The sequence below is a fragment of the Panthera uncia genome, chromosome X (assembly GCF_023721935.1).
Source record: "Panthera uncia isolate 11264 chromosome X, Puncia_PCG_1.0, whole genome shotgun sequence".
In the NCBI taxonomy this organism is placed as follows: Eukaryota; Metazoa; Chordata; class Mammalia; order Carnivora; family Felidae; genus Panthera; species Panthera uncia.
This window is the reverse complement of record NC_064817.1, coordinates 31,987,148-32,131,326: the sequence shown is the minus strand read 5'-3', so window position 1 is coordinate 32,131,326 and position 144,179 is coordinate 31,987,148. Positions and strand designations below refer to the sequence as shown.

General features: G+C 43.0%; 2 protein-coding genes across 7 annotated transcripts in view; both read left to right on the top strand.

Annotated features, from left to right (window-relative positions):
• The window catches only part of RPGR (retinitis pigmentosa GTPase regulator), an 84,653-nt gene extending 69,184 nt beyond the window's left edge, over window positions 1-15,469 (top strand). The window contains exon 18 of the mRNA XM_049643680.1: window positions 8,261-15,469. Within this exon, the coding sequence (XP_049499637.1) occupies window positions 8,261-8,329 (69 nt within the window). The 3' untranslated portion in view covers window positions 8,330-15,469. The remainder of the gene's footprint in view (window positions 1-8,260) is intronic.
• Window positions 15,470-26,289: 10,820 nt separating this feature from the next.
• Window positions 26,290-138,095, top strand: SRPX (sushi repeat containing protein X-linked). 6 transcript variants are annotated; one of them, XM_049643692.1, is made up of 10 exons: window positions 26,290-26,657; window positions 77,235-77,294; window positions 82,638-82,829; window positions 84,762-84,938; window positions 94,966-95,092; window positions 98,051-98,172; window positions 98,909-99,088; window positions 100,647-100,780; window positions 121,970-122,091; window positions 137,252-138,095. In XM_049643692.1, the coding sequence occupies exons 1-10, from the start codon at window positions 26,579-26,581 to the stop codon at window positions 137,433-137,435; spliced, it is 1,377 nt and encodes a 458-aa protein (XP_049499649.1). In that variant the 5' UTR covers window positions 26,290-26,578; the 3' UTR covers window positions 137,436-138,095. The 6 variants fall into 6 exon arrangements, 5 of the variants coding, with proteins under 5 accessions (XP_049499649.1, XP_049499647.1, XP_049499645.1 ...); XM_049643688.1 differs by lacking the exon at window positions 26,290-26,657 and adding an exon at window positions 74,034-76,439 and having other exon boundaries at window positions 137,252-138,079; XR_007460467.1 differs by lacking the exons at window positions 26,290-26,657; window positions 77,235-77,294 and adding exons at window positions 77,871-79,851; window positions 123,522-123,616 and having other exon boundaries at window positions 137,252-137,340.
• The last annotated feature ends 6,084 nt before the right edge of the window (window positions 138,096-144,179 follow it).

Sequence of the window (144,179 nt, the reverse complement as noted above, 5' to 3'; positions counted from 1 at the left end):
TATCTCCTTGTGGTTTTGATGTGCATTTCCCTGATGATGAGTGATGTTGAGCACCTTTTCCTGTGTCAGTTGGCCATCTGGATGACTTCTCTGGAGAAATGTCTATTCAGGTCCTCGGCCCATTTTAAAATTAGATTATTTGTTTTTTGGTGTTGAGTTGTAGGAGTTCTTTATATATTTTGGATATTAACCCCTTATCATATATATAATTTGTAAATATCTTCTCCCATTCAGTAGGCTGATATTTCATTTTATTGAAGATTTCTTTCACTGTATAAAAGCTTTTTATTTTGATGTAGTTCCAATAATTTATTTTTGCTTTTGTTTCCCTTGTTTTAGGAGACATACCTAGAAAAATGTTGTTACAGCCAATGTTGGAGACATTGCTTGTGTTCTTGTGTAGGATTTTTATGGTTTCAGGTCTCACATTTCGGTCTTTAATTCATTTTGAGTTTATTTTTATGTATGGTGTTAGAAAATGGTCCAGTTTCATTCTTTTGCATCTAGCTATCCAGTTTTCCCAGCGCTGTTTGGTGAATACACTGTCTTTTCCCTACTGTATAGTCTTGCCTCCTTTTTATAGATTAATTGACCATATAAGAAAATTGTGTTTCTATTTCAACAATTATTTACCACCTCAAAATATTTTCAGGAAAAAAGCAGTAGAAATATAAATAACAACATTTGACAATAATTTTCTCTGCCTTTAAAAAATACTCTTTGTCTAGTAGGAAGGCTAAAAATTTATCCTCTACAACTGCCAAAAAAAGAGAGCTGAAAGCAATTGACCAAAATGATATTTTAAACAGCTTTATTACATTTTTCATTTCCGTTATTGTACTTTTCAGCTCTAGAATTTTCATTTGGTTTTTATGATTTTTTTCTATGTTGAGATTCCCTGTTTGTTAACTCATTATTAACATTCTTTTAATTTGTCAAGCATAGTTTCCTTCAATTCCTTGAACGAATTTATAACACTCACTAAAGTGTTTGAAGACATTCTCTGCTAAATCCAACATCTGGGTCCACTAAGAGTCAGTCTCTATTGACTACTTTTTTCCTGAGTGTGGGTTACTTTGCAAAATCTTTGTATGTCTAGTAAATTTTGGTTTAGAAGTAGACATTTGAGGTAATATTTTATATGTTATAATAACTCTGGATTATTTTATTTCTCTGAGTGTTTCTTTGTCTGGTTGCTTTGTTTGTTCGGTGTTTAGTAACTTGTCTGAATTTAAACCACAGGATCTGTCTTTACCTCCCCACAACCCCTACCTTCCCACCTTAGTCCCAGTATGCAGCTGGTGACATCTTTGTTCAGAGTTTTACGTCTTATTTTTACATTTTAGCCCAACTTTCTAAAGGTTAACTCTGGGTCTGAGTAGCTTAGTGTCTAGCCAATTAATTTGGCTTAAGTTGTGTTCTAACAACTGAGCTCATAACACTTCCACCCTTTGCTGAGTGAACTGTGCATGGTTAAGGAATGCATTCAAAGCTGTAGCCAGTTGTCATGTTTCCCTTGGCTTCCACTTTTCTCCAGGATCATTTGGCCCTCCCCAGTGTTTTTTAGCTTGGAAGTCCACGGAGGGGGTATGGAGAATCTATCTCAGCATTTCTGTGTTTCTCTGATTTCCTGAGTCTCCCCATTAAATAACTGGCTATCGTCAAAATTCACTTCAAACCAGGACCTCAGCCTTGGGCTAGCAAAGCTGGGATTTTCCCCATCTGTTACAGACCAAGTCCATCACTTCTTACTGGCAAATCTGTGCCTCTTCATCCTTTTCCCTTTTTTCTTCACAGGTATTACCCCCAATAAATCTCTTGCACATTTAATTCCATATTGGCATCTGCTTCTCAGAGGACCTAAATGGACACAGTAGGTGGCACAGTTAAAAGGGCCATCCACTTTGCAGTTTTCATTGATGAGGTATTTAAACTAGAATTGGATGATCTGGACTCATCCTCATTCGTGAAACTGAGACTGCTCTGGAACCAGTATCTGATCTCTGTCCAGGTCTACTGGCTTAAATCAAAGATACTGCTCAGCGCTTGAAGGAAACCGGGGGTAAAATTCTTCCTGTGGGAAGGGCTGAAGCAATCATATGGGGGGGGGAGCATTCAATGGCCATGTGAATTTAATCAGTTGTCACCAGCCTGAGGTAGGAAAGCTAGATTAGGACCCAAAGGAGGATCCACAGGGAACACCATCCAGGCAAAAGCCTGAGCCAAGAGGTAAAAAGCATATTCCTAATAACCTTCTAAGATTTCCTAAATGTATTCAAGAACTGCATTTAACTACTGTTAGTCAAAACCCGAATACGGTGCCTAAAAACACAAATGTTTGTTCTCTTGCATAAAACCAGATCACAGGTAGACAGTCTACTATTCATGTGACAGCTCCACAAAGTCATCAGGGATCAAGGACCATCCTTTTTGGCCAGCCATTCTCACCATGTGGCTTCTTCTGTCCTTAAGGTCATCCCATGTTCCAAGATAGATGCCAAAGCTCCAGCCATTATATATGCAGTCTAGGAAAGAGAACGGAAGGAAAGCAAAAAGGCTCTTCCCGCAAAGTGAGTCAGCTCCTTTAAAGAAATTCCTTCAAAGTTGCATATACCACTTCCACCAAATCCTATTGGCTAAAACTTGATTTCAACAAAAGAGGGCGTAGGATGTAGTCCTTTATTCTGGGAAGCAATGTACCTAGCTAAAAATCGGGCTTCTGTTAGTAAACAGAAGTCTGCCACAGTGATCCATCAGTTTTAAAAATCCACATTGATCTAGTTTAAGTTGAACAATGTGGCCAGAAAGAGAGAGGATCTTGGGAGAACATTTTTCTTTATGGATCCCACTAAAGAGAGATAAGAGGGTCGATTGAACCCCTTTTGTGAACCATGGCATGGAATCATCCATGACCAGCAGTTGACAGAGAAGAGTCTTCTCAGTACCCTAGAGACCCTGGAAAGAACTCAGACATGAGACTCAATAGCATACAACTTCATGATATTTTTACATGGCATTGAAGACTTTTTTTTCTTCTGGATAACAACAACTGGAAAGGCTCAGCCACACCTCATTTATAAAAAAGAGATGGTTCTATTATAAACTTCCTTGCCCAGTGAGGTCTTGTACAATCATGGCACCCCTGGCTTACCCCCAAAAAGGTACTGAATGTTTTCAAATAACATTTAAACAAAATACAATCAACCAAACTGGCTGTGAAAATCTACTAAATCCAAACTCAGATTTGGTAACAGCCTCTCTTATACACACATACACACGCGCACACGTACATGCACACGCATTCCAGTAAAAATCATCCCAGATCTAGAATTGAGTCTGATAAACCACAGTTGCACTTGCTTGAATACCTTGACTTTATTTACCTGAGAAATCTTGATTGAACACACAGGGCGGAATTTAGAAGAGCTTCCTAAAAAGTAGATGGTTTTTTGCTTTTGCTCTGATTATTCATGGAATGTGAATATATATTATTTTTCTACGCCAGCAGTCCTGTGTTTCTCTGAGACATATAAATGTATAGAAAGGAGAATAGTTCATGTTCATGAGGTGCATATTGTATCAGAAACTTTCTTGAATGGGAAACATTCTGCAAGAGAGACTACAGACTTGGTTTTCCCTATTGTGGAGACCAGAATCTTGCCTACAACTATCAGGCAGAGAAATACATAACACATGGAAGAAGCATTTCACCCAGAACTTCATGAAGACAACCTAGAAATTTACTGAAAATCATAAATGTATATATTTTAGGGGCACCTGGGTGGCTCAGTCTTTTAAGTGTCCAACTCCTGGTTTCAGCTCAGGTCATGATCTCACAGTTTGTGAGTTCGAGCCCCACGTTGGGCTGTGTGCTGACAGTGCAGAGCCTGCTTAGGATTCTGTCTCCTTCTCTCTGCCCTCAAACACACACACTCTCTCTCTCTCTCTATCTCTCTCTCTCTCTCTCTCTCTGTCTCTCTCTCTGTCTCTGAAAATAAGTAAATGAAGTTAAAAATATATTTCAAAAAATAAAAATAAATGTATATATTTTATTGTAAAGGTAAAGCAGGATGATATACAACACTTAATAAGCACTTACATACCACACACTGCTCTAAGTGCCTTCTCTTTATTAATTCATTTAATCCTACCAACAAGCCTATAAGAAGAGTTTTATTATCCCCATTTTCAGATGTAGAAATGAGTCACAGAGAGGATAATTCACATAAGCACACACAACTTGTAAATGGGTTTCTGACTTTACAAAACTTGTGCTTTTAGCCACTGTAAATTATGTAAAGTATAACACCGTTTTGCATTCCCTGCATTAATATGTATTTTTGTTCTCTCTCTGAGAATTGATGACTATCCTTCACCAGGTGTAACTAAGAAAATGGTCTTTGTTTTGATCCTATTTTAGTTTATTTTGTCTGTCACTCAGGTTCCACTGACAAGCCCCCTTCTGGGTATCACATTGCCCCCTCCATTAAGGCCTGTATTAAGTTAGGCCACATGTGCTGACTTTGTCTTGTGTCAACCTCGCTGTTAACCTGGGACTACGTTTCCCAGAATTTCATTCCTTGTGTGGTTCTGGTTTCTGGTGGGCCACAAGAGATTCTAGAAGGTAAAGATGAGGCCGTAGTCACTATTTGCTGAAGGTCAATGTAAGGTGCCAGGCAATACTGCAGAGTTCATACATTGCTGCTGATATGCGGGCTTGGGACAACAGATTCTGGGCCTGTAGACTCCTCAAGTCCTGCAGGATCTTCCTCAGCTTCAAGTTCCGGGCCAGGTGCTTATGCGGCTCCTTGACAAAAGGGGCCAACTTCTGCAGGCTCCCCACATCATTAAATTTGAGATGGTGAGAACAGATGATTTTGGCTTTGTCCTTGTGGGTTCCAGTGTGTCCTTGCTCTCTTCCTCTTCAAGTTCAGTGTTTCTTCCTTCTAACCCTGATACCTGTAATGACCTTGGGCTCATCACCAGATGCAGAGACATATAGCACCTCACCAGATCCCATAGCTGTCTAAGGTCTAACTTCCAAATGCCATATCAATTATAGGAGTTCTGCTTTCCTAATTGAAAGCTAATAGACAAACTCTCTTATACTATGTCAATGAATTAACCTCAAAACCAGTGGCTTAACCTAACAAAGGTTTATTTTGAGCTCAGATTCTAAGTCCAATGTGAGTCAACAAGGTGGGCGATGGGGTGGCTCTGCTCCACAGAATCACTCAGGGACATGGGCCAATGGAGATGCTGACATCTTAACACTTGAGCTTCATTGTTGCTGAGACAGAGGGAGGGGGACTATCAGGCTCTTAAATGCTTTGGCTTGAAAATGACAAATGTTCCTTCTTCAAGTCCTTTGGCCATCCGACTCCATTTAACTATAAAGGGAATCTGGAAATGTAGAGAAATATATGGATACTCAATAAGCAGTAAATGTCTCTGCCACAGTTCACACTTCTGTTTACCAAATATCCTTAATGCTTTCCACTTCCCTATACTGGATGCTACTGGTGCCCCACCTTGATGTCTTTCGTTAGGCAGATGGACACATCCCTAGCTGCTCTAGGTGTTGGCCAATGGCTCACAGCTTCTCTCTCTTTTGGAAAGTTGCCCTTGGCCAAAGGGAAGCCTCTTTGAACAGAAAGTGAGTGGACCTTCTATCCCTGGGGAGTGGACCTCAGCCAGTGATTGAATGACATAGGGTTCCAAAGGCCATTTCTCTTGCATCAGGGTAGCTGATCCTAGTGCTCCAGAGGTCTCCCATAGGGTCACAGTGAATCTATTCTATACCTAATACCACAGTTATGCTTAGATTTCCCCCCTGCTCTATCCTTCTTCCCTAAATTCCTTTATCCTAAGAACATGCTCCCAATAAATCACTTGAACAAGAATCTTAGACTCTACTTCTAGACAACCTGATCTAAAACATTCCCACACACAGAACAGGCTCCACCATTCTCCAAGGGAGGCCGCTAAAGTCCCATCTATTCAGTGAACCTAGCTCATAATCCTGCATCTCTGGGTGATATGTGGTGACTACATCTGGACCAGTCTTGGTTCTACTTGGTCTAAAAGACTAACAAAAAAGGTAAATTATCCAGCTTACTCTCCAACATACATCTGATGTATAAGGGCAAAAATAAACACTCCTATTTGGAAAGGGGAAAAAGGGAGACACGCAGAAGTCAGTGGGATGTAGCAGTTTCAAAACTCTGCTTTGCAGATGATTGGAGGCCTCCCCTATGCTGAGAATGAAGGACATTCTGGATCAGGCCCTGGTTTTCTCTCTTGGAGTAACACCACTGTCCACTGTTCTTTGTGGTCCCTGAATCTGCTCTTTGGAGGTTTTTCCTTTCCTATAACACTCCTTGCCACATCTGAAGTAGCTGTTGAAGAACATCTATGCCCTCCTTAAAATCTGTATAGATTTCTCAGTTGCCTTTAGAAGATTGGGGATTAAAATTAAAATTAGAAGATTGGTTTTAAGTCTTACATAGTCAAAGGCTTGTTTTGTTTTGCTTGGTATTGCTCAGGCTTGTAGCTTCTTGAGCAGAACAAGACTCTTAAAAACATAACCGACTTAACAGTAGATGAACAGATAAATAAAATGTAGTATATCCATATAATGAGATATTATTTAGCCATGAAAAAGAATGAAGTGGTGACACATACTACAATGTGGATGAACCTTAAAACAGTACACTAAGTTACCTAGAATTGAAATAAAAACTTGAAACAAAAATAAGAATAAAAACATGCAGGGTTTGGAAGACTTACAAAAACAAAAACATTATGCTAAGTGATAGAAGTCAGATACAAAAGCTCACAGATTAGTGGTTTCTGGGAGGAGGCAAAAAGTAAGTGACTGCTACCTGGGATGATATTTCTTTTTGGAATGATGAAAAGGTTCTGGAATTAGATCATGGTGACAATTGTACAACTTTGTGACATACTAAGCATCACTGAACTATACACCCAAAAAATAAACTTAGTAAAAACTTAGTAGATTTCTTAACATATTGTAATTAATTCTGTGTTGCGGTCACACCCACAGTTCATTTGGGGACATAGTTAACAGATATGGAGCATTTTTTCCTGTTTTCTAAATTCCCCATCTTTTTCTTTCTTTTGATTTAATGGTAAAGGAATATAGGACAGAGAAGGCCATAATCTTAATCAGATCGTTTCCTTTAGTAATTTTATACAAGAGAGAGATTTTATTGAGGGCCACACCCTTAATCTGATCTTTACCCTACAGCACTTTTCAAAACATTGCTTTATTGAGGTATAATCGAAGTAAAATAAATGGCACATATTTAAAATGTACACTTTGACACGTTTTGACATGTGTGGGTGGGTGTGTGTATATATCCACACTCCGTATAATGATCTTATGCCTCTTTTCAACCTCTCTTTTTCACCCTTCTCCATATTCTCCCTCAGGACAATCAATGATAGGTTTTCTGTTACTACAGATTAGTTTGCATTTCCTAAAATTTACCTAAATGGAATAATGCAATATGTACTCTTTTTTTTTTTTTGTCTGGCTGAATTCACTCGGCATAATTACTCTGAATGGAATGGTAGGGTCTTATGGTAGCTGTGTGGTTGTCTTTTTAAGAAACCACTATGGTATTTTCCAAAGTGGTTGAACCATTTTACATTTCTGCCAGCAGTGAATGAGTTTCAGTTTGTCCACATCTTTGCCAACACGTGGTATATATGGCCAGTGTTTTAAATTATAGTCATTCTGAAAGGAATGTAGTTGATCTCATTATGGTTTGAATTTGAATTTCCCTAATGATGTTGAGTATCTTTTCTGTGCTTATTTGCCCTCCATATATCTACTTCGATGAACTGTCTTTTATGAATTTGAGAGGTTATTTTCTTTAGTTTTGACAGTTCTTTACATATGCTAAATATGTGATTTGCAAAAGTTTTCTCTCCATCTGGGGTTTGTCTTTGAATTTTCCTCACACTATCTTTTAAAGAGCAAGTGTTTTTAATGTTGATGAAGTTTTATGTAACATTTTTTTTCTCTATGGATTGTGCTTTTGGTGTAGTAGCTAAGAAATTTTTGCCTACCCCAAGGTCACAACGTTTTTTTCCTATGTTTCCTTCTAGATATTTTACAGTTTTATGTTTTACATTAGGGACTACGATTCTTTTTGAATTAACGTTTGTCTTTAGTGTGAGGTATGGATCAAAGTTCTTTTTTTATTGACATATGAATGTTTCCTCATTCCAGCACCATTTGTTGAGAAGACTACCCTTGCTCCACTGCATTGCCTTAGCACCTTTGTCACAAATCAATTGACCTTATAAGGGCAGGCCTATTTCTAGATTTTGTCTGTTCCATTCCTCTATTTGTCTACCTTTATGCCAATACCACTCTATCTTCATTAATACAGATTTTTAATAAATCTTGAAGCCAAGGAGTGTTATTTCTTCAAATTTGTTCTTTTTTTTCAAAGTTGTTTTTGCTTTTCGAGGTTCTTTGCCTTTCTGTGTTAATTTTAGAATCGGCCTGTTCATTTTTATTTAAAAAGCCTCCTGAGATTCGGATTTGGATTGAGTTTAATGGATAGATCAGTTTGGGGAGAACTGACATTTTAACAATATCGAGGCTTCTGATCCATGAACTTTAATTTCTCTCCGAACAATATTATATGGTTTTGGTATTTAGATCTTACACAGCTTTGGTGAAATTTATCCCTAAATCTTTCATATTTTTAATGCTATGGAAAATGGTAGTATATTTAAATTTCAATTTTTAATTGTTTATATAGTGTATAGTATAAAGAACTCACTTATTCTCATAGCTTTTTCACAAATTCCATTTGGTTTTCCACATAGACAATTATTTCATCTTTGAGTACAAAGTTTTGCTTTTTTCTTCTTCACAGTCTGAAAGTTTTAGTTCCTTTTCTTGCCTGATTGCTCTGGTTAGCACTTACATTACAATATTGAGCATCCAGTTGAGTGGCAAGTGTGGACATCATAATCTTAGGGGGAAAACATTTAGTCATTTGTCACTAAGTATGATATTAGCTGAAATTCTTTTGTGAATGTTCTTTATTGGGTTGAAGAAGTTTCTTTCTAGTCTCAGTTTGCTGACTTTTTTTTTTTTTTTTTTTTTTTTACCAGGAAGGGATATTGAATTTTGTCAAGTACTTTTTCTGTGTGTATTGAGATTATCGTATAGTTTTTCTTTTATGGTCTGTTAATGTGGTGAAATACGTTGATTGAATTGTGGATGTCAAAACTGGTTTGTATTCCTAGGATAAACTCCATTTGGTCATTATGTATTGTACTTTTTACATTACATATGGTTTGATTCAATTTGCTAAATTTTAAAGAATTTTTACATCTATGTTCATGAGGGAAATTATTCTACAGTTTTCTTTTCTTTTTTTTTTAATATCTTTGTCTGGTTTCACTGTCAGAGCAATGTTGGCCTCATAGAATGAGTTGAGACATATCTTTTCCTCTTCAGTTTTCTCTGAGTTTATGAGAATTGTTATTATTTCTTCCTTAAATGTTAGTTAGAATTCAGCAATAATGTCAGCTGGGCCTGGAATTTTCTTTGTAGGAAGGCTTTTAACTATACATCTTGGCTCTTAAGTGCTAAAGCCTAGGAATGATGTATCACATTTCTCACAGCCAGAATCAGCCCCATGGTTCCACTTAATTGCAAGCAGGTTAGAAAATGTAGGGGAGAATGTAGATATTTGGTGATCAATAAATGTCTGTGCCATAGGGTCTTTGAGAACATTTATAGATAATTATGTCTACATTGAGTAATTGCTCAAAGTTTACTTCAAAGTCCTAAGATGTAGGCAGGTTCATCCCCTCCAACACTGCATAAAAGCCCATTGCTTTTATTGCACAACTCTGGAAATAAGATCATATTCTCTGTGCTGTGGCTCCATTCTCTGTTCAGTGGAAACTCCGTTTTCTCTTCCTATGGCTTCTGCCCCACAATGGTGAAAGAGAGAATTTTATCCAAGTCCAACTTTGGCAGGAAAAATAATTTCTAAGTTGGATCCAAGATGAAAATGGTTCCTTAGTCTTATGGAAACACAAATACCATGATTCTTCCTGTCTTACGTTATAAATATCCCAGTGTCTGCAGCAGCTTCTCTTGGCTGCAGAAATATTTAAATATTTCATGTCCATCAATATTTGGGCTGGGAAATCCCACAAAAGCTTGAATTTTGTTAATATGCCCATATTTTTAACACTGATATCCTAGGCATATCAGATAAGTTTGATTATAAATTAAAAACTTATTGTAAGTTGTGTCACTTGGGCCACATGATAAGATGCTGCAACAGAAGCCCTTTTTTCAGTAGCTTATTCAAGGTGTATATTTCTCTCTCAGATCACAGTTCAGAATTGTGCTGTCCAAGGTTAAGAAAACTGCTGTACAATCCTCTGTATGGGGCTCCCATTTATTTCATAGGAGATGGCTGCCCAGTTCTCTTCTCCCAGCCAAGAATATGGGCAAAGGCTCAAGAGAGCACATGAACCTTCCATTGTGAGAAGACAAGTAGAAATAGCATACATTACTTCTACTTACTTCTGATGACCAAAACTTAGTTTCATGACCACACCAAATTGCAAGGGAGAAAGTATCATCGTGAGCTGGGAATCCCCCTGTCTAGGGAAAGCTCGGGAGCTCTAGGGTAAAAGAGACTGGATATTGGTGGAATGTGATTAGGGTGTCAGAAATGCACAGTATCAACAGGGAGGCAGAAAGAAAGGATTTGGTAAGAAGGAAAAGGAAGGTTGCTTTGGATGGGGATGGGGTGCATGGGGAAATCATAGGAATCATCACACATCATAGAAATCGTCAAGGCACTGCTCTTGGGTTAAAAAATAAAACCCCAACCATTCTGTCATTTTTCTGTCACTTGTTCTAGATTCAAGGTCCAAATGACAAAGAAATGGTGCCTACCTTACACTGTATTGGGGAAATAAGGAAGAATCAAATGGATGTTACCGCCTGAAACCCTTTGGGTGTCCATAGTTGGAAAGGGAGCCGTTTGGATTTCCCACCCCAATACATTTTTTTATAAAAGGGAGATGTAGTTTCCCAGAAAGAAATTGGGGTACCATTTGGAAGGGGTGTTGGTCTATCATAAGACATGTCTACTAAAGATGGAATACTTGACCCATCTAGTTTATTTGGGCATTCCAAAAACAAGATTGTGGCTATTATAAAAAAAAAGTCACCCTTGTAAAAGCATACCTTCTATGCTGCTAGGATATAGATTTTACTGATGCTTTCTTTGTAATGTTTCTTGTACCTAGGCCTTCTTCCCCATTCTTTATATGTTTTCTGAGCCTTTTCCTCTGTTGCTTGCACTATCCCTCCTTGGCTAGGGTGCTAAGGATGCATGTAAGAGAAAATCCTAACTCAACTGATGCAAACAATAAGGACGTTTATTACCACCTATATCAAGCAGGCCAGAGTTACAGGTAGGCTCCAGGCACCATGGATCTGGGTTCTGGTTCTGTGTTGCTTACAGTTCTCTTCATTTTCCCCGTGTCCATATGTTGGCTCTAGTCACAAGCTGGTCGCAAAATGGCTGACACATTCTAGGCATCACATCCATAAATAACAACATCCGTGGAAAGAGAGGAACTTCTCTTGTCTTATGATTCTTTTAGGAGTATAGTGGATGCTGGGAAATGCTGGCAATATCAGGACTGGAGAGCCTGCAGCTGTCGGCCCTTTTTGGAAATGCTCTTTGTAGATGATAACTGCCTGATTCATGCCCACCTTCCCTTCCTGGGAGTGGCCAATATCCAATAACTGTGTGTCACGAGTGTATGAAGGCGCAGCCTCCTCACCCTAACTCAGAACAACTCTACAAGACCATCTTCAGAGTTGTTTGTTGTGGTGGCTGAGGTCTTCCTAGAGACAATATCACAGCTGAACTTCTCCCTCTGCCCCCTCTTGTTGCCGTCTCTTTCGTCCCACAGGTGTTGATCCTAAGTGCACTCCTTTGTGAACCTCCTGCCTGTTCATTGTTTTCTCAGAGCTTGCTTTTTAGGGAACATGATTTATAAGAAGAAATAAAGAAATCTTTCTGATATCCCCTCACATCTTAGTGTCCTACTGTGTCACATGCACACCCATTAATGGATCCCTGGGAAGCTGGCACAATCGGCTTAGGACAAGTAGGATTTGCCTTTGGAGCAGGCGACGGGGTCAAATTCCTCTAAATCTTGTGGAGCAAGAAATGCACAAAACTGGGGCTCTGCCAGCAGTGAAGATGTAGAAAATGGATATTGATTAGCGACCAACAGTGTTTGAGGAATCAGCTTCTGCCTCTGGGTTGCCCTTCTTACTCCTGGCACTCACTGCCATAGTCAACTTCCTCAGAGTCTGCCTTGGACATATGACTTTCATGCTTTAAAAAAAAAAAAAAAACCTAAATGGATAGACACAGATTGCATTACAGATAATTTCAATCTTTTCATTTTCTTTCTTTTGCTCCAACCCACTCAGAGAAACAACATATGCCTATCGGTCACAAGGGCTTGTTACTATTTAACTACAGACGGGATCCTGGAAAAGGAAAGAAACAAGGACAGCCCCCGCAGGGTGCTGCAAATCAGGCTTTACAGAAGCAGGTGTTTTTCACAACCCTGGGAAGCCACATTGCAGTCTCCTTAAGCATCACTCACCTATAAGTCCTAGGCTCTAGGGTCAAGTACATAGCTTTTAGTCTGCTCTTCAAGAACCTATATAACGTTGGCTCTGATTATCCTCTCCCGCTGCTTTTCCCACTGTCCCCTTCCATGACCCTTCTCCTCCTGTCTTTATTGCAATGCACATGCCCGCTTCCGTGTTTCTGGTCACATTGTTCCCAGCCTCCATTCTTCAAAACCTGCCTTGAGCTGCACCTGCTCCATAATGGCTTTCCTGACACCTCCGGTCCATCCTGACGTCTCACTGACCACACCACCCATAGTGTCACCCAGCACATGCTCTGAGTTCACAAAGTCTTCTAACCCACTGAAACATCAAATATGGATACTTCTTTGTTTTAAGATTTTATTTTTTTTAAACAGTCTCTATACCCAACACGGGGTTCAAACCCACAACCCCAAGATCAAGAGTCGCATGCCCTACTAAGCCAGGCAGGCACCCCATCAAATGCAAATATTTCTATATGCCTTCCCAGCTTTTGCCCTAATCACATTTCGGTAGTCAAGCGATTCCTGGATATGACCACCCTACAAGTTAATGCCACAAAGACACAGGCTGAATCACTTTAAGAACATTACCAGACGATAAACAAAAGTCTATGGGGATGTAGATGCTGGAGAGTCAAGAGCCATTCACCGAACAGCTAAGGATCTAAACCTTTAAAACTCAAGTAAGCGTCTCAGTAATTTCTCACAAAAATAAACACAGGGAATGTGGAAACCCTGAATGCCGGTAGTCTCTGGTAAATTCTTGAAGTGTTCCATGTGGGAGCGACTGAAGTGCAGAAACCCTGTGGTGTAACTCCTGATATTTCCGAAGTGCCTTTTCATATAGTCACGTTTTTGATGAATGAATGTTAAATCATCAGTCCTCATGCTTCGAGTAATTAATATTATAGTGAGAAATGTCACCTCAAATAAGTAGTACGAAATTACACAATTGAATGTATTAAAGTGTTCAGCTAAGCTCTCATGTGTTAGAGTTTCTAAACGTAGTACAAATAGGAATTCGTTGGTTTACTTAAAAAGTGTTTTTGGAATACCTACCATGTACTCTTTGTTAGTGCTATAAAGACAATGATGAGCAAATCAGACACCGTCCCTACTTGTATCAAAGGAATCGTAGTCTGTCGGGGAGTACAGGTGTCAGTCAAATACAAATATTTACCCAAATAGATAAACACTATGGTAGATTCAAATGACTCACACAAATAGGTACGACAATAGGTCCATGCTCAGAAGCACGTGTTTCCGTTATCTACTGCTGCATCACGAATCATCTCAAAAGGTAGTGGCTTAAAATAACAACTATCGTTTATCTTACAGTTGCAGGGGTTGACCGGGTTCATCTGCACAGTTCTTGCTCAGGGTCTCTCATATAGTTGCAGTCATACAGTGACTGCGGTTGGAGTCATTTTGAAGGCTTCCTCACTCCCCTGTCCAGCAGTTGGCGCTAGCTGCTGACTGGGGTCTCATCTGAGCTGTCAGGTGGCACACCCCTATGCGAAACCTTCATGTGGCTTCTGTACATCATAGTTGCCGGCTTCTAAGAGTGAGTATCTCAAAAAAAAAAAAAAAAAGAGAGAGAGACTAGACAAAGCTGTATCACTTCCTATGACCTAACCTTGATCACTTCCGGCATAGCCACAGACCCACCTTGATAAAGGGGGGGAGAGTGCAGAGCTCCCTTGATGGCAGGAGTGTTCAATGTCACCTTGCGAAGAACCTGAGGGAGGGGGGAGGGGGTATTGTCGCAGCCATCTTGGAAAATACACAGCACATGAAACGGGCAGACTTAAAACTTATCTCCTAGGGAGCCTAAGAAAGCTTCCCTGAATTTCCATGGAAAGTACAATCTGAAAGTAAGATGTTATCTAGAATAAGGGGTAGGAAAAGCAAGCAGAAGGACGAGTATGCGCAAAGACCCTGAGGCAGAAAGAAACAGAACACAGACTGAAACATCCTGAATCAATTCAGTATATGTAGAGTTGGAGATGCATTCGAACAATCAAGAGAAGTTATATAGTAGGGTCAGGAACACAGAGGGGAGCCCAAGGGATAGATTTATGAGTTCTCAGTGTTCAGCCGGTGATTAAAGTTCTGAGTGTGGATGGGGTCACTTAGGGAAAGAGTATAGAGAGTCTCGTGGAATTTAACATTCAGTGGTTGCCCAGAGACTCATGGGTGGCCAGAGGCTAAGGAGCATGCAGAGTGGTTGGAGGAATGACAGTGCAGTGTCCTGGATGCTAAATATTATTAGTGTTCCTGGATGTGACAAGTAGTCATTAGTGTTGGATGCTTTCGAGAAGTGTATAAAGATGAGGACAAAAACACGTCTATTGATACAAACAATATGCAGTTTGTAAGAGCAGGAGTTATCTCAGAGGAGCAATGTGGGACCCAGATTGGAGCAGGTTGATAGAGGCAGAGTTCAGACAACTTTTCTGAAAAGGAAAGAGCCGGAAGAAAACGATACAGTATGACCATCATGCAATAGCATGCATTTGAGAGTAAGGTGTACCAAACATTAAGTTTCCTTGTACCAGATCATACACTCAAGAGACACATCACTGGTGTATTCTCCTTCTAAAGAGAAGGGGGCATGAGGTACATGAGGAAAGTGCCTACGTCGTATATGTTCCAAACAAACAGAAATTGAACCCACTCCATCCAGCAAAGAGAGAAGGACTTGAGCAATGCAGGAAGGCTCAAGCAGCCACCTAAAAATATTAATGTAGAATCCGCAAGCCGATAGCTCAGAATCTCTGTTTAGCTTGGGTGTGTTCAACTCTTGTGGGCCTTTGTGCAAATCTTGTAACTTTTCCATGCATCAACTTTTCTTTGGCTACTTACCAGGGTCAGAGAAAGGCTGATCCTTGAAAAGCACTCAGAACAAAAAGTCCAACAGGATTTGACTAAATGAAGCATTTGATTAGTTATCACTAATAGTATGATGCAAACCAGGAAGGACTATTAACTCCTTGTTTGTCAAATTGGCTTGCTTTTGTATTTGGCCAGGGCCCTCAGAGCTCTGGCCAAACAGCAGGGTTTCTGCATGTGCTCTGGCCTCCCTGAGGACCTCACAAGGAGCCAGAAACTCTCAGGATCCAAGAGAGGTCTTTAGGAGAACGAGGAGAAAGGGCATGGGTACAACCACAGGGAGAGGCCGCCTGTACCGTCCACACACATACAGGGGGTGTGTGTTAGCTGTTTTTACAGCTGGAAGCCATTCTTGAGCTCAATCTCTAAAACTAATTTTCCAGTCTAAGTCCTCGCGGTGATGCTGACCTTTGGGTTGATTATACGAGAGCAAATGAAAGCTTTCCCTCTCCTCCAACACATCCTTCTTTGACTTGAAACATGTGACAAGGCTGTTACCTCCAGCAGATGCTTTCTGGATGAATCAGCATTCTAAAAGACAGAGGCCCCAGGATGTGCCAACATCAACAGAATCAGCAGGGATTAACAAGAGAGAAGGGGAACAGCTGAGTGGATGCAGCCTTCAAGCAGGGGGTCGGTGGTAACATCTTCAAAGTTGGCAGCCCAAGAATCTTGCTGGAAATGAAGGGTGAAAGGGCCAAAACTGCTTCTGCAGAGTCCTGAACAGACCCCACTGGGCCAAGGACTGGGGTCTTCTTTGAGAAGTTGGTATCCTAAAGGTTGAGAGCATATCTCTGAGGATCCCGATCGCCTTTAGGCAAAAAGCATCCTCAGTGCCAAGGTACTTAAGAGTCCTTTTCAGATGCATAGCCTCTGGGGCAGCAATTGATTGTTTCCTCATTACCACATTAAAGTCTTCCTTCCTGGCTCTTCTGCTTCTCCGCTCTTCTGTGAGGAGGGGGGAGTAAGGCCACAAACCATATTCCAACCCAAGGAGAGGGCTTTGAGGTTACGGGGCTCAATCCTTATGGGAAAGAAGTTATGCCACAGGATCTAACTGATGTTTCCTCACTGTTCCATTTTCTGTCAGCCTCTAGTCCTGGGTCATGTTCCCTTGTATATATTTCCACAGGACCTGCCTGGCAAGAGAAAAAAAAAGTCCTTCCCCTTTGGGACTCAGATGTCTCCTGTGGAGATCCATTAGCTGATGTTTGCTACAGCCTCCTTCACTTTCCCCTCTTCTGCTTGTATATCCTCATTTTCCTTTTCTTCCTTTATCTCCAGTGTCCTTGAGGAATTCATCCACAGCACTGACTTCATCTTTCACCTCCATGCAAGCATTTCAAATCTATATCCCTCTCCTCAACTCTCCTACTGAATTGCAAATGATCTTAGCACCAGACGTCTCCACGTTGTTGTTTCACCTGCACTGCTGCCATCTTAGCATGTTCAAAACCAAGTTCATTTTCTCTCCACACTGGCTCCTCACCTGTGTCAGTCTGAGTTTAACCAGAGAAGTCAACTCAGTAAGGGATATATATTGCATAAGGCCAGTATGGATTTGAAAATTGCTCTTATGCAATTGTGGGAGCTTGCTGACCAGTCTCCATATGGCTGTTAGAATCTCTGAGTCTAATGCTGGAGCTTGAAGTTCATGGGGGCAGGCAGTAGAGAAGGAAAGCTATTGTTATGCCCAGAATTCGTGATCCCCAAAGACCACTAGGGAGTCCGATGCGAAAGCAAAAGAGCCTTTATTCGAGCTAGCTCGAGCTCAAACCCCTACCTGCACCGACGCAGCGGTGAGATACCAGAGAGAGAGAGAGCGAGTTTCAAAAGCACAAAGGTTTTATTGGGGCCTAGGGGCAGTTGGTGAGGTAATGGCTGTGGCCTCAGCCGATTGGCTGGGGAAGGGTCGTGGCCTCAGCCGATTGGCTGGGGAAGGGTCGGAGTCCTGTTACGCAGGTCGCTGGGCGTGTTTTGATCAGGAAGTTTGAATGGGTGAGCGGGAGGTTACTCAAGGGGAGGAGGCGTGGTCTAGGTGAAGGACACAGAACAAGATGGAGTCGGCTGGCGTAGGCCCGCCCTTTCACTATGAAGTGCGGGGAGGAGATCAAGTGCAGACTGGAACCCACAAGCTTGAGCTGGAACTCCGTGGGGAAGGGCTATAACCTATGACAGTTCTTGTTGCCTCTGACCTTGGTGATGAGGGTATCCAGCAGAAGCGGGGCTCTTTATCACAGAGCTAAACACATACACCTGACCTAGGAGTCAGGCTGAGGGAGGATCGGGGAAGGTAGGGCACTTGCAGGCCCAGCTGCTGCTTCATATCAACGAGGTAAGTCAGCAAATTGGCAAGGTGAGAACCACAAAATGGCCACTGACTGCTTCCCTTCCAGCCTCCAGATTCCCCGAGAATCTCCCTTGTGACTGACCCTAACTGGAAATAAGACAATGAATTCTGGGAAATGTAGCTCAGTCTCGCCAAGTTGACTCATTGCAAAGCCAGTAAAATTCACTCCTAGTCAACTTAGCATACATATATATCTCCTTAAAGTATACTTAATCTCCGAAGAAAGACAGTGTTAAAGTCCTACTTCTGCATAGCATCATACAGCTATCCCCCATACAACTAAAAAAAAAAACAAAACAAAAAAACGCTGTTCCCCCAGAAGAGAATTGCAAAGTTCCATTTTTGTCCTTGAGTGATGTTCATTCTTTTCCAAGCTGGTTCACATTCTTCCTTTGATATCTTATAATTTAAATCCTGAGATATAAAGTTAAGTATTACTAATACATCTTGTATTAGATGATAAAGGGATGTAAAAGAAAAACAAAAATATCTGGTTAACATATATGGAAACATCTATATTAATTTTTTTAATGTTTATTTATTTTTGAGAGAGACAGAGACAGTATGCTAGTGGGTTAGGGGCAGAGAGAGAGGGAGACACAGAATCAGAAGCAGGCTCCAGGCTCGGAGCTATCAGCACAGAGCCCAACGCGGGGCTTGAACTCATGAGCCGTGAGATCATGACCTGAGCCGAAGTCGGAAACTCAACCGACTGAGCCACCCAGGCACCCCTGGAAACATCTATATTAAAATAAGGAAGAAATATTCATAACTATTACAATCATTGTCTCTGCAATGGTCACATGGTCCTAGCTGATATTTGTGACTAGTCTCTTCCTACATTGTACCTTTGCATATTCTTTTTGCTCTCAGCAGGCACTTCGGCTGCTGGCCATGGCTTTTTGCTTGGTGGAGTGACACAAACTTTCATTCTTGAAGGCTCTGGGATATTAGCAGCCTTGCCTGAATTGGGTTGTTATAGTTTTCTGTTGACTTTAATAATAGGACATGGGCATATTAAAGGTACCTTGAGGATTTCCTGCTTTCCAAATACTCTCCTTATGCCCATCGTGTGGTAGTAGCAACACAATTTCTCCCTGATAGTCAGGATTAATCAACCCAACCAGAAAGTAACCCCCTTCTCTGCTGTTCATTCAGTGACACGAGGAACCCAGAGGGCCCAGGCAATGGTCTCAACTTCCATTTCAGTGGAATCATTGTTGGATCCCTTGGTGGAAGCATTCCTGTCTTTGGAACTAAGACCTCTAGACTCGCAGAGCCTATACATCATGGGGATGAGAAGTTACATTTTGCTAATGGATCACTAGAGCTAACAGTGACTAGTACCCTTCCCATTTTCACCACTGTACCCCTGGATTGGTGAATACTGGTTATGATCGTAACAGCTTCATATATTGGATCCTGACTCAAAGCAAATACAACATCCAGGAGGACCTTGCCCAGTCCTGCAGTGCACTTAGCTGGTGCATTAACTGTGTCTTCAAAAGGCCACTCTACTTCCTTATTTTTTTAAATATTTATTTTGAGAGAGAGAGAGAGGCGGGGGGGAATAGGGGAAGGGCAGAGAGAGAGGGAGAGAGAGAATCCCAAGCAGGCTCCGCAGTGTCAGTGCATAGCCCAGTGTGAGGCTTGAACTGAAACCAAGAGCCAGACATTTAACTGACTGAACCACACAGGCACCCTAAGGCCACTCGACTTCTCTCAAGCTGCTTCAGGATGAGGGGGACATGGTAAGACCGGTGAATTCCATGAGCATGGGCCCTTTGCCTCATTTCATTTGATGTCAAGTGAGTCCTTTGATTGGAAGCAATGCTTGTAGAATACCATGATGGCACACAAGGCATTCTGTAAGACCATGGGATGGTGATTTTGGCAGAAACATGTGGACAGAGAAGGAAAACCCATATCCAGTGTAAGTGTCTATTCACAGAATCAGGTAGACCACTCCAAGTCCTTCCTCCTAGGTGGAATTGCCCTCAACATTGTCCATCGGGGCTGTCAGAGAGTAGGGCTGCGGTGTTGGCCACTCTCCGCTACCATTTCAGGTGGTATTTACGTGCCACGCAAAACTATCTGAGGTGTTTCTTCCTCAGTCAAATGGTCCTAGGGAATGCTGCATCAGGCCAGAGATGTATGTTGGAAGAGAGAAGGTAACGTAGCAGAAGGAGGTGCCATGGGCATTTGGGCCACTTCCTAATGCAACTTACTTCTACTTTGGGGGCTTGCCCGAGCCTGACTACGTATACAGTAAAACCTTGGATTGTAACTTGTTCTGTGAGTGTCCCACAAGACGAGCAAACATTTCTAATACGTTTTAATTTGATAAACAAGCGATGTCTTGTAATACACCAAACGTCACATGATCAAAATTGAGCCGATGGTTCTTAAAATTCGCTTTGATATGTGAGTGCTTTGGATTACAAGCATGTTTCTGGAACAAATTATGCTTGCAAACTAATGTCACTATATATCACTTCCATTTGATGATAGACTGATGCTCTGCACACCCAACTGTATGGCTTGGCATTGGACAACACTCAGTTGAAGACAGGCAGCTCAGATTACATGGTAACTTGGTGACCCATGGTCAGGGATTCAGTCTCTAATAATGCCCAGTGGCAGGCCAGAATTGTTTCTAGAAAGGAGAGTAGTAATCAAGAAAAGGTGGCAGGGATTTACCACAAAATTTGAAGGGTCAGGTTTTGCTTCACCTATAGGAGCTTGCCAAAGACTTCAACATACATCCCTATCTGCCACTGACACCTTGAGTGCCACCTTGACCCGCTCCAGGGCCAGCTTGCACAGTGGCATCTTTTCTCGTTCTGAGCCCCATTCAAAGCTAGCATTTCCTAGGTCACATTCATACCGTGCCTCTTTGTTTTAAAATTTGGGGGGCAAGCCTGATTGGCCTGCCTGGGACCCGTGCTTACCTCTCTAATGACGGTGTCTCAGGAATAAAGTTCTATCATTGACCCAACCTGATTCCTGTAACCACACCTATGACCAAGACTTGGAGTGGCTGTGGTTGGCAGGTCCCCTCCAAAACCACATGGGCAGTTCCCCAAATGATGTTTTTCTGGGAATCAATCAAGACAAGTGAGGGAAATGCCCTTCCCTGAGGTGAGATAAGGCTTTGGTAAAGTCCTTCCCCTCACAGAGAGGCCCATTTGTGCAGAGAGGTCTCTGAGTATATTTCAGCATGATTATTCTTCCCCTCCCCCTGCCAGAGCAGGTGGGGTCTCTCTTGGACCTTCATCGTGAAAATCTGGTAGGGTTCTTGGAGGTAAAGCCCACAGCAGTGTGGGAGTTTCTGCCGTGGCTCAGCCCCAGGAGTTTCTTATGCTCCTAATTGTCCACACTCAGCTCCTGGCAATTTTTCTAGATGGCCATTTATGTGTTCCTACCAACGTATGGGTCCTGGTGTTTTCTGCTCCAGGCAAGCCGATCTCCACTGTGACTGTCTGAATATGCCTGTCTTTCAGGGTAGTTAGTGACGGGTGACGATTTGCCCTTGAAAATGCACTTCTTTGTTGGATCCGAGAAAAGGCACTGATTTTCCTGCTTGCCCAGCCTTTTCTGGTTGCCAAGACAGGAATGATGACTTCCAAGCACGTGGCAATTGAAACTGAAAGCCGTTAATTACCTTTTTAAAGCTCTGCGTTTTTTTATTTCTCAATTCTCGGTATGACCTCCTGTTCCTACTTTATAAAAGCATTTTCCTTGAATCTGTTACTGAATATGCCAAATAGATATTTTCTAAAATTGCTTTTCCTTTTTTGTAGCTTATTATTTTTATAAAAGAGGTGATTTCCTTTGAATCTTTAGAGCAAAAATATTCCCTTTCCCTTATGCTGGGGACATTTTTCATACCCTAGAGCTTGTATTGTTTCATTCTGAATATTTATCTTAAGGAAGAAATCTCTTTAAGCCAGGGGATTGTAAACAGATACTATTCTTGGACTGGCCTTAGCTTTTTGATCTTGATCTCAAGCATTCTTACCTTAACCCTCTCAGATCTGGATATTTGATACATACCTATCAGCAAAAGTTCCAGCCCAACGCACCCTATCTCTCTGCCATTCCTTTAGCATGATTCCAATAGACTGAGGTCAAATTTCCCTGTCCTTGTCTTGAGTTCCCAGAAACCTGCAGTCTACTATCGTCTGTGGTTCGTATGGCAACAGTATTAAAAAGCTAAATCCATGGGGCGCCCTCGATGGCTCAGTCAGTGGGGTGTCCGACTCTTGATTTCAGCTCAGATCATGATCTCATGGTTATGAGATTGAGCCCCGAGTCAGGTTCTGTGCTGACAGCATGGGGCCTGCTTGGGATTCTCTCTCTCCCTCTGCCCCTCCCCCAACTCAGGCTTGCTCGTGTGCTCTCTCTCTCTCTCTCTCTCTCTCAAAATGAATAAACTTTTTTAAAAAAGCTAAATCCACTATATCTCTGCCACTCACAGTATAGCCCCAGAGCTGTGCTGCCCTCCCTCTCTCTCTCTCTCTCTCTCTGTTTTTTTTTTTTTCATTTTTTTTTTCTAGTGAGTCATGTTTATTGATTTTATAAAAGCATTGGCCAATGATGGATTGGAAATTTTAAAATAATAGTCCCTCATGGGGCGCCTGGGTGGCTCAGTCGGTTGGGCGTCCGACTTCGGCTCAGGTCACGATCTCACCGTCTGTGGGTTCGAGCCCCGCATCAGGCTCTGTGCTGACAGCTCAGAGCCTGGAGCCTGCTTCAGGTTTTGTCTTTCTGTCTCTCTCTCTTCTCCTCCCCCACTTGTGTTCTCTCTATCAAAAATTGATAAACATTTTTAAAAAATTAAACATAATAGTCCCTTACTACAGATAGTTTGAGAAGCATTGATTTAGGCTGCATCACTTCGGAGTGGCTCCTTGACTTTGAGAAACGCCAATCCATTTCCCAAGGTACAGCGAGCCACCAACTTTCCCCTCAAACTTCAGGCCCTTAACTCTGAAAGAGAAGAACTGGTTTGAAGGGGGAGGAGAATGAGGAGGTGTGGGAATGTGGCCGGGGCACGGGGATGGAAGGGCCTTGACTGACGTCCTCAGGAAATCTCTCTCCTGCAGCAGGTAGGTGGCTGTCAGGTCCTCCTTCAGTGTCGTTTCTCACTTGACAAGCTCAAGGCAGAAATTGGGGGTGAATCCCGGGAAGCCTCCTCCTTCCTCTGCACAGTGGGTCATTCTGCTCTGACTCGGGATAAGACTGTGGTGTTTAAGCCAACCTCCTCCTCAACATGGCACAGAGGTTGTGCTCTCACAGCACCAAGTGGGAAGCCACTCTCCCCTCCTCTCTATCTGTGTGCTTGGTTTTTGAGATCTAATGTAGAATGATCTACTTACCATTCAGAGTCCGTACAGCATTGCTGCCTGGAGAGATGTTTGGAACCTTCTTCTCGCCTGCCTAGCTTGCTGTCTCACGCCAACAGCGTCTTTTTTTCAACTTGTTAATAGTTATGTCCAGCAGGACAGGAATGAGATCATAGCTCTGGGGCTCCCCCTGAGTGACTTCTCTTCCTGTTTCCATCAACTTATTACCCCATCTTCTGGGTTCAGGTGTTAGACAGATCTATGAATCTACGTAACCCTCCCATTGTCTAGCAAGATACTGTGGGATAAACTGATAACCTCTCTTCCTCCCCTTCCTCTGCCTTCATCCCTTCTATCCGAGAGAGACCTGGAATAATAGTAATAGTAATGGGGCACGTGGCTCAGTCGGTAGATTATGCGACTCTGGCTTTCCCAGTTGTGGGTTCAAGGGTGTGGAGCCTACTTAAAAAAATAATAAGAGTAATAGCAATAATAATAAAATCTGATTGGAGTTTTCTTTAAGGTAGCAGAGAGAAAAACTTTTTTTTTACCATAAAAAAGTTGGTATAACATTTTATTTTTAATTTTAATTTTATTACAGTTAACATACAGTGTTACATTAATTTCAGGTGTACAACAGAGTGATTCAACACTTGTCTGCATTACTCGGTGCTCACCCTTCGTTTATTTCACCCCTCACCCCCGCATCTGTAACCATCTGTTCTCTGTAGTTCAGAGTCTGTTTTTCGGTCTGTCTTTTTTCCTTTGTTCGTCTGCTTTGTTTCTTAAATTCCACGTATGAGTGAAATCATATGGTATCTGTCTTTCTCTGACTGACTTATTTTGATTAGTGTTATTCACGCAAAGAGTGCATAGCACAGAGTGTATAACAAAGAGTGTATAACATCAAGAGTGGTATTTCGTCTAATTCAGCCAGACTCAGGGGCTAGGAGAGAGCCACGTGTTCCTTCTCAGCCCCGTGATAGAATAGAATTGCTAGTTTTTATGAGGAGAGCTTGCTTCAGAGGTGATCTAGAAAAGGAAGGCTACTGGACAAACTAACCTGGAATCTGGGGTGTGCATTCACTTGTGCTCATGAGCCTAGAACAGTTGTTCTCCACTGGGGGCAAACATTCCCCAAGGAGATATTTGACCACGCCTGGCATTTTTTGGTTGTCACGACTTGGAAAATGAGGTGTTTTACTGGAGTCTGGTGCACAGAGGCCAGGGATACTGCTAAACATCCTTCAATGCACAGACGGCTACTCTCCTCAACAAAGTAGTATCGAGCCCCAAATGTCAATAGTGCCTAGGTTGAGAGATGCTGGCCTGGAATTTAGCTCATTCTAAAACCTGCCCCACTGAGCACAGGGGAACAAAAATATGCATCTGCTCAGGGGTGCCTGGGTGGCTTAGTGGGTTAAGCATCTGACTCTTGATCTTGGCTCAGGTCGTGATCTCACGGTTCATGGGTTCGAGTCCTGTGTGGGGGTCTGCACTGACAGCATGGAGCCTTCTTGGAATTCTCTCTCCCTCCCTCTCTCTCTCTGCCTCTACCCCACCTGTGCTCTCGCTCTCTCAAAATAAATAAACTTTAAAAATTTTTTTAAAATATGCATCTGGTCAAACTCCAGGCCACATCCCTAAAGATTCTAGTTTCATCGGTCTGGGAGCCAGTCCTGACATGGTATTTTCATGAAGCTCACCCCCCCCCCCCCACTTCTTGTGGGTGGAGAGACTGGTCTGATGGAGGCCACAGATGAGGCTGATGTCCCTCATTTTCTTGTGACTGGTGGGGGCGTGGTTATTGAAGGGTTGTTGGCTCCTTGGGGAGGGAGCAGCAGTGGAGAAACCCACAGATGCAGAACCCCCCCCTCCCGCCCCCCACCCAGCCCTAGAAAAGATAAGATGGAAGTTCAAGGCAGGAGCTTTTGTGAAAATTGGGAAATGGGCTTGCCTCTAGATAAAAGAATTCAAAAACCTTCTGGATGGATGTTCCCAGGGCGCTTAGTCTACCTGGTGGATCAGACTGCTTGTGGCGAGGAGAAAGTTCCCTTCTACCATGTATGTGGCCCTTGCCAAGGCACAGAGCTCCCTGCCCCAAAGGTGGCTGGATTTGGGCTCCCACTTGCCCCTGCCTCCAGGCACCTTTGTACAGTGCACAACCTGACACAGCAGCCCTGATCAGAATTTGCCTTAGCTAAGATCTCTTTGGGGGCAGGAAAGGAGCGAGGTGCTGCCTTGTGGGTTTACAAAAAAACAAAAAACAAAAAACAAAAAAAATTGGGGGAAAGCCTGTAAGAAGAAACCAGATCCGTACTGCAGGCAGCCTAGAAACCCTATCCTGATGCCAGGCCACAGGGTGGAGGTTTCAGGCTGGTCCTGGTGTCCTTGGAGGTGGTAGAGAACAGCCCAGGAAATGGGGAACTCTGGTTGCAGAAAACTACAACAGCTGGATTCCCCAAGACTGGGAGTGAGACAGGGAACTTTCTGTGCCTTGCGCTTGTCCATCAGCCGACCCTGGAAAGAGAACCTCAAGCCCCATTCATTCCAAACCGCAGTGCAGCTGGCACCCAGTCCAGCCCTTGATTCATTCCCTTACAAAAGAGAAACAGAAACGCTGTAGTGTGGACCTTGATGCCGGCAGAACAGCACACCTAAGTTCAAATCCCTTTTCTGCCCATAAGGGTGAACTGGGCAAGTTTCCAAGCATTGGTGTCTTCTTGGGTAAAATGGGCATAATATACCGAACTTGAGACGTGCTCATGCGAATGTGGCCGTTAATAACGGGCGGCAGCGGCCAACGTGGACCCGATCGGTTGCCCCCTCTTTCTGTGTGACTCACGCAGCTCTCTGCACAGATAACAGTGTGGGGGCCCAGGAGCTGGGAGGCGGCTGGGCACCAGTGTGCGTAGTCGGGGTGAGCGGAATCGGAGAGCAGGAAAATATTCGGGATCATCTGGTGTCCTAGGGCACGGCCCTGGCGCTCTCTGGCCCTGGGGGGCCAGTCCCGCTTCCAGAAGAAGCGCTGGCACCAAAGGAGGGGCTGGGTCGGAGCCCCGGACCGCGCCAGCGTCCCGGGGAGGAGGAGGGAGGAGGGCAGGCCCCAGGCGGGAGGGAGAGAGGGAGGGATAGCGGCGAGAGGAGGAGTTTTCCAGCACGGCTTCGCCCGCTCGCCGCGCAGCCCCTCGGCTGCGTCCGTCTCCTCCGCCCCCTTGGAAGCGCGCAGCGCAGCGCAGGGAGCCGAGCGAAGTGCCGGCGCGCCATGGGGAGCTCCGCACTCCGGGCCGCGCTGCTGCCGCTGCTGCTGCTGCTGCGGGTCCCGCCGAGCCGCGCCTTCCCAGGTAGGGCCGGAGGCGGGGCAGCCTCCCCGGCGGGGCGCCTTTTGTCTGCCCCGGACTCGGCTGCGGCGGCCCCGGGGAGGGGTGGGCGGCGCGCGTCGGACTCGCCTCTGGGCGCCGGGAGGGGAGAGCCGGCCGTCAGCCCCCTCCCGCCCGGCGCCGCGGACCCTCCGCGTCTGGGCTTCCAGGGGCTCCGGGCCAACCCGCGTTGGCGCCCGAGGCCACGGAGGGAAGTTTGGCGGCGGGCTGCTTTCTCACCACCTGGAGTTGTGCCTGTCACGCCGTGGCGCGCGGCTGAGGCCCAGGGGGCCGGCAGCTGGTCCTGGAAGGCGCCCCTACCCGCTCCCACCGGAGGTCCCGGGCCACCCCCGGGGCTGCAGGGCACGAGCCACGGGAGAGCGGCTCTTGTGGACCGCACAGGCGGGGCCTCTCCCGCACCCCCCAACCCCCCCTGCTGGGGATTCCGAGAAAGTCTGCGCCTCTGGGAGAGAGGTGCCAGCTGAGAGTGGTGACTTGTGGCATGCGCTCAGTTAGCCCCAGGGAAACTGGACGGCACACGCGCGGCTCTGCGAGGCAGGGGGTGTGGCTTCTTGTTGCTGGGGGGCGTGGTCTCTAGCATCTACGGGGCCCCCTGGTGTTTATTAAGACTCTCTTGGTGTTGAAAACCACCTAAAACCTTTGGCGATGTCCTTCTAAAAAGCTTCAGCTGACTCCCTCATCTGGGAGTCTTAGGTTAGCTGAGAGCCTCAGGGGAGCGGGGCAACAGAGGCGCACCCCTGTGCCCCTGGAAGGGAGAAGAAATCCAGGGGCGCATTTTAATTTAGTGCTGATGGGAAAGTGGGTGACATGGGCTTTAGGGCGTGCAAACATTTGGCTTTGTGTTCAACGCTGTGGGCAGTTTAAATCCGTGGTCTGAGGAATGAACCTACCAAGTTCTGGGTGACAGACTGGGGGGGAGGGAGAGGCGGTGGAGGGTGCCCAGATAGTGTGCTTGGGAGATGTAGGGATGGTTGCTGGAAATACTCCGCACATCCCCAAATGACTGAGGGAATCAAACAAATGTATAAAGTGATAAGCAGGAACATTTGTGTTTTGAGCGGTCTCTAGTAAGTTTTAAGCTGTTTGGTTGGTAGAAACTGATTCAGGGCAAAGTCGAAAGGAGACGTAATCCTCGGCCCCAGGCAGGTGCCATTCCCATGGCCCCCACTCCGCTTTAGCGGGAGTTGGAGTTGAGTTAAAATGAACCTAGAGGAGAAGGGGAGGTCAATACTGGACAGGGAGCAGAGGAGAAGTTGAGTATCTACAGGCAGCCCTTCCCGCTGAAGCGAGAGGTGTCTCTGAGCTGCCTGTACATCTGCTCCTGGAGCCTTTCGCAGCCAAGGGGCCTCTTCTCTTTTTCCATCTGACCTCCCTCTGCTCTCCGTTCTCCCAGCTTCTACCCTTATATAGCGTAGCCTGCTGCCAGGGCCCAGCCATGCACAGAATCATGGGTTTGCCAGTTTGGGTACTCCTTTCTGTCTTTGGAGAACTGCCCCCTGGCTAGCTTGGCTCTCTCTGCCAGCCAGGAGGCTGCCCCCAATTTGGCACCTCTCGGTGGGGTCTCTCAGGAAATGTGCCCTGCTGGGGCTGTTGAATCCAAAGGAGTCCAAATCACAGGTTTGGGAAGGCTGGGGAGGGGAGACTTTCTAGGCCAGTGGGTCCCCAGGCAAATGATGTCAGCTGAGGTCACCCCGGGTGCTGGGTGACAGAGAAGTGTTGCAGATCATTTCAGAGGCACTCCCGGAGGCAAGTGGATTATGTCTCCAGTGAGAGAAGGTGAAAGGCCTGGAATCAGGAACCTCTGAAAGAGGGAGATGGGGATGAAGGGCCCCATCACCACCCCCCTCCATTATATAACTGCCTGAGGTTTAACAGCCAATCTGTCAGAGTGAGAGTAAATCATTCCCATTCTGACTCCTAGAAGGTCTCTGGAGTTCTTCCATTTTTGAATTTGCAGCTTTCCTGGCCATCTGATTCATTCTTTAAATTTTTTTTTTAACGTTTATTTATTTTTGAGACAGAGAGAGACAGAGCATGAACGGGGGAGGGTCAGAGAGAGGGAGACACAGAATCTGAAACAGGCTCCAGGCTCTGAGCTGTCAGCACAGAGCCCGACGCGGGGCTCGAACTCACGGACCGTGAGATCATGACCTGAGCCGAAGTCGGACGCTCAACCGACTGAGCCACCCAGTCGCCCTTGATTCATTCTTTGTAGCCTAGCAGACAGTGTCTATAAAAATCCTCACAAAATCTATAGAAAGTTCATAGCAAAGTTGTCTGTGTTTGTATGCCTATAAGAGGAGTTTTTATTCTGTTCTTTTGTTGTTTTTTTTGAGGTATAATTGACATGTAACATTATGTTTCAGGCATATATCCTAATGACTTGCTATTTATTTATATTGTGAAATGATCAGCACCAGAAGTCTAGTACCATCAGTCACCATATGTACTTACAGGTTTTTTTCCTCTTGATGAAGACTTGTGAGGTTTACTCTCCGAGTAACTTTCAAATATGCAATACTGTATTTGTAACTGTAATCACCATGCTTTATATTATATCCCCAAGACACATTTTTTTCTAACTGGAAGTTTGTAACTTTTGACCCTTTTGGCCCATTTTGCCCACCCTCCATATCCCCCCCCACCCCAGTTTTGCAACCACCAATCTATTTTCTGTGAGCTTGGGTTTTTTTGTTTTGTTTTTTAGATTCTACATGTAAGTGAGATCGTATGGTGATTTGTCTTTCTGTCTGACTTATTTCACTTAGCGTAATGTCCTCAAGGTTCCATGTTGCCAAATGAGTATGGCAAGATTCTATTCTTTTTTATAGTTGAATAGTATTGCCTTGTATATATATACATACACCACATCCTTTTTATCCATTCATCTATCGGTGGGCACCTGGGTTGCTTCCATATCTTGGCTGTTGTAAATATTGCTGCAATAGACATGTGGGTGCAGATATCTTTTTGAATTAGTGTTTTCATTTTCTTTGGGTAAATACCCAGAAGCGAGTGCTGGATCATAGGGTAGTTCTATTTTGAGTTTTTTGAGGGACCGCCATGCTGTTTTCCACAGGGGCTGCACCAATTTACATTCTTGCCAACAGTGCGAGAGGGTTCCCTTTTCTCCACATCCTGGCCAACACTTGTTGTTTCTTGTCTTGTTGATGATAGCTATTCTAACAGGTGTGAGGTAATAGCTCATTGTGGTTTTGATTTGCGTTTCCGTTTTTATTCTGCGCTTAAACCAACTGTTGCGACCTCATTTACACCTGAGAGTTTGGAGGTTCCCTCCACCTCCTCCTGCAAGGAGGGCTGAAGTTGGAGACTGAGCACCGGCGGGGACTAAGGCTCCGTGAACCTTACACCTGGAGAAAACCTGGCCAAGTAGTGTGGTTTCACCGGTCAGGAAAACCGGATGAGGTTTGCTAGAAGCCCAAGCAGACCACGTCAGCCGAAGCAGTCCTCCAAAAGTGCCGCACTTGGAGATAAGTATTAGGAACTGAATACCTGGCTCAGGCCATGCAGTTAAAGTCTCTCCAGGAACAGCCTAAGCTGGAAATTTCTATTTGGGGTTAAAACGTGTAAGGAGCTGACGGAATTCCTCTTCATTAAAAAGGGGGGAGGAAAGGGGGAATGCTGGAGAGAGCAGGACATTCTCATCTAGCATTTTCTTCACCGAGAATACTTCCAGTCCAGTGTATTGGTGTTACTGCTTCTCCTTTCACAGATGTGTGCACTGACAGACACCAGAAACCATCCTTCAAAGCAGTGTCTTTTTTTTTTTTTAAATGTTTTTATTTATTTTTGAGACAGAGAGAGACAGAGCATGAGCAGGGGAGGGGCAGAGAGAGAGGGAGACACAGAATCCGAAGCAGGCTCCAGGCTCTGAGCTGTCAGCACAGAGCCCGATGCGGGGCTCGAGCTCACAGACTGTGAGATCATGACCTGAGCCGAAGTCGGACGCTTAACCGACTGGGCCACCCAGGCGCCCCATCAAAGCGCTGTCTTGAAACGCTCCAACCTCATCAGCCCTCACACCACAATTGAAATAGAGTCCCTCTCTTTTCGAGGATTCCTAGAACATTCTCACTTTTAGTCTCTCTCATTCTAACTCATGGCCAGATACTGTTTATTTATTTTAAAAATTTTTTAATATTTATTTTTGGAGAGAGAGAGAGAGAGAGAGAGAGAGAGCGAGCATGAGTGGGGGGTGGGCAGAAAGAGAGGGAGACACAATCCAAAACAGGCTCCAGGCTCTGAGCGGTCAGCACAGAGCCCAATGCGGGGCTCGAACTCACAAGCTGTGAGATCATGACTTGAGCCAAAGTTGGACACTTCACCGACTGAGCCACCCGGGCGCCCCCAGATACTGGTCTTTTAAAGTACAACTTCACTTTTATCACGTTACTCTCCTACTCAGAAACCTAGAGCAGCAGCGCCCTGTCCTCTCTCAAGTTACCTAGAAAGTTCTCAACTGTTTGCAGGGGAGTGTACATTTGCTTCCAGTCTAAGTTTTCAGTCTTTCTCCCCTGGTTTCCTAAAATGTGGCCAAAATACACTACCTGTTTTTGCAGAGCTTGACTCACATTTTTCCTCCTCTTGACGATTACTATTTCTTGCACCTGGGATGCTTCCCGCGCCCCTCTGCCGCCCAGCCACCTGTCTGCTCAAATTCTGCCCACCCTCCCATGACTTCGTCTCTTGGTTGAAACTTTCACGTGGTCCCTTGAATGGGAAGCTTCTGCCTTCCTTTAAACACCCACGGCGCTTCATGTTTCTCTTGTAGTGTTTGTGACACATGCCGTACGCTGACTTATGTCTTTCTTTTCATTTCCCATGGTGCCTAGCCGAGCCCCTTGAGCCAAGTGGCTATTTGCGCTTATGGAGTTAATAGCCCTATAATTTGGCTGATGGGCCATTGGAGAGAAAGGGGCTGAGTGAAATGTGCGCAGGTAAACAGGGCTTTGTGCCACCGTGAATCTGCATGCGTAGGGACTGTGGCTTGCTGGCCATAGAGGTTGCTTTTAAATCCATGAACACCCTCTGTTTAAGCAATAACCTTCTCTGTTGGGGGCTGTAAGGCAAGAGACTTACTGCAGCCACAAGCTGGAGCGTACATTTATTATTTTTGTTGGCCACTTTGCTACAGCCCCTTCCAAAGTGGTTGAATGGTTTCCTTAGTAAAGGAATATGTGTGCTACATCAGTTCCCCTTTCAGAGAACGCAACTAAAATGGGTAATTGAAGGGGAAGATTGAGTTTATACAGAGGAAGGTTACTTTTGCCAGGCTATAACATAGTACGAAATTGTGGCAGCCAAGTTATGATTAATACCCAGGTTAAAGATTAACTTTCAGCATAGCAGTGTGAATGGGCTCCAGGTCCTGGGGAGTTTCTCAAGCCAGCCCCTTAGTTCACCATTGTGTGATTTCTTGACTGTCAGCGTTTTTGGGCCATTGTTTATGGGAGTCTGTTAAGCCTGAACTTTTCTCTTGGCTGTTTGAATGTAGATCTGAAATGGAATCAATTGTTCCCTTTTCTAGTGAAACCTGGGCTCTACCCAGAGACTGACTTTTTATTTATTTAATTTATTTTTAAAGCTTTTTAAAAAAGTTTATATATTTATTTTGAAAGAGAGAGAGTGCGAGTGGGGCAGGGGTAGAGAGAGAGGGAGACAGAGAAGCCCAGGCAGGGTCTGCGCTGTCAGCGCGAAGCCCAGCGTGGGGCTCGAACCCACGAAACCATGAGATTGTGACCCAGCCGAAACCAGAATGGGACACTTAACTAACTGAGCCACCCAAGTACCCCGATACTTACTTTTTAAAGTGGACACTGAATGATGGAGTGCTTGGGACGATAGGGCAAAGAAGGTAGGGAATTCCTTCTCTTACAGCTTTCTGTCTTCTGGAGAAATAGACACTGAGTTATCTATGGGGGCGGGGAGCAGGGTAAACGTTGTAGCACAGGTGGGTCAACGGGTCCTGGTAGCTCAGAGGGCAACGCAGTTAGATGGCTGATGCCAGGGACAGTGGCACTGCAGGCCCAAGGAAGGTTAATGGAGGTTGCCTGTAGGCTTCTCTAAGAACACTTGGAAATTGGAAACAAAAATCTGCATGGGTGTTTTTTTTCTGGGGAGAAGGTCCTTATCCCAATTCCGAACCACTCTTCACTAGATCATCTTCGCGACTTCTGTGAGATGTGCCTCAATGGGCACACAGATCCACATACAAAGTAAGACGAAATTGCCGGAGCAGGGGAACTACGATTGAACCAATAAGCGGGTGGGGGAGGGGGGAGTCTCGAGTTGTAACCAGTGGTGCAGTTTCTCATTCTTCTTGTTTAAAAAGCAACACCAAACAAAGCGGGTGTAATCATCGATTGTAGTTGTATTTCGGGCTGGGCTGGCAGCTTGGTGTACCCCTTACTTTGCACGGCATCTGTGCCCTGAGGGAGGGTCATTAGTCAATATTTGTGCATCGGTTGACGAACTGAAATAATTGTGACAGAGAATAAACATTTTTTTTTAATTTTTTTTAACGTTTATTTATTTTTGAGACAGAGAGAGACAGAGCATGAACGGGGGAGGGTCAGAGAGAGGGACACACAGAATCCGAAACAGGCTCCAGGCTCTGAGCTGTCAGCACAGAGCCCGACGCGGGGCTCGAACTCACGGACCGCGAAATCATGACCTGAGCCGAAGTCGGCCGCTTCACCGACTGAGCCACCCAGGCGCCCCTAAACATTCTATTTCAAGTATCCCTGCAGGATTTAACTGGAAGTTCCAAGATGATAATTCCCAAAGAAAAAAGGAATGCAAGGTAGCAAGATGTCAGAGGAAATTTGCACTGCCCTGAACAAGGACCTGTCTGGACAGGCAACAAGTCAGGGCATGGTTAATTGTTGAGGCTCTTGGATTTCAGATCACCCTGGGACACTATTCCAGGAGACTTAGAAACTCCAGAGAGCCCCCAGGGGTGGGATTTTCAGATAAAGATATAAGGGGAAAGCTTGTGCAAGAGAAAGGTCACTGGTGGCATTGCTAAGCTCCCAAGTTTTCCAGATGATAATTGGTTTCACCTGGATTGTACGGTTTGCATGGCGCCCTCGACCCAGAAACCTCTGGAGTGCTCGTTCCCGAGCGGCATGATTCACTCACCCGTAATCCTTAGCTCATACTGGATGCGTCTTTATGCATTGTTCCCCAGGGAGAAGATAAATGGGTTTGGACATAATGGCTTGGATTATCCCAGAGGTTTGGGGTTGTAAATTGAGTATATTGGTTTTAAAACTTTTGTGTGTGAGTAATAGTTAGACAAATCCAAACATAGAATTGGGGGCCGACTTTCTGCCTTGGCCTTGAAATAGCATTGCACTATTTCTTCTGCCTTGCTCGTACAGTGACCTGTCGTGTTGATGGGTCACGTGTACCAGCAGCTCGTTTCACCTGCTGTCACTGGCTGTTTGCAGTGTCTACCTAGTTGTGCCTAATGAACATCTATTTCTTCAATGCCAATTGTACCCCAGGACCCTCTGACTGATGGATGACTCTGGCCTGCCATTTGCTGTGTGGGTGGCTGAGCTGAATGGCCCTGCCAGTTCCAGGGATCCAGGAATGTTCACAAAAACTGGTTAAATTAGGGCCACAGGGCAAAGATTGAGCCAAGGTTTGGCAGGCCCCTTGTGGAGTGGAGAGGAAGTGGGGGCGTATAGGAACTCTGACAGACTTGTTGCCACTGACTCAGCATTTGTCAGACAAAGGCTCTAATTCCTTTAAATATCCAGTGTTGAAATCCTGTTTCCACTTAGATTTTAATTCAGCTTTCCAAGGGGTGGAATCATACTGTTTCCCCATTAGTTACTCATGGATCTGAGGCCTCCAGCCATGTGAGCCGATCTGGGCTCTCTGGTTCATTTTGTGTCCTCACGGCAGCTCTCAGTGGGTCTGTGGAATGAAATCTGCCAGGGAGAACGCCTCTAGCCAGTCTTGACCCTGCTGAGTGTCCCAGGCTCTATCTAGATCCCCAGAGGAGTTTCCCATCCACATCTAGGCTCCCCGGTGTGGGCCACCTGATCTCTGGAACTGTGGAATCTCAGACTGGTAGGGCCCCGAGATGCAACTCCCTGTGTCTTAGTGATGAGCCTCCGAGGCTCAGTAAGTTGAAGGGGTTTGTCTGGGGTGACATAGGGCGTGAGAAGCAGAGCTGGATTTAGAGCTAAGTGGTGGCCCCAGAATTCCAATCACTCTCCCCCAGGCATGCGCCAAATTTGGTTTTTGAGTGGCTACTTCGCGTTCGGACACCATCCCGGACACCGGCGATGGGCAGGCTGGAATCAGTTGGACCGTGCCCGTTTGCTGAGGGTGAAATACACCCGTCCGGGTGTATTTCGGCATGGTTGCGTATATCAACACTTAGCTGCAATGTCAGGCTCTCATGCCCGGGGCTGTTTGCACGTTCCTCCAGGGCTGTGAGCCCCAGATGCTCCCTCTCTATACCACTTGCTTTGAGCTCCCCAACTGGTATGTCAGGATATTATTAACAGCTTGATTGAGATATAATTCACATCCCATACTATTCACGCATGTAAACCAATTTGGTGGTTTCTAGTGTACTCACAGAGTTGTGTGTCCATCACAATTTTAGGACATTTTCATTAGCCCCAGAAGAAACGCCACGCCCCTCAGCCGTCACTCCTCACCCCCAAGCCCCTAGCTCCAGGCACCCGTTCATCTTTTTTGTGTCTCTACACATTTGTCTCTTCTTTACATTCCATATAAATGGAATCATGCCATATTTGTCCTTTTGTGTCAGGCTTCTTTCACTGAGCATAATGTTTTCAGGATTCATCCGTGTTGAGGCAGGTATCAGTACTTGATTCCTTTTTATGGTTGAATTTTATTCCATTGTGTGGTTATAGCACATTTTATCCATTCATCAGTTAATGGACATTTGAGTTGTTTCCACGTTTTGTTTTGAGAGAGAGAGAGAGAGAGAGAGAGCATGCGCATGCAGAAGGGGCGGGGGAGGGAGAGAAAGAGAGAATGAGAATGAGAATCTTAAACAGGCTTCATGGTTAGTGTGGAGCCCAGCATGGGGATTCGATCCTACAACCTTGGGATCGTGACCTGAGCCGAAATCAAAAGTCGGACACTCAACTGACTGAGCGATGCACGTACACCTCTACTTTTGGATTATTATGAGTAATGCTGCAAACATTCCCCTAGGTTTCTGTGTGGGCATGTGGCTTCATTTCTCTTGGGTATATACCTAGCAGTGGAATTGCTGGGTCCTATGGCAATTCTGTGTTTAACCATTTGAGGAATGGCTATTTTCCAAAGCGACTGCAGCCTTTTCCATTCCCACCAGCAGTTGTGTGGTGCTTCCAGTTTCTCCACACCCCCAGCAACTCTTGATATTATCTGTCATTTGATTGAGTGGTATCGTTTTTATCTCAGGTCATTAACAGCCTCCACTCAAGGACTGAACGAGAAAGCAGTGTCTGTTCTGCCAACTACGGCAGGATACTGGTGAGAGTCACCTAAGGCTGCCTGCCACCCTTTCACTGCTGGCTGCAGGTCACTGCTAGTCATCAGGCACCCTTGGGCAAATCAGAAGAACATGCTGTGGGGGCGCCTGGGTGGCTCAGTCGGTTGAGCATCCGACCTCGGCTCAGGTCATGATCTCACAGTTCGTGAGTTTGAGCCCTGTGTCAGGTTTTGAGGTGACAGCAAGGAGCCTGCTTGGGATTCTCTTTCCCTCTCTGTCTCTGCCCCTCCCCCGCTTGTCCTCTCTCCCTCCCTTCCTCTCTCTCTCTGTCTCTCTGTCTGTCTCTCTCAAAAATAAACATAAAAGAACATGCCCTGTGTGGTTACATGTAATTCCATGGGCACGGGGCTTGGTCAGGAGACAGACTTTGGGCTAATTAGGAAAAGGATGGAGACCCACCCAGGAGTCAGGATTGAAGAGCGCAGGGCAGGATGATTTGAGACCCCGCTTGCTCTTTTGGTGGGCGTGACGGTGTAGGGGATAACCCGAACAACCTCACGTGGATGTCAGTGGCTCACCCCAGGTGGGACGGAGCTATGGACCCCATATTTGTTCACAACTTGTGGCTGTCTAAAAGGAGAGAGAACAAAGCAAAACAGAAAGCGTGCTTGCATACTGGCAGCATCCTCCCACGTGTGAATCCTTGGATCCCCCGGGAGCAGGTCAGAAATGCAGAAGTTCAGGCCCCACCCGAGAGCTACCAAATCCACACATGCATTGTGATCAGATCCCTCCGCGATCCTTATCCACAGTGAAACTTCAGAAGTCCTGGTGTGATGAATGTGTTCAGCCCTTTGCCAAGTCAGGGCGGCTTGCCTGTTTCTATCTGCTGAAGAAGGGCTCCCTTACCCGCCTCCCCCTTTTCCTGTTGGCTTTGCCTTCATCATGGTCCTCTAGACTTCCTAAGTTCCCGACATTCCTGAGATAAGCCTGCATAGCCTTTAGGTCTCTACTCCCTCTTGTAACTCAAAAGCCAAGCCAGTCCTTAGGAGGACCTTGACTTCGTGTCCTTTGAAGTCCTCCCGCCTGGCCTAACGTCCAGCCGTCCGGCCGCAGAACCATCTTCAGTGATTGGTGACGGGGCCCTTGCATGGCTGTGCCCTGCAGCTAGGCTGTGCCTTAGAAATCTTAGAAGGCTCCTTAAGAAAGCCACAAGATTGTGGTCGGGCCCTCCCTTCCCTCCCCAGCAAGACCTCGTCCTGCGACTGAGAATTGCTAAACAGACACAGGGACTGCACATCTTTGTGCTAGAAACGAATGCCCCTGCTTGAGGGAGGAGGCAGCCCCTGGGATGATGCGTGAGATCAACACCAGCGGGGAAGTCAGAAGAACACACGCAGCCACTCACGCTCAGCGCCCCAAACCCCACGAATTGGGCAAGTCGGGAAGACTGAACTGGTAACAGCAATAAAGGGGGAGCCTCCCACCTTTTCCAGGGGGTGGGTCGACTCTGTATTCTGCTTTGGCAGATCCGGGCTGGGGATGAGTCATCCAGGCCAGGGGTGTCCCAAGTAAGTGTGGGCAGGCCACGTAGGGCCCACTGCCTGGTCTTGTGTGACCAGTGAGCCAAGAATGGTTTTCAAGCTTTGAAATGGTTGGAAAAGTCAGAAGGAGAATACTTTGTAGCATGTGAAGGTGTTATAAAGTGCAGGTATCTGTGTCATTGGAGCACAGCCATGCTTATCTGTTTGGGAACTGTCTATGGCTACTTGGTGACAGGATGGCACAGTTGGGTAGCTATGACCCAGACCAGGTGGCCTGCAATGCAGAAAACGTTTATTATCTGGCCCTTTGCAGAAAACGTCTGCCACCCCTAATCTCGGGCCTTGCTACTCAAGGTATGGACTGAGAACCAGCCTCATGGGGGAGCTTTAGAGGCCTGTAGAATCTATTCTTGCCAATTCTCAGCCAAGGCCTCCTTTCCTAAGTCAAAGCTGGAGGCAGACTGGCCTTTGCTACTTGCTGACAGACCTTGATGCAGTGAGGATTTCCGGGCGTCTTTCCAGATCTGCTGCCCTGCCAGGACCTTGCTATGTGGTGTGGCCTGCAGCACTCCACCGCCCCTTACCTTGGTGCTGAGGGCTTAACTGGACATGTCTTTTGCCAGGTGCTGTTCTTTCAGGAGCCTGTAATCTTTCTGCCAGTCAGGACTGTCCCTAGTAGAAGATCTCCCAAAGCGGCGAAGTGCTTCCCAGAGAGGTTCATAGATATTCTAGGGGTAGCAGAATGCATTGTCATTGGGAAATGCAGGGTTAGGTTTCTTTATTATGGCAGGACTGCGGAGGGTCATTGATATGCTAATGACCCTGTTACCCTCAGGGAGAGGACAGCAGAGACTAGTGAAGACCACAGACCCACAAGGGCAGCACCACCTGGGAACTTATTAGATATGTAAATTCTCAGGCTGCACCCCAGAGCTGCTGAATCTGGATGTGAGGGGAGGTGGGCCCAGAAGTCTATTTTTTTTCCTTACATTTTTTTAAATTGACATGCAAGTTAGTTAGCATATAGTGCAACAATGATTTCAGGAGGTAGGTTCCTTATTGTCCCTTACTCGTTTAGCCCATCCCTCCCACAACCCCTCCAGTAACCCTCTGTTTGTTCTCACTATTTAGGAGTCTCCTATGGTTTCTCCCCCTCCCTCTTTTGTTAATTTTGCTTCCCTTCCCTTATGTTCATCTGTTTTGTATCTTAAAGACCTCATATGAGTGGTCATATGATATTTGTCTTTGTCTGGCTGACTAATTTCACTTAGCATAATACCCTCTAGTTCCATCCACGTAGTTGCACATGGCAAGATTTCATTCATTTTGAAGCAGTGTATTTTTTTTTTAATTTTTTTTATTAAACATTTTTATTAATTTTTGAGAGACAGAGACAGAGCGCCAGCGGGGGAGGGACAGAGAGAGAGAGGGAGACACAGAATCCGAAGCAGGCTCCAGGCTCTGAGCTGTCAGCACAGAGCCCGATACGCGGCTCGAACCCACAAACTGTGAGATCGTGACCTGAGCCGAGGTTGGACGCTCAACCGACTGAGCCACCCAGGTGCCCCGAGCAGTCTATGTTTTAACAAACCTTCCACGTGATTCTGATGTTCGCACAAGTGTCCGAATCACTGGTGTGGTCATTTCCAAATTGGTTTCTCAGAGCACCTCATCAGACTAGTGTTCCACATTTTGTTTTTGTTTTTTGTTTTTTTCTATTTTTTAAATTGAAGTACAATTAACATACAGTGTTAATTAGTTACAGGGGTACAACATAATGATTCACCAATTCTAGACGTTAGTGCTTGCCACGGTGAATGTAGCCATCATCTGTCACCAAACAACGTTAATGCAATATTATTGACCGTATTCCCTATGTCTTTTCATCTCGGTGACTTAATTATTTTATAACTGGAAGTTTCTGCCTTTTAATCCCCTTCATCTGTTTCACCCATTCATCCAGCTACCTCCCTTCTAGCAGCCACCAGCCTGTTCTCTGTATTTAAGAGTCTGTATAGGGTGCTTTTTGTTTGTTTGTTTGTTTTGTGTTCTTAGATTCCACATATAAGTGAAATCATATGGTGTTTGTCTTTCTCTGTCTGACTTATTTTATTTCATCCTGTAGGTCCATCCACGTGGTCGCAAATGGCAAGAGCTCATTCTTTTTTTTTTTTTTTTTTAATGGCTGAGTAGTAGTAGTGTGTGTGTATCACATTGTCTTTATCCATTTCTCCATCCATGGACATGTGGGTTTCTTCCATATCTTCTCTATTGTAAATAATGCTGCTATAAACATGGGGGTGCCTATATCTTTTCAAACTAGTGTTTTTGTTTTCTTTGGGTAAATATCCAGTAGTGGTATTACTGGATCCTATGGTCATTCTATTTTTAATTTTTTTTTAAGGAAACTCCATTCTGTTTTTCACGGTGGCTGTACCAGTTTGCATTCCTACCAACAGTGCATGGGAGTTCCTTTTTCTGCACATCCTTGCCAACCTTTGTTATTTCTTGTCTTTTTGAGTCTAGTCGTTCTGACAGGTGTGAGGTGGTATCTCATTGTGGTTTTGATTTGCATTTCCCTGATGATGAGCGATGTTGAGCATATTTCCACATGTCTGTTAGTCATCTGGATGTCTTTGGAAAAATGTGTATTCAAGTCCTCTACCCATTTTAATCATACTATTATTTTTTTGTATGTGTGTGTTGAGTTGTGTAAGTTTTTTATATATTTTTAAATATTAGACCCTTATCGGATATACCATTTGCAAATATCTTCTCCCGTTCAGTAGGGTGACTTTCCATTTTGTTGGTTGTTTCCTTTGCTGTGCAGAAACTTTTTATTTTGACATAGTCTCAATAGTTTATTTTTGTTTTTGTTCCAAAACACCTTGCCTCAGGAGACGTATCTGGAAAGAAGTTGCTTCCGCTGATGTCAAAGAAGTTACTGCTTGTGCTCTTGTCTAGGAATTTTATGGTTTCAGGTCTCACAATTTAATCCATTTTGAGTTTATTTTTGTGCATAGTGTAAGAAAGTGTTCCTGTTTCATTCTTTTACATGTAGCTGTCCACTTTCCCCAGCACCATTTTTGAAGAGACTGTCTTTTTCCCACTGGATATTCTTGCCTCCTTTGTTATAGATTAATTGACATGGGTTTATTTCTGGGCTTTCCATTCTGTTCCATTGATCTGTGTGTCTGTTTTTGTGCCAGGACCATAATGTCTTGATTACTGCGGCTTTGTAGTATATCTTGAAATCTGGGATTGTGATACCTCCAGATTTATTCTTCTTTTTCAAGATTGTTTTGGCTATTCGGGGCCTTTTGTGGTTCCATACAAATTTTAGGATTATTTGTTCAAGTTCTGAAGGGAAAAAGCTGCTGTTGGTATTTTGATAGGCATTGCATTAAGTCTGTAGATTGCCTTGGGTAGTATGGATATTTTAACGATATTAATTATTCCAATTCATGAATTGGAATATCTTTCCATTTGTTTGTGTCATCACATTTGTTGTTTTTAAAGGGAACTGTGTTTTTGGTTTCAGGACAGGACATTTGAGAAGATGAAATTGAAATTCTTGAAGCCAGTTGCAGTGACCGCTGCAGGCTCAAGGGGGAAAAAAAGAAAACAAAAATCCAACTCTTTGGGTAGCATCATCTGTCCCACATCTGCCCCGCTAAGCAGTTGTATGCATACTTGGTTAAAAGAAGTTTCTTCCGGCTTGGAATTCCTTCTCTCTCTCTCTTTCTCTCTCTGTTTCTGCCCCTCCCCTGCTCACGCACGCTCGCTCTCTCTTTCAAAATAAATTAATTAATTAAAAAAAATAAATGAATGAAGAGCAAAGGCCTGGGCAAGAGAACTCAGTGGTTCCTCTCACCTCCCCTTCCATTTTTGAACTAAGAGACAACAACACAGTGTTTACAAACTCTCAGATAGCAAAGGATGAAAAGTGTCCATCTGCAGGCCCAAGGTTGTAACACCAAGCCGGCGCTGCACTGTTAGCACGGTGCCCGATGCAGGGCTCGAACTCACGAACCTTGAGATCATGACCTGAGCTGAGGTCAAGAGTCAGACGCCCAACTGACTGAGCCACCCAGGCGCCCCTTGCCCTTCGTTTAAGTGGAGGTGAGACCTCAAGACGACCGCAAGAGGTGATGTGGATGGGTGGGTTCGTGACTTGGTTTTGCCTCCTGAATAGAATCTAAGGAAGCAGGGTCACCTCATTGCCAGGGAAGAGGCAGTTTGGCGGGCCCCACAAGTGAATGGGGCGCTAGAGTGAGCTCTTCCCCTGCCCTGCGGCTCCTGGGCGTGCTGGCCAGCTAGGATGCCATGTGACCTCAGCCGGTGCCCAGCCTTCCTCCTTTCTTGGATTGGGAGTGTGTTTCAGTTGACCTCTGAGGAGGACCGGCGAGCCTTTGGGGGACCATATGGAGTTGCTTTTGTTCTGCTGTCTGGTCTTACTTTTAAAGGCTAGACCTCTTTTTGTCTGTCCATGCCGAATGTGCACGGTCAGCCCCCAGGGTCTTGGGGGTGCCCCTTGGTGCCACCAGGAGTTACTCTTTGTTGAGGGCCTGTGCTTTGGGATGACCTCAGATTTAGGTGCCCTGTTTCTCCTCTTTTCCAGCTCTCGGCGAGAGGCAGGGACCCACTTTGGCTCTTTCTAATATTAAACAATAGAAGGAGACTAAACTGAAAAAACAATATTATTTTTCCCTCGAACGAGAGTAATGCCTTCATTTATAAAGCTGTCCTTTTAGCTTGCTTTTTGTTAGCTGTGTGAAATATGGCCACAATTAAAATTTCGTAAACCACATCCTGTCTTAATTGTCTTTGCTAATGAAAGGCGGGGTGCCTGGGGACTGTGGGTGCCTTCCCTTTGGGCTCTTGTGTGGAAGGGTTTGAGTACAGGAAGAAACATTCTGTCAGGCGAAGCAGCTGTAGAAGCAAGGCTTGTCTCTGTGAGCTCCTGTCTGGCGGGGATGGCTTTCTCACCAACCCCGCACCATATTTACCACTTGTATTTTTTTTTCTGGAGGAAATAAAGTTAGAATGGCTATTTAAGAGTAGCCTTAATGGGGAAAGAAGTTACCTAAGGTTGGTGTTGGGTACAAGAGAGGGAGGAAGAGCCCCCCCCCCCACCCCGCCCAACAGTAGGATGGAGTCCTAGTTGTCCACAGCAGTGGCCCAGTGAGCAGTAGACTTACGGCCTTCCCTCCCTTCCCGTCATTTTGCTTCCTGGGAATCTCCTCCCAAATGAGCTGCTTGCACCTTATTATAGAGTCTGCTTTTGGGGGAACTCACACAGTGTTGAAGCTGGAACTTTACCCAAGATTTTAGGTTCTAATTCAGAGTTCTCTCTACTGCTGAATTGATTCTTGCTGAGCAGAACTATCTAGGTCAGTAAGTGAACCAACCATAAGGCAGACTTCCATGAGGAAGCTTGGGGAGTGTTTCAGTCATCTGTTGCTGTGTAAGAAACCATCCTAAACCTTAGTGGCTGAAAACAGCCACCACCACTTATTGGCTTAGGAGTCTGCAATTTGGGCAGGGCTCAGTGGGGATGGCTCATCTCTGCTCAACATGCTGTTGCCTGGGGCAGCTCGTACGGGGCTGGAGGACCCAAGATGGCTCCACTCAACGTGTCTGGCACTTCATCTGGGATGACTGGAATGGCTGAAATGGCAGGGCCTCCCTTTCTTTTTTTTTTTTTTTTTAATTTTTTTTTTTTAACGTTTATTTATTTTTGGGACAGAGAGAGACAGAGCATGAACGGGGGAGGGGCAGAGGGAGAGGGAGACACAGAATCGGAAGCAGGCTCCAGGCTCTGAGCCATCAGCCCAGAGCCCGACACGGGGCTCGAACTCACGGACCGCGAGATTGTGACCTGAGCTGAAGTCGGACGCTTAACCGACTGAGCCACCCAGGCGCCCCAGGGCCTCCCTTTCTACCTCTCTGCAAGGCTCCTATTCTCTACATCTTCTCTGTCTCTCCGTTTGCTTTTCTGTCCGGTGGAGGAAATGGGCCTTTGTACCCACAGGTAGCTCCTCAAGGGATGAAAGCCAAAGCTGCCGGGATGCTTAAGGCCTGGGTGCAGGACCATCAGAGCACCGCTTTTGACACGTTCTGCTTGTTAAAGCAAATCACAGTGCAGGCCTAGTGATGGTGAAGGTGGATAGACTCCACTTCTAGAAATGGGAAGAGCCGGGGCGCCTGGGTGGCGCAGTTGGTTAAGCGTCCGACTTCAGCCAGGTCACGATCTCGCGGTCCGTGAGTTCGAGCCCCGCGTCAGGCTCTGGGCTGATGGCTCAGAGCCTGGAGCCTGTTTCCGATTCTGTGTCTCCCTCTCTCTCTCTGCCCCTCCCCCGTTCATGCTCTGTCTCTCTCTGTCCCAAAAATAAAAATAAAAAATGTTGAAAAAAAAATTAAAAAAAAAAAAAGAAATGGGAAGAGTGGTGTCAGGGAGTTGTTGGCGGCCATTTGCAAGCAGTCCCCTATGGGTTTGGTTTGGAAGAGCAGAGTAGAAATGTCAGTTTAACCTCGCAGGGTGTATGCTGGGTGTGTTCTGATTAAATGCTGGATTAGCTCTCTGTGTATTAGGCTGTCTACCTATAGAATGTGCATGCCCTGATTCATGGCCAGTCCATAGAAGTGAGCGAGTCTGTGTCCCGGGAATGTCCAAGGTTCATTTGCCAGTGCTTACTGGTACTAGCAGCAGCCTCCATCCTTTGCTTCCCCAGACCTCTTTTATTTTCATCAATGGCAATGACTGCTAAAGGAAAGGTAACTCGGGGTACTTGGGTGGCTCAGTCGGTTGAGCGGCCGACTCTTGGTTTTGGCCCAGGCCACGACCTCGCAGTTTGCGAGTTCAAGCCCCGCATTGGGCTCTGTGCTAATAGCACGGGGATTCTCTCTCTCCCTCTCTCTGCCCCTCCCCAGCTTGTGCACGCTCTCTCTTTCTCTCTCTCGAAGATAAATAAATAAACTTAAAAAAGATAAAAAAAAAGAAAAGGTAACTCAAAGTAGGTCATAGACAAAAATATAAAACCTGTAACTGTAAGACTTGTTGGTGATAATATGGGGAAAAAATCTTTGTACACTTGAGTTAGAAAAGATTTTCTTAGATATGACACCAAGAACATGATGTATTGTGCTCGCTCTGGCAGCACATTTACTAAAATGGGAAAGAGCGTGATTTATAAAGGATAAAAAATTTAAAAAAAGGGGGGGCCGCCTGGGTGGCTCAGTCAGTTGAGTATCCGACTTTTGATATCGGCTTGGGTCAGGATCTCACGATTCGTGAGTTGGAGCCCCGAGTAGGGCTCTGTGCTGATCGTGTGAAGCCTGCTTGGGATTCTCTCTCCCTCTTTCTCTGCCCCTCCCCCACTCACAACACCCACTCTCACACACACACACACACACACACACACACACACACTCTCGCCAGCACACATGCGTGTGCACACAAAAATAAATAAACTTTATTAAAAATAAAGAGTAAAAGAAAGTGCTTCATCCAAATTTTAAACTTCATTTTTCAAAAGACACAGTTAAGAGGATGAAAAGATAAGCCACAGACTGGAGAAAGTATTTACAAATGACATATAATCCTGATAAAGCACTTTTGTCCAGAATATATAAAGAGCTCTCTAAACCCAAATAATAGGAAAACAAGTAACCCAATTTAAAGAGTAGGCAAAATATTTTATTTTTTAAATGTTTATTTATTTATTTTGAGAGAGACAGCATGCACGTGTGTGTGTGTGTGTGTGTGTGTGTGTGTGAGAGAGAGAGAGAGAGAGAGAGAGAGAGAGAGAGCGAGCAGGGGACAGGGAGGGAGAGGGAGAGAGAATCTCAGGCTGCTAGTGTGGATCCCGACTCGGGGCTCAATCCCATGAACGAAGAGATCATGCGATCACGACCTGAGCCGAAATCAAGAGTCAGACGCTTAACCAACTGAGCCACCCAGGCGCCCCAAGGGTAGGCAAAAAAAATATTTTAACAGACACTTCACCAAAGAAAGTATATGCAAAGATGCTCAGAGTGATTATCCACCTACTGGCTGGATGAACTTGGCCAGCTTCACTTCTGCTTTCATCTGCCAAATGTGATCCATGCCACCTGCTCCCCTGGGGAAGTGATTTGTAATGTGCAGCACAAATATAAGGTATTGTTGTAACTCCCCCAAAACAACTCGTGCACATCTTTGTTCCTCGTAGAGGGCTGACTAGCCATTTTCTCTCTCTCCCTCATTGGACCGTATGTGACAGACACCCACAAATTGCTGGCTCTGACGGCGAGGTAACCACTGGCCACTGGCAATTTGAGGCCAGTCATTTACTGTAAGCTCAAGTGGACGTGGGTGTCTCCCACCGTGCTTTTCCAAACCAGTCTGGTTTTTAGGGCTCCCTAAAAAAATCTCCCACTGTCTACTTCTTCTGCCCTCAAGTGTCCCAATGTCCTTTCATTTCAAGGAACTTGCATCATTTGTGCTCTGTAACCAAGGGCCTCAGTGTCCCTGAGTACTGTCAATACCTAAGAGATTGACCTTGGCCTTGATTTTTTTTTTTTGTCTTGGAATTCATTTGTTATCAGTGGTAAAGTCTGAGATGTATTATTTTATATTCTCACATATTATATTTTTTCTCTAGGACCTCATGTTAAATTCAGTGCTGAATGCTTAGTAAGGACACTGATTGTGTGAGGAGTGAGTAAGAGAACATTTTTCATCAAGTTTCTAAATTTGGAAAAAGAAGCTTAGATGAACAGCTGCAGTATCCCAAATGATTTTCCATTTCTGTGAATCCCAAAGGCCCCTCTTCGTGCATTTAAAATTCCTGGAATTCCTGAAATTAAAAAAAAAAATACTGTGAGAGGAACACACAGGGTTTGTTTTTTTTAACAGCTTTACTGAAGTCTACTTGACACAGTAAACTCCACTGAATTACCTTTGCAGCTTTTCTTTTTTTTTTAAGTTTATTTATTTATTTTGCAAGAGAGGGAGCACAAATGGGGGAGGGAGGGAGAGAAGGGGAGAGAGAGAGAGAGAGAGAGAGAGAGAGAGAGAGAGAGAGAGAGAATGAATTCCAAGCAGGCTCCACATTGTCAGTGCAGAGGCCAATGTGGGGCTCAAACCCACTAACCTTGAGATCATGACCTGAGCCAAAGTCAGATGCTTAACCGACTGAGCCACCCAGGCGCCCCCTGCACCTTTTCAAAAATTAATTGGCATGTTTGTTTTTTGCAGGTCTGCTTCTGTGTTCTTTATTTTGATCCATTGATCTGTGTGTCTATCCTTTCTCCAGTGCCACATTATTTTGATTACTGTAGCTTTGTAAATAGTCTTAAAATTGGGTAGTGATGTGGAAAACAAAGAAGAAAAAAATGAAAGTTCCTTACAACATACAGCCCATGGACAAGTCCTTGAGACAGGCAGAGTGACCTTCCTCTAGGAACTCAGCTGCCTCGATGTTAATACTTTGCTAAGGGCAAAAGGCAATCTTAGCTTAACATTAGCCTGACCTCCAGGATCCTGTAAGTCTCCTCTAATGTATAAAAATCCCTTTGGAAACTTCCTTATCTCTATCCCCCACCCAAGATATATGTTAGCAGTCATCTTCCAAAAATATGGACCTCTGATATACATCTGGAGGGTCTCATGACTAAAGGTTTTACTAGACACTAATAAATGACCTTATCCTAACAGCAACCAGCCTCTCAAGGTGCTGGAAACCTTGCTTCCAAATTTCTTAGAGATTTAGACTACCCCTAACCCCCTCCCAACTTGAAAGTATATAATCAGCCGCCTGTCACAACCCCAGTGCAGCTGTTTGTGCCCATGGGTCCTGTCCCCATGCTTTAATAAAACCACCTTTTTGCACCAAAGACATCTCAACAATTCTTTCTTGGCCATCAGCTCTAAGCCCCAACATTTCCATATCAGGTAGTGTGCTTTCTCCAACTTTATTCTTTTCCAAAATGGTTTTGGATCTAACCTCCATGTAAATTTTAGAATCATCTTATCTGTATCTACCAAAAAAATCTGCTGGGATTCGGATCAGAATGGTTAAATCTATCTATCAGTTTGGGGAGAATTGACATTTTTCCTATTTTGAATCTTCCAGCCCACAAATACAGCATCTCTCTCCATTTATGTAGGTCATTTTTAAAATTTCTTCTGTCAGTATTTTGGAGTTTTCAGGCTACAGATTGGGTGCATGTTTTGTTAGCTTTATACTTAAGTATTTCATTTCCTGGAGCAAATAGAAATGATATTTTTTAAAAATCACTTTCTTTTTTTTACTTAAAAAAATTTTTTTTAATGTTTATTTTTGAGACGGAGGGAGACAGAACGCGAGTAGGGAAGGGGAAGAGAGAGAGGGAGACACAGAATCTGAAACAGGCTCCAGGCTCCAAGCTGTCAGCACAGAGCCTGACGCGGGGCTCGAACCCACAAACCGAGAGATCATGACCTGAGCTGAAGTCGGACACTTAATCGACTGATCTACCCAGGTGCCCCAAAAGTCACTTTCTAACAGTTGTTTGCTAGCAGGTAGAAATACAAGTGATTTTTGTGGGTTTTTTTAGTTGCAGTATAATTAACATACACAGTGTTATATTAGTTTCAGGTGTGTCATGATCCAACAATTTCATACATTGTACTCAGTGCTCATCATGACAAGTATACTCTTGATCCCCATCTCCTATTTCATCTGTCACTCTACCCACCTCCCCTCTGGTGACCACCAGTTTGTTCTCTGTAGTTAAGAGCTTGTGTGTGGGGTGGTTTTTTTTGGCTCCTTTTTTTTCTTCATTTGTGTGTTTCGTTTCTTAAATTTCACATCTGAGTGAAATCGATTTTTTTGCTTTGACTTTGTATCTTGAAACCTTGCTAACTTTGGGAGATATTTCATAGATTATTTAGGACTTTCTACATAGATAATAATGCCATCTGTGAAGAGGGACAAGTGTACTTCCTTTCCAATCTGCCTGCCTGCCTTCTTTCCTTCCTTCTCTTGTTCCTCCCTCTCTCCCTCCCTTCCTCCCTTCCCCCCTTCCCCCCTTCCCTTCCATATTGTGCTGGCTGGGGCTACCAGCATAATGTTGAATAAGACTGGTGAAGGTGAATGTCTTCACGTTTTCCCCAGTCATTCGGGGTGGGGGGGAAACACTCAATCTTCCACCATGGAGCATAATGTTAAATTGTAAGCTTTTTATACATCTTCTTCATCAGGTTGAGGAGGTTCCCTTCCCTTCCTAGTTTACTATGAATTTTGGTCATGAATGGATGTTAAATTTTATCAATGCTTTTTCTGTATCAATTGATATGATCATGTGAACTTTCTTTTTTAGTATGTTAATGTGGTAGATTACATTGATTGATTTTTTTCTTGATTGATTTTTTTTAATATTAAGCCAGACTTATATTCCCAGGATATAAATACCACTTGATGTTGGTATTTTTTTAAACGTATTGTTGGTTTTATCTGGTAATATTTCACTGACTGTTGCATCTGTGTTCCTGTAATTTCTTTGTCTGGTTTTGGCATCAGAGTAATGCTGGCCTCCTAAAATAAATTGGGACATGTTCTCTCCACTTGTTTTAGGAAGAGATTCTATAAAATTTAATGTTATATCTTCTTTAAATATTTAGTAGAATTCACCAGTGAAATCATCTGGGCCTGGAGATTTTAACTACAAATTTAATTTCTTTAATATTTATGGGATTATTTGGATTATTGATTTCATTCTGGGTGAGTTTTGGTAGTTTGTGAGTTTTGAGGAGTTGGTCCACTTCATCTAAGTTGTCGAAGTTATGTGTAGGGTTATATGTAGTATCTGAAGTGATATCCCCTGCTCTGCTCCTGATATTGGTGATTTGTTTCTTCTGTTTTTCTTTGTCATGTTTTCTAGAGTTGTACCAATTATATGAATATATTTAAAGAATCAGCTTTTGCATTGATTGACTTTTTTTTCTATTGTGTTGTTTCATTGATTGCTTTTACATTTATGATTTCCTTCTTGCTTTGGCTTTATTTTCTTCTTTTTTAAAAGTTTATTTATTTATTTTGAGAGAGAGAGAGAGAGAAAGTGCATGTGCACGTGTGCAGGCAGGGGAGGGGCAGAGAGAGGGAGAGAGAGAATCCCAAGCAGGTTCCATGCTGTCAGTGCAAAGCCAGTGCAGGGCTGTATCTCATGAACTGAGAGATCTTGACCTGAGCCACAACCAAGAGTCTGATGCTTAACTGGTTGAACCACCTCTATTTTCTTCTTTTTATCTAATTTGTTAAGGTGGAAGCTTAGTTTATTGTTTTGATACCTTTCCTATTTTGTGATCTAAGCATCGGATGCTATAAATTTCCCTCTATGCACTGCTTTAGCTGCATCCCACCACATTCGTTCTCTTCTCCTTCTTGAACTCTGTTGCCTTGAGCGGTAGACCTTTTGGTTTTGTCCCATAAGTCCCTGAAGAACAGAAAAAAAAGATTGGAAAAAATTAACCAAGCAAGGGGAATACAGGGAAGGACAAAAAGCCATGGGTGATCTCCCCTACCTTTTGAGACCACAGCTTCTCTAGTTTTCCAGAGACAAAGGTTCCCCCTACTCAGGAGTTTCAGGTGCCCACAGACCCCTGCTGCTACTGCCATAGCTGCCAGTGCCATCACTCCTGCCTATTGCCACCACGAGGTTACCTGGGGCCCGGGACACGAGAGAACAAAGAAGACAAACAAAGGAGAACTGAAGGATTTTCCCTTCTTTTTGGACATTAAGAGTCTCCTTTTCTACTCTAAGCCAGAGCTAAAGGGCTTCTTCTGGAACTGTGTTTGCACCCAGTGTCCACTTTTGTGTTTGGGCTGACCTGAATTCAGTCCAAGGGAAAGCTACCACCAATTCAGTGGCACTTCAAATTTTGTCTTCTTCTCCAGTCTGTCTGCTAATGTTTATGTTTCAGAGTCCTCAGATAGCTGTTCAGTGTACCCTGTTTGGGTTTGCTAGTTGCATTCTGTAGGAAAGTCAAGGTGGAGTGTATTTACTTCATCATACCCAGACCTGGAATCTTGTGAGCTGTTCTGGTAATGTTATATAATCTTTTACGTGGTGGTCAAATGGGTGATTTCCTTCCTCCTGTCTTCCTTTATTTTGTTTCTTCTTTCTTTCCCACATTTTCTTCTTTTTTTTAATGTTTATTTTTGAGAGACAGAGCACCAACGGGGAGGGGCAGAGAGAGAGGGAGACACAGAAACTGAAGCAGACTCCAGGCTCTGAGCTGTCGGCACAGAGCCCAACGTGGGGCTGGAACTCACCAGCCGTGAGATCATGACCTGAGCCGAAGTTGGATGCTTAACTGACTGAGCCACTCAGGCGCCCCTCTTTCCTACATTTTCTTGATTGTGGTACCAAGTATATTGGTAGACTTTGATAAATAACTTCTTACTTGACTTCATTGCAGATGCTAAATATCCTTTTTGCATTTGCATGATGTTTTATAAATATTACAATTTTGAGAAACGACTGGAATGCTTTGCATTGGAACACACTTTCTGCTCACCAAAGATATATCTAGTAGGATGAGATTAGAAAACAATCACAATTTAAAAAGTTGGGAATACTAATCTTATGGAGTCGAGTCACTCTGAAAGTTCAAAAGGATAATATACTTCTAAGTGACACAGGTGTAAGTTACTTTTGTTCCTTTAAATGAACTCAATTCTATCTAAAGTTTTTTTTTTTTTTCATAACGTAATGCTGGTAATGATTGAAGGAACATGACTATGCAGAGCAATTATACATCAAAGGCCTCCTTCTTTTGCTTTATTAGATAGCTCATCTTAGTGGCAAATGAACGATCCTATCTGTAGCCTGAACAATGGAAACTGTGGAATTAATGGAGATTCAGTAAAACATGATTTTTCATACAGATGAGGCTCTTGGTGAACTTTTCAATTAATTACTTTAATTTTGGCACTCGTATTGGTATCATGAAAGTAAAAAGCTTTAAAACGTAAGTGAAGGGGCGCCGGGGTGGCTCAGTCAGTTCAGCTTCTGACTTTTGGTTTCAGCTCAGGTCATGATCTCATGGTTTGTGAGTTTGAGCCCCGCCTTGGTCTCTGCGCTGACAGTAGGAATCTGCTTGGGATTCTTTCTCTCTCTCTCCCTCTCTCACTGCCCTTCCCCTGCTCTCTCTCTTTCTCAAAATAAATAAACTTAAAAAAACATAAGTGAAATTATATCCATTTTATCTATAAAAGAGCGAACTCGAGGAACTGTGTGGTTCTTTTCTACTTTAGTCAGGTGACTGCTTTCTGCAGTAGACCCATGAGCTGTGCAGGTCATGTACTAGGTGGCCCTAGCTCAGGTGATTGGTTCTGCTTCCTACTCCCACCCACGCTATTTCCAATCACAGAGGAACCAACCATACGTCCTGATTTTGTGCAGACATCTGAAATTGACTGCAGCTTAATTCGAGCGAGAGCTGAGGTTCAGAAAACAACATTTGCATTAACATCCAATTTCTGTTCAAAACATCAGCAAAAGCCAGCGGCGCCTGGGTGGCTCAGTCAGTTAAGTGTCCGACTTCGGCTCAGGTCATGATCTCGCGGTTTGTGGGTTCAAGCCCCGCGTCGGGCTCTGTGCTGACAGCTCAGAGCCTGGAGCCTGTTTCAGATTCTGTGTCTCCCTCTCTTTCTGCCCCTTCCCTGTTCACGCTCTGTCTCTTAATAATAAATAAGTGTTAAAAAAATTGAAAAAAATCAGCAAAAGCCAAATCCCCCAGTTTAATAGGCTCTTTTGAAGTCTTCTCTTGTGAGACAACAGTGTTGATGTGTAATTCATCATTAGCTCATAGAAATGCTTCAGGAGTATAAGTCAGGATCGAATCTAAAATGGGGCCATGCTGCTTTTGACTGGAGCTTCCAGTCCCACGAGCCGAGACCTTCCCTCCTTTCCTCCAGCCACTCTGTCATTGATCAGTCCGATCATCCAGCTCATCTGTGTCCTCATGCTCACTGTCTTGAAATAAGTCTTTCCCTCTGTGGCAATGCCTGTGTTGAGTTTAACGATCTTCAAAAGAATACACCAACTCCACTTTTCAACGGGAGGACAGTAAGACTCAGAGACGGTGGGGCTGGCCGAGGTCGCGCAGCAGCTGGCTGGTACCTCTGCTACCCACTCCACTGTTTCACTCCCAGTCTTCTAGAAGGGCACCGCGCTGTTCCCAGAACCTCACCTCTGAAGGTACCACAGTGCATTTTTAGTCTGCTTACAACGTTCTCTCCGCACTTTTTAAGAATATGAAAGAAAACAACCTGTGACGATGTTAGAAGTCAGGATGGTGGTGTAATTCTGGTTGTGGTCCATTTCTCGAGTGGAGTGTTTTTACGCGGGTGTCTTCAGTTTGTGACAGTTCGTTGAACCGTGTACTTTTCTGTAAATAAAACATTTACAAAAAAGTATCCGGAAGAGAGAAGTGCACAAGAGGAGAGAAGTGGCATGTGGCACGATTCCTGATTTTTTGCTTGGGCCTCAGAACTTAAAAATTCATTTTCCTCTTCAAGACCTTTTATTCTGCTCACCAGGGTACTTTTGCTTCCTGGCACCTGCATCGTCTTTGTACCATCAGTGCTGCAGAATCCTACTTAAAAGGAGGTATTTGCCGCAGCCGAAAATCACAGTGATAATCATGCAGTGATTTTGGTCCCCACCCCGGGGTGCTTGCTTGTTTAATATTTGCTGTGCACGCTTTCTAACAAGCCAGGGCACATCTGGATTTATAGTTTCCCTGCACGTTTGTGCTCCAAGGCTCCGACAATATGTGCGAGGGAGTCTGTAGCTTATTTTCTAAATGACAGCACTGAAACCTCTTGCTTTTCTCTTTTTACATTGGATCCAAGACATAGGAAATGATTCTTCTTTGAAGTTTCTCTCGTTCCACCCCCCACCCCCTTCCTTTTATAGCCGGGGAGGGGGCAGGAGCCCAAGTTTGTAACCAACAGTGGATTGAAAGCCATAGATTCTTCCCTCCTCCCCAGGGCTGACGAAATGATCTTGTGGAGGTGTTCATCACCCTGCCTTTTCATTATGTCTCTCTCTTATGTTTAGAGTCTTCTTTGGTTCTTTCCTCCACCCTTCTGCCCATCTGTCCCTCCCCAGAGCCTGCTTTTCGATGACATAGAAGCCAATCTGGGAGTCTATGTGCGATATATTATTTGGTATTATAGTTTTATAGGCCCACAGAACCTTAATCTTGGAAAGGGCCTGAGATCTCCATGCTCCTCCCCAGCACAAGGATCCCTGGCTCACTCCCCCCTACCCCGCCAGCCTCCCCCAGCCTTGCAGGAACATTTCAGGCTCCTTGAGATTTGATGGCGTCTGAAGATGGTCTCAAAGCCTTAGAAAATTTTTCCCCAAATTGAGCTGAAATTAGCTTCTGGATAACTTCCAAACACTGTCCCTGTTTTTCACTTTGGGGATTATGCAGACCAAATATCTCTCTTTATATTTTCACCCACGAGAAATCGGAACACAGGCATTCTTGTTTACCCTGAAGTCTAGTTTTCTTCAGACAACAAATTGAAACTTTCCTCACCATTCAAGAAACATTTTAATTATTTGGTTACTTATTTCCTTGTTATTAAAGCTAGTGCATACTGGTCACTTTTTGGTTTTTCTTTCTAGCCTCTTCTAGCAGGTCTGTGTCATTCTCTAAATGTGGCCCTAGAGTTGGTCTAAATGGCCTGGTATTCCTGGTGTAGTTGGTTCAGTCTAGAATAAACTGCTCTTCTGTAGTTTAGCCTCTGCCCTCTTGCTGGTCACTGTTGCTTTCTCTTTTTAACAGATTTCTTTTTTTAAAAATTTTTTAATGTTTATTTTTGAGAGAAAGCGAGAGAGAGACAGACAGACAGAGCATGGGCAGGGGAGAGGCAGAGAGAGAGGGAGACAAAGAATCTGAAGCAGGCTCCAGAGCCATCAGTACAGAGCCAAGCATGGGGCTCAAACCCACATGACATCATGACCTGAGCCAGCCGAAGTCGGACACCTAACCGACTGGGCCACCCAGGTGCCCCATGTTGCTTTCTCTTTTCAAGAGGGTGCTTCACCTGCTAGTTCACAGTGTGGACAACTAGCTGACCAAGTCGGCCAGGGCAGATCCCCACACACTGGGTTTGTACAGCTTAGTGCGGGAAGAAATATACAAGACTTCATGTTTATAATCTCTATTCAGTTTCTCCTTGTAGATTTCCAACCAGCTACTGCCTCTGATGATTTCTTCATCTGTTGTCTTGCCCATTTGTAGCCATTGCTGCCGATGCCCCGCCCCATTTCCCCTCAGCCCACCTTCGCATTCTCCTGCAGCCCAGGTAGACCGTTCCCACTCATGCTGATGGTTTCTCGCCTCGGATGTCCCTGTGTCTCAGAGGCTTTGCCTGCAGGCTTTCATTGGTGCTGTGGGAGCTTGCTTCGCAGAAAGTTCTGGAAGAGTAGAAGATAAAACACCCCCGAGGCCAGCCCTCAGCCAGGTAGGGGCGGGAGTCAGTGCATAAATACCCACTCTGCAGAGCTTCCCCAGTTGGGAATGAGTGTGGTCGTCTCCAGAAGCAGCCTGCTCATTAGCACACCTTTGTGGACTTTACTCTTTTTTTTATTCTTACTTCCCCTAACTTTCTCATTATGGTTTCTGCAGTCACCTCCCAAGTCACCTACCTGCACCCAAGTCCTTATCTCAGGGCCCGCTTTGGGAGGAACAAAACTAAGGACCTGTCCTCTCCAGCTTTGTGACTTGTGAAAATTATTCTTAATTCTTCAGCTCCTAGAACTACACAAAGCCCTACGGCATATCTCCTGAAGGAGCGTCACCCATTAGTGGGTTATAAACTCCGTTTCCTGGGTCATGACCAGCACTTAAAAAAAAAATTAATGTTTATTTATTTTTGAGAGAGAGAGAGAGAAAGAGACAGAGTGTGAGCAGAGGAGGAGCAGAGAGCGAGGGAGACACAGAATCTGAAGCAGGCTCCAGTCTCCGAGCTGTCAGCACAGAGCCAGATGTGGGGCTCGAACTCGGGAAGTGCGAGATCATGACCTGAGCTGAAGTCAGAGGCTTAACCAACTGAGCCACCCAGGCACCCCTTCACCAGCACTTTTTTGAAACTAAAATGGAATAGAACACAAAGTATGAGAAGGCATCACACCTTAAGTATTGTTCTGTGACACTATTTTCCGTCGTGTAAATGTATATGTTGACTGAGTCACTAGATACAGTTTATTTCTCACTGTGGGTTGTGGTAAGAAAAAAAGTTGAAAAGTCACTGCTTTTGCAAACACAGTATATAAATCAGTATTTTTTAGGGTATTTATATCAGCTTCAAGTATTACTGTCCAGACACAGGGATATCAAGTGAGAGTGTATGGGCCTTCATGCAAATGCAATGTGTTGTATCAGAGGGCCATTCTATCAAGTAAACCAAGGAAATGAGGTTAATTTGGCCTGATTTTTCTTTTTGAACCAGGGCGGATTCCAAATTATCCCTATTTAAAAACATTCTCCTCATTTTTCTGTTTAAAAAGACCTTCTCAAACAAAACTGAGGATAGAATTGAAGATTTTCCTGTCTGTAGTTTCCACACTCCGTATGTTAACCGGTTTGAAAATTGCCCGTCCTTCGTCTTTGACATTTCTTTGGTTCCCTTTTGTTTTTCAGTGATTACAAGGAATCGTTCCATAGCCTGCCCCGTATGTCCTTTCAGGCCCTGAGCTGGCTCTGGAAATTTGAGCCTGCTGGGGGTCTCGCTGCTCTTGTTTCAAACCCTCTTCCCGCTGTGTGCTGTTTTTCTACCTCTGATGGTAGTTCATCTCCACAGAGGTGCTGGAAACATAGCAGGAGTTGAGAGAAGCTAGTCTTCATCCGTTAATCTGTTAATGTTTCTACAGCCTCTCAAGTAGTATAAAATTCATCTTTATCTTCTTGTCACCATAAAGCTCTCTGTTGAGATGAAAACATATGGAATCTGGGCACTTTATGTCATAATACGATGGACAGGATGCTGCTCTTGCCTGGTCACTAATTCAGCGACTCTTCCACGTGACTATGGGAGTAGCAGGCCATGGTGGAAGCTTCTAGATTCCTGAGAGGCCAAGACAGCGTTTAGGGCCGGGTGTCGAAAGCCAGCTGGCGCAGCAGCAGCAGGGCCGGCATGGCTGCCTGGGCTTTGGGCTTGCTCCACTCTGCCCCACTCCCAAACTCACCCCCTTCCTGCTTTCCACCGTTGAAATACTTTAGCTCTATTCTCTACTTGCTTTTTTGGAAATAACTTATTAAATAATTGTAAAAGTAACACCAGGCCGTTGAAAAAAAATCCAAAACGACTGAAAAGCATCATGTGTGAAAAAGAAAATCAAGTCACCTGTAATCTACCACCCAGAGATAACCACTTTTAATGTTGGCGTTTATGTTTCTAGGCTCTATTCTCTACGTACGTTCACATAACGACACCAGTGTTATTTATCCATCTGTGTTTGGGTAATCTGCTCTTTGTAAACTTAAAATTTGCGGGGGTCCCCTTTCCATTCTAATTGATATTTTTACCAATAAAATGTTGGCAAAAATTTCAAAGACACTGAAGAGTTGGAAACATTTTTATGGTGAACAGCCATATGGTACCAACTCAATTCCACGATTAACATTTACTGTACATGCTTCATTGCGTATCTGTCCGTGCCTCTATCCGTCCATCAGTGTATCTAGTTTTTTAAAATATATTTCACACGTATAGACCTTAACACCCGCCCCCATGCTTTAGTCTGCATAGCATTGTCATTTCAATTATTTTTTGTATCATTATTTAAAAAAAAAAATTTTTTTAACGTTTATTTATTTTTGAGACAGGGAGAGACAGAGCATGAATGCTGGAGGGTCAGAGAGAGGGAGACACAGAATCTGAAACAGGCTCCAGGCTCTGAGCTGTCAGCACAGAGCCCGACGCGGGGCTCGAACTCACAGACCGTGAGATCATGACCCGAGCCGAAGTCGGCCGCTCAACCGACTGAGCCACCCAGGCGCCCCTTGTATCATTATTTTTAATAGCTCTGTCATAATTTATTTAACCAGTCCCCTTTTGATGGACATTAGAGTATTTTCAGCTTCTTGTTAGGATAAACACCATCACAGTGAACATTGTGGTTTATGCACACTTCTCTGTTCCCTTAGGATGAATTTTGGAAGTGACTGGCATACGGTTCATGTGTGTTTTTAAGGATCTTCATGGGTATTGCCAGTTTGCTTTCCAGACAGACTCCTGCCAATTGCACATCTATAAGCGATATGTTTCCCCACACTGTAAGAACACTAGATACTGATGATCTTTTAAAGTTTTTCTAATCTCTTTGGGAAGATACATTTTATGAATTTAATTTATAAGCCTTTTCCCTTTTGTTCTTTCCCAGACTTCAGATCCTTTCTCGTCTTGCCATGGTGATCAGCACTTCCAGGCCCTTCTCTCCTGGATAGTCTTCATTCAGAACCCTAACTTCCCATTGCAGAGATGGCAAGTTCTGTTGTCTGTGCACTTGGCCTTGCCTTCAGTTGACCTGAGCCCCGAGAGGCCTTTTCTGTCCACTTTGTTATATTCTCATCAGCCCTTTCCCACATGTATCTGACCCACACAGAAGGTTTCTCCTGAGCATTAGTGGTAGCGATGGTAGGATATTGGCATACGTATTAAAGCAAGAAAAATTTTCGGTAGGCTTTAAGGAAGGACCGTGGACCATCCTAGAGGTAAAATGTTGGGAGTTGCTTGAGACTTGGCTGGGACAGTATGTCCTTGAAGCTGGTGTCTGCATCAGATTATCTTCTGAGAGTGTTTCCAGATCTAAGACTCTCTAATTTCATTGGCAAAGCATGCCTTTTACTGGAGGCTCAAATGGTCATTCTTAAGAACTTCTAGGATAAACAAGTTCTTGTAATTGCAAACAAATGAAAAACCAACCTAACAAACTTTTTGCATCAAAGACGTTGTAATTGCTCTGGTTAAAAAAAAAAAAAAGGTTTAATTAAACATTGAGTAGAACAAAAGAATATATAATATGGGTAAAGTCATAAACAACAACAGCAACAACAAATAGCTGTGTACTTACCAGCTAGTTTAATCAAACAAACATTATCAAAAAAGAACATAAGCGTTATCTCAGAGTCCTTGCTACGTGCCTCCTGGATTCTATCCCTTCTATCACCTCAGAGGTAACCAATATCCAACCTTCAGGTTAACCATTCCTCAGGCTTTCTTCATAGTGTTACCAAATATGTTTGTATCTCTAACAATGTATTATTTATGTTCGCATGTGTTTTTGACTTTTGTGTGAATGGTCTCATACTGAATGTATTCTTCCTCACCTTGCTTTTCTCAACATTAGATTCTTCAAATTTGTTTATATTATTGCATGTAGTTTTCGTCGGCTCATTCACATTACTCTATAGAATCCCATTGCATAAATATGCCCTCCTTTATTCATGGTGCTCTTGATGGGTATTTGGGTTCTTGCTAGTGTTCTGTTATCACAAACAGTGCTGTGAGGAAGATTCTTGTGCATTTCCCTGGAACAATGTGCAGGAATTTTCTAGAATGAATACCTAGGTGTGGAATTGCTGGGTCACACTACATGCATAATTTTGAGTTTGTTCAGCAATACCCAGTTGTTTACTAAAGGCACTGTATTGTACCAATTTGTACCAATTTAAAGTCCTACAACCGATGTGTGTTTCTTGCGCTCACCATCGTTGTCAACATCATTGTGATCTCGTTAGATTTAAAAATTTTTCCCAAACTGGTTGGGTGTGAAATGGTATCACTGTGGCTTTAATTATTATTAATGAGATTCTAGTAATAATACAATAGCAGTAATAGTGTAGTCATCAATTCTCCTGGGAGGGTTTTTTCATCTTCCATTCAGTGCTAGGGTGTAAGACAAGAACTTTTCTTTGTAGGCCTGGTACATGGACTGGATTTATTTCTAGCTTACTCTTTACGCTGAGTGTGTAGACGTTTGACATATCAGCTCTGTGTGGGTGATGAGGGGAGGAGAGAGGTCTCCTCTGAAACTTTCAGTCTTCAGTGAGTCCAGTCCATGGAAGTCAAAGTTCAATTTCAATAGTTGTCCTCAGAATGAAAGGTGAAACCCAACCTGTGCTTATCTGACCAGGTTCCTGCTTTTGCATAGGTTTTGGCCTCTAAGTATTCCTTCTTTCTTGCAAACTCGAAGTAGATTTCAAATAATTTTTCAAAAATTGAAAATTTTTACTTGATTTTTGTATGATCCCAGTCAGGCTACAATGGTTCACATGTTGCTTGAAATAGAGTCCTAACTGCTTGACTTTGCAACCGGTTCCCTTTCCAACCTATAGTTACTTTTAAATGTATTGTATGGGGGGCACCTGGGTGGCTCAGTCAGTTAAGCATCTGATTTCAGCTTAGGTCATGATCTCATGGTTTGTGGGTTTGAGCCCTGCATCAGGATCTGGGCTAACAGCTCAGAGCCTGGGGCCTGCTTTGGATTCTGTGTCTCCCCCTCTCTCTGACTTTCCTGAACTTGTGCTTGCCCTTTCTTTCTCTATTTCTCTCTCAAAAATACATAAATATTAAAAAATTCTAAAATGTATTTTATGGGATTAGACCAGCACAATCTAGTAGTTTGATGGGTTGAAGGACACTTGTACCTCAAGTTCACATACTATAAAATTCTATGTGGAGATGGCTACCCCATCACTTGTTCAGCATTTTACACTAAAACAAAGGGGTGCCTTTGCTAAATTGCTAGGATGCTTCCCATGTACTGCCCGCTTTTAGTTTTCATTTGCAATTCCTTGCTCAGCGTTTCATTGAAGAGCGGTAGTTTCTAGGACACATCTGCATTCATGCTCTAAAAATGCCCATGTGTTGCTTCCCCAGTGCATCCTTACTGATGAAAAAGATTCCATACCTGATTTGATTTCGTTGTATTGGATTTGAGTGTGACATGACTACCATACATCTAGAAAAAACTTTCAAAGACCAATACCACCCCAAACAATTTACTGCCAACTTTTGTAAGGGGTGCAAAGTAGTGTGCTTACATTCTTCCTTCTCTTTATGAAGGCTTCATATGAATACATTGATTAAATAAATACTTGATGTAAATCACCCAGGGCGGTGCCTAGGGTAGTGTCTGTTCACTAAATGGTAGGTTCTTCTTCTTCCTTACAAGCTGTGAGCACCTGTGTTAGGACTCACGGGTGTCTACTTTGGCCAATAGGCCGAATAAAGTGGTGCTGCACAGAGCTGCTTGTGCAGGATGAAGGGTTGGAGGAATCACTGCTACTTCATTGCATTTACCTTTTATTTCGCTGTTTCCTTCTTACCCTGGACTTGCATCTGCTCATCAGGGTGCTGGAAAGTTGTGCAGAAAGATGTGACTTTGGCAAAGTTCCCTTCAGGGTGCGTACTTCCTTCCTCACTGGCCCCTGGCTTCTGAGAACTGGCCTCAGCCCCGCAAATGGGGACTTGACCAGCTCCACCAGTACCCTCTCTGCTTGCAGTCTTGCCTTGACCCTGGGGCTTACTGGTGACATGAGTTGCCGGAGGAAGGACAAAGGGAGCTCGTCACTGCAGGCCTGTCTCTAGCAAGGGGCTGGGAAGGAGCCAGCATGCCAACAGGCTCCTGTATTGACAAGTTGCAGCATCCTTTACAGCAGCCAAGACAGAAAAATGGGATTTTGTGTTTGCATCTGGAATTTCTGAGCTTTGAATTCTTGGACCGGAGGATTCTCAGTAAGAGAAACCAGGACGCACATATAAACATCCATATGGGTATTAGTCTCTTTGTTAGACTCTAGGTCGGCAGATCAAGACCGCCAACTAGCAGCATGATTGTACTGGGAATAGGCTGAGCTTGAATGCTGTGTCCTGGGGCTGGGGCGGGGAGCAGCAGATGTGGGATGTTGTTGCAGGAGCTAGAGAGAGGAGAATGCCCTCTCCTTTTAGTGAGGACTGAGTCACCCCCCAGGAACATTATGACTTAAAATGGCTCCTGTGGACTCTTCAGGGGATCTGATCACCATTTATAATATGGTTTCCAAGGGAAACCCAAGTTCAGGTTGTAAGCAGCTGACTTAAAATTGTACTTTTGGGACACTGACGTGTGTAGGTGAGAGGCACTTGGGCTCCACTCTCACCAGTGCCTGAAATCCGGCAGGGTTACAAGCCATCCTGTGCCTCATTTTGGGCAGGAGGCTACATGTGGTATTTGTTGGATGATGACACCAGAAGCCCATTGATGCAATATGCTGCCCCCCACTCCCTGTTCTGCTACCTGAAGTTTTCCTGTGAGGATCGTGGGGTTTCTACAATGAGAAGGGAGCCTTTTTTTTTTTTTTTTTTTTTTTTTTTTTACCTATTCTGATCTAATGTATTTTGTTGAAAATAAAGCTGGTCCCAGTGAATTTGTTTAACACACTAATGTGTTTTAAAACCGAGCTGCGGTATTGTTTTCAAATAAGGGATTGGAGGTGATATGCCGAGACCGACTTGTTATTCCAAACCCGATGTCCTGCCATATGTTGTGGGCACTCATTTTGCTCAGATGTGAATTGATGGCCTCCTGTTGAAGTCAGAAGTCTTGATGGTGAGTAATAGAAACCCATCTTGAACTAGCTTTGGCCAAAGGGAGATGGTATTGTTTTATGTAAAGGCAGGAATATGCTGTTGGGCCCAAGGAATACTGGAGCCAGGGACTCAAATTCTGTGGCATCTCTCTTTCTCTCCCTCTTTCTCTGTTTTTTCTTTGCTTTTCTCTGGTGATTCCATTCTCTTGGAGATTAGCATTTTCTTTGAGACTTAACCTTTGTCATTGGCAACTACAGGGCTCACATCTTCCTTACTTTACCACCAGAGAAGAGTCCTCTGGAGGTTCTGATCGTCCCAGCTTCATTCATGTGATTGCCCCTGTGGTCAGGGGATGGGATAAAGCCATCGCCACTAGAGTTGCCCAGGTGGCATGGGGAACGATGTAGTTCTCCAAAAAGAAGGGTCTTGTTTCATGTAGAAGAACACAGTAGATGTCCCTCACACCTAGACCCTAGGGATAGCGCCAGGCATTGTGTCCTGTGTCTTAGCCTCTCCCAACAAGTGTTGTGCGAGGCCTGCAGATTATCATTTTGAAAACCAGAATTGCCATCCGCTCAGCTCCACCTTCTTTTTTTCCCCCAGAGCTTGAGTCTGCCAGTGAAGATAATGATAACTGACAGCAGCCAGCGTGTGACTGTCAGTTCAAGGGCACTATATGGGAAATGGGTGCTTGCAAAATCAAAGAGAGGAGCTACCCCCAAAGAGAGCGTTCTACCTCCTATCATGGGTGGAGTTGGCTAAATAAATCATGCGTGAGGGCTTCAAGGGAAGGCCAGGTTTTCATCCTTGGGTGCTCACGCTCCGTCTTCTGCCAGGGAACCAGAGAATGTTGCAGAAGGACAACGCGTCAGGTTTTAGCTGAGCAGGCTGCAGCCTGGCACTTGTAGACATTTTCACAATGTTCACGTGAGGGCTGTTGACTCGAAGTGTCTTTCCTCGCAGGCTCTTCTCTCTCCCTCCGTCTCTCTACCATTTAATCTTTATTAAAATATCATTGTACAGCTGTGCAATGAAAGGCTTCCTGCCTACCCTTCCTGGTACACGCTGCTGCAATTTCATTTTCTTTTCTTAGTAGCTTGCTTGAATCCTGTTATTCTCAGTTTTGCCACAATGTGCCAGAATTTTGTAAATTATACCACTGGTTCAGTGCCAGGAATGATGTACCAGTTGCCACTTTATTTGGGCAGCTTCTTTGAATCTTAAATACAGTATCTGTTTCTATAAGTGCAGCCTTCACTAAGGGAGATGGGCGTCTCATTTTGACACTGATGGGACAGCTCGAACAGACCAGTGGTGTGGGGTACTTTGTTAGTTTCACTGGGGCAGGAAGAGGAAATGAAACCCCACCATATTCCTTGAGGAGTCTGATGTTTAGCTGGGAAGGCAGACTGGAACCATATGGGTGGCCTGGGACACACACATCTAAAATGACTTCCGAAAATCCAAAGCAATAGAAGATCAGTCCTAATTCCAAAAATGTGAAGAGAGCCTAGCCATGTGAATCGGATTTAAAGTAAAGGTTAGAGAAGACAAACGAGAGGAACCAGGCTTTGAAATGGCTCTTAAAACAGGAAAGGGACTAAGAAGGAGGGGAAGGACTTTTCAGGTTGGTTGTGCCAGGAAGGCATGAAGACAGAAACGAGTGGTTGTAAAGTTGTAAAATCTGATTTACGGTCAGAGGAGTCCAAGCCTTCTTTCTCTTATCATTGATATTCACTTCATTCTCGGAGCGCAGCTTACAGTCATGAACAAGGTAGCAAAGAGTTGCTGCCCTCCCAGCTTTACATTCTAGTGCCTGGCTCATAACTACCTCATGGGGTTGCACCGAGGACTTGAAGAGGCAATGAAAATGAGAGAACCTGCTGAAGGGTAGTGATTCCCTCTGCTAATTGTTTCTTACTAGTCAGAGGGGGAGGAGGAGGGCAGGTTGATTTGCTTGACCACAGTGATCTCAACGACAGGTTGAAGGTGGGACTGTTGTGAGAGAACATAATTTGAAAATATATACTGTCCTCTATGGTCGCTCTCTTTTGCAGATGAGCAAATTGAGGTTCAGGAAAGGCAAGTGGCTTCTTCCCCAGTTGGGACCATACAGTTAGTAGAGGGGCTGGAACTTAATCACGGGGTTCTTCCTTTTATTTATTTATGTATTTATTTATTTTTAATGTTTATTTATTTTTGAGAGACAGAGATAGGGTGTGAGCAGGAGAGGGACAGAGAGTGAGGGAGACACAGAATTTGAAGCAGGTTCCAGGCTCTGAGCTGTCAGCACAGAGCCTGTCGCGGGGCTCAAACTCACGAACTGTGAAATCTGACCTGAGCCGAAGTCGGACGCTTAACTGGCTGAGCCACCCCAGTGCCCCAGTCCCAGGGCTTTCAATTGCATCACCCTACCAGCCAGGGTGGCCATGGGCAGTTGAAGAAACTCAGTACCTGCTTGACTTTCCATGGGCTTGAACATCCATGTCCTGAACAAATCAGGGGGAAGCAAAGGCTTCTGTCACAGCTCCTGGGGGCCTTTCTTAGGTAGATATCTTCATTTTGAGGGAAGAAACAAAGAATTAACACGACAAAGCCATTACCTATGGGTTTTTTAAATACCATATTCAGAATCACTGTTTTTCCAATTATTTTGACTGAGACCCATAAGAAGACATATATATTCTACTGTGGCCTATTATTAGAGTGACTATATCATTTACTGTCCAATTAGGAGGCTTTCGAGTGTCAAAAGGAGCGCTGTTGATAATGCTGGGACAACAGACACAAAATTGAAGTTTCCAGTGCAAACTGGGGACACCTTATCACACACACCCATGTAATTGAAACAAAGTTGCACAAAGCAGCATTTATATTTAATACAGGTAGCAGACTGTGCTATTTTCTTTTTTTTTTTTTTAATTGAAGTATGGTTGGCACACAATGGGTCCATTAGTCTCGGGTCTGCGACACCGGGATTGGACAAGTATATACATTACGCTCTGCTCACCACAAGGGTAGTTACCATCTGTCACCATACAGTGTTATTACAACACCATTGACTGTATTCCCTTGGCTATGTTTTTATTCCCCTGACTTATTCATTCCATAACCAGAAGCCTGCCTCTCCCACTCCTCTGCACCCATTTTCCCCATCCCCCTCCTCCCTCTCTTCTGGCAGTCACCAGTTTGTTCTCCATACTTAGGGGTCTGTTTCTTATTTTTGTTTGTTTATTCATGGTTTAGTTTTTCGATGGCACATGTAAGTGAGATCCTGTAGCGTTTGTCTTTCTCTGACTGGTTTCACTTGGCATAATCACTAGGTCCATCTATGTTGCTGAAAATGACAAGACCTCATCCTTTTTCATGGCAGAGGGGAATATTACTCTGTAGTATATAATTACATACATAATGTAATACATAATGTGTCTATGTGTGGAGATATATATATGTGTGTGTGTATATCTATATATCTATATCTATATCTATATCTATATCTATATCTATATCTAGATATAGATATATATATCTTCTTTAGCAATGCATTCATCTATCGATGGACGCTTGCAAACCCTGCCATTTTCAATTCTCTTTAACTACAGAAGTACCTTATGACCCATTACATTGGGTTAAAAGTTTAAAACGCGCTACTCTAGTTGATTGTTGGTACATGTCAGGGGCTTGGGAAGAGAGAGAGTGTGAAGTGAATGTCTTGAGATACACTGTACTTGTCCTATCTGAACATTTTGGTAAACGTTCTCCCCCAAGAAAAACACTGGTGATAAACATTTCTTTCATTCTATTCCTCGTGATTCGGGAAGGGTTTAGATTGATTGTTCTGGATCCACTTGTTCCACTTGGAACAGGCATCTTCTTGGTGTACTCACCCTCCCACTCCCACCCCTTCACTTAGGTTTGGGCTATCTTCGGTTAGCCTGCTACTGACTTGGATGAGTGAGGCTTCCAAAGAAGAGTGGCTCATTTATAGTTTCTGGCCCTCTGCATACTTTTTCTGGGCCTGCATCTTGAAGTTGAAGCTCTTGTCAAATTAAAGTGTCTAATCTGCTCCACTCCTTTACACACACACACATTTAGGGGCTCCTGGGTGGCTCAGTTGATTGAGCGTCCGCCTTTGGTTCAGGTCATGATCTCGCGGTTCATGGGTTCGAGCCCTGTATCGGTGTCTGTGCTGACAGCCCAGAGCCTGGAGCCTGCTTCGGATTCTGTGTCTCCCTCTCTCTCTGCCCCTCCCCTGCTCACACTCTGTCTCTCTCTCCCTCTCAAAAATAAATAAACATTAAAAAAATTCTTTTTTAAAAATTAAATAAACACACACATTTATACACAGCTCCTGGGGGTGCCGGGTGGCTCAGTCGATTGAGTGTGTGACTCTTGATTTTGGCTCACATCATGCTCTCCCATGAGATCGAGCCCTGTGTCTGGCTCCGCGCGAGCGTGGAGACTGCTTGGGATTCTCTCTCCCTGTTTTTCTGTCCCTCCCTCCCTCACTCACGTGCACGTACGCTTTCTCTCTCTCTCTCCTTCTGTCTCTCAAGATAAATAAACTTAAAAAACATAAATATTCACAGCTCCTGGAATGGACTCACTCTTGTGCTTCTTCAGTGGCCTCCCATATATTAAGCAACCTTTGTAAATTTACCCACGGAGGAGAGAAGGGTTACCACTCTACCCTCTGTCTACCCTTCCTCAGGGCCTCCAAATATTTGAACACTCCTATGTGCTACCAGGAGCCACAAAAATATGAGATGCAGTAGTAATATTCCACAGCAATAAAATCACTTTCTGTAGGTTCCCTGTTTGTAAAGATCTTAGATTGTGAAGGCACACAGTGGGCAACAGGGGTTTTTCTGCCTCAAAGGATAAGCTACAGTAATATTTTGAGCCCGAGAATCACTTTTTTTCTAAGGCAGATCTTATCATCTGATCATCTGAATCCATAGACTAAATTTGACATAGTTTATTTTACTAGAGGATTGAATATGTGGCTTTTCCTGGTGGTTATTGAGAAAAAAGTATGTGTGTATACACACACACACACACACACACGCACACACATTATACAAGATAGTTTAGTTGAAGGAGTTTGAAAACATCCACAGTAAACTTCGGTAGCACTGAGGTTCCTGACTGTACTTAATGCTTTGAAAATTCTCGAAAAACATATTAGGCCAGATTAAGTTTGTCATATTTTAATATTTTTACCAGAAGCTCATTTACATGCATAATAGCTCAAGGTAATAGAAGCCTAAAATATAATACACATTGAATTCAATAGAAAATGGGATTATAAACCATCAAATAAGAAGTTTATAAAAAAAACCAAGCACTGTACCAATTATTGTATTTTAATATAGTACTTTAAAAACCTATACATATGCCATTTGACCTTTACAGCAACCCTATGACACATGGCCAGTTGGGGTATTTGACTTTTAGGGAGATTCAATGGCTGTCTTAACTTGGTCCCCCGGAAGCTGAGTCTGTGGCTTGTGGAGGGACTGCTCTCAGGGAAAATCTACAAGTGAGGGAGGGGAGCAAAAAAGTGCCGAGCAGGGATCTGGTCTCAGGTAAAATCTAGCAGCATAAGATGCTCAAAACCATATATTCTGCCAGGTTGCACTCCCTCCCCCACTCAGCCGTCTTAGGGGACGCATACCTCAGTCTGTACCTTCTGGCACCCAAAGACTCATGTCATTCCCCCATGCAGAATCCATTCACCCCCTCCCGAGGTCCCTAAAGTCTCATCTCATTCTACCATCAACTCAGAATCCACAGTCTCATCATCCACATCAGGTCTGGGTAGGTATGAGCCCCCTCATCTATACTTCCTTAGCTGTTACTCCTTAAATATAGTTTTTCTTTATCTGGAGACCTGTAAAACTAAAGAGATAAGTTATCTGCTTCCCATGCACCCAGCCTACAATGGTGGGGTAGGCATAATATAACTGCTATAGACATTCCTTTTAAAAATGAGGTTAGGGGTGCCTGGGTGGCTCAGTTGGTTAAACGTCTGACTTTGGCCCAGGTCATGATCTCATGGTTCATGAGTTCAGGCCCCATGTCGGGCTCTGTGCTTGTTTCAGATTCTGTGTCTCCCTCTCTCTGCCCCTCCCCAGCTTGTGCTCTGTCTCTCTGTCTCTCTCTCTCAAAAATAAATAAAAACATGAAAAAATTTATGTAAAAATGAGGTTAAATTGGGGGCATAAAGTAGTCACTGCTCTCTAGAAACTCAGAAATCTAGCTGCCTCAATTTTGGTAGTTTATTGGTTGTGTGTCACAGTCTGAAAATAATGCTTTTTATTTTTTTATTATTATTTTAAAAATTTATTTATTGTTTATTATTTTTTTTAATGTTTATCTTTTGAGAGAGAGAGAGAGCATGAGCAGGGGAAGTGCAGAGAGAGAGGGAGACACAGAATCCAAAGCAGGCTCCAGGCTCCGGGCTGTCAGAACAGAGTCTTACGCCGGGCTTGAACTCACGAACTGTGAGATCATGACCTGAGCTGAAGTCGGACACTTAACCTATTGAGCTACCAAGGTGCCCATATTTTTTTATTTTTACAGAGAGAATGTAAGCAGTGGGGAGAGACAGAGCGGGAGAGAGAGAAAATCCCAAGCAGGCTGTACACTCAGCATGGAGCCTGATACGGGGCTCAATCCCACAACCCTGGGATCATGACCTGAGCCAAAATCAAGAGTCAGACACTCAACCAACTGAGCCACTCAGGCGCCCCTGAAAAGAATTCCTTATGATTCTCTGCCCTCTTGATTCCAATCTCTGAGCACTATTTTATTTTATTTTATTTTATTTTTATGAAAGATCACACCTGTTGACAGCCAAGCAGTTCTGTGAGCCTGCTTCCTGACAGGACAGTTCTGGGAGTTCAAAGACCTTTCCTCATTCTGTAATGTTTCTGTCTTCTCCGTCATGCTGGGGATATTTCTGCATATAGACTTCATTAAGAACATTGTGGGTCTTCTGTGAATCTTCTTGGAATTCACTTCATTAGACAAAACCATAGCCACAGATTTTATAGATATAAGCTCTCTTCTGCTGTTTGGTTGAAAGGATCTGTGAGACACATCCTCATTCTCTTTCAGGGACCTATTGTATGATTGAAGATACTGAGGCACCACCTTGATTTAACAAAGGATTTGACAGTCATCAAAGTCATCTTTGGCTTCGTCTTTAGCCTCTGTTTTCCTGGCAATGCCCTGGGTTTGATCTTTGTTCATAAGCCATCCAAATGTCCTTTTCACTTTATTGCGGCTGCATTGTAGCCCCTTTGGCAAATCATTTGGTAGCACTAAATCGTCTGGCTCCCACAAATAAATACCCTCTGGCTTCCAATGGTACAAAATACCTTTGTCTAAACATCCAGATCTCTCCAGCATTGTCACATTTCAAATTTATGTACCGAAGCCGTACCGAGTAGGATAAAACCATTCCAGACACATAAGCATAAGAACACATGATTTATGTGTCATCAGAAACTTAAGGGGATTTTTCTCTACCAATTCTGAGTCACATACTAGGTATACAAGGCATATTAGACATGGTTCTCACAGCTGAGCTCTTTAGAGACATAATCTGTCTCCACAGAGTATTTTTTAAGTTTATTTCTTTACTTATTTTAAGTAACCTCTACACCCAATGTGGGGCTCGAACTCAAGACCCCAAGATCAGGAGTTGCGTGCTCTTCCAACTGAGCCAACCAGGCGCTCCTCCATAGAATATTAAGTCGAGGCCTATGCTGCCTAATGTGGTCACTCCCAGCCACATGTGGCTATTTGAATTTAAAAGCACTCTGTTCCCCAGTTGTACTAGCCATATATTTCAAGTGGTTAATGATCACATATGGCTAGTGGCTACCCTATCAGACAGCAGAGATATAAAACATTTCCATCATTGCAGAAGGTTTCCTTCAACATCAAAATCTAGGGGAAAAACAATACGATCTAATAAAGATAAGCATTTATCTCTGGTTTAAATGTATTTATCTCTCTTCTCCCATACTAAAGGAGATACTGCATGCTTCAGTAAACATTCTGATAGGCTTTATAGTAAAGAATGCCATAAAACTGTGGTTCTTCATATCTTTTAGATCATGGACCCTTACTAAAAGCTGAAAGTTAGCAACTTTCCCCCCAGGAATGTGTGTATTCATGTACCAAAAGGCATGTCTGATTACAGAGGGTTCATGGAGTACCCCCCACAAAACCCTTCCATTGATTCTCTAGAAGGCCAGGGACTTGGATTAAGGATCTCTACTGTAAAGTGAATTTTATTTTGCTACTGACTTTCAGTATAAAATTGATGATGCAGTTTGCTATTTAATATGATGACTTCTGATAATAGTAAGAGTATATTTAGAATAATGATGATGGGGAAAAACAAAAATTGCCTACAGACATTAAGAATGCAGAGCTGTCTTCAAAATAACTGAAACATAAACCCAACCCTTTGAACTAAAAATTAAAAATATAACATAGAACCAGCAAATCTGTCAATTTGGATCGTGTATCACAATCAATAGAGAAGTATATAGTTTTAGCAAATTGGCTACATTTTCATTAGTCTCAAATGCTCCCCCCCACAACCATGAGAAAACTTTTAGGGTGGTAGAAGGAACATTCTACTAGCCTTCTAAAATCTAAATCCCTGGAACCTCTGGGTGGCTCAGTTCATTGTCCGACTCCTGATTTCGGCTCAGGTTGTGATCTCATGGGTTCATGAGATTGAGCCCCACATGGGGCTCTGAGCTGACAGTGCGGGGCCTGCTTGGGTTTCTCTCTCTCCCTCTCTTTCTGTCCCTCCCCTACTCACACAAGAGTACGAGCATGCTCTCTCAAAATAAATAAATAAAAATAAAGAAAATCCAAAGTCCTGTTGTAACTCTAATACACATAACGGGTATGTTTTAAGGGTGATTTGGTGCCTCAGTAATACATGGGACATTCAGAATGATAGCATGGGATTCAGTAGACCAGGAAGACCCTTATTTGAACTGTGGGGGAGAAAAGTGGCTATGTCTTTGGAAATCTGTTGAATTAGATGAAGTTTCTGCAAGGAGAGCAGAATTATAAATGGAATTGGCTCCAGGTATGGCTGAGGGACAGAATCCTTCATGGCACCGAGTTTCTGATTTCTGAGTCAATGTAGAATTTGTATTTGTGTGGAAGAAGCACTGAAGCATTCTTTCCAAAGAGTGGTAATCTGAACCATATGAGGACTGATTAATGGTTGTCATAATAAAACCTCAGTTAACCAGAATTCTAAAGGAATAGACTTTCCGAAATAACGAAGAATGTGTTAGGGAGCCTCCTTCTCTCCTCCCCACCCTCTGTCTGTTTCTTCCTTCCTTTCTTTTCATTGTAACCCTATGAAACATCCCCAATATGTATGAATCTCTTTTACTGCTTATTAAACTCTAGAAGTAAAAGCCACTGAACAACATGTTCATCTTTGGTCCGTCCTGTCGTATTGTTCAGTATGTTCATTTTGTAGACTGGTCATTATTTTTTATAGAAATTGATGTATGCATTTAGGCTGAATATAAACTGGACACTTTTGGAGAGGGATGGCTAATATCCATTTATTTTCTTTCCACTTCTTTTATCCCCTGTCAGTAATAGGCAGTAAATTTTTCCTTCAGTTTGGATGCACTCAGCTGCGAGTACTAAACAATGCTACTCATAGAACCTTAAATTGAAAGGACATTTATTACTGACCTAACAGGAAGTATGGAGGGAAGATGTCTAAGTTGGTTTAGTAGCCCAATAAGGTCATTACAGACCCCAGATTCTTGTTATCCTTCCACTCTACCATCCTCAGCTGAAAATCTTTAGGAGTCGCCACATCTTACCTCATGGTTGCAAAATGGCTGCCATAGCTTTAGGCAGTCATCCTTACACAATAGCTTCCAAAACAGGAGGAGAGAAAAGAGGGCAAAAGAATTTTCTACTTGTGCGGTTCTCTCTTTTATCAAGGAGAAAATCTTTCCCATATGCCCCATCCCCCCAAATCAGACTTCTTTTTACTTGCCATTGGCCAATACTGGGTTTCTTGCCTACCCTTGGAACAGTCGTTGGCAAAGGGGAATTCCTGACTTACAGCCATTATAGTTCATCTCCTGGGGACGGGCACACTGCTGCTGAACACAACCTGGGGGTCTTTTAGCAAGAAGAAAGAGGAGAATGGCTGACAGGCTGACAGTCAGCAGTCTTTGGCAAACACAGATCCTTCTTGCTTTTGCGGGGCTCCCTCTTCCCTGGCGTACTTGTTATTGCAGTATGCAAAAGCCATTTGCTGTTTGCCACCTGTCAGTGCTAGGGAGACAGATAATGGTGGGTTGGGATCTAGGCGGAGGGGGATGGACCAATGTAAGTGAGCTGCTAATCAAGATGCTAATAAAGGTAACCTCTGCCAGGATTCTGAATTGAGATAATCTGAAATGTCTGCCTTGCAGTCTCTAATTTAAGTAAAAGCAGTAGTGAGAATGCTTGACTTTGGGTTTGAGCCGGCCATCCAAAGAAACAAATGAAGAAAAGAAAATGGTTGCTTTACCCCTGCCAGGGAGAGCGCTGTGTTCAGCGTGGTCATGTGAACCATCTCTGTCTCCTTTCAGCTCATTATCAAGATTTTCTCTTTCCTTTTTCCCGAGGCGTATGTCTAGACGTGGAATGGCTGATATGAAGGGTTAGTTTCAAACGCAGTGCAAAGCTTCTCTTCACCCTAGTAGTACCAGTTGTACTCCACCAGCGGAACTTGAGAGTTCCCAGTGTGCCTGGGTGGCTCGGTAGGTTGATGGGTTCGAACCCCGTGTCAGGCTCTGTGCAGACAGCTCAGGGCCTGGAGCCTGCTTCAGATTCTATGTCTTCCTCTCTCTCTGCCCCTCCTCCACTCACACTCTGTCTCTCTGTCTCTCTCTCAAAAATAAATATTAAAAAAAAAAGAACTTGAGACTTCCCGTATCAACTCATTCTTGCCAGTTAAATTTGTGCCAATCTGATGGCGTGAATTGGTATCTTGATATATATTGTCCTGATCACTAGTGAGGTTCAGGAGTCTTTCCTAGTAACATTTTGTCCCATTTGCTTTAAATTCAGGAGTACTTGTTCATATTTGTCATTTCTTTCCATTGGACTGTTTTCTTCATATATCCTGGATAGTAATTCTGTATTATATGCATTGCAAATATTTTCTCCCAGTCTGGGACTTGTCTTTAAACTTTGTTCACGTGTCTCTTATTACACCGAATTTTTACATTTTATTTTATTTTATTTTATTTTATTTATTATTTTTTTTTAACGTTTATTTATTTTTGAGACAGAGAGAGACAGAGCATGAACAGGGGAGGGGCAGAGAGAGAGGGAGACACAGAATCTGAAACAGGCTCCAGGCTCTGAGCTGTCAGCACAGAGCCCGATGCGGGGCTCGAACTCACAGACCGTGAGATCATGACCTGAGTCGAAGTCGGACACTTAACCGACTGAGCCATCCAGGTGCCCCCCGAATTTTTACATTTAATTTAATTTAATTTAATTTAATTTAATTTAACTTAATTTTATTTTATTTTATTTTATTATTTTATTTTATTTTATTTTTTTTTATTTTATTTTATTTTATTTTATTTTATTTTTTAAGCTTATTTAGTTTTGAGAGAGAGAGAGAGAGAGCGAGCACACAAGCAGGGGAAAGGCGGAGAGAGAGGGAGATACAGAATCTGAAGCAGGCTCCAGGCTCTGAACTGTCAGCACAGAACCCAGCGTGGGGCTCAAACCCATGAGATAATGACCTAAGCCGAAGTCGTACACTTAACCGACTGAGCCACCCAGACATCCCCAGAATTTTTACATTTTAGTGTGGTGAAGTGTAGCAGTATTTTCCTTTATAGGTTATTGTTTGTAAGTTTTAATAGTCTTTCCTTACCTCATGATCATGCAGATATTCAGCATTTTTTTCTCCCATTTTTGGCTTTCAAATTTAGGCCTATAACCTCTCTGGAAATGTTTTTTTGGTGTGGTGCAAGATGGGACTCATTTTTTTCTTCATATGCATATCCATTTAATCTTAGCATATTTATTGACCTTTCCCCCCACTGATTAGTCCTCCTACCTTATCATATTCCCAATTTGACCTACATGGTCAGTATTATATGTATATGTGTGTGTATATTCAGTTTTATGCTTCATTCTGTATGTAGTTTGCAGTATTTGCTTTTTTCCTTGGCTGTATTTCATACACATTTCCCTATTGCAAACTTGATTAGTGGGTATATAATAGCTTGTTGATAGAGGATAACGTGGTTGCTCATTCCCCTATTGTCACATGTTTAATTTTCCCTCTAATAAACAATATGTGGCAAATGTGTCTTAAAATGCTGATCTACTGGCAAAATGGGACTGTGCACCCCAGGGTCACCTGCCTCCCCAGTAGGTCTCAGCCTCTTCCCTTCTCTGTGGAGTGTCCTCCCCCACCATGCATTTACATATCTCAAGTTATCTGTCAATGAGCAAGTGTTGTGGTGGTCATGGATTGCCCTGACCAGATCTTCCTTCAAGGAAGGGCCAGTGGTCTCAGCTGGAGGCAATGCTGGCCTTGGTCAGCCATAAGCTTTCAACCCCTTCAGAGACTGCCTCAGCTGTTGGGAGTGCTTTGCCCGTGGTCATGTCCTTCCAACGTGGGCCATATCCTATGGCTGATGGAGGCAGGAATGTAAAGGCTCAGCCATTTATACCCAACCTGAGAGGGTGTCCTTGGGCTGACATCAAAGCTCGACTTGTCCCTCTGTCCAAACCTGTTTCCTTCTTAGTCCCTTCACAGGGGTTGATCCCTAATAGACCTCCTGTGCGCTATACGCCATCTCACAAGCCACTTCCCAGAGAACCCAACCTGTGACAGTTGCCTTCTTTGCTTTGAACCAGGAATATAAGTCCACAGCCTCTTACTGCCCAGGTAGATGATATGGAGGCCAGGCTAACTTGGGGGAAGAAGGAAGTGCTCTTAATATGAAATAGATCTCTTGACACTTTATATGAGCTATGCCATATGGGCTTGAAGAATCCAGCAATTCTTTGAGGAATCCAGTTCAACTCTGAATGTGGAGAGAAATGGGGGCAGGGTGGGAGGAGAGGGACAGCAGATTCTTAAACATTTCTAATATATTCAAAATGTATTTTGGAAGCTAAGCTTCTCTGAATTCTATGCATAATAAAGTTTATTTTCCATTGTGAAAGTAATACATGTTTATAGTAGAAAATTTAGACGGGAAAGAAGAAAAACATCCAATTAGCATAAGGTCTTCTAAGCATTGTTTATTTTGAATTTGGTTGTTTTACATTGGTATAAATCACACCATTTGTATAACTTTGCCATAGCATATTGTTTACTTAATGTTATAACCTTTTCCCATGCTGTTGTATCTTTTTATAAACATTATTTTCAATGGACCCATTATAGTATAATCCAATGAATATGCTGTGGTTTATTTAACCATAATATTGACTATTTGGTCTGTTTATAGTCTTCTGCTATTATAAGTGACGTTGCAAAGAAATCTTTGTGTGCAAATTTTTTTTCCTATATTTAATATTATTTCCTTGGGATAGATTCCCAGAAGTGGGATGACTCGATAAAGGGGTTTGAATGTAGGCTTTTGATTCGGGTAGCTAGGTTGCTTTCCTGAAGGGCAATACTGGTCTTCACGTTCACTTTTTGCTATTGAGTGAGGAATAGTTTACGTAACTTTGTACCTGTTTGAGTGGCCAGAAACCTGGAGCAAAGAGAGACACAGAACTGGGCTTCCCTAGGTGGGGGGAGTAGGGGCTTTTTTCAAATGGACATGGTCCAGCCTTCATCACCTTCCCACTTTCAATTTCCATGCTCTCTCTCATCCAGAATATAAGTAGAGCAGGGACCATGACTCATTCACTTATCCTGTGTGGGGATTTGAAAAGCCTCATGATAGAGAGTGTGCTTGCCCTTGCCCTTGTCCCTCTAGGTAAATGTGTGACCATGATGGTGCTAACTCCATGGTCAGTGATCAGACCAGGAAGTCTAAAGGGAAAGGTATGTAAATTTAAGATTAAGGTTTTGAAGTTTGGGCCCTGATACCAATTTCAAGATTAAGATTGTACCACTTACTGGAATTCGGTATTGGATATTCTAAAAATGATTTGGTTCCAACTGCTAAATGAGTTTAAATTTTAAAATTGAATACAGACTTTCCCTCTAAGGCTGTGGTTTTCAAGGGTAGCAAGACTCATCAAGAAACTTTACTTTAGTGATGCCTGGGTGAGAGGCTCCAAATAAACATCCAGATTGTTGACTTCGGCCCTCATTTCCTACAAATTTATCAAAGTAGCTTTGCATTTCTTTTGTCATTAAGATTAGACATTTGATTTGCCTCCTTATCCTCCACCCAAATTCATTTTACAAGATGGACTGATTTTCAGGTACCACAAACACTAGGTTCTCCTGGGTTTTCTTTGACTGCCGGAGAAACCGTAGGCCATGTCTGAGTCACACACATTTTACTGCGTCTCCCCTGGCATGAGATTCATATACATTGGCGTCTTCTCAGAGCGAAGTTGACTTTCTGTCCTGAGTCCAGAATTCCAGTTGGCTTGTGGTGATTCCAAAGCAGACGGAGGTTCGTTTTGATTGGCTCTGGCAATCTCAGCCCAGCCAGGTTCACTCTGAGAGGTGCCCCTGTCCCTTCGTGAATGGCCACCGAAGCTTTCACTCTTGGCTCTGCGTTCTAATAAGCCCCTCTTGCATGACTGTTGCCAAAGCAGTGCTTCAAAATATTCGTCCATATCATGTGGCTCTCCTTGCTGCAGTTTCTATTCTTTTTTATTGTAGGATCTGGAGACTCACCGCTAGAAGACGATGAAGTCGGGTATTCACACGCTAGATATAAAGGTGAATGCTTTGCTTTTGTGCTAATGGGGACCTGCTGATGCCAGGAAAACTTTCCTTTTTGCCCTGCAGAGCAGACTATAATAAAGTGACCAGACAATGCATTAAAGTTCAAATGACCTGTCGGGGAAAAAAAAATGTATTTAAAAATTAATAAGCATATGCTCCCATTTAAAAACAAAATGAAGAGAAATGAAAGAAAGAAAAAGCATTTGGAATTCTCTGAAGTGCTGTCCTTCAGAACCGCGGTGGTCATTTTATTCTCGTAAATTTCTTTACTGTCCTTACTTCTGCAAAGCCAAGCTCTAGCTGATGAAAGTGAAAATCAAGCCGTGAATTCTGCCTGATTCATACATTACAGCCAGAATGGTCCAGAGTAAACCACCTAAGGTTGAATCTGGACCCCGTGCTGCTAATGTACTGAGATGAATGGGGAATGGGAAAACTTGATTTTCATAAGCTCATTTCACTGTGCTCTTTCTGAGTCCAGCTTGGCTCCCGAAATGATAAGTAGAGTGTGTTGCCAGATGAAACTTTATTCTAATGATAAAGAACTCCATCTCTACACATTTCCAGCAATCCACCCCCCACCAGGTATAAAAAGCCTAATCAAGAAACTTCTAAGCAGGCTCAGGTAAGTATGTCCACAAATATTTCTACTGGTGAGTCATTTCTCTGAAGCTTAGGGAGCCCTGGGAAAAGGGAAGGTACATTTAGGTGATTTCTCTCTGAAGCTGCTTCCTTTTTCAGTGGAGGGATGATGTGAAGAAAAATTGGTTAATAAAGTTCTGTTGCGGAACTTTTGCCCAAGAAATGTGCCCGCAGGCTGGCAAAAGGACACTGCCCTGCTCTGTCGCGATATGTCCAAGTTGTAAGAGAATCAGGGTAGTACCGGCCAGTCCTTCGGTTGTTTTTCACATGAGTGAACAGTCTAATATAATGACCAGTGTCTGTCCAGTTGTGTTTCCCACCACATTCCACGTTTTCTTATGATTTGTGAATGCAGAGACTCATTCCTATGCACAGCTCGTATATTAATTGCCTCAGGAACTAACCAATCAAACAAAGGACAAACTTGTTAATTAGGTGTTTGGGGTAAGGAGATATTCCAATTCCTAACACTTCTTAATTAACTGAGGGTTTAAAAAAATGTTTTTTCCTTGAGTCCCTTCTTGAAAAATCTTCCTAAAACACATATGTGCACATGTGATTCTTCCCTTGTGCAGTAGAGTTGCCCAGTGCCCTCAGCTCAGCGTTCCCAGTGTTCATCCTCCCCTCATGGCACTGTAAGTGTGCAAGGTAGACCAGATGGCTAAAATATGTGCCAATATATTTAGATGGCTAAAATATGAGTGTTTAAGAACAAATATGTCTTAGGAAATTGTTTTTATTGTCAGGTTTATTTTAGTAATTTCTACTCCCAACTTGGGACTCAAACTCACAACCCCGAGATCAAGAGTCACATGCTCTTCTGACTGAGCCAGGCCGGGCACCCCAGTTTTTTTTGTTTTTTTTTTCAAGTCATAACACTTTAGAGGCAAACCATTGTTAACCAGGCCCCTGCACAGTGTCCGGCACAGAGTGTATACCCAATAAGTGCTTTGAGTTAAAGGAGAAGAAGGAAGAAAGGAAAATGTAAACGACATTTATTGTGTTCCCAGAATGTGGCAAGCGTTGCTTTTGATTCTCTTGCTTGGAATGCCATCGCACAGTCACATGAATGGAGGGAAGGGGGAGGGCATGTTGAGATAATCTTGTTATTCCTTATTCATAGATGAAGGAACCACAGATTAGAGAGGGCAGGTGAGTTGCCCAGAGTCCTTCAGCTAGCCAACATTGCATTCACGTGTGAAATCCAGATGTTTGAAGCTCTGTGTCCAGAGATTGGCTTCTCACTCATCTGCTCTAAGACACTGTCTATCCTAGAAACTCCAGGTAACTGGGAGGCTTACCGCTTTGGCCAAGGGGGTGCTGAAAAAGCTTTCCTGAATAACTGATTTAGAGTTCTCCCTAAATAAACCCCGTCTTAATTGAAGCAGCGTAAGGGCTTTGTTTCGCTAAAACCTCTGTGTTAAACATCTTGCTAGTTCACTCTAACTCCTAGTGCTTTTGTGCACTTCAAGTTCAAGTCAGTCACTAGCATTTTAATTATGATTATGGCAGAGCTGTGAAACTGTCACAGTATCTTCCTTAGAAGATTTCTTGGAAAATGACCCAAAGACATTCCTTCTGCGAATAAATGAAAACAAGATTTTTTTCCCCACATGTTGACAACAGCGCAGCTTTCGATGTGCAGCCAGCACTTCTAGGAGGATTTGAGGACTCAGAACGAGGGACAGAAAGGAATCGCACTGAAAATATTGTATTGAAATATGTGAATTTGTGATGTATGTATACCCCGGTCATCCTCTACTGTACCTGCCAGCCTTAAATACTTGTCCTGGGTACATTTGTGGCAAAGACGACCGTAACACGCGTGCTAAAGGGAAGGTATGCTGCTTTCGCATTAGCTTCCTCAAGAATCGTGTCCCTCCTGAAAAAGAAGTCCAGAAGCTGGAAGGTGTGTATTCAACATTTGAGTGAAAAACAAGTTAAGAATTGGACACTCTTCCCGTTTTTACATCAGTGGGGTTGTGATCGGGAGCCAGAATGCACAATGGCTTTGCCTTCAGCTGGAAGGGTTATGAGAGACCACTCAGCAGGCAGAAGAAGGAGTAAGGAGGCAGGCATGGGCAGGGGATCGGAAAGGAATAAGGCAGAGTTTGAAGCCTACAGCTTCAAAGCTAGATGGGACTTTGAAAATAATTTAATCCACTCCTGTGGCTTAGAGTTGAGGAATCTGATTCCCTGAAAAGTTTAGTGAATTGTCCAGGATTGCTAGGAGAGGATGGAATTAGAATGTATGCCTGGGGCTCCTGTCCTTGCCTGGTATTACACTCCCCACACTTGACTAGTTCAGTACGTTTTCCTCCTCTCCCTCTGTGTCCCCCATATTCACTTCTCCCTCACCACCCTTCCCCCACCCCCAGTGCGGGCTTCACTTTCTCTCCCTGGAGGCCAGTTCTCGGGCTTCCACAGTTTGGTGTGTGAGATGGCAGAAAATAAGGCAGGAAAGGGGCCCAGTCGGCAAGAGGAGGAGGCCGGAGATGGGGAGCGCAGAAGCAATGCGGTCTAGAAGGAGAACAGGACAGGCAGGGAAACTAAAAGGAAACGAGGCAGTGAAGGAGTTGAGAAGGAGTGGGGAAGATGATAAAGAGGTAAAACAACAGGTCGTTTTTAAGATCTTTTTTAGTTACCATGGAAATCCTCTGGCAAACTGTAAAAAGTGCTTCTTTGAGACAAAACAGCAAGAGCATTTGGGAATTTCCTTGTAGGTGATCTTTCCTATTGGAGTTGGAAAAGAAAGGCAGAGAGGGAAGGAGGGAGGGAGACAGACAGACAGGCAGACCTCACGTCTAGTAGTCACAGAAGCCAGTAGGTTCCAAATCTCAGTTTTATTTGAGTGGTAGGCATCTATGGATTTTTCCAGAGTTTATCTTAAGATCATTTGATTACAGAAGAAATATCAATACCTGTGATCGTGAAATCTCCTGGTTTCCTGGCTTTCCTGGAGCCATCACTGAAGAAAGGACCAAGGCATTTAAAATTGTTTCAAGAATTCTTTCATACCTAGAAGACAATAATGGAGACATGTATGCTGTTTTGTACTTTACTTCAGGGTCCAGATTATTCTTAGTTAAAAATGCTAGCACATGGGGCACCTGAGTAGCTCAGTTGGTTGAGCATCTGACTCTTGGTTTCGGCTCAGGTCATGATCTCATGGTTTCGTGAGTTTGAGTCCCACATTGGGCTCTGTGCTGACAGCATGGAGCCTGCTTGGGACTCTTTCCTTTCCCTGCCCCCCCCCCAATAAATAAATAAACAAAAACTTAACAAAATAAAAACGAAAAAAAATGTTCACACATACAATGTGTGTTAAGAGGAAACTTTGTTCAAGGAAGGTCCGTAGGCCTGATGTAAGCTCCTGGAAGCCTGTGTCCGTGCGTCCGCATGGTCGAACTTAATCAGCCTCAGGCCAAGCCTGCAGGACATGACTTTTACCCAGAAAGTCCAGGAAATACTTGCTTGAGTCCTGACTGTAGGCTCACGTGGCAGCTGTCTGCAAAAACATTATATGATGAAAGTATTAGCCAAAGAAGTTCTGAAAGCACAAAAGAAAAAAAAAAAACCCAAAACAGCCTGTGCACACGCCCTGGACCTGACTTGGTCTTCATGGCTGAGAAGCAGTCAGAAACACATCCTCAGAAAATTCCTTGGGAAGTCAGACAAGGTGTCCTCCTTGGCCACATGATGGCGCACGCACCCCACTCACGGACAGCCCAGGTGCAGAGGAGCCTGGCAGCTGTGGGGAGGGGGCTCCCCTCGGAGGCATTGGGGAGCGAGGCAGGCTCCACTCTTGGTAGTTTGTGAGGTGGGCACTGTGGGAACTTCCCCACCAATGAGCCAGCCTTGCCCTAACAATTTTATGGCTTTCAGCGAGTACCTTCCAAAGGCACAGGGGAGAGGCTCTGATTTGTCAGCGTTCTCCTAGCTGTGCTCCGGGCAACTACTAGACAAAAATCAAAACACGCCAGAATTTTGCCATTTGGGAACTTTACCATTTGTGACACTTTCTTACCTGAATGGGGCCTAACCGGGGACGTCTGAAAAGGGGAGTTGCTTCCCTATGGGAAGCGATTGTTCTGTGACTTTAAGCCAAAATTATCTCCTGTGGTAAAACCTTGGAAATTGCAGCTTTGTTCACATGAATAAAAATAGTATTATGAGTTTTTACAGAGAATATGCATGCAGATTTGGGAAAAAAAAACCTAACCAATTATGGACTTCCTTGCCACTATGTATGGATGGTTGGGGTTAGGGTTTACAATGATATCAAATGCCTTCAAAAGAAGAATTATGTTATCTCCTCAAGGGAAATGCCAACAAGAACAAGCATGTATTGAATATTTGCTATGTGCTAGGCACTGTGCTAGGTGTTTGATATGCATTATTTTTTTTTTATCCTTAGAAGAGCCCTGGGACAGAGGTATAGGTATTGACTCAGAGAGGTTCAGTAACTTGTCCAAGATCACACAGTTAGTAATGGAGGAACTCGGATCCATAGACAGATATGTCTGACACCTAGTCCTGTCATCGTAACCTCCCCACCCAGAGACACCTTAAACGACTCCTTGAGAGATTCCAAAATATAGAGTGCAGTCAGCCAGGGACTTTGAGAATGAGGAGACACATTTTCTAAAGATGTCATTTCCTATTTCTCCCCTCCTTTGTTTCTGCGACCTGCAGACACCCCATGGTGCTCCCCCATCAAGGTGAAGTATGGGGATGTGTACTGCAGGGCCCCTCAAGGAGGATACTACAAAACAGCCCTGGGAACCAGGTGCGACATTCGCTGCCGGAAGGGCTATGAGCTGCATGGTTCTTCCCAGCTCATCTGCCAGTCAAACAGGCGCTGGTCCGACAAGGTCATCTGCAAGCGTGAGTAGCTTGGCCCCGGTGGGGTGGGTTTTTGGGGCCCGTCAGCACCAAGGTTCTTTTGCTCTGAGATGAGATTAGAGCTTTTTTGTCTTTACCGAATGTTATGTGGTCTCTAATGAGAAAAACTGACCTTGTGAGCGGATGCCAGTGGGTTTGCGAGATTTGGTGGAAGGGAGAGAACACCTTTCAGACACCACAGTGTGATCAGCTGTTCAAGAAAGGGGGAGAGAACAGAGGTTTGCTCCGCAGACAGGTTTTGTTTCAATATGTGCTAGACCCTGAAAAGGTGTTGGGGATCTCGAAACAAATAAGACACACGCAGGCTCTGCCATCATGGGTCTCACAGAATAGCATCGGAGAGCAGAGCAGGGGTGCAAATCGTGCAGAACGTACCAGGTGCGAAGTCATGGACTTGTGTTCCTGGAGACAAGAAGTGTTCACCCAGAGGGCAGAGCTGACAGAGGCCGGCCGGCCGGGAAAGTTACTGAAGAATGCCATTCCAGGAAAGGGACCGTGCCTCAGGGGAGAAAGAAGATGGGCAGAGCGTTTCGGGGGCTCACTTTTAGCTGGAGGAGAAGTCACATCACATTCAGGCAACTGCCAGAGGTACAGCATTGTTGAAGCACATTTCAGGTGCCATTGTTATTCAAAACAGCCACCATTAATTGAGCACCTGTTGTATGCTGGGCGTTTGACATATGTCCAGTTTTTGCATTGAGGCTATTGACATGGGTGCCAGTACCTTAACTTTATCGTTGGGGAAACTGAGGTTCCGGGCTGCAGCCATATGACCCCGCCTATGCAGACCATGTGACAGGGTGACTGTATACATAGTGGACATTTTTGGTACTTCGCCCGGATATCCTTGGGTCCTGTTTTCCCAATTCTGGGTGTCCATCCCCCAGCTTCTGACTTGCATGTTAGATCTTCTTCAGAGGAAGAGAGGAGACTGTGTTCCTTCAGAGGGCTGTTCTCTTTGTTCTGACAGGGAGGGCATCCCCAGTAGGCCTGGAGCTGCCCAGTACTGACTGGTAAAGGATTATGGGTGCCCAACTTCCTTGTGTGGAGACAGGACAAACCCCGGGGTCACTCTGCTCCAGAGCTCCCCTGGGCGGGGGCAGGCCAAGGCTGACTTTGCCTGAGATCCCATCTTGCCTGGCCTCCTTCCTTCCCCTGTTCTACCTTCTCCGCCCCTCGCTGGTCTCCCTTGGGAGAACTTTCTCACTAAATCACTTGCACACAAATCCACGCCTCAGGGTCTGCTTCTGAGGAACCCGACCTGAAACACTGACTTAGCTGGGATGCCAATCCAAGCCAGTCTGATATGAAACTGTGTGCCCTTCCTTGTAACAAGCAGCCACCCATGGTTTCTCTGGTTCTAGCCATGATCTTTTAAAAATTGTATTATGCTTATTTATTTTTGAGAGGCAGAGAGAGACAGAGCACCACCAGGAGAGGGGCAGAGAGAGAGAGAGGGAGACACAGAATCCGAAGCAGGCTCCAGGCTCCGAGCCGTCAGCACAGAGCCAGACATGGGGCTTGAACTCGTGAACCAAAGTTGGATGCTTAACGCACTGAGCCACCCAGGCGCCCCTCTATCTGTGATCTTCTTTTTAAATTTTTTTTAACATTTATTTATTTTTGAGAGACAGAGAGAGATAGAGCATGAGTGGGAGAGGAGCAGAGAGAGAGGGAGATACAGAATTTGATGCAGGCTCTAGGCTCCGAGCTGTCAGCACAGAGCCCGATGCAGGACTTGAACTCACTCACAGTGAGATCATGAACGGAGCTGAAGTCGGAAACTTAACTGACTGACCCACTCTATCTGTGATCTTTAAATTGGCTTTGCACTCTGTGTTTTCGGAGTTTCTGGGCTCAAACTCTATGGACAAAAACTAAGAAATGCTGAGTGTCTGGTTTTCTCTTTTTCAGAAAAGCGGTGCCCCGTTCTGGCCATGCCAGCGAATGGAGGGTTTAAGTGCGTCGATGGTGCCTACTTTAACTCCCGGTGTGAGTACTACTGCTCACCAGGATACACGTTGAAAGGGGAGCGGACGGTCACGTGCATGGACAACAAGGCCTGGAGCGGCCGCCCAGCCTCCTGTGTCGGTAAGAAAATACCCATCTTCAAGGAGCGCATGCTTTGGGTGGGTTCCTACAGTGGATTTTACAGGAAGCATTAGCACCCCGAATGTAAAGCATAAGTACCCAGCTTTGCTTCCAGAAGCTCTCTTCATCCCTAGTCCTGTGGCTTAGCCCAGACCTAACCTCAGGCTCTATCCTAGAGCCCACTTCACGGCCAGGGGCTTGCATCTAATGCCTCTCTTTCTTGGCTTGCTCCTGAGGCCGCGGCAGGCTGTCAGGGGTGCTGCTTCCGTCCAGGGATCTGCCCTAAAGCACTGAGCAGAGTGGTTGACGTTTGCAGGACAGCCCAACAGAGAACATCTGTGTGTCTTTGAGCTGACAGACGGAGTTCATTTGTTGTAGACTGCGATGGGATGGTCAGTCAGCAGGCACTCCCTTTGCTAAACTGGGATTTGGAAATGTTACCTGACTCTGGGTTTGTTGAGCAATGGTTCTTAAGGTGTGCCCTTGGGAGCTACAGAAGCACTTGGGAATTCTTTAGAAAGGCAAACTCTTGGCATTGCCCCAGATCTGCTGAATCAGAGGCTCTGGGAGTGGGGCCCAGTGCTTTGCACTTTAAGGAGCCCCCGGGGCATTCTGAAGGGCTGAAAGAGAGCCCCTGATGTAAGGCAGTACTTCTCAAACTTTAAAGTGCATTGGAATCACCTGGAAACCTTGGTGAAAATGCAGATTCTAATTCAGCAGATCTGGGGTGGGGGTCTAGCAATTGGCATTTTCTTAGGCCCTCCAGGGGATTCTCATGCTCTGAAGTTTGAGAATCTGCCTTAAGAATATCAAACTTGGGGGGGCGCCTGGGTGGCTCAGTCAGTTAAGTGTCTGACATTGGCTCAGGTCATGATCTCGTGGTTCACCAGTTCGAGCCCCACATCGGGCTCTGTGCTGACAGCTCGGAGTCTCGAGCCTGCTTCGGATTCTGTGGCTCCCTCTGTGCTCCTCCGTCTCTCGCACTGTCTCTCTCTCTCTCTCTCTCTCTCAAAAATTAATAAACATTAAAAAAAATATCAAATATGGGAAGAACTTTAATACCTTTATGCCAGAAATAGTGCCTTTGGACCAGCAGTGTTAGCACCAGCAGGAAGCTTGTTAGAAATGTAGAATCTTGTGACCCATCCCACACCTGGCAGATGAAAATCCACATGTGAATAAGATCCCCAGGGGATTCCTGTGCCCTTTAAATACCGAGGCAGACTGCTCTGGGACAGTGGTTTTTCAACTCTGGCTTCTATTTAAATCTGAATCACTGGGGCCCTGGTATTTTTCCAAAGCTCCCTCCAAGTGGTTGAGAACCACTCTCCCAGAGGATCATTTACTCATGAACCATTAGAGCTGCCAGGACCCACCCTTACAGAATATTCTAGTCCCTTCCCCTATTCTACAGATGAGGCCTGAGAGGTCACCTGACATAAGCAAGGTTGTATAGAGCCAAGCCTGTGTCTCCAGGCTCTCAGGCCCAAAGTTCCTGGATCCAGAGATACCTCTGGCACTGACGTGCTAAAGCAACTGCCATAGGCGGTTGGCTCTTCCCTTGTTGGTATCTGCCCGTCCTCCAGAGAACTGGTCAGCTCAGTCTGCGAATGTGCCTCATGCCAAGGACTCGTTCCTGACTGTTCATTGTCTGGGGCATATACTTCAGGAGCAAGACTGAAATTGGATGCTACCCTCCGGGGGCAGAAATATAACAGTAACAACTCTGGACTCAGTCCCAGGGCTGTCTTCAGGACGGCACCTCTGTCCATGGTCTTCCCTGGCAGCCATTCTCGCTCTTCAGTTCTGTGGGTACTGAGCTATAGCCGAGGGATCTTGCCCAAGATGTGATATGAACCCTCCTAGGTCAGAGTCACAGCCTGGACCATACCTTGTATCCGTTTGCCGAGAGCAACAGGTCCAAATAAACTCAGATAACAGACTCAGATTGATTCTAGGCTTCTCTTTTTCTATGTTTTAGGTAGGAGTTCGTAGTGGTCAGTAGTTGGGAAAACAGAAACCATGCTAGGTATTTCACATGGAGGAGAATTTAACACAGGGAATTGGTTAAAAAATATAAAAAGAGCTGGAGGAGCAAATGGTGCCACGGTGCTGTCACCCAAAGTTCATAAGCCTGGCCTTATTGCTGACATTTCTGGAACTGACGCCATCGTCGATGAGGGTGAAATCAGGAGCCCGCACTCCTGCCGCTAGTTCGGGAGTCCAGGAAACCCTCCCTGAAGCTCTGCCTTCTCCTTGCGTTCTGTTCTCTGACAGGTGCCTCCTGTTTGCAAACTTATCTGGCACCCAGCAGGCAAAAAGAGTCTGGGAGATAGAATTTTGAGACCTTCAGTCCAGGTGGTAAAAGGGAGATTACAGAAAAACTGAGTAGCAACGGGATATTTGGTTCAGCAACTTTTCTCCGAGGGTTTGGACTTCTCCCCCTGAGTCACAGTAGTTCTCGGTGAGAAGATGGCAGAGCAGTCCTGGTCAACCGATGCAGGTAGAGTGGTGCTGAGGACACACACCTCTTGAAGGACACGACCTAAGGCCAGGCGGTCGAGTCAGCAGGACCTCTCACAGATGTTGTTTTCAGTATCTCCCCTGTGACGTGCTATGTGCAAGCTAGCTCTTCAGAACAGCCACCCAGATTTTAAATCTCTGCTCCCTCATGTCGGAAAGGACAGAGGTGATGGGAGGAAAGGAGATGTTTGAAAATCTTTCTGCTAAGCAAGCATTGGCGATGAGTTCTCTAGGGATCACACTGTTCAGGTGTCCAGATCGTGTGCAACAATGGAAAGAAAATGCTGATTGTTCTCAAAAAGCAACAGGCATGGCTTAAGCTGGACCAGATGGGGCTGGAACCTTCCCAGAGGGAGAGAGAAAGGACTAAGAAATGAACCCCAGTTGCAGGGAATTTATCTTAGAGTTTGCCAGGGTAAGATTCAGGCATCCTGGGTGGGGAAGGGATATTGTGCATACAATGAGGTGGGAGAGGCGAAAAGGGGACCAGTGAGCCACAGGAGAGCATAGAGCTCCCAGGAAAAAGAGACATACAAAGCCAGCAGGCACTTCTTTCGTTAATTTTGGTGACAGAGAAGCTGGAGTTTGTCCCCAGTGACTTTTACTCCAGGGATGTCATGGACTCTGTTGGCTTTAAATGTATTAAATTAGTTTAATAACTTTGTTCATGTGTAGAGGGTCCTTGAGCATAGCTCAGAGCCTCAGCCTCTTTTAGATGCTGACCCATGGTGGCTGAGTAGTTCCCAAATTTCCGCACAACTTCCAGCAGCGCGTCTTGGCCAGAGCTTTGCTGAGTGCTGAGAAAATGGTCCCAGCTCTCCTCCAGACCTGGAGGGAGGAGAGAACACTGGCCAGGCTTTTGACTCTGAGGTGGTCAGTTCTGTGGTCTGGCTAATTTGAAAGTACCATGAGTTAAAATTAATTCTCTTAGGCAGACCGCACTCTGGCAGTGGACTCAAGTCCATGGTTATTTCCAAAACAGATATGGAGAGAAAGAAGTCAATGCAGGAGAAAAATCCTGCTGCAATTGCAGGAGGGTTAAACTAAAGAGCCACAACTTCCATTGATCTATATCTGTATCTAGATACATAGATATATGAAAAAAACCTTGAAATTAAACAACTATTGTTTTTAGGGGATTTTTTTTCTTTCTTTCCATTTTTAGTTATTTTTGGTTACATTGGCATTTAGATAGAACAATGGACAGTTAGAATTACAAGCAAGCCCTCATCTAGATGCCAGATTTTGAGTTGATGTGTGATTTCTCCCTAAGACCAACACTTTTCCCTGGGCAAAAAGAGGAAGAGATAAACATTAAAGAAAATTAAAAATCACCGATAATGAAGACCCAGCCGATACCTTTTGACATGCAGAGAGCCCCCATTTAGTTGTTTTAACAAAGGACAGTGTACAAACCAACTTGATTTTTGGAATTGCTCTCTGCTTGTTTTGTATTTCCCGCAGAGTAGAATAGATTGAGACTTAGCACACACGAAATTCTGGAATAAAATATCATCTCTGAGATTTCAGATATGCACATTGATGGATTGCTTTTGTGGCTTCTCAGCTCTCTGACAGCTGGGCTTACCCACTGACCCACAGGGACATTCGATGGACTGCCCTGCCTTACTTCCAGAGAATCAGTTGAAGATACACACATTATGGGGCTAAGAATAAATGTGTCAGTGCATCGTTATCAGTGATCTTAAATTATGCTACATTTTTCCTGGGTTGACAAGCACACATCCTTTGGCAAACCTTCAGGAAGCTAGTTTAGCTTTGAAACGACTCATTGGATTGAGATACTGATCCACATTTTTACCTGGCCTCAACAGGTAAACTCATAGTGACCTTGTATAATATAAATACATCACCAATGAATTTTCAGTTGGGCATCTTTCTGGTGAAGATGGTGACTTTTTTTAAATTAAAAAAAAAATTTTAATGTTTGTTTATTTTTGAGAGAGAGAGAGAGAGAGAGTGTGAGTGAGCAGGGGAGGAGCAGAGAGAGAGGGAGACACAGAATCCGAAGCAGACTCCCCGGGCTCTGAGCTGTCAGCACAGAGCCCGATGCGGAGCTCGAACCCAAGAGCTGTGAGATCATGACCTGAGCCGAAGTCGGACGCCCAACCAACTGAGCCACCCAAGTGCCCTGAAGATGGTGACTTTTAATTGTGGAATTCACTGCCTCCATTTCTTGCCTCTTGCGTCCACTGGGGAAAATTTTCTGATACTTTATATGATAGCAAAAAAACAGAACCACCTCTGAGACACATCCACAAGGATTATATTATACTAAAGCTGGGGAAAGCAAACAGTCGGGCAAGTTTGCAGAGTCCAGGTTTGTTCTGCCTTTGGGAATTACTCTCCTCCTGTGCCCCATGTAGTGGCCACTTCCTTCCTCTGTCACCAGCCTCAAACTGTTTTATATTTGTATCAGTAATCTATTCCTGCACAACGGACAACCCAAAATTCAGTGGCTTCAAACGACCATGTTATTGCTTCTGGTTGTTTGGGTTGGGGATTTGGGCAGGACTCAGTGGAGACAGCTCATCTCTGTTTGACATTGTAATAGCTGAGGTGACTGGGGACAAAGGATCCAAGATGGCTTCACTCACGTGTTTGGAACCTCAATTGGCTGTGCTGGCTGGGGTTTGGCTGAGTGTGTCTGTCTGTCTCTCTCTCTTCATAATTTCTTGTCCTCTCCACATGGCCTCTCCAGTCAGATAATTAGACCCTTAGATGGCAGCTGGTTCCCAAGATAGCAAAAGTAGAAGGTGCCAGACTCTGTTAAGGGCCCAGACTTGGGACTGGTATAGATTTACTTCCCTTACATTCTCTTAGTCAAAGTGACTCACAAGGCTGGTGCAGATTCAGAGGGAGGGGAAATAGACTCTACCTCTTGGTAGGAGGTGCTGAATATATGTAAGGGGATTATGAATAGCCATCTTTGCCAGAAATTCACCACAATATTCTTTGTTTGAAAAAAAAGTGCTTAGAAATCATTAATTAAATACATCTTGGAAGATGCCATACAAGATGAAGAAGTTTGAAAAAAAAAAACAGGTGTGATTGCTTATATACCTGTTCGGCCACTATTAACAAAGCTAAAATCATAATGCTTTAAATGAGATACAGGTTCTATTCTCCTATAAACGTTTATGCTTAAGCAGCCTTGGGCAGTGTCCGAGGCCCAACTCCTCCTCACTTGTTCTTCGGTCTAAGATGGCTGCTATAGCTCCCCCACCATATATCCACATTCAAACCAGGGTAGAGGAGGGAGGAAAAAGGGAAAGGTGCGCTCTTCCCACCCTTTTTAAAAGCACAACCCAGAAGTTGCACAGGTCACTTTTCCTCACAGCCCATTGGTGGAGCCCATCACATGACCACGCCTAACTTCAAAGGAGGCTGGGAAATGTAGTCTTTCTTCTAGAAGGCCAAAGGCCCAGGCAGACTTCTTTGACTACAAAAAAGGGGATCAGAGAGTAGGTAACTAACCAGTCCCAGCCACACTGACTGTAGAGAGTGAGAGGAAGTTGGTGTGAAAGATCAGGGGATAAAAGAGGTGAGAGAAGTGGGGTGCCTCGGTGCTTCAGTCTGTTAAGCGCCTGACTCTTGCTTTTGGCACAGGTCACCATCTCACAGTTCCTGAGATCGAGCCCCACATGGGGCTCTGCACTGACAGCGACATCCCAGAGCCTGCTTGGGATTCTCTATCTTTCCCCCTCTTGCTGCCCCCCCCCCCAATAAATAAATAAATAAACTCCATGGTGAGAGAAGCAGCAGGTTGAAAGCCAATTTGTACGTAGGAAGTCGGGAAAGGGACAGTGAAGAGTCTGTTTCTGTGAGGAGCCGTGGCAACCTTTTACTTGGGTTAAGACTATCATCTTGCCTTAGAATGAGGCAGAAAGAGGGGACTCCACCTCAGGTCCCGCAGTCTCCGATAAAGGTATTGCCATGCTCTGAAGTGCCCGTTAATCATACGCCATCTTCAAACATGGCTCTCCGGTGGGAAACACTATTTAAGGAAACATTTGAGGATGCAGTTACTTTACAGCCTCAGTTTAAAAGGGTTTTTTTTTTTCCCTCTTGGAAAAAAGTGACCTTGTGGCCAGGACACTGTCCTTTTGAACCTCTTTCTTATTTCCACCACCTACCTGGTTAGACATGTTAAGGATTCCCAAGCTTCTCCAATAAATAGTAGGTGATACAGTGAAATATATTTGTTTCTGATATTTTATATGCAGAGGGGCAGCTAGAGCCCTGAGAAGGGGAACAGTTGGTCAGATGTCTCCTGTGCATGGCCTGGGTTCTCCCAGAAGTTTTAGGGCTTCCACACAGTAACTGGCTCTGCGGTCATCCTGACTCAACAGGGAATTGCAATTATGTTTCTACAGTAACTGTGTTCATTCATGGAAATTTGTGATCGCTTCTAGAAACCATGAGGGCCATGGCTGTGTAATCATAGGCTTAGGTTTCTGGAACATCTGCTGAAAGGCAGGCTAGCTGGTCTCCTCAGCTGAATATGAGGGCAGCATGCTTGAGGGTGCAGCAGAATCTGCTCTTCAGGGATCGATGGCGAAGCTGTACCAGGCGACCCCAAAAGAATGTACATCTTGGGAGGAAATTACCGGGTCAGCAGCAGGCAGACCACCCAGACGTGTTTGGCTTATTAAGATAATTAAAAAATATGTGATCATGTCTGAAAATCCCAGACCATTGAGAAATTCCACAAGAGAGGAAATACTTCCTGGTATATAAATGGGGATGTTAACAACAATACTCAGTCTGGTGGGTGGCCATGAGAAGTCAGTGACATAATGCATGGGGTGGGCAGGTAGGTTGGTTCCGTAAACATTCGCTGTTATTTTTAATGATTAATTTTTTTCTTGTTTCTAGTTTGGAAGAGCACTGCTTCTGAAAAACTAGGCCAGTTTCAGCTAATCACTGTTAGCCCGGACATAAGCTGGCTCTGGAAAGCTCTGAGAGCCTTCACCCAGATAATCTAATTTAGAGCACATTTGCTCACAATGGCGGTACGAATGGTTAAATACAGAAAACCCAGCATGTCTTCCAGATGTTTACTTTCCATGACACAGAGGCTAAATGTATCTCTTCACTCTGACAATGTCACCCCAAGAAAATAAGGAAACACTGTATAATTTTGCATTGAAATCTATCTCCTTTTCTCAGCCCATCCTTTTTTGCTTTAAATTAACAAAAAATATATATACTTTCTTTTTTATTAAAAAAATTTTTTTAATGTTTATTTATTTTTGAGAGCGAGCGAGCATGAACGGGGGACGGGCAGAGAGAGGGAGACACAGGTTCCGAAGCAGATTCCAGGCTCTGAGCCGTCAGCACAGAGCCCATTGTGGGGCTCAAACTCATGAACTGGGAGATCACGATCTGAGCCGAAGTTGGCCGCTCAGCCGACTGAGCCACCCAAGTGCCCCTAAAAAAAATACATACTTTCTAGGATGAGATTGCCAGCTAGATTTGACCAGCAGGGGGCAGGTACTGTATACTCATCTTTGGGATTCCCCCAAAGCTGTGAAATGTTCATCTCAATTATAAATGTATGTCTTCTATCATCTATCATAACAGAAGTTAAAAGGATTATTTTTAAAAACTTAGCAAATGAAAATAGTCACCTCAAATGCATTCAAAGCAGCTTCCATTTTATCAGAACATGTATATACTTTTATCAATTTTAGGAAGCATATTTGTTTACATTTTAATATCCCTGAAATTGGAATGCATCTCAAAATTGATTGTAACTTAGACGCAGTAAAATATGGTAATTATTCAATTTAGGATTAGCGTATTAAGGTTTGTAAATTCACACTCCATTGAAGCATGACATGGGAGGCATATGAATTTGCATAGCCGAAGGCGAAGTTGTTTACCAAGTTATTCATAACTTCTTGCCCTAAATAAAATGAGAAGTTATTAGAAAAGACATAGAAGGAGGGATGCCTGGGTGGCTTAGTCAGTTGAGCATCCGACTTCGGCTCAGATCATGATCTCAAGGTTCGTGGATTCAAACCCCGCGTCGGGCTCTGTGCTGACAGCTCAGAGCCTGGAGCCGGCTTCAGATTCTGTGTCTCCCTCTCCCTGCTCCTCCTCTGCTCATGCTCTGTCTCTCTGTCTCTCCCTCAAAAATAAACAAACATTAAAAAAAAGACCAGAGAAAGCATATTAAGACTTTACGTGGTGCTTTAGTCTCTCAAGGATGTTTCTGACTCAGAATGAAATGACATTTAATTTTCATTCAGGTTGTAGCATAGAGGCATTTAAATAATTATCAGTTGATGTCTAAAGCAATGCACATCTAAATGTTGTAACTTGCCAGGCTGTCTTTAAATATTTTCTCTACCTGTTCAGAATCATCAAATGGAATTTTCGAAAGTTTGAATTCCCCCTTCTTGTGATTTCACTTTAGCTACGACAAAATGAAACCCAACCCAGCGAGGATTGACATCTCATTTATTTCTAACCCTCATTATCAACCCATCCTTGATACTGAGGGAGCAGAAATTCTGTTCCCAGGTAGAGAAACTACCTGGGCAAATTCAGGAGGCCTTTGGAGGGCCAGAGGCAAGGTAAAAACTGCTTTCCCGAAACACAAAACCATGGGTGTCGTCCAGTGGTAGTTGGAGAGCACAGTGCAGACCATTGTTTGTTGTAAGCTATTGAGGAGTGGGGAGTGGACTTAGCCAGAGGAGAGAGGGCTTGTTCTAGGAGTAAGTGCTTGGACTTCAGTTATAACTCACACTGTCACTGTTTACACACCCGGCCTTAAATAAATCACTTAAGCTCTCTAAACCTCAGTTTCCACACTTGTAAAATAGAGCATTGGGTCGTTTCTTTAAGCCTCTGTACCATTTGCTTCTGCCTCACCGTGGGCGGTACCATTTTCTACTTCGTGTCCTATTTTATGTATGGTGACAATAATCCCCCCAGTAGACTGTAAACTCTTGAGAAGCACGTAATTCCCTTGCCTTTGTGCATCCCTAAACCTAGCAGTTGGAATGGTGCCTTGAGTAAGGCAGTCGCTCACTAGAGATGTGTTGCCTTGAATTGCATTGAACTAGAAGACAGCTAAGGTGCCCCTTCTGATGTTCTGTCATGCTGTCCTTAAAGCAGGAAGTACTCCCTATGGCTGAATGAGTTCTAGCTGGGTGGCTGCAATGTTGTGAAGTCAGTAAGCAGAGTCTGGAAGCGTGGGGAGAAGTTGCCGTAGCTGATCAATTATGCTAGAAGACACCTTGCAAGGCCAGTTGATTGCGGGTCTGGCCCTGTGAGTTCTCAAGCAGTCTTCAAAGCTCAGCAGGAGAGAAGAGGCAAGATGAATGGAGGGAAGAGAAATACAGAGGGGTGAACAGACTCTTTGAAAATGGGGAGCACGTGGAGCTACTGGCAGGTCAAATGCTGGTTGTTGCACCCCAAGCCGACAAGATATTTCTTCGTGATGGTGACTGTACTGTGGTTCTGTTTTCAGATATAGAACCTCCTAGAATCAAGTGCCCAAGTGTGAAGGAACGCATTGCTGAACCCAATAAGCTGACGGTCCGGGTGTCCTGGGAGACGCCGGAGGGCAGAGACACGGCAGATGGCATTCTAACTGAGTAAGTGCACCTGTGGCAGTGGGAAGGATGTTGCTTCTTTTATGAGAGATGTTTACTGCCCAGAGTGGGGAAGTGTATCTCTGCTGGTCCATTTATGCTTTCAGAGCACTCCTTTAGCAATTCCTCATTCATGCGCTATTTTTCTCCGTAGTCGTCTTCAGCACCTGCCATACTGTATATTTTACTTATGTATTTGTTTATCGCCTGTCTCCACGATAGCATGTTTACTGCCATATCCCTAATGCCCAGAAACAGGCCTAGCACAGAGTTGGTACTCGGTAAATATTCGTCAAAGGAAAGGGAAGAAGGGAAGAAGAGGGATGGGAGGAGAAAGAGGATGCTAGCTGGTTAACTCTGGGATAAAATCACCCCCGTTGCCTGCCCACGGGGCTCCTACTGAAGCCCTTAGGCCTCACTAAGCCATCACCCGCCTCCCTGATAAGCCTCCGTGTGTCCCAGGTAGAGCCAGATGCTGCCCCCCTCCCCTTGTGCTCTGTGAGTATGGTTTAGTGCAGAACTTTCTATCCCTTGGTTTTTGGCAACTGCTCCTTTCAAAACTTTGACTTCTAGTTAAATTTTTTTAAACTTGTGACCACAATGGGGAGCCTGGATGGCTTAGTCATTTGAGCATCCGACTCTTGATTTCAGCTCAGGTCATGATCTCACGTTCTTGAGATAGAGCCCACCGTCGGGCTCTGTGCTGACAGTGCAGAACCTGCTTGGGATTCTCTGTATCCCTCTCCCTCTGCTCCTCTCTGTGCTCTATCTCTCAAAAATAAATGAACTTAAAAAAAAATAAAAAATAGAGGCACCTGGGCAGCTCAGTCAGTTAAGCATCCGACTCTTGGTTTCGGCTCAGGTCATGATCTCGCACTTTGTGAGTTTGAGCCCTACGTTGGGCTCCACATTGAGAGTGCAGATCCTGCTTGGGATTCTCTCTCTCTCCCTCTCTCTGCCCCCTCTGACTTTCTTTCTGTGTCTCTAAATAATTAATTTTCAAACATTAAAAAAAATAAAAATCAACTTGTGACTACATTAAAGACTTACAGAAGAAGTTTATAAAACCAGAGGAAGGGTCTTCAGCTTTCTTCCCCACCCCAACCCCATTCTCCGGGACCAACTGTAGTAGTAGTTTGACATACATCCAGAATGCTTTTTCAAATGTATGGTTCCCTTTGGGAAAGTTCAGCTACATGTTGTTCTAGTCTAGCACCTGGGCCTGTCCCCCTGCAGCTGTCTGATTGGTCTTCTTGTTCCCTGGATGCCACTACTTCATGTCAGCACGTTCACATCTGTGCCTTAAAGTTCACGGCCCTGTCAGACCTCCCTACTTGAGTTTCCATCTGCGGACAAAGGATACCTCTGACTTACTGCCTTATGAGCTACACGGCGGGGAAAGCCTTGCTAGAATCCTATCAGGCTCACTGCGCAAGAGGAAATATCTTAAGCAATTATGGGCAATGAGAGAACATCTACTGGGAAGATGTTCAGTCTTCACCCCTAAGCTCGGAAACAAGTGTTTCCTGTGAATTCACTTATTGACTCCTGGTGATGGTTATTTTCATGTCACAGATGAAATAGAGTCTCCAAGAGGTTAGCGGCCACTCATATTTGAAGTATGATTCCTCTCAGGTTTTTTTAAATGTTTATTGAGAGAGAGAGAGAGAGAGAGAGAGAGAGAACGAGAATGATAACGAGAGAGAACACACAGGGGAGGGGCAGAGAGAGAATCCCAAGCAGGCTCCGCACTGTCAGCATAGAGCCTGATGTGGGGCTTGATCCCAGGAACCGTGAGATCATGGCTTGAGCTGAAATCAAGAGTCAGATGCTTAACTTAACTCACTGAGCTACCCAGGCGCCCTGCTCTCAGGTTTATGTGCATTTGAATTGTGCTTCCTGAGGACCTTTGAGCATCTAAGACCCAAAGTGATACATTTCTAATGGTGGGATTTCTGGCACTTTCCTAAGACCCTTCAGTTCACACCTTATGGACAGACCCCCTGTCCACCTCTCTGGGAGGCTCTCTTCAGTAGTGACAATGATAATTTCACATATTCATTATTAGCAAATATTCTCATCATTGCTGAGAACTGTAGAGAGAAGGCCAATGAACCATGTGTTGGAAAACCAACCAACCTGGCATGTGATCATGCCGCACTTATTGGTATTCTCCTCAGACAGCCAAGAAGAAAGCTACTACAGTCGCCCTCGTTATGTGATCTTGGGTGAGTTCCCTAAACTTTTGATGCCTCAGTTTCCTCATCTGTGAAATGGAGATAATAATACCTATCTCATAAGGTTGTTGTGAGGTTTAATATGTGTAAAATGCCTGGAACTGTGCCTAAAATATGTATATAAGGTTTATGTAAGTACAAAGAACTTATTACTACACCGGGATAATCAAGGAATCACAATAAAGTTGCCTTTTGCTCAGGGAAGCTCTCCACTAGGCCAGATAGCAAAAAAAGAGACAATTCTAGCACCCCCCTGCAGGCCCAAATTTCCAATGACTACTTGGACTATACCCTCAAATGATTTTCCTCACAGAAAATTCCCTCACCCTCTCCAGAGTGAGGCAATTAAGGGTCCCCCTGGAACAAAGGTGGGCCTGGAAGAAGACTTGGGCCCTGGGTTCTCAGCATGCCCCATCATCTGTTCTACCTCCCAGTGAGAAAAATGAATCTAAATTTGCCAGGAATTGGCGACTTCCTTGTTCTGGTCTCAAACTGCTCTTCCAAAGCAGAATAAAGCTCAGGAAGTTCTGTTCTTCAAGAAATCTTTGTTCTAGTCAGATTGGCCTAATGGCTCTCCCTCAGTATCTCCACATCCAGGGCAGAGTGGGTGCTGAACACGTGCTCGTAATGATCATCGTTGATCCTTAGGCCCGCAATGGCCTAGTTGTTGTTAGGCCCTTAATGATCATCTTTGGTGTTTCTGTTTTTTTTTCCCTTCTTTAAGTGTTATTCTAAAAGGCCTCCCACCAGGCTCAAATTTTCCAGAAGGAGACCACAAGATCCAGTACACAGTCTATGACAGAGCTGAGAACAAGGGCGTTTGCAAATTTCGAGTTAAAGTAAGAGGTAAGAATACTGCTTATTGGCTTTTTCCTCTCTTTACAGGAGCAAAGGGAAGTAGGCCCTCAGGCAAGAACCCTTTGTGAACTCCTGCTGCCATAGAGATACTTGCCAGCTTTGGATTAGCCTCTGATGATGAGGCTAGGGGAAGTGGGCCATCTTAATGGCTGAATTTCAGAATACAACTCTGGATGAGGTTCAGTGCTGGCAGATTATTTATGAGGTCTGAGGGAGCAGTAAGCCAGTCTCGCATGAGCCCACAGCTGGCTGTCCCAGAAGAATCTTATTTTGATGACTTTTTTATCCCCGGGCTTGAGTGACCAGCTAAAGCCTCTAAGTCCTTCTATAAAGGAGGTTAGGAGCCCCCTAGCTTGGGCCATCAGGAGTCCATGTTCTTGGTGTTCCAGAACCTTTGTTCTCCCTGAAAAAAATATTTTTAAGATTTATTTTATGCCTCATGGCTTGGGCAGCTAATTCCTAACCATCTTTATTCTTTATTCTTTTTTCTTTTGGGTTCAACCTCCTCGTGTATAGCACAGGGACTAAACCAGTTGATCTCAGTGGTCTCATTGGTATGAATGGTAAACATTCCAAGGCCCACCCACTGGCCAGATAGTCATATGTGCCCCCTCACTCATTCACAGGCCAGTAGAGAAGCTTGACTGCAAGACTGCTGCCTTCCCTGGTTACTCTGTGGAGGGTAGCTCAGCACTGAGCCTCCTCTGGCCTTGTGTCCCTACAGTCCGCCGCTGTGGCAAACTCAACGCCCCAGAGAACGGTTACATGAAGTGCTCCAGCGATGGCGATAATTACGGGGCCACCTGTGAGTTCTCCTGCATCGGTGGCTATGAGCTACAGGGTAGTCCTGCCCGAGTCTGTCAGTCCAACCTGGCCTGGTCTGGCACGGAGCCCACCTGTGCAGGTATGAATACAGCCCTCTACCCAGCCAGCGGCAGAACCCGAAGACCCTTGGGTTCTGGATTCCAGTATAGGGAGCGAGGACTTCATTCTGTACACTTTGAAGGGTTCAGCGCCATCCCTCTTTATCTGAGGAGGGAAAATGGCCCCTGAATCTGGGGCAGCTCATCTCATCCACCTTCCTCCTTTGCCTCTGTCCGTCTCCTGATTTCTCTTTCATGCCCTCTAAGGAAGAAGCTGGAGGTGGGAACCCAGGGCCCGCCATTAGTGACTTTGCAAATTAGCAAAGTCCGCTTTAGGTACCCTTAGCCTTCCCTTCTACAAATGTGAGGGTCTTTTTTTGGCAAAGCCAGGATACTACTGCGTATGGACAGTATAATGCCTGCTTTGCAGCGCTGGCTTGAAAGTCACACAGACCGTGGGCATTCAGGATGTTTCCTCCTCAGGTCAAATGAGGAAGACCATACCTTACCTACTACTTGAGTTGTCGTAAGGAGTAAATGAGGTCATCCATTGAACAGTGGATTAGAGCAGTGCCTGTCACAGGGTAAGGGCTCAATGCATGTCCACTCTTATTACCGAGGAACACAGATTGGGCTGGGTAATGATAATGGTATGAAATTTGGACTAGCCAGAAGATTCTGGGCATATCTTTTATTTATATACTCCACTTCTCCCCCCCACCCCGCATTTCCTGGTACTTTCTCATCTTTATGCTTCCTTTTAAACCCCAGCCATTCAGAGTTGGGTGAAAGAGAGACACATGTAGACCATCAGCTAAATTCCCAGTGTTCTTCAGTTTCATACGTTAAGGTACAAATAACTTCCTGAGGCAGGGAGAGTAATGCCCATCCTCCAAAGATGTTCCACAGCCTAATCCCTAGAATCTGTGACTATATTACCTGTAATAATATATTACCTGCATCTATTACCTGAATAATATATTACCCAAATATATTACCTAGGACCTGTGAATATAAAGGGGACTTTGCAGAGGTAATCAAGGATTTTGAGATGGGGAGGGTAGCTTGGATTTTCCAGGTGGGCCCAATGTAGTCACAAGGGTCCTTTTAAGGGGGAGGCAGAGAAAACGATGGAAGCAAAAGGTGGAGAGGAGAAAGAGGTGAAGATAGCACGCTGCTGACTTCCAAGATGCAAGAACGGCCATGAGCCTGGAAATGAAGGTGGCCTCTAGATGCTGGGAAAGGCAAGGATACAGGTTCTTCCCTAGAGCACCGGGGGGAATGCAGGCCTGGCAACCCTTTGACTTTAGCCCAGTGAAACTGATTTTAAACTCCTGATTGCCAGGACTGGAGGAGAATTTGGTGGGTTAAGCCCCTACAGTTATGGTGCTCTGGGATAACTGTAAGAAAAAAACTGATATACTTCCCCATTCCCCAACCCCGTGCTTCTTGGGACCATCTCCCACATGAACCACTTACAGGTGAAATTTTATCTTGGGGTTTACTTCTTGATGCATACACTTCTGTAGGTTATCACAGGCTAGGTTGAGCCAGAGCAAGCAGAGACTTTCTCACGCATCTGGCCATTTCTCATTCCAGCCATGAACGTCAACGTGGGTGTCAGAACAGCAGCGGCACTTCTGGACCAGTTTTATGAGAAAAGGAGACTCCTCATTGTGTCCACACCCACAGCCCGGAACCTTCTATACAGGCTGCAGTTGGGAATGCTGCAGGTGAGTCCTTGCAGCAGGGCAAAGGTGAGGGGGAGACCTCTCACAGGAAGGGCTCAGTGATTTCATTAAAAGCAAAGGCCAGATTCAGTGCCTCATCTAGTTACCACGAACTTCAGGAACTGGCACTTTCGAGCTATCTGGGGCATAACCTGCTTAACCTGGACTCCCAGAGCTAACCCACTTGTTTTCCAACTAAAAAGGTTTGTCTTCGCTAGTAAGCCTCATTCACCTGCCATCCAGAATAGTTGTCTTTGTTGAACCTGTCCAGGATATGCCTATGCTGGAGGCCATCATTCAGTTGTTTGCCCAAAAGGAATGAGGGGAGTCCAGGAGCCCTCAGGCCCCAGATCCTGCTCCAGGGAGCTTCCCCAAGTCTCTTAGAGTTCCTCAGAGAATGATGGCTCTCTTTAAGAACAGTGGTTCTCAAAGTGTGGTCTGTGGACCAGCAGCATCCGCATCGCTTGGGAGCTTGTTAGAGATACAGATTCTCCACCATCGCAGACCTACTGGGTCTAATCTACATTTTAACAAGACCTCCAGGTGATTCCTAAGCAACTGAAAGTTTGAGGTACACTTTTCTAGCAATGTGCCTTTCTCCGTGATGTAAATTTTGTAGCTACAAAATGAGGCAAGCAGGGTCTTCTGAAAACAAACAAACAAACAAACAAACAAACCAAAAACCAGAAACAGAAAAGGATAGAAGTAGATCTTGCTAGATGTTGTCCAGAAGCTGCTATGCAACAAGAATGGCCAACCTGACTGAATGCTAAAGAGGCAGAATGTTATGCTGGGTCATGGACAATGGTGCTTCACGTTTTTGTTTTTGTTTTTGTTTTTGTTTTCATTTTATTTATTTTTATTTTTTTTTCAATATATGAAGTTTATTGTCAAAATGGTTTCCATACAATACCCAGTGCTCATCCCAAAAGGTGCCCTCCTCAATACCCATCACCCACCCTCCCCTCCCTCCCACCCCCATCAACCCTCAGTTTGTTCTCAGTTTTTTAGAGTCTCTTACGCTTTGGCTCTCTTCCACTCTAACCTCTTTTTTTTTTTTTCTCCTTCCCCTCCCCCATGGGTTTCTGTTAAGTTTCTCAGGATCCACATAAGAGTGAAACCATATGGTATCTGTCTTTCTCTGTATGGCTTATTTCACTTAGCATCGCACTCTCCAGTTCCATCCACGTTGCTACAAAGGGCATTCTGTTTTTGTTTTTTAATTTCATCTATTACAGTGAATAAGACTAAGTATTTCAAACAATCTTGGTTTAATCAAAAGCTACAATTTTACGTCTCATATCAGCATTAATGCAATGATAATGATAAGTCTTTCTTCCTTTTCCCCCATGTACTTTTAGGGCTTCATGTAAACTCTGAAGAATCGTGCAAAATGTTTTAGGCTCCTTTGACAGGAACTCAACTCATTACATCTTTATTCCCAATCCCTACCACCTTACTTCCATCTTTGTAACCTTTTGTCCCAGCTAGGGACTTGCTCTCAGGGATCACCAGCCTACATGGCTCCACTGTGTGGGAAGCTGGCCTTGCAGGCTACATTACATATGCATACATTTCCTGACTCCTTAGTTTCATAGAAAAATGAATAAGCCGGACAACTTGCTTTTCCTCTACGTTGGCAAACTATGGCTTTTGCGAGTGAAATTTGATTGGAACACCACCACCCTCATTCATTTGTGCATTGTCTGTGGCTGCTTTTGCATTCCAGTGGCATAGCTGTGTAGTTAGGACAGAGACCATCCAGCCCCGTGAAGCCCAAAATATTTACTATCTGGCCCTTTACCAAAAACTGTTTGCTGACCCCTGTCTGAGTCTATCTCATCCTTTCAGATACTTGCTAAATTACTGATGAAATAGTTGTGATGCCAGCAGGCAGGGTCCAAGGACCCAGAGAGGGCGTCCCTTAGGACCAGCCAATCAGGTCCCAGTCTGCACACAAGAGAGAAATTAAGTAGGAGCCAGCAGGAGGTGAAAGTGAAGTTTACTGAAGGTATAGAAAGCGTGTAGGTACAGAGCGTCTGGGAGACTCAGAAAGGAAAGGAGAGAGTGTCCCATCTTTGTTCCGGGTCTGGGTCTTATACTGAGGATCGTGGTCTGGTGCACGTGCCCTCTCAGGCATCCAGGAACCGGTCAGAACAAAGACGAGGGCCCAGGTGTTAGTCTTTGGAGCCAGGAGATCTTGACATCGAGATATCTAGCGCTGGTGGTCTGGAATATGCCTATGATGGCTTCCTCTGGTCATTCTCACCTGGTCCTTCCTTAAATGTTATCTGTTCGAAAGAAGTCATTAATTTCTTGTCCCTTAGGAGGAGGACATACACTATTTGCATTATAACATATGTGTAAAGCGGGGATGCAAGAATAGCAAGAATGGAAGCAGGAAGAGGAGCAAAAAGCAGATTTTTATAGAGTCCTTCAGTTTGCCTGTCTCGGTTGGACAAGATATTTGGTGTCAAGGTCCTCATGTGTGACCCCCATGACATATTTACATTGGCATTTTAACCAGAGCTTTCAAGGAAAGGTTTGATTGAGATAGGTGGTTCAGTTACAGTAATAAATCTATGTATTTTTATACTTTTTACCAATTCTGTTACCTTATAGAGAGTTGTTTCAGTGCAGTGGTATTGTAGTAAAATGCTTGGTGTTGTAATGACTCAGGAGTTTAAATTTTCTTTCCCCATTTAGCCAGATTCATCTTACATTACTTTCATGTTCCCTATTGCCATTGCTGTTCCTGATGTGACCTCCGGGCACATGGTTGAGGGCCACATTCCTGAAGCTCTTCCCAAGGGCCAACTTAGAGGATTGGAACTTTCTTTTCTTTCTCTGCCTCTTTTTTAATGTTTATTTATTTTTGAGAGAGAAAGAGCGTGAGCGGGAGAGGGGCAGAGAGAGAAGGAGACACAGAATCAGAAGCAGGCTCCAGGCTTTAGGCTCTGAGCTGTCAGCACAGAGCCCGATGCGGGGCTCAAACCCACAAACCATGAGATCATGACCTGAGCTAAAGTCAGATGCTCAACTGACTGAGCCAACCTAGACGCCCCTGGGATTTTCTATATATAGTATCATGTCATCTGCAAATAGTGAGAATTTTGGATGTCTTTTATTTCTTTTTGTTGTCTGATTGCTGTGGCTAGGACTTCCAGTAGTATATGTTGAATAAAAGTGGTGATAGTGGACATACTTCTCTTATTCCTGATCTTTTAAAAAAAAATTTTTTTAATGTTTATTTATTTTGAGAGAGAGAGATACAGCATGAGCTGGGGAGGGGCAGAGAGAGAAGGAGATACAGAATTGGAAGCAGGCTCCAGTCTCTGAGCTGTCAGCCCAGAGCCCGACACGGGGCTTGAACTCACAGACCCTGAGATCATGACCTGAGCTGAAGTTGGACACTTAACCGACTGAGCCACCCAGGCGCCCCCTCTTACTCCTCATCTTAAGGCAAAAGCTCTGTTTTTCACCATTGACGATGATGTTAGCTGTGGGTTTTTCATATATGGCCCAGGGGCACCTGGGGGACTCAGTCAATTAAGCGTCCACCTCTTGATGTCATCTTAGGTCTTGATCTCACGGTCATGAGTTCAAGCCCCGCGTTGGACTCTATGCTGAAGGCGTGAAGCCTACTTAAAAAAAAAAATTAGACTACAGAAAAACAGTATTTTCATATATGGCCTGTATGATGTTGAAGTATGTTCCCTCTAAACCTACTTTGTTGAAGGTTTTTATCATGAATGGATGTTGTACTTTGTCAAAATGCTTTTTCTTGATCTGTGGAGATAATCATATGGTTTTTATCCTTTCTCTTATTGATGTATCACATTGATTTGTGAATACTGAGCCATCTTTGCATTGCAGAAATAAATCCCACTTGATCATGGTGAATACTTTTTTTAATGTATCCTTGGATTTTGGTTTGCTAATAATCCGTTGAGAATTTTTGCATCTCTGTTCATCAAAGATATTGGCCTATAGTTCTTCTTTTGTGGTGTCTTTATCCGGTTTAGGTATCAGGGTAATGCTGTCCTCATAGAATGAATTTGGAAGCTTTCCCATCGCTTTTATTTTTTGGAATATTTTGAGAAGAATATGTATCAACTCTTCTTTAAATGTTTGATAGGATTCAACTGTGAAGCCAACTGGTTCTGGACTTGTTTCCTGGGAGTTTTTTGATTACTGATTCAATTTCATTGCTGGTAATCAGGCTGTTCCAATTTTCTATTTCTTCTTGATTCAGTTTTAGGAGGTTACATGTTTCTAGGAATGTATCCATTTCTTCTAGGCTATCCAATTTGTTGGCATATAGTTTTTCATAATATTCTCTTAATAATTATTTGTTTTTCTGTGGTGTTGGTTGTTATTTCTCCTCCATGATTTTTGCTTTTCAGTGCTCTTTTTTTCTTTTTTTGATTAGTCTGGCTAAAGGTTTATAAATTTTGTTAATCTTCTCAAGAAATGAGCTTCTGGTTTCATTGATCTGTTCTGTTGGGGGTTTTTAGGTTGTATTTCATTTATTTCTGCTCCAATCTTTATTATTTCCTTCCTTTTACTGGTTTTGGGTGGGTTTTTTTCTGGTTCCACCCACTCCTTTGGGTGTTTTTTTTTTTTCTGTAAGATTAGGTTGTTTGAGATTTTTCATGCTTCTTGAGGTAAGCCTGTATTGCTAATAAACTTCCCTGTTGGAATGGCTTTTGCTGCATCACAAAGACTTTGGACCATTGTGTTTTCATTTTCATTTGTCACCATTTATATTGTGATTTCCTCTTTGATTTCTTCCTTGAGCCATTCATTGTTTAGTAGCAGGTCATTTAACCTCCATGTATTTGTTTCTTTCCAGATTCTTTCTTTTCTTATAGTTTATTTCAAGTTTAATAATGTTGTGGTGAGAAAAGATGCATGGTATGACCTCAATCTTTTCGAATTTGTGAGACTTTGTTGTGGCCAAACATGAGATCTGTTCTGGAGAATGTTCCATGTGCACTTGAAAAGAATATGTATTCTCCTGTTTCGGGATATAAAGTTCTGAATATATCTGTTAAATTCATCTGGTCCAATGTGTCATTTAAAACCACTATTGTCTTGTTGATTTTCTGTTTGATTGAATTGGCCATTGATGTAATGAGATGTGAAAGCCCTCTACCATTATTGTATTCCTATTGGTTACTTCCCTTATGTTTCCTATTAGCTGCTTTATGTATTTGAGTGCTTTCATGTTGGGTGCATAAATATTTACAGTTGTTATATCTTCTTGTTGGCTTCTCCCCATTTACAATTACATAGTTCCCATCTTTGTCTCTTGTTACAGTCTTTGTTTTTAATGTCTATTTTGTCTGATACAAGTATTGATACCATGGCTTTCTTTTCACTTCCATCTGCGTGATCAATATTTCTCCATCCTTTCACTTTCTTTTTTTTTAAAGTTTATTTTTGAGAGAGAGAGTGAGGGAGGGGCAGAGAGAGAGAGAGAGAGAGAAAGAGAGAGAGAGAGAGAGAGAGAGAGAGAATCCCAAGCAGGCTCTGCACTGTCAGCACAGAGCCTGATGTGGGGCTCGAACTCACGAACCATGAGATCATGACCTGAGCCAAAATCAAGAGTCAGTTGCCTAACTGACTGAGCCACCCAGGTGCCCTCCATCCCTTCACTTTGAATATGCATGTGTCGGGTCGCCTGGGTGGCTCAGTCGGTTAAGCGTCCGACTTCGGCTCAGGTCACGATCTCACGGTCCATGGGTTCGAGCCCCGCGTCGGGCTCTGTGCTGACAGCTTAGAGCCTGGAGCCTGTTTCAGATTCTGTGTCTCCCTCTTTCTCTGACCCTCCCCCGTTCATGCTCCCTCTCTGTCTCAAAAATAAATAAATGTTAAGAAAAAATTAAAAAAAAATATGTATGTGTCTTTAGGTCTGAAGTGAGTCTCTTGTAGGCAGCATATAGCTGGGTCCTGTGTTTTTTTGTTTTTTTTTTTATCCATTCCATCACCATACGTCTCTTTTGATTAGAGTGTTTAGTCAATTTACATTCAAAGTTGTTATTGATACATTTGTACTTATGCCATTTTGTTACTTGTTTCATGATTATTTTTGTCTTTCTTCTGTTTCTTCCTTTGTTCTCTTTTCTCATAAGTTGGCTTTCTTTAGTGATAGACTTGGATTCCTTTCCCTTTATTTTTGCATATGTATTACTGTTCTTTTTAATTGTGGTTACTTTGGGTTTATATGTAACCTCTATGCATTTTAAGTTGATGTTTGAGTTTGAGACCATTCTAAAATCACTAAATTTTTACTCTTCTCTGCTCCCAGGTTTAGGTATGTGATGTCAAACTTTACACCCTTTTATTTTGTGAATCCCTTGACTGATTTAAACAAATTTTTTTTAATTTATTTTTTGAGAGAGACACAGAGCAGCAGGGCAGAGAGAAAGGGACAGAGAGAATCCCAAGCAGGCTCCACACCGTCAGTACAGAGCCCGATGCAGGGCTCAAACTCATGAACTGTGAGATCATGACCTGAGCTGAAACCAAGAGTCAGATGCTTAACCGACTGAGTCACCCAGGTGCCCCCTTTGACTGATTTTTATAGATATAATTATTTTTACTACTTTTCTGCTTCATACTTTTCTTATTCTTGATTATGGTCTTTCCTTTTTCCACTCAAAGAATCCCCTTTAACATTTCTTGTAAGGCTAGTTTAGTGGTGACGAATTCCTTTAACTTTTGTTTGTCCAGGAACCTCTTTATCTCTCCTTCTATGCTGAATGATAGCCTTGCTGGATAGAGCATTCTTGGCTGTAGGTTTTTCACTTTTAGCACTTTGAATATATTGTGCCACTCCCTTCTGGCCTGCAAGCATTCTGCTAAAAAATCAGCTGATGACCTTATGGGGTTTCCCTTGTGTGTAACTGTTTTTGCTGCTTTTTGTCATTTTAATTACTCTGTTTCTTGTTGTGGACTTTCTTGCGTTGATTTTGCTGGGGGTTCTCTGTGCCTCCTGGACCTGAATTCTGTTGCCTTTCCCAGATTCAGGATGTTTTCAGCTATTATCCTTTCAAATAATTTTTCTGCCCCCTTTTCTGTCTCCTCTTTCTCTGGAATCCCTGTAATGCAAATGTTATTATGCTTGATGATGTAACTGAGTTCCCTTAATCTATTTTCATTTTTTACTGTTCTTTTTTCTCTATTCTATTCAGCTTGATTGCTTTTCATTACTGTGTCCTCCAGGTTGATGGTCTGCTCTTCTGATTCCTCTAGTCTACTATTTATTCCATGTAGAATATCGTTAGTTCCAGTTAAGTTCATCTCTGATTGGTTCTTTTTTATGTTTTCTCTCTCTTTATTGAGGGTCTCACTGAGGTTCTCCACTCCTTTTTCAAGTCCACGTGAGTATCTTTATGACCATTACTTTAAATTCTCTGTCAGACATAATACTTATCTCCATTTATTTTAGCGCTCTTGCTATGCTTTTGTTTTCCTGTTCTTTCATTTAGGACATATTCCACTGTCTCCTCGTTTTGCCTCTCTATGTGTTACAAAAGTGGGATATAGTTCCTTCTCTTCCTTTAGTGCCCTGCAGTGCAATGTACCGTGTTCACCAGAACCGGTTTGTCCTTTGTGGACAGGACTCGGTCCCTGTGTTTTTTGTGAGCCAGTCCAGGGCTGCCTTGGACCTGAGTTGGGTCAGACCAGACATTTGCCAGAACTGCAGGAGCACCGAACTGCAGGGTGCTCTCTCTGTGTTGTACCCTGAGAAGTTTTCATTGGTGGGCGGTGCCTGTAGTCAGTCAAGATGTCTGCTCCCAGCCTACTGCTGGGGCTGAAGTTAAACTGGTGTGTGTGGTTTTCTTCCCCTCTCCCTGGGGCAGGAGACACTTTGACATGGTGCTCGCCCCTGTTGGGGTTGCTTGCACACTGCTGTACTTGGGGCACCACTTTGGATGGACTCCTGCCAAGGGTGTGTTGGAGGGGGTGGGGCCACAGGAGAATATCGGGCAAGAAGGGAGGTGCACAGTGCCAGCAAGGTGCCAGGGCAAGATAGCAAGATAGATGAAGAGTGTTAGTGCTGCACTGGTTCCTGCAGGTGTTGGTGTATCTGGGCTGGAGGGCTTGGGTGGGAAATGGGGCCCTCCAACTCTTTTGTTCTTGGAGAAGTCTGTCAAAAATCCCTGCCCCTCCAGCACATGCGCTGAGCTTAGGAAACAAATCTTTTCCCTGTATACCCCAGGCATTTTTCAAACTGCTGCTTTTCTGCTGTATCTCAGCAGGGCTTTTTGTTGCGCTGTCTTTTAAAAAAAATTTTTTTAATGTTAATTTATTCTTGAGAGAGAGAGAGAGAGAGAGAGTGGGGGGGAGGGGCAGAAGTAGGGAGACACAGCTGAAGCAGGCTCCAGGTTCTGAGCTGTCAGCACAAAGCCCGATGCAGGACTCAAACTCTAACTCATGAACCTCCAGATCATGACCTGAGCCGAAGTCAGAAGCTTAACCAACTGAGCCACCCAGGCTCCCCTGTTGTGCTGCCTTTTTAAGGGTGGGGACTCAGTTTCCTGTAGCCTTCACATCTGAGCCCACTGTTTCAAAGTTCCATGTGTTGAGCCCCACTGTAAGGATTCACAGAGTTGACCCCTGTGCTTTTCAAACCAAATATTCTGGGGACTCATCTTCCCAGTGCTGGCCCCCCATGCCTGCAGTACCTGTTGTGGGGTCTGTTACTCTCCCCTTTCCACACCCACAGCATTCCTCCTTCCCATGGACAGTCCCACCAGTCAGTTTGTCTCCTGATTGCATCTCTACCCTTCCTAGCCTCTTTGCTGTGGCCTCTTTCCTATATTTAGCTGTGGAGAGCCTGTTGTGCCAGTCTCTGGGTCATTTTCTGGTTGTTTTCATGATCTGAGTGTTATCTAGGTATATACATGGGATGCGGTGAGCCTAGAATCCTCCTATCCTGCCATCTTCCTGAAAACTTTTTGCTTTTCTTTTGATGTCAAATTCAGACTATTATCACCAAAACCTATGTCAAGGAGCTTATTGCCTTTTTTTTAAGCCCTAGGATATTTATGGTTTCAGGTTTTACATTAAGTGTTTAACCCAATTGATTTTATTTTTGTATATGGTATAAGATAGTAGTCCAGTTTTCCCAAGACCATTTATTGAAGAGACCATCCTTTCCTTTCCCTATTTTATACTCTTGGCTCCTTTGTCATAAATTAGACCATATATGTATGAGTTTATTTTGGGATCTATATTCTGTTCCATTGATCTATGTGTTTTTATGCCAATACCATACTGTTTTGTTTACTATAGCTTTGTAATATAGTTTAAAATCAGGAATCATGATGCCTCCAGCTTGGTTCTCAAAATGGCTTTTGGTTTTCAGGATCTTTTGTAATTTTGTACAAATGTTAGCATTGTTTGATATATTTCTATGAAAAATGGCTTTTGAATTCTGATAGAGATTTCACTGAATCTGCAGATTGCTTTGGATAGTATGGACATGTTAACAGTATTAATTCTTCCAGTTCTTGAAGATGGAATATATTTCTATTTGTGTGTCTTTTTCAGTTTCTTTCATCAATGTCTTATGGTTTTCAGTGTACAGGTTTTGACTTCCTTGGTTAAATTTATTCCTAAATTTACTCCTTGGAAAACAATTGGGATTGTTTTCTTAATTTCTCTCTCTGATAGTTTGCTATTAGTGTACAAAAAGGCAAAAGATTTTTGTATGTTGATTTTATATCCTTTAACTTTACTGAATTCATTTATTAGTTCTAACAGTATTTTGGTGGAGTCTGGGATTTTCCATCTGTGTCATCTGCAAATAGTAAGTTTTACTTCCTTTCTAATTTGGGTGGCTTTTATTTCTTTTTCTTGTCTAATTGCTCTGGGAAGGACTTCGAGTACTATGTTGAATGAAAGTGGTGAGAATGGGCATCCTTACCTTGTTCCTGATCTTAGAGGAAAAGCTCTCAGCTTTTCACCATTGAGTGTGATGTTCAATGTAGGCTTGTCATATATGGCATTTACTATTTTGTTTCCCCTATAACCACTCTGCTGAGAGTTTTTATCCTAAATGGATATTGAATTTTGTCAAATGCTTTCTCTGTATCTATTGAGAGGATCATATAATTTTTATCCTTCATTTTGTTAACATATTATATCACATTGATTGGCAGATGTTGAACCATCTTTGCATCCCTGAAATGATGTTGGCATATGATTCTTTTAATGTATTGTTGAAATACAATACATTATAGGTTCGCTGATGTTTTGATGAGGATTTTTGAATCTATGTTCATCAGGGATATTGGCCTGTAATTTTTTTCCTATGGTGGCCTTATCTGATTTTGGTATAAGGGAAATGCTAGCCTCATAAAATAAGTTTAGAAATGTTCCCTCCTGTTCTAAATAATAGGAATTCATGATAGCTGCTCTTCCAGTTTTGTGGAGGAAGAATTTATTAATTATAAGGGAAAAGGAATGTAAGGAAATAAACAATTATAGTAAACTTAAAGAGGGAGAGAGGTACAGAGAAGAACAAAGAAGGCTTGACATATCGAATCAGGTACTTACAACATCCAACTTTCTGGCTGGGGAAGCCCTGCTGAACAGCCTGACTGGAGTCCCAGCTGACGGTCCTGGGTGAAGCGTCCTCCCCACTGGTGAGACTTCCAACCAGCTCTTCCTGCCAGGGCAATATATACACTACCTGTGTGTCATTTATGGTTAGTCGTTAAGTTTGTCCAAGCGCAGTCCCGAGCGAGCTGGGTTTTGTTTTGTTTTTTTTCTGTTTCTCTTATCATACCTCACAATCTTAGGAGTCTGGGAATCTGCATATACCTCTTCCCTCCCCGATCCATTCCAGGAGGCCAGCCTGGTCTGACTCAAGGAGGAAGATGAGGCACATTAATCCCTCTTGGCATCAGGAACAGAAGAGCCAGTTCTGATCCCGAGGCCAGATATGGAGTACAAGCCAATTAAGCCCCCGTGATTGTATATGTGCAGCTCTGGGCAGAAATGGATGCCAAGTCACATAAACAACTTCTATACAGAACACTTGCTCTTCTGTTTTTGTTTTTGGTTTTTTTTTTTTGTTTGTTTGTTTTTTGTTGTTGTTGTTGTTGTTGTTGTTTTGGAAGCACTTGAGAAGGATCTGTATTTTCTTTGAATTTTGGGGAGAATTCACAAGTGAAGCTGTGTGGTCCTGGTCTTTGGTTTGTTGGGAGCTTTTGATTAACAATTCAGTATCCTTACTAAGTAATAGGTCTCTTTAGATTTTCTATTTCTTCATGATTCAATCTTAGAAGGTTGTATGACTCTAGGAATTTATCCATCTCTTCTAGGTTGTCAAGATTCTCGATGTGTAATTATTCAGAGTAGCCTCTTACTATCCTTTGTGTATCTGTGTTATCAGTTGTAATGTTTCCTCTTTGATTTCTCAGTTTGAGTCCTCTTTTTTTCTTTGTGAGTCTAGCTAACGGTTTGTGAATTTTATCTTCAAGGAACCAACTCTTATATTCATTGATCTTTTGTATTGGCTTTTTAGTCTCTATTTCATTTCTTCTAACTTTGGGCTTTTCCTTTTTCTAGATCCTACAGGTATAAAGTTAGGTTGTTTTATTGAGCATTTTCTTGCTTCTTGAGATAGGCATTTATCACTCCAGACTTCTCTGAGAGGACTGCTTTTAGCTGCATCACATAGTTTCTGATACATTGTATTTCCATTTTCATTTGTCTCGGTATTTTTTCAGATTGCTCTTTTGACTTGCTGACCATTGCTTGTTCAGTGGCCTACTGTTTAATCTTCAATATTTGTGAATTTTCCAGTTTTCTTATAATTGATTTCTAGTTTCATACCACTGTGGTCTGAAAAAATATTTGATACGATTTCAGTCTTCTTAAATGCATTAAATGTTTTATGGCCTAACATATGATCTATCCTGGAGAATGTTCCATGTGTCCTTGAGAAGAATGTATTCAGTTGCTTGTGTATGGAATGTTCTGTATATATCTGTTAAGTCCATCTGATCTAACATGTAGTTTAAGGCCAGTGGCTCCTTATTAATTTTCTCTCTGGATGATCTATGCATTGTTGTAAGTGGAGTATTAAAGTGTCCTATTACCAGGGGCACCTGGGTGGCTCAGTTGGTTGAGCATCCAACTTTGGCTCAGGTCATCATCTCATGGTTGGTGGGTTCGAGCCCCGTGTCAGGCTCTTTGCTGACAGCTCTGAGCCTGGAGCCTGCTTTGGATTCGGTGTCTCCTTCTCTCTCTCTCTGCCCCTCCCCTGCTTGTGTGCTTGCTTGCTCTCTCAAAAATAAATAAACAAAAAAAAAATCCTTAAAAAATTTAAAAAGAAGTGTCCTATTATTGTACTGCTGTTTCTCTCTTTAGGTGTGTTAACATTTGGTTTATATATTTAGTTGCTTCTATGTTGTGTCCATAAAGATTCACAAATGTTATATCCTTTTGTTGGATTGATCCCTTTATCATTGTGTTCACTGTATGATACCCTTCTTTGTCTCTTATTAGAGTCTTTGTTTTAAAGTCAGTTTTGTCTGATATAACTATAGTTACCCCAGCTCTCTTTTGGTTACCATTTGTAAGGAGTATGTTTTCTTAACCATTTACTTTCAGTCTGTGCGTGTCCTTACATCTGAAGTGAGTGTCTCATAGGAAGCATATATATGAGTCTTGGTTGTTTTTTCTTTTTTTTAAATTTTTTAATGTTTGTCTTTGAGAGAGCAAGCAAGCATGAGTGGGGTAGGGGTAGAGAGAGAGAAGAGACACAGAATCCGAAGCAGGCTTCAGGCTCTGGACTATCAGCACAGAGCCTGACACAGGGCTTGAACTCATGAACTGTGAGATCATGACCTGAGCCAAAATTAGACACTTAACCAACTGAGCCACCCAGACACCCCTTGTTTTTTTATATATACATACATTCAGCTACTTTATGTCTTCTGATGGGAGAATTGTTTTTAATTTTTTTAATGTTTATTTTTGAGAGTGAGAGAGACAGAGTGTGAGCAGGGGAGGAGCAGAGAGGGAGACACAGACTCTGAAGCAGGCTCCAGGCTCTGAGCTGTCAGCACAGAGCCTCATACGGGGCTTGAACTCACAAACCATGAGATCATGACCTGAGCCAAAGTCAGATGCTCAACTGACTGAGCCACCCAGGTGCCCCTGATGGGAGAATTTAATACATTTACCTTGAAAGTCATTATTGACAGATATGTACTTATTGTCATTTTCTTAATTTATGGCTATGTTTTTAAAAATATTTTTTAAAGAGAGAGGGAGAGCACGAGCTGGGAGGGGCAGAAAGAGAGATGGAGACAGAGGATCTGACGCAGGCTCTGCACTGTCAGCATAGAGCCGGATGTGGAGTTCAAACTCACACACCATGATGAGATCATGACCTGAGCCAAAGCTGGACGCTTAATCAACTGAGCCACCCAGGCGCCCAAATTTCTGGCTGTTTTGTACTACCTGGGTTTCCTTACTTCATCTCTCGCTCTTTTATTTATAGTTTGATGACTTTAGTAGTATGCTTAGATTCCTTTCTCATTATATTATGTTTCTTTTTTAAAAAAATTTTTTTAACCTTTATTTATTCTTGAGACAGAGAGAGACAGAGCATGAACCGGGGAGGGTCAGGGAGAGAGGGCGACACAGAATCTGAAACAGGCTCCAGGCTCTGAGCTGTCAGCACAGAGCCCGACGCGGGGCTCAAACTCACGGACTGCGAGATCACGACCTGAGCCGAAGTGGGCCTCTTAACCGACTGAGCCACCCAGGCGCCCCTCATTATATTATGTTTCTACCATAGGTTTTTGCTTTGTGGCTACCATGAGGCTTACACATAACTTTTAACAGTCTATTTTAAGGTGATTAGACCTTAAGTTTGAATCCATTCTAAAGCTCTGCATTTCTTCTCTCTTTCCTTCATTTTATGTTTTTGATGTCATAATGCACATCTTTTTATCTTATGTATCCCTTAACTAATTATTGTAGTTAAAGTTATTTTTAGTACTCTTTTAACTTTGATACTAGCTTTATGTGATCAATCCACTACCTTTACTATATATTTATTTTTACCAGTGAGTCTTTTATATGTTTTTTTTGTTATGAATTAGTGCCCTTTCATTTCAACTCAAAGAAGTCCCCTTTAATAGTTTTTTTAAGGCTAGTTTAGTGGTGATGAGCTCTTTAACTTTTGTTCATCTGTAAAAATCTTTATCTCTCTTTAAATTCTGCACGAAAACTTTTATTGGGTAGAGTATTCTTAGTTGGAAGTTTTTTTTTTTTTTCCTTCAGCACTTGGAATGTGTTTTGCCACTCCCTCTGTCCTGAAAAGTTTCTGCTGAAAAATCTGAAGGGGGCTCTTGGGGACTCCCTTGCACTTAACAAGATGTTTTTCTTTTGCTGCCTTAAGAGTCTCTCCTTGACTTTAACATTTGAATTTTTAATTATGCTGTGTCTTGATATGTGGGTCTCTTTGGGTTTCTCTTAGACTCTCTGTGCTTCCTATATCTGGATAGTTGTCTGCTTCCTTACTTGGGTTAGAGAAGTTGTTAGCCATTAATTCATCAATCAATAAGTTTTCTGCCCCTTTCTGTTTCTCTTCTCACTTCCAGGACTCCTTCAAGGTGAATGTTTCTCCAGTTGACGTCCCACAAGTCAGTTAAGCTATCTTCACTATTTCCATTCATTTTTGTTTTTATTGCTGTAATTGTGTCCCACTGCTTTGTGTGTGAGCTCCCTGATCCTTCTGCATCTAGTCTGCTATTGAACCACTCTGATGTGTCTTTCGGTTCATTTAGTGTATTCTTTAGCACTGTGACTTCTCTAATATTGTATTCTATTTTTTAGCTGTGGGTTGAAGTTCTCACTGTGTTCATTCTTCTCCCAAGTTCAGTAAGCACCTTTATGACTATTACTTTGAACTGCTTATAAGGTAAATTACATATCTCCATCATTTCATTGAGTGTTTTAAATTTAATTTACTCCTTGAGAATCCACTGTATGCCAATGTCACATTCTCTTTTCTCTGGATCTTTTTCCCCTAGTTATAGTTACATATAATTGACCTACATCCTTGTATGAGTGTAAGGTGTACAGCAAAATCATTTGACTTACATATATTGTGAAATGACCACCACAGTAAGTTTAGTTAGCCTCCATCAGCTCATGAATAAATACAAATGGAGGGTTGGGTGAGTGGCTCAGTCAGTAGAGCATCCCGACTCTTGATTTCAGCTCAGGTCATGATCCCAGGGATGTGGGATGGACCCCCGCATCAGGATATGTGGTGATCGTGGAGCCTGCTTGAGATTCTCATTCTCTCTTTCTCTCTCTCCCTCCCTCCCTCCCTCCCCCTCTCTCCCCCCCCCCTTCCCCCCCCCCCCCTCTCTCTCCCCCCACCTCTCCCCCCCCACCTCTCTCCCCCCTCCCCTGCTCATGCATGCTCACTCTCTCTCTCAGTATAAATTAAATAAATATATAATAGAATGGAAAGCAAAAAAAGAAAAAAATTTTCCTTGTGATTTGAATGCTTAGGTTTTACTCTCAACAACTTTATTATATATCGTACAGCAGGTGCTAACTATACTTATGTTGCAGGTTACATCTCTAGCATGTATTTATCTTGTAACTGGAAATTTCCACCTTTTGACCACGTTTCTCCAATTCCCCCTCCCCCCAACTCTCACCCCTGGTAACCACAAATTTGAATTTGATAATAGATTTTTCTGTCAGTTTTCTTCTTTCTCTTTCTTTCTTTCTTTCTTTCTTTTTTTGCATTTCACATAGAAATCAGATTGTACAGTATTTGTCTTTCTCTATTTTATCTAGGACAATGCCCTAGATTATTCAGGGTCCATTTGTGGTCTTACAAATGGGAATGTTTCATTCTTTTTGGCTGAATAATCTTTCATTGTCTGTGTATCTCCCATTTTGTTTATCCATTCATCCACCAGTAGACATTGAGGTTGTTTCTGTATCTTGGCTACTGTGAATAATTCTGCAATGAACACCTTTCGAGTTAGTGTTTTTGTTTTCTTTTGATAAATATCTAGAAGTAGAATTGCTGTATCATATGGAGGTTCTATTTTTAATTTGGGGGGTAATCTCCATACTATTTTCCATGGTGACTGCACCAATTTACATTCCCAACAGTGCACAAGGATTCTGTTTTCTTCACATCATACCAGGATTTGTTATGGCATTCTAACAGGAGTGAGGATATCTCATTATGGTTTGGATTTGCATTTCCCTGATAATTACTGATGTTGAGCATCTTTTCATGTACTTTTTGACCTTTCGTGTGTCTTTTTTGTAGAAATTTCTATTCAGATATTTCCCATTTTTGATGAGATTGTGGGTTTTTTGAGTTGTTTTGGTTTGGTTTTGCTACTGAGTTGTAGGAGTTCTTTATATATGTTGGATTGTAACCCCTTAGGTATATGGCTTACAAATATTTTTCCCAGTCTGTAGATTGTCTTTTCCCTTCTTTTTATTGTTTCTATTGCTGTGCAGAAGCTTTTTAGTCTGACGCAGTCCTACTTGTTTTTTATTCTGTTGCTTGTGCTTTAAGTGCATATCCAAAAAGTCAATGCCAAGATCCATGTCAAGGAGCCTTTTCCTTAATTTTCCTTCTAGGAATTTCATGGTTTCAGGTCTTATGTTTAAGTCTTTAATCCATGCCAAGTTAATTTTTGCAAGTGGTATAAGATAAAGGTCTAATTTCATTCTTTTACATATGAATATTCAATTTTCCCCAGCACCATTTATTGATGAGACTGTCTTTTCTCCATTGAGTATTCTTGCATCCCTTGTCAAATATTAGTTGACTGTATATACTTGGGTTTACTTCTGGGCACTTGAGTCTGTTTCATTGATCTACATGTCTGTTTTTATTTTTTTTAATTTTTTAAGGTTTATTTATTTTTGGGGGAGGGGGAGAGAGAGAGAGAGAGAGTGAGTGAGTGAGTATGAGCAGGGGAGAGGCAGAGAGAGAAGGAGACACAGAATCCAAAGCAGGCACCAGGCCACGAGCCATCAGCACAGAGCCTGATGCGGGGCTCAAACCCAGGAGCTGTGAGATCATGACCTGAGCTGAAGTCAGACACCCAACCGACTGAGCCACCCAGGCGCCCCTACATGTCTGTTTTTATAGCAGAACCATCCTGTTTTGATTCTGCCACTGCTTTGTAGTATAGCTTGAAATCAAGAAGTGTTAATACTTCCCGCTTTGTTCCTCTTTCTCAGGATTGCTTTGGATATTTGGGGTCTTTTGTGATTCTATAGAAGTTTTAGGATTTTTTTTCTACTTCTGTTAAAACAATGCCATTGCAATTTTGATAGTGATTGCATTGAATCTATAGATGGCTTTTGGTAGTATGCACATTTAAACATTTAATTGTGTTTTATTTCTTTCATCATTGCCTTGATGAAAATAAGTTCTGAGTAGAGATCTTTTACCTCCTTGGTTATTTATTCCTATGTGTTTTACTGTTTTTGATGCTATTGTAAATGGGGTTGTTTTAGTTCTTTTTCAGATAATTCATTGTTAGTTTATGGAAATGCTGCTAATTTTCTAAGTTAATTTTCTATATTGTAACTTTATTGATTACATTGATTATATCTAACATTTTTCTGGTGGAATCTTTAGGATTTCTTATATATAAAGTCATGTCACCTTCAAACAGAGAAAATTTTAGTTCCTTTCCAATTCTGATGCCTTTTCTTTCTTTCTATTGCCTGATAGCTCTAGTAAGTTCTTCCAGTACCAGTTGAATAGGAGTAGTGAGAACAGGCACCTTTGTTTTCTTTGTTATCAGGAAAAAAGCTTTCAACATTTAACCATTTGGTATGAAATCAGATTTGGGCTTTATTATGTTGTGGTACATTCATTCTATACCTAATTTGTTAAGAGTTTTTATGAGCAGATGTTAAATTTTATCCAGTCATTTTTCTGCATCTATTGACTTTCTTCTTTTCATCTGATGTATTACATTGGTTGATTCACATAAGTTGAAAATTCTTGCATCTCAGGAATAAATCCCACTTGATCTTTGTTGAATTCTTACTTTGTTCATGCATTGCTGCCCTAATTATGCTTCCAATGTGCTGCTTAATTTAGTTTGATAATATTTTATTGAAAATTTTTGCATTTGTATTCATCAGGGATGTTGGTCTGTAGTTTTGTGGTAGTATCTTTTTCTGGCTTTGGTATCAGAGTAATGGTGGCCTAATAAAATGAAATTGGAAGTATTCCTTACTTTTCAGTTTTTTGGAAGAGTCTGAGAAGGATTGGTTTTAATTCTTCTTTAAAGCTTCACCCGTGAAGCCATCATGTCCTGGGCATTCTTGTAGTTCACTACACTTTCAGAAAATTATTCTGAATTCTCTGACAGTTCATAGATTTCCATATCCTTAGGATCAGTTATTAGAGTTTTATTAGTTCCCTTTGGTGGTGTCCTTTATTGGTTTCCTTTGGTGGTTCTTCACAATCCTTGATTTCTTATGTTGGGATGTATACATTTAAGTAAGTGTTCTCTTCCAGACTTTGCAGGTTCACTGTGGCTGAGACCATTCCTTAGCAATAAGCCCAGTTTTGGTTTTTTGGACATATCTGCTGATAATGTCCTTGGGCAGGTGGGGCCTGTTGTTAGGGTCTATTTTGGGGCAAGGCAACTGTTTGAGTTCTAGGGTCAGTGGTTGGGGGTGGGGTGTGTGCGCCACTGCTGAGAATATTGGGAAAAGTCTGCTGGCTTGGTTCCCTGTCCAAGTGAAGCTGTAGGATGGACTTCACCATTGCCTGGAATCCCTGGTCAGGCTTATTAGTTAGGACCAGATACTATACTCGGCAGTAGTGGGGGGCTATGAGTTATCTTCGCTGTTCTGGTGGGGCAACAGGACAGAACCCAGGGCTTGCACAGCTCACTGTGGACCTGAATCAGAAAAGAGTGTGCACTGAATATCGCAGTCAGGTGAGGCTACCAGTTTTGCTCTGTAGACAGGGAAAGCCATGGGCAGCACTCTCTGTTCAAGTGCCACTCTAAGCAGGGTTGTTAACTAGGCTATGCAGCATCCCTTAAGCTGCGGTAAGGTTCCCTGGTTGGGCAGTCTGAAGACTGTATTCAGCAATAAGTGGGGCTACAAATCAGTGGGTATGCACTAGTTTCCCTGCTTGGGTACAGTGGGAACAGCAGCTCTGAGGCCACTGATGCTCTTTATTTTTGGTCTTGACTCAAGCCGACGTAAGCTTCAAGCTCCATGGCTGAACAGGGCTACTGTGTGTGTTCTGGGGACAATCGGCTCTTACCATCCACCTCCCAGCTCTGGAGTTGCTGGGTTATGTAGTGTCCTGGCATTCTTACCAATCTTCCCTATTAGACGGGGGTAGAAGCCATACTCCGTAGCTGGTGGGGCCATGACTCATGCTCCTGCCTGGGCAAGACTAGGAGGGTTCACTTATGGCAACTCCCAAAGTTTCCCAAACAGGCTTTCTGTTCAGGAGTGGCTGTGAGCCTTCATCCATAGTAAGTGGGGCAAGGAGTTCCCCTGCCTGAGCATAGCAGAGAAAACCAAGAGAGAGAAAGGGGGGGGGGGCGCACGTGAGAGCACAAAGATGGTGTGTACTGGCCTATGTTCTAGAGCATCCCTTTAGGGCTCTAGGTGTGTGCCAAACCTGAATCTACCCCTTTAGCCAAAGATCCCAGACAGATGGGCTTCTTTCATAGAAATCCTGGGGTTGTACTTCATTCTACTGTCCGTGAAGTACCCTAGGGGCGATAACCTGCCAAGAACTGTCTGATTGTCACAGTTCCCTAGGACCCAGGAATGTAAGCCTTCCCAGCCACCAGAGCCAGGCCATCAAGGGGCATCCTGTGAGTAGCAGCGATAAAAACCAGGGCACCAACATGAAAACTGGGGCACTGGATACTTACAGAGCTCTACTCCAAGAGATGCTGTCACTCTGGAATGTGGGAGAGGGAGAACGTGAAGAGACAGGGCCTGCCCTCCAAGTTCTCTGGAAAGGTTGACAGTCTGCCCTTAGAGGTATATTTATGTGAAAGCCCACCCTTCAGGCTGCAGCTATGATCATAAACTCACAGGCCTCTTCCACAGAATGACTGAGCTCCTGGATCTGTTACCTCTTGCTGAGCCCTGAGGGTGCTGGCTGTTTAAGAACTCTCTCTCCTTTGGCTCTGGTCCTGTGGGACTGCTAGTGCGAGCCTCACTAGACACCACAGCTGGGTGTTATAGAGGTTTGCCCCGGCAGCAGCCATAAAAGTCAGGTTACCAGACAAGGGAATAAGCTCCTTTCCGGAAGATCCCAGTGAGGTGGAATGAGGCAGAGGGAGAGCACAAAGATTGCATCCACTAGTGTCCATTCCCTGAGAGTCCCTCTGTAGGGCCTCAGATGTAGGCCCTTAGATGCCAAACCAGAAGCCTGCCCTTTAGGCCAAACCTCCTGGACAAGCAGATGGTTCTTTTTCTCAGAAAGGCCACAGGTGTCTTTCAGTCTGCCATCTGTCCTGTGCTGTAGGAGGTGTGGTTCACCAGTAACCATCTCTCCAATTGTTATGGTTCCTTGGGACCCAGGAATGGAAGCCCCCACCCCCTACCCTCCACCTCTAGAATCCAGTGATCAAAGGGTGTCCTATGAGAAGCAGGCATAAAAATCAGGTCACTAGATGTAAAAACTAGGGCACCAGATGAAGATTGAAACCTTTTATTACTGTGTGTTTTCTTTCTGTGTTTGGGCATGAGGAGTTTAGGGCAAGGGCATGGATGGTGGGGGGAGCAAGGCAGATAAGGGGACTCTGGAAGTATTCTTCTCTCCTTGAAAATACAAATAAGAATTCTCTGGGGCTGGTTTTGGATACTTCCTGGGATGTTAGGCTCATGCAAATTCACACCCCACCTGGAAATATGCAGATTGCCATCTTGCTTACATTTTCAAAATCTTATGGCCAAGCCATTTCTGAATGATTTCTCGGAGAGTATAGGTTTTGTAACCACTAGTTGAACCAACATTTCTCACCTGCTTTCAAGACCATTGGAGTAGGCAAATCAACTTCCCAAAACAGAACGGTGCTGGTTCTGTCAGTCTGTAGTTTGACATGGGAGTCTCTTTCTTGAGTTGGCTCATGCCTTTCCTGTTGGGTTTTTTTTTTCCAGCAAGCACAGTGTGGCCTGGATCTTCGACACATCACCGTGGTCGAGCTGGTAGGTGTGTTCCCGACCCTCATCGGCAGGATAGGAGCAAAGATTATGCCTCCAGCCCTAGCTCTGCAGCTCAGGTAGGCGGAAGTTCTGTCCTTAAATTGTATCCCCTATGAAGGTACTTTTTTTAGATCAGGTTCCCTGATTTCTTGCTATTTGGTATTGATTCCAAGTAACCTTCAGTGTTTAATTGCTTTTAGTCTGAGAGCTCTATAACCATGCTAATTGGCATGGTGCTGCTTGTCCAAATATATCATGCCGTGGGTAATTTCCAGTGTTCTCTTCTTGTCCCTTTTAACCAGGTGTCTTTGTTTTGTTTTTCTTTCTGCTTGGGGGGTTGGGGGGGTGGGATGGAAAGGGAAGAGCCTGAAAAAACGGACCTATGCAATCCTTTGTGTTATTAGGAAAGCAGGCATCCAATTAACTTTTCCAGGCTTCTTCTCTTTTCCCTCCATGCTTCCAGGCACTTGCCCATACCCCCATTTTAACAGCTAGATTTTATTTTGGTAATACTTACAAAGCTAGAATCATGGTGCCCAGGCTCTGTGTAGTGGTGTGTTACAAAAAGCAGAATTCAACAGCCGAAAGGTAATTTCAGAACAGTCTCCAATTTTTACTTGCATCTCTTGACCACTCTGAAAAGGATAATTGGGCTAAAGAAAACCCAAAATCTTGCTTCCTCACCCATCCTTTTTCTCACAACGCAAGGGAGGGTGCTTTGTTTATAGTCTATAATCGCTACTCTTTACATTCAGGGTCCCAGGCTGATGGTGGCTCCACCGTCTGGTAGCATCATTTGGAACACATGACTTCTGGGTTTCTGCAAAGGGGGAGGAGAGTAAAAACGAACCTCACCATTCTTTCACGCTTCATGTTGGAAGCCTGAGATTGCTCTCGGCAAGTCCATTGGCCAAAACTCGTCACGTGATTGCAACCTAACTTCAAAGCAGGCTGGGAAACGCAGTCTTTCTGTGTTCCCAGGAAGAAGAAAATGAAAGAGGACTCGATGAGCCCCATCACAGATGTTCAAAGAGGTTCACAGAAATTCCTTGAGAAATTATATGCTAGAACTATGCCCTTAGCCAGTGATATTATAGATTGACACAATAGATTGTTTAATTTGCGTATTTTCCATCTGCCTTTTGACCCCCACCCCATCTCTGATTTATACTTCTTCACCCAAAAAGAGTGCCCCATCCATACCATACCAAGGTAAAAAACTCAGAGGGTGAGGGATGCAAAAAGAAATGAGGATAACTGAATTATTTTTAGTTGGCTGAAAGAGGGAGAAGGCTGGGTATACTCACAAGCATAAATGTGTGTGTGTGTGTGTGTGTGTGTGTGTGTGTGTGTGTGTGTGTATGTGTATGTCTGGCTACATTCAGTAGCACCTCTCGAGAGTGTAACACTTTGAGGTCAGTACCAGATCTCCACAACAGTGCCGGGCACCATGTTGGAGGTAAGTGGAGGCAATGACTCTAAACTGAAACAGATTTACTATTTCCAGGAGCGAGAGTGGCCTCTAAGAGTGTATTTACAGTTATATTTCAAGTTGAAAACAGCACAACTCGAGATTATGTCGACATCTGAAAAATTCCCAAAGTAGGTGTTTGAAGCTGTTGGTAATTTAGAACTACCTGTCCGTACCCTGTGTTAAAGATTTTTTAAAAAAACTTGCCACAGAATTTGCTACATGTTTCTCTTTGGGTTGCAGATCTATAGAGAGGGAGATTCCCTCTCTATTAATATTAATGTGATGTGATTTTAAACTATTGCAATTTGAAGAAAAGGAAACTCTGATTCAAGAAAAAAACTCTTATCATTCAGGTTGTATATGTTGGGGCTACTCGAGACCTCTTCAGGCTGAGGATGATTTGAGCAACAAAGAAGTTACATACATGAATTACACAGTGGTTCTCAAACTTTAACCTGCCCTAGGATCCCCCGGAGCACTGTTATAACATAGAATGCGGGGCCCCACCCCCAGAGCGTGTGATTCAGTATAGGATGGGGCCTGAGAATTTGCATTTCTAGCAAGTTCCTGCTCCTGTTCCCCTGTTGTTGAAGCTGCTGGTCTGAGGACCACACTGTGAGAACGACTGGCCTAGCATTTTACCAAAGGCTTCACACAGCTTTGAAATGGAGATTTTGCAAAGCAGCCTGTAAAAGGAGGGTCAGTCATTATTGTGTAGCCGGAAGATAGTCCGGGTCAATGTCACACAGAGATGATCCATCACATGCATTGTCTAAGGGATTCGGTGTCAGGCTACATGTCCCCTTTATCAGACCTATCGGTGAGGAATAAGGGAGTTCACAGATGGATGTTTTATCTTCTTCCCTTTGAATTCCACCCCAGAGTCTAGTGCAGATGAAAAGAGCCAATTTAGGCAAAGAATGGGAAGCGTGGAAGAAAAGGAGAGGCAGAATGACTGGAGAATCTAAAAATTCTCCTGTATGGTTAGAATACTATTTTCAAATAGCACTGAGGCCATGATAAAACAATAAAGGGCATCAGCAGTGCCTGGTGTTGTAAAGATACCACCTTCCGGCTTCCTTGCGCTCATGTCTTTTTAGAGATGAAGGTACGAGCAAATTCATCTTCCCTAGAGTAAATTTCCAGCAATTGCAAGGGTGACAGGGGCCAGGAATTCCATGATTTTTATTTCCATGTTATTTTTCAGCTAGAATTAACACTATTAAAGTATACAACCTAATGATTCAATATTTGTATATATTGCAAAATGATCATCATGCTAAACTAAGTCTATTTAACATCAGTCACCATACATAGTTACATTTTTTTCTTATGAAGAGAAATTTTAAGACTTACTCTTAACTACTTTCAAATATGTAATACAGTATTATTAACTATAACCACCATGCTGTACATTAATTAATCCCTATGACTTTTTTTTATCTTTTGTGAACTCAGAGACTTTAAATAATTTTTTAAACCTTAAGTCAGAGTTTCTTTTTTCCTTCCAAAGTTTTTAGATTCAAATTAGTTAACATATAGTGTAGCATTGATTTCAGTAGAACCCAGTGATTCATCACATATACAACACCCAGTGCTCATCCCAACAAGTGCCCTCCTTGATGCCCGTCACCCATGTAGCCCATGGCCCCTGCTCCCTTCCACAAACCCTCATTAAGACCCTTGATTTATTTTATATCTATAGGTTTCTACCCTTTGAACCCCTTCACACATTCTACCCACCCCTAACCCCCTGCCCCCTGAGTTTGGGTTTTTTTTGTTGTTGTTATCTGTTGTTTTAGATTCTGCATGTAAGTGACACAATATGGTATTTGTCCTCTGATTTATTTCACTTAGGATAATGTCCATAAGGTTCATCCATATTTTCACAAATGGCAACATTTCATTCTTTTTATGGCTGAATAATATTCGTGTGTATGTGTGTGTGCCATATTTTCTTTATCCATTCATCCATCGATGGACTCTTAGATTGTTTCCATCTCTTGGCTGTTGTAAATAATGCTAAAGATGAGGGTGCATATAGGTTTTCAAGTTAGCTTTTTTTTAAATTTTCTTCAGATAAATACCCAAAAGCGGAATTGATCAATCATATAGCTCTTAATTTTTTGAGGGACATCCATACTGTCTTCCAAAGTGGCTGCACCAATTTACAATGTCACCAACAGTGACCAGTGTTCCCTTTTCTCCATATCTTCACCAATACTTACTTTTTGTATTTCTGGTAATAGCCATTCTAACAGGCATGAGGTGATATTTCACTGTAGTTTTGATTTCCATTTCCCTGCTGATTAGTGATGTTGAGCATCTTTTTGTGTGTCTGATGGCCATCCTTATGTCTTCTGTGGAAAAATGTCTATGCAGTTCTTCTGTCCATTTTTAAATTTTGTGTTTGTTGTTTTGGTATTGAGTTGTAGGAGTTCTTTATATATTTTGGATATTAACCTCTTATCACATGTGAGTAGTTGCAAATATTTTCTCCAATTTAGTAGGTTGTTTTTCATTTTGTTGATAATTTACTTGGCTATACAGCAACTTTTTTATTTGATGTACTCCCACTGGTTTATTTTTGCTGTTGTTACCTTTAATTTCGGTGTCAAATCCAAAAAAATCATCACAGTGATAATAAACTTACTATCTATTCTTCCAGGAGTTTTATAGTTTCAGGTGTTACATTCAAGTCTTTCATCCATTTTTTAGTTTATTTTTGTGTACAGTGATTGACTGACGAAATTGTCCCGTCCCCATTGTAAACTCTTGGTTCTTTTCTCATAAATTAATTGACCGTATATGTATGGATTTATTTCTGGGCACCCTATTCTGTTGATCTGTGTGTCTGATTTTATGCCAGTGTAATACTGTTTTAATTACCGTAACTTTGCAACATAGTTTGAAATCAAGGAGCATGATACCTCCTGGTTTGTTATTTCTCAAAATTGTTTTGGCCATTTAGCATCTTTTGTGCTTCTATACAAATTTAAGGTTTTTTTATTCTATAATTATATAGTTGGAATTTTGATACGGATTGCATTGAATCTGTAGATTGCTTTGGGGTAGCTTGGGCATTTTAACAATATCCCAATTCATGAGCATGGACTATCTTTCCATTTTTGTGTGTCTTCAATTTCATCCATCAATGTCATATAGATTTCAGTGTTCTGGTTTTTCACCTCCTTAAATTTATTCCTAGGAATTTTATTCATTTTCATGCAATTGTGAAAGTGTTTTCTTAATTTTCTGATATTTCATCATTAGTGTTTGTATCTTGATTTTGTGTCCTGTAGCATTACTGAATTCACTTATTCTAATAGTTTTTTTTGGTGGAATCTTCAGGATTTTGTATTTCTATATATAATATGTTCTCTGCAAGTAGTGACAGTTTTAATGGATGCCTTTTATTTTTCTTTCCTAATTTCTGTGGGTAGGATTTCTAATACTGTGTTGAAAATAGTGGTAAGAGTGGGCATCCTTGTCTTGTTCCTGATCTTATTAGAAAAACCTTCAGCTTTTCAACATCATGTATGATGCTAGATGTGGGCTTGTCATATATGGCCTGTATTATATTGAGGTATGCTTCCTCTATACATACTTTGTTGAGAGTTTTCATCATAAATGACATTGAATTTTGCAAATGGTTTTTCTGCATCTTTTGATGAGCATATCATTTTTACCACCCATTTTGCAAATGTGGTGAATCACGTTAACATAGGTTGAACCATCCTTGCATCCCTGCAAATAAACATTACTGGATAGGTGAATGATCCATTTGATGTATTAATGAGTTCAGCCCTCTGATGTTTTGTTGAGGATTTTTTCATCTCTATTTACTAGGGATATTGGGCCTGTCTTGTAGTGTCTTCATCTGGTTTTGGTATCAAGGAAATTCTGGCCTCATAAAATTAGCTTGGGAGAGTTCCCTCCTCGTGTATTTTTACAAACAGTTTGAGAAGGACTGTTATTAAATTTGGAATGTTTGGTATAATGCTCCAGTGAAGCTATATGGACATGGTCTTACGTTTGGTGGGAGGTTTTTTGATTATGAGTATCTTCTTACTGAGAAATTGGTGTATTCAGATTTGCTATTTCTTCATGATTTAGTTTAGGAAGGTTATGTGTTTCTAGGGTTTTATATATTTTTCCAGATTATCTAATTTGTTAGTGTATAATTGTTCATACTAGTCTATGATTTTCTGTCTCCTCTTGCATTTCTGTTTGAGCCCCCTTTTCCTTGGTGAGTCTAGCTAAAGGTTTATCAAGATTGTTGGTTTTCATCAAAAAGCAAGCTCTTCTTTCATCTTTCCTGTCCTTTTAGTCCTTTGTATTTATTTTGACTGTGAACATTATTTCCTTTTGTCTATTTAGGGCTTCCCCTGTTCTTTTTCTGGGTGAGGTGTAAGGTTAGGTTGTTTATTTCAGATTTTTTTCTTACAAGTTTTAGTATATTTTCATTCATTCGGTCTCAGGGCATTTTGTTGTTGATAAATGGAATTTTTTTTCCTAGAGAACAAACTAACACATAAAGTATTATATGAAGAAAATAGGGCACTCATCACATGAAACATTCTCTAGAATAGATCACATAGTAGGTCACAAAACAAGCTTCAACGAATTCAAAAAGGTCGTAGTCCTACCATGCATCTTTTGTCACCACAACACTAGGAAACTAGAAATCAGCCACAAAAAAAAAAATTCTGGAAAGACCACAAATATATGGAGGTTTAATTTACATACTACTAAACAATGAATGCATCAACCAGGAAATTAAAGAAACAAAATATACATGGAAACAAATGAAAACATAATGGTTCAAAACCTTTGGGATGCAGCAAAAGCAGTTCTAAAAGGGAAATGTATAGCTATACAGACCTACGTCAATAAGCAAAAAAATCTCAAACAACATAACCTTACACCTAATGGAGCTAGAAAAAGAACAAACAAAACCCCAAACCAGCAGAAGGAAGGAAATAATAAAGATTAGAACAGAAATAGGTGATATAAAAACTAAACACATCAATGAAACCTGGAGCTGGTTTTTTGAAAAAAATTAAATTGATAAACCTCTAGCCAGACTTATTAAGGAAAAAAGGGAAATGACTCAAAGAAAATCACAAATGACAAAAGAGAAATAACAACCAACACCATAGAAATACAGTTAGAATATTATGAAAAACTATGCCAACAAATTGGACAAACAGGAAGAAATAGAAAACTTGAACAGACTGATTACCAGCAAGGAAGTTGAGTCCATAATCAAATAACTCCCAACAAATAAAAAGTCCAGGGCCACATAGCTTCACAAGTGAATTCTACCAAACATTTATTTTTATTTTTATTTATTTTGGGTGAGTGAGTGAAAGAGAGAATACAAGCAGGGGAGGAGCAGAGAGAGAGAGAATCCCAAGTAGCCCCACAGTGTCAGTGCAGAGCCCAACTGTGGGGCTCAAACTTCCAAACCATGAGATCATGACCTGAGCTCAAACCAAGAGTCGGATGCTTAACCAACTGAGGCACAAACATTCATTCATTCATTCAATCATTTATTTATTTATTTCTATTTATTCTTGAGAGAGAATGGGGGAGGGGCAGAGAGACAGGGAGACACAGAATCTGAAGCAGGCTCCAGGCTCTGAGCTGTCAGCACAGAGCCTGACACGGGGCCCTAACCCATGAGCTGTGGGACCATGACCTGAGTCAAAGTCAGACGCTTAACCGACAGAGCCACCTAGGTGCCCCAGTGAGCCACAAACATTTAAAGAAGAGTTAATACGTATTGTTCTCAAACTATTCCAAAAAAACAGAAAAGAAAGGAAAACTTCCACATTCGTTCTATGAGGCCAGCATTACCCTGATACCTAAACCAGATAAACACACCACAAAAAAGATGACTACAGGCCAATATCTCTGATGAATATGGATACAAAAATCCTCAGAATACTAGTAAACCAAATCCAACAATACATTTTAAAAAATCATTCACCACAGTCAAGTGAGATTTGATCCTGGGTTGCAAAGAATGTTCAATATTCGCAATGTGATACATCATATCAATAAGAGAAAGGATAAGAACCATACGATCATTTCAATAGATGTAGAAAAACCACTTGACAAAGTACGATGTCCATTCATGATAAAAACCCTCAACAAGGTAGGTTTAGAAGGAACATACCTCAGTATCGTGAAGGCCATCTGTGAAAACCCCACAGTGAACATCATCCTTAATAGGGAAAAACAGAGCTTTTCCTTAAAGAGCAGGAACGAGACAAGGATGTCCACTCTCACCACTTTTGTTCAACATAGTACTGGAAATCCTAGCCACAGCCATCATACGACAGAAAGAAATAAAAGACCTCCAAATAGATAAGGAAGAAGTAAAACTTCCACTATTTGCAGATGATATTATACTATATATTGAAAGCTCAAAAGACTATCAAAAAACTGCTAGAACTGATAAATTCAGTAAAGGCACAGGATACCAAATCAGTGTACAGAAGCCTATTGTATTTCTGTACACCAATAATGAAGCAGCGGAAAGAGAAATTAATAAAACTCATTTACAATTGCACCAAAAGCCATAAGACACCTAGGAATAAAGCTAACAAAGGAGGTGTAAGGCCTGTACTCTGAAAACTATAAAACACTGATGAAAGAAATTGAAGAAGACACAAAGAAATGGAAAGACATTCCATGCTCATGGACTGGAAGAACAAATACTGTTAAAATGTCTATATTACCCAAACAATCTACATGTTTCATGCAATCCCTATCAAAATACCACCAGCATTTTTCAGAGCTAGAACAAACAATCCTAAAATCCGTATGGAACCGCAAAAGACCACAAATAGCCAAAGCAACCTTGAAAAAGAAAAGTAAAGCTGGAGACATCAGAATTCCAGGCTTCAAGATCTATTACAAAGCTGTAGTGATAAGAACAGTATCATACTGTCATGAATATAGACACATAGAACAATGGAACAGAAAGGAACCCACAACTCTATGGTCAATTAATCATGGACAAAGCGGGAAGGAATATCCAGTGGGAAAAAGTCTCTGCAACAAATGGTGTTGGGAAAACTGGACAGCAACATGCAAAAGAATAAAACTGGACCACTTTCTTACACCATACACAAAAATAAGCCCAAAATGAATTAAAGACTTAAATGAGAGACATGAAACCATAACCATACTAGAGAACATGGGCAGTAACCTCTGACATCAGCCATAGCAGCTGCCTTCCACATAGGTCTCCTGAGGCAAGGGAAACAAAAACAAAAATAAACTATTGGGACTTCATCCAAATAAAAGGCTTCTGCACAGCAAAGGAAACAACAAAACTGAAAGGCAACGTATGGAAGGGGAGAAGATATTTGCAAATGACATATCTGATACAGTGTTAGTATCCAAAATATATAAAGAACTTATACAACTCAACACCCAAAAAACAAATAGTCGAATTTTAAAAATGGTCAGAAGACACGAACATTTTTCCAAAAAGACATATAGATGGCCAACAGACACATGAAAAGATGCTCAACATAACTGGTCATCAGGGAAGTACAAATCAAAACTACAATGAGATACCACCCTCACCCCTGTCAGAGTGGTTGAAATCAACACAAGAAACAACATGAGTTGGTGAGGATGTGGAGAAAGGGGAACCCTCATGAACTGTTGATGGGGATGCAAATTGGTGCCACCACTGTGGAAAACAGGATGGGGGTTCCTCAAAAAGTTAAAACTCAAACTACCCCCTCTGATCCAGCACGTGCACTAGTAGGCATTTACCCAAAGGATACATTTTATGTTTTTGGTGTCACAACTCTATCTTTTTTATCTTGTGTATCCCTTAACCTATTGTAGTTATTTTTACAACTTTTGTATTTTAACCTTTATACTAACTTTATGTGATGAATCCACTACCTTTGCTATATATTTCCCTCTACCGATGAAATGTATACTTTCATATGTGGTCTTGTTAGTAACTCGTGCCCATTCTTTTCAGCATAAAGTCCCTTTACCATTTCTTGTAAGGCTGTTTTAGTGGTGAACTCTTGTCTGGAAAACTATCTCCTTCACTTCTGAATAATTTTGTTGAACAGAGTATTCTTGTTGGGAAGCTTTTTTCTTTCAACACTTTGAATGTATCATGCCACTCCCTTTGGCTTGCAAAGTTTCTTCTGCAAATACATGCTGATAGTCTTATGGGGGTTTCCATGTATGTAACAAGTATTTCTCTTGCTGCTTTTAGGGTTGTCTCCTTGTCTTTGGCATTTCATTATAATGTGTTTTGGTATAGGTCTCTGGTTTCTTATTTAGAATTCTCCTTGATCTGGATGTCTATTTATTCCTCATGTTGGAGAAGTTTTCAGTCTCTCCCTCTCTCTTCTCCTTCTGGGACCCCTTGCATGTGAATAATGGGACCATGTTATATATGAAAGTCTGCTTGATATTTTTCCATATGTCCTTTAAGCTATCTTCATTAAAATTCTTTTTTCCTTTTGATTTTCCGAATGGGTAAATTCTTCTTCCCTGTCTTTGAGTTCACTGATTATTATATCTTCTGCTTCATCTAGTTTGTTGTTGAAGTCCTCTTAAGTATTTTTCAGTTCAGTTATTGAATTCTTCAGCTCTGTGACTTCTGTTTGGTACTTTCTTATATATTTTTTAAACTTTTTGAAATTCTCATGATACTAAACCATTCTTTTTCCAAGTTTGGTGAACATTTTTATGATCATTACGTTGAACTCTTTATCGGATAAATTACTTTTCTCCATTTCATTATTTTCTGAGGTTTGATCTTACTATTTTGTTCGGAACATATTCTGTTGCGTTAGATGAAACATCCACCTTTCTCAATGTTGAAAGAGTGGTCTCATGTAGGAGATGATCCTTATTGGTCACCCATGCCCTAGCTTTTGGTTGTCTCTCATACCTTTCTGATTCTCTAAGCAGGCCATTTTATTTTCAGTCATTTCCAATATTTGAGAGTGTGTCAATATGTGTCAGTGTATGAAAGATGAGAATCTCAGCACTTACATTCAGGCTCATTGGAAGCCAGACTTTCAATCAGCAGCTGTTAAGTATGCAAATGATAGATGGGTGGATAGATGGATAGATAGATAGATAGTGCTGTGGGACTGTAAAGTGTTAGCTCCACTGGCCACCACTAGGTGATTGGGAGGTGTTCTCTGGGCATCAGCCACAAAAATTGGGGCCTCAGCCACTGTATAAGCTCTTCTCTGGGACATAACTGGTGAGCTGTAGTGAGACAAAGGAAGAGCACAAAGATGGCATCCCTTGGTGTATGTTTCCTGAGAGCCCCTTTGGAGGTTCCTAGATGTGTTCTAAATCTAAAGCCTGCCCCTTAGGATGAAGCTCCAGGATAAGCAATTGGGGATTTTTCACAGAAAGATGGGGTCTGTTGTAATCTGTCTGCACAGTGCCCCAGAAGTGATAGACTGCCAAGAACTGCCTTCTTGATTGTTAGTCTTGTGGCACCCAGGAGTGCAAGTCCTTTTGGCCACTGAGCCAGGTGATCAAGTGGTATCCTTTGGGTGGCATCTGTGAAAACCATGGTACTAGATATAAAAACAGGGGCACCAGACATATATGAGCTCCCCTGCAATAGATGCTAGCACTCTGGAGAGCAGCAGAGGGAGAGTACAAAAATAGCGTCTCCCCTCCAAGGTCTCTGAAAGGTTTACAGTCAGTCCGTAGATGTGTATTTAATTAGAAGCCTTTCCCTCACGCTGTAGCTATGATGATAAGCTAAGAGGCCTCTTTCACAGAAAGATTGAACTCCTGGGTCTGATCTTCTTGCTGTCTCTTGATGGTGGTTGCTGTCCTATACAGGTGTAAGCAACACTGGCCGAAGAGCCAGATGATGTAGAAGTGTCCCAGCAGCAGCATCAGCAAGTATTAGGGAGCCAGATAAGGTATAAGCTCCTTTCTTTAACATACTAGTGAGCTGTAGGGAGGCAGACGGAAAGTGTGAAGATCATGTCCTCCAGCTTGAGTGAAGCAGAGGGGGAGTGTAAAAGATGGTACTCACTGAAAAAGGGATAAAAAGACAAACGGAGATGGAGGGGGACAGAGCAAAGGAGACACACACATGGAGAGAGAGAGAGAAATGAGATGGTTAGAGGGAAAGAGGAAATGGAGAGAGGGAGGTAGGAGTAGAGAGAGGAGAAATGAGCAAAGGAGAAAGACACACAAGGTGACACACAAATACAGAGAGAGATGGAGAAAGAGGGACATTGGCAGAGAGAGGGTAGAGGGAGACACAGACCAAGATGGACAGAGAGAGACAAGAACAGAGATGGGAATAAGAGGGATGTACAGAGAGGTAGAGGGAAGAAGAGACGGGAGAGAAAGGAAGAGAAGGGGAAGCTGGGACAGAGGAAGACTGAGACACACAGAGGGGGAGAGAGAGAGATACAGAGGTAGAAAGACCCACCCACATAGAGAAAGGGTGGCAAAGAGAGAGAGGGGTTGGAGAAAAGGAGAAACAGACACACCCAGAGAGACAAAGCAAGAGATGGACACACACACAGAGGAGAGGGAAAGAGAGAGAGAAATGGAAAATGAGAGTGCACAAAGGACAGATGGAGAGAGGATGGGTATGACAGAGACAGTGTGTGTGAGAGCTGGGGAGCAAGAGGTGGATAGAGCTGGAGGGAGGGACAGCATCAGGAACAGATTGGGAGCGAGAGAGCTTGAGTGTACAAGCCAGGGAGAAAGAAATGGATGGAGAGGGACAGAGGGAGAGAGAAAGGTGGAGAGAGAGTGACCATGCCCACCAGTTATAGAAGGCAGGATAACACAAAGATGGCACCCGCTGGCAAGAGTGTGAAGAAGTAGCCCACGGGCCAAAAATGAAAAAGAGATGACTGCCACTGGCTTTAGCAACACAGAGGTATGGTGTGAAAATGGCACCCACCAGCCTCTGTCCCTGGAGAGTATCCCTCAGGCCCCTGCCCCTCAGTCACACACTTAAAAATTATCAAAGGAGGAGCACCTGGTGGCTAAGTTGGTTAAGTGTCCGACTCCTGATCTCGGTTCAGGTCATGATCTTGCAGTTTGTCAGATTGAGCCCTGTGTCGGGCTGTGTGCTGGCAGCACAGAGCCTGCTTGGGATTCTCTCTCTCCCCTCTCTGCCCCTCCCCTGCTCATGTGTGCGTGCATGCGTGCTCTCTCTCTCAAGGAGCCTCTTCCACCTGATGTCTGGGTGCTTTTCAGATGGCTGCTTTTGGGCTGCACCGTGGGGTGAGTTTGCACATGAGTCCTATAAAAACCATTTCTCAATTTACCACAGACCTACAGGTCTCAGGGGTTTCAGCCCTGTTGGTTTTCCAAACTAGACATTTAGGGGACTCTCTCAGGTGCAGGTCTCAAAAGATAGGGTTCCCCAAGTGGGGTGGGAACACGTTGATCCTCAAGGAGAAGTTCCAGGTTTTCAGTTCCCTCCCGATTTGGGGTCACTGCTAGGTGTGTGAATTTTTTGGTGAGAGTGTGTCTCAGCTTTTACTTACCCACTTGGATGTGGCTTTGTTCTCATTTCCTGAAATGCTGAGTTGCACTGCTTGGTTTCGGGTTTTTTTCCCCCAGAGGAAATTGTTCCAGATGAAGTTGTAAATTTGTTGTGTCCATGGGAAGAGGTGGGTTCAGAATCTTCTTCCACTGCCATCTTGAACTGGAACATCCCACATTATCCCACATCCCACTCTAAAGAGTTTTCTACAGTATTCTTCAGGAAGAGCTCATTCCAATCTGATGACAGGCATTTATGTAACTCCAACACCTGCTGGCACCACCCCCCTCAACCTGTGGGGTGTCCCAACATCCATCTTCAAGATTTCTGTGGTCTCTTGGCCATGGTGGGACACGTTCTAGTGACTGTTGATAGCCTGCTGCTCTGAACACTCATTTCTTCCCATGGTAGTTTTTTCTTTTCCTTTATGCTCTATCAAGGCACAAGGCTCATGCGAGGAATGTGTGTGGTCGCAGATGGTGGCATCATGGGAGATTTCCATCCTAGCCTCAGCACTATAACATCAAATGTTCCAATTCCTCATTAGTTGCGCTTTCCCACTGGTTGCAGCCACAACATTGCTTGGCCTTTTTCTCCCTCCAAACCTATTTTCTTTTCTACTCTTGTTTTCTGGGACCCCTCTGCCATAGGTAATCCCTCTCCCCTCCCCCAGAAAAACACTAAATATTCCTCTTTTGAAGATGCACAGCAGTTTCTCTCTCCATTTTGATTCACTTCACGGTCTACAAACACTCATTAATGCATTTCTCAGTCATCTTACTACCTCAGGAGACCTGATGGAGATATTTTAATGTCTTTTATTTCTAGTCACTAGCAGTGGATTAGCAGTTTAGCTTCCCACTGAGATAAAATATAAATTGTCCTCATCTTCCCTGAAACTCCCTCTTAAAAGGTAGAAGAAAGCGTAATCAGTTTGGATTTTGAGTAGTGAATTTTTCCCTTGATCCTTTTGTGTGAGGAAAAATATTTCACTTTACAGAGAGCAGTGTGTATTCTACCTTACACATAATCTCTAGATAACTAAACTAAAAAATAAAATAAGCCCACCCAGTCTCTTCTCAATTTTATCAGTGGGCTCAGTTTACCAGCCTGTTTGCTTTCTCTGACTTCTTTCATCTAAACATGTTTCTGATGATATAAAAATAACTTACCCAGTATAAATTCTAGTGTGGTAGAGTAGGAAAAAAACATCAGACTTTGAGGTACAAAGAAAGTATAGTTAACCAAATTAATATACCTAGGGTATAGACCACATTTAATCTCCTCTAACTGCAGTCCTGAGCTGGCTACTGAATAAGCCAGAATGGGCCAGAACTACAGTGTTTAGAAACTTATTTCAGTCAGCTTCACCCAGTCCAGGGTTTCTCAACCTCAGTACTATTGATCGTTGGAACTGGATAATTCTTTGTCGGAAGATACTTTCCTGTGGGTTGTAGTATATTAAGCAGCATCCCTGGCCTCTACTCACTAGAAGCCACAAGCACCACTCCACTGTGACAACAAAAAGTGTGTTCATACATAGCCAAACATTTCCTAAAAGGTCAAATCAGTCCTATTAAGCATTGACCTAGTTCTAGTATGTACGTGGTTATGCAATCCTAGTCTGTAAATTTCAGATGACTCCAATTTAAGGCAAAAGAAATCTGTTAGCATTGTTGGACATACCTTGTAGCAGCTATTGGCATAGAGCACCAATGCAGGCCTAGTATCTTCCTGACCACCATAAAGCAATGCTATCTGAGGTGCCTGGGTGGCTCAGGCCATGATCTCGCAGGTCATGGGTTTGAGCCCCACGTCAGGCTCTATACTGACAGCTCAGAACCTGTAGCCTGTTTCAGATTCTGTGTCTCCCTCTCTCTCTGCCTCTCCCTCACACACTCTCTCAAAAATAAACATTAAACAATTTAAAGTAGTGCTACCCAACCTTACGTGTGCATACCAGTCATCTAGGCATCTTGCTAATAATGCAGATTCTAATTCAGTAGGGTTGGGGTGGAGCATGGGGTTCTCCATTTCTAACAACGTCCCATGTGATGGCTGTCAGTCCAAGCACCATCTTTTGAGTAGTAAGAGTCTTTAGATGGGTAAGTCCTTCGTGGTATTAAGCCTTTTTGCTGCATACCGTGTCACTATAGGGCACTGGCTGGTCCAACGGGACCCTTGAGAACCAGGTTTGACAATCTTCTCTCTGCCGTAGGTTGTTGCTGCGAATCCCACTCTATTCCTTCAGTATGGTGCTAGTGGATAAGCATGGCATGGACAAGGAGCGCTATGTCTCCCTGGTGATGCCTGTGGCCCTCTTCAACCTGATTGATACTTTCCCCTTGAGAAAAGAGGAGATGGTCCTGCAGGCTGAAATGGGCCAGACCTGCAACACCTGATGCCATGGCTCTTCTCTTCGCAGTTCCTCTGGTCGTCCAACAGAGTGCCATGCACACGGAAAGGCCTTAAAAGTATCCTTGATGTACAGATTTTTATTTGTAATTTTTAAAGTCTATTTTAATATGAGCTTTCTTTGCACTTAAGAATTACCATGATGCTTTTTGTACTTGGAAGTGTACCAAAAAATTATGAATATGATATTTACTCTTTCTCTTTATTCCATCATGGCTGGTTGATTTTATAGAGAAATTAGAAACCACAACCATACACATGCTTTCAATGTGTTATTCAGTGTAACACATAACTTACTTCTATTTTGTTTTTTTTATATAAAACTTATATGAATAAAATATTTTGGAGCAAATTTATTAAAACTCATTTTGTATTTCAAGCACAAGCCATACTTGCTCAATGTGGTCAGGGGTTTGAGGGCTGGGCTTCTTAGTGGTGCTTCAGGAAGGGAAAACTGGAAACTGTAATTACTTTTGTCAGGAGGTGCTCAGCTGAGCTGGGAGAACTGTGCTTTAACGTGATAGCATAGCTGATTGAAGCAACAAGCCAAAAATTAAAGAGTTAAGCCCTTAATCACTAGCTGTGATGACATAAACAGGAGGCTAAAACCAGAGGAAGCACCAATTCTGCCCTTTTGTTTTTCCCCAGTGGACCATTGTATCAGTCAAAGGTCAAGTGGATCCGCACCCTATTGGGTCATCACCCTATTGAGGGAAGTCCATGTTCTGGGACCCTCCACTCGAAGATAGCCCTACTAGTCCGTGGCCACACCCAAAGCCACAAAAGCTAGACACCTGCTTCCCCCACCTCCCCAACTCCGCCACCACCTTTTATTCCCGACAGCTTTTTTTATACATGCACTCACCACCTCAGCAGCAAGTCAGCTCCCCCAGGAGAAACCAAAAACTTTTGCCGTAGCACTACTTTCTGGGGGGAAAAAAAGCCTCCTAACTACTAACCAGTTGAACAATTAGAATCAAAGTAAACAGACGTTCATAAGATGGAGTAGATGGATCCTGAGCTCACCTCATCCCATGGGCACACTGAGGCATCAACTACATGTATATAACTAACTCTGAAAATCACCTGAAGACTGGCACAGCAGATCTTTACAGTTAGTCTTAGACAATACCAAAAAGGGTAAGAGGAGTAGAGATGTGGTTAGGAAACAAACCTGTGGCACAACTAACTGCAAACAAGAGGGACATCACAAACGCGGAGGAGCAAGACAATTAAGACCCCACACCAGGCACCCCGGCACTGGGAACCTGTACTGGGAAGACTAGTGCCCATAATGTCTGGTTATGAAAACTGTTAGGGCTTAACTCTGGGAGAGTCCAAGAGTGATAGGAAACCAAGTTTCTGCCCTTAAAAAGCCAACATACTAAAAAAAACAGCCCAAGACATAGCACAGAACCAACAGTTTGATAAGTGCCTGGGGTGTACATGAAGGAGATTTATCCACTAATCTTAGAACAAGTTTCAGAGGAGTAGAGATCTGCAAGAGATTCCTCCAGGAACAAAAGTGCTGGTGGGCACCATTTTTCTTGCTCTTCCCCAGGCTAGATAGCCAAATGCCTGTGGGAACCAGTTGTAACGCTCTCCCATCCATCTTGTTAGCACTGCATGCTCTACGCTGGCCATCTCCTGGGCAACCACTCTACTCAATATACCTGCCTCCAAAGTGATTCCTGCCCTGCCTCACTTGGCAGGCAGCTCTGGCCACGACTGGCACCACTCCAATGTGATTCCTGCTGCCACACCAGAACACTCAAAGTTCCAGCAACCAGACCTTTTCGCTGTTTGTGGAATAAGCTCCGCTCCTTGATGCACCCGCAGCTGTGCCAGAAAGGCTAATTGCAGACAGCTGGGCTGATTACTGGCCTGGCCTATTAAGGAGGCTGTGGTGACTGCAGCCAGACACGTCAATAGCACAGGGAGCAAACCTACCTAATGCATTCACAGCAGGCCAAGCAGGTTATTGCAGACAGCTTACCTGGAGGCAACCATGGCTCAGCCACAACAGGAAGGTGCACACAGCTGACACAGGACACCCCTAAAATGTCTGAATCTGACATTCAGGTAGGATTGTGCTAGAAGGGACCACAGGACCTCTTTTACACAAGATCACTAATTTTAAGACCAAAAACACAGAGACACAGAATTAAACAAAACACGGAGACATAGGAGTATGTCCCAAACAAAACAAGACAAAATCAAAGTAAAAGAACTACGTGAAACAGAGATAGTATGTCTAATAGCAGATTCAAAGTAATGGTCATAAAGATACTCATTGGACTTGAGAAAAGAGTGGAGGTGCTGAGAACTTCAACAAAGAAATAGAAAAACAGAGCTGAAGAAGTCAATAAATGAAATGAAAATAGACTAGAGGGAATCAACAGCAGATGATAGAATGAAAAGAAATGGATCAGCAATCTGGAAGATGATAATAGCAACCAAGCTGAAAATGAAAAAAGAGTAATAAAAGTAGGTGAAGGGAACTCTGACATCATCAAATGTCATAACATTTGTATTATAGGGGGTCTTAGAAGGAAAAGAGAGAGAGGAGTCAGAAAATTTATTTGAAGAAATAATAGCTGAAAACTTGCCCAATCTGAGGAAGGAAACAGACATTCAGGTCCAGGAAGCATTCAGTCCAGGACTCTCCAGTCCCTAAGAAGATGAATCCAAGTTGGTCTTTTAATCATAATTAAAATGGCAAAAAATAATGATAAAGATTGAATTTTAAAAGTAGCAAGAGAAAAGACAATTACATACAAGAGAAATCACATAAGTGTACTAGATGATTTTTCAGCAGAAACTTTGCAGGCCAGAAGGGAATAGCATGATATCTTTAATGTGATGAAAGGAAAAAAAACCTACACCCAACATACTATAGATTAATAACTTATAAATAGGCAATATGGACGTTAAAACACAAAGGGTAAAATCAATTATATCTATAAATATTAGTCCAGGGATACACAAAATAAAAAACTGTAAAATATTATATATATGATATATATATCATATATATGTAAAAATAATGGAGGGAGAAGTAAAAATTTACTATTTTAAAATGTGTTCAAACTTAAGTGACCATTGACTTAATAAAGACTACTATACATGTAGGATGTTACATATGAACCGAATGGTAACCATAAATCAAAAACCTATAGTAAAATACACACAAAAAAAATAAAATCTAAGCATAGTGCTAAAGAAAGCCATCAAATCACAAGGGAAGAAAGCCAAAGAAGAAAGGAACAGAAAATAGCTACAAAAACAACCAGGGAGCAACTTAAAAAATGGCAATAAGTACACACTTACCAATAATTACTTCAAATATAGATGGATTAAATGCTCCAGTCAAAAGATATATAGGGTGACTGAATAAATAAAAGAAACCAAACTCATCTATATGCTGCTGCCTACAGGAGAGTTACATCAGACCAAAAGACACATACAGATGAAAGTGAAGGGATGGAAAAAGGCAAGTGATATTTATATCACACAAAAAAGACTTTAAAACAGACTATAATAAAGGACAAAGAAGGGCACTACATGATGAAAAGGGGATCAATCAAATAAAAGGATACAATAATTGTAAATATCTACATACTGAACATAGGACTTCTATGCATAAAGCAAATATTAATAGACATAAAGGGAGAAACTGAAAGTAATACAATAATAGTAGGGGACTTTTACATCAATGAATAGATCATTCAGACAGAAAGTCAACAGGGAAATTGTCTCTGAATGACACATTAGGCCGGGTGGACTTAAAAGCTACATATAGAACATTCTACCTAAAAAGAGAAGAATACACATTATTTTCAGGTGCACATGGAACATACTCCAGGATAGATTACATGTTTGGCCACAAAAGAAGTCTAAATAAATTTAAGAATATTGAAATTATCTCAAGCACTTTTTCTGACCACAATGATATGAAACTAGAAATCAAATGCAACTTAAAAAACTAGAAAAAGCACCAATACATGGAGGCCAACAAACAACATACTACTAAATAAATGATGGCTCAACAAATAAATAAAAGAGAAAATAAAAAAATACATGGAGACAAATAAAAATTAAGATATAACAGTCCAAAATCTTTAAGACATAGTAAAAGCATTTCTAAGAGGAACATGTATAGTGATACAGGCCTACCTCAAGAAACAATATTTCAAAGAAACAAACAAGCAAAAAAACCTAACTAATCTTACACCTAAAGGAAGTAGAAAAAGAACACACAAAGCCAGTACAAGAAAGGAAATAATAAAGATTAGAGGGGAAAATGAATAAAATAGACACTAAAAATACCCAACAAGATCAATGAAACCAAGAGTTGGTTTATTGAAAAGATAAATAAAATTGATAAATTTTTAGCTGAACTCATCAGAAAAAGAGAGGACTCAAAGTGAGAAATAAAGGAGGAGAAATAATACCACAGAAATAGAATTATAAGAGAACATTATGAAAACTTATATGCTAACAAATTGGACAACCTAGAAGAAATGGATAAATTCCTAGAAACACAATCTTCCAGAACGTGACTCAAGAAGAAACAGAAAATTTGAACAGACCAATTGCTATAATGAAATTGAATTGATAATCAGAAAACTCCCAATGGCTCACAGGTGAATTCTATACAGTATTTTTAAAAGAGCTAATACCTATTCTTCTCAAACTATTCCGAAAAACAGAAGGAGGAAAACTTCCAAACTCATTCTATAAGGTCAGCATTACCCTGATAACAAAACCAGACAAAGATACTACAAAAAAAGAAAACTACAGGCTAATAACATAGATGTGAAAATCTTCAACAAAATATTAGCAAACCAAATTGAATGATACATTAAAAGGATCATTCACCATCAAGTGGGATTTTTTCCAGGGATAGAAGGATGGTTCAATATTCAAAACCCAATTAAGGTGATATATGACATCACATTAACAAGAGGAAAGATAAAAACCATGTTATTATTTCAAAAGATGTAGAAAAAGCATTTGACAAAATATAACATCTGCTCACGATAAAAACTCTCCACAAAGTAGGTTTAGAAGTAGCATACTTCAATATGATAAGGGCCAGTGATGAAAATCCCACAGCTAACATCATATTCAATGGTGAAAAAACAGCTTTTCCTATAAGATCAGGAACATGATAAGGATGTCCACTCTCACCACTTTTATTCAACACAGTACTGGGAATCCTTGCCAAAGCAATCAGACTAGAAAAAGAAATAAAAGGCACCCAAATTGGTAGGAAGGAGTAAAACCATCGCTATTAGCAAATGACATGATACTATATACAAAAATCCTAAAGACTCCACCAAAAAGCTATTAGAATAAATGAATGCAGTAAAGTTTCAGGATAGACAACTAACAGACATCTGTTGCATTTCTATACACTAATAACAAAGTAACAGGAAGAGAAATTAAGAAAACAATTCCATTTACAATTATACCAAAAAGAACAAAACACCTAGAAATAAACTTAACCAAGGAGGGGAAAGACCTACAATCTGAGAACTATAACACATTGATGAAAGAAAGTGAAGATGACACAAAGAAATGGAAAGACATGCCATGCTCATGGATTGGAAGAATACTGGTAAATTGTTCATACTAACCAAAGCAATCTACAGATTCATTGCATTCCCTATCAAAATACCAATAACATTTTTTTACAGAACTAGAACAAACAATCCTAAAATTTGTGTGGAACCTCAAAAGACCTTGGATGGCCAAGTAATTTTGAGAAAGAAAAAACAAAACAGGGATTGAAAAGTATCACAATCCCAGATTTCAAGATATAATACAAAGCTGAATTAATCAAAACGGTATAGTACTGGCACAAAAACAGACACATAGATCAATGGAACAGGATAGAAAGACAAGAAATAAACCCACAATTATATGGTCAATTAATCTTTAACAAAGGAAGCAAGAATATGCAAAGGGAAAAAGAGTTGAATAAATGGCTATCCAGTGGGAAAACTGGATAGTATAGCTATCTGTGTAGCTATAGTGTAGGAAAACTATCCAGTGGGAAAACTGAATAGCTACATGCAAAAGTGAAAATGGACCACTTTCTTAACACTGTACACAGGAATAAAAAACCAAGATATTGAATAAAAAACCAATACAATAACCAAGATATTGAATTAAAGACCTGAAACCATAATTCTCCTAAAAATAAACATAGGCAATAATCTCTTGAACATCAATCAGCCTTAGCAACATTTTTCTAGATAGGTCTCCAGAGGCAAGGGGAACAAAAGCAAATATAAACTATTGGGACCGCACCAAAAGAAAAAGCTTTTGCACATGAAGGAGACCAAAACAAAAAGACAACCTAGTGAATGGGAGAAGGTATTTGCAAATTATATATCTGATAAGTGGTTAATAGTCAAAATACAATAAGAGCTTATAGAACTCAACACCAAAAAATCCACAAATAATCTGATTAATCAATGGGCAGAGAACCTGAACAGATATTTTTCCCAAGAAGACATACAGATGACCAACAGACACATAAAAAGATGCTCAACATCACTATCAGGGAAATGCAAATCACAACCACAGTGAAATATTACTTCATACAGTCAGAATGGCTAAAATCAAAAAGACAAGAAATAACAAGCGTGGGTAAGGATGTGGAGAAAAGGGATCACTCATGTACTGTTGGGTACAAGGTAAAATGGTGCAACCACTGTGGA

What these genes read in the sequence shown, in the direction of transcription:
- SRPX (XM_049643687.1), top strand. Translation starts at nt 79,677, where the DNA reads ATGTATGTATACCCCGGTCATCCTCTACTGTACCTGCCAGCCTTAAAT. An exon ending in CGACAAGGTCATCTGCAAGC is followed by an intron (nt 82,830 to 84,761) that starts GTGAGTAGCTTG and finishes TCTCTTTTTCAG; the next exon opens with AAAAGCGGTGCCCCGTTCTG. An exon ending in CCGCCCAGCCTCCTGTGTCG is followed by an intron (nt 84,939 to 94,965) that starts GTAAGAAAATAC and finishes TTCTGTTTTCAG; the next exon opens with ATATAGAACCTCCTAGAATC.